Source organism: Tursiops truncatus, chromosome 1, assembly GCF_011762595.2.
Source record: "Tursiops truncatus isolate mTurTru1 chromosome 1, mTurTru1.mat.Y, whole genome shotgun sequence".
Lineage (NCBI taxonomy): Eukaryota > Metazoa > Chordata > Mammalia > Artiodactyla > Delphinidae > Tursiops > Tursiops truncatus.
The window spans coordinates 98,965,350-99,109,528 of NC_047034.1; the positions used below are offsets into that span (position 1 = coordinate 98,965,350).

General features: G+C 35.1%; 1 protein-coding gene and 1 non-coding gene across 6 annotated transcripts; one reads left to right on the forward strand and one right to left on the reverse strand.

Moving 5' to 3' along the window:
• Nucleotides 1-18,499: 18,499 nt before the first annotated feature.
• Nucleotides 18,500-97,699, reverse strand: PTBP2 (polypyrimidine tract binding protein 2). 5 transcript variants are annotated; one of them, XM_004323441.4, is made up of 14 exons: nucleotides 97,555-97,699; nucleotides 95,855-95,885; nucleotides 80,568-80,643; nucleotides 61,910-62,082; nucleotides 60,812-60,955; nucleotides 54,983-55,147; nucleotides 54,781-54,891; nucleotides 46,767-46,962; nucleotides 33,018-33,172; nucleotides 31,521-31,554; nucleotides 31,010-31,102; nucleotides 23,586-23,802; nucleotides 23,407-23,484; nucleotides 18,500-23,239 (listed from the first exon to the last, which is right to left on the reverse strand). In XM_004323441.4, exons 1-14 carry the CDS (start codon nucleotides 97,560-97,562, stop codon nucleotides 23,107-23,109), a joined length of 1,614 nt encoding a protein of 537 aa, XP_004323489.1. In that variant the 5' UTR covers nucleotides 97,563-97,699; the 3' UTR covers nucleotides 18,500-23,106. The 5 variants fall into 5 exon arrangements, with proteins under 5 accessions (XP_004323489.1, XP_019775384.1, XP_019775383.1 ...); XM_019919825.3 differs by having other exon boundaries at nucleotides 33,018-33,157; nucleotides 97,555-97,698; XM_019919824.3 differs by having other exon boundaries at nucleotides 18,500-23,236; nucleotides 97,555-97,694.
• On the forward strand, nucleotides 56,200-56,301 carry LOC117309764 (U6 spliceosomal RNA). The gene has a single exon (XR_004524062.1). It is a non-coding gene; the product is annotated as a U6 spliceosomal RNA (small nuclear RNA).
• Nucleotides 97,700-144,179: the final 46,480 nt, after the last annotated feature.

A 144,179-nucleotide genomic window follows, 5' to 3' on the forward strand; every position in this document is an offset into this window, starting at 1 on the left:
CTAATAAATCAGTCAGCATTAAGGTTGCTCTTCATCAGCTAGATTCATGGTATTGCAAATTATTTACATTTTTAAATGGCTCACCTGGCTTAGCAATGATATTCAAATAATTTCCATAATGTTGCCTGACAAGGACATCTTAGAAAATTGCTTATTTAACTCTGAGAATCTAATGGAACAAGGAAGCGGGGGAGGCAGGAGGGAGTAAAGGAAGAGAGGAAAAAAGCCCCACTAAGCCAGGTAGATGAAAATATAAAGAAAAAAATTGCCAAATTTAATGGAATAAAATTTTATCAAGTATCAACAAATATAGATTCAACCTATCTACATAGAGTGTATATGTAGATCTAGAATTGTGTAAATATTCTGTGATAGTGTATCTAAAAGTAACATATAATTACAGAATAAGCATTGATATTCTAAGCTCTTTTTCATATATTTTGTGAAAACCATACAGTACATAGGCCTATTTGTATGTTGTAGCCTTTCAGATTAACATATTTTTAAACTTCAAAGGAGAACAATAGAAGTAACAATATAGCACTAACATTACTTTCCAAAAAAAAAAATAATAACTTTTCTATGTTCTTAAAAAGCCTCTAAGGTGAAACTGTGTTTGGAGTTATATGGCAAGTTCCACAGAACATTCAAATTTTTCCCTATGGTGATATTTCATTATATTATACACCTCACCAGAAATTACTTTCCAAATTACTCTCTGTGCTGAATTGAACAGAGAGTGCATAAGCAAAGAAGGAAAAGTGCTTTGAAGATAAGAAAGCAAAGAGGGAAAAAAAATTCTTTAGCAAATACTCATTCCTGTTGAAAGTATCATTTTCTTGTGCTGGGCTCTTAGAAGCATATAAAATTTGAATCAATCCTAGCTCTCAATGAGCAGACAGTCTACTTGGGCAGAGAGGACTGATAGAATAGGAAATAGATAAAAATAAAAATCTCTACCCACTCTCTATAGATGACCTTACCCACTCCTATTGCTTAAACTATTATCTATATGGTAAGGTCCAAAGACTCCCTGGACATTATCTCCACTCCCACCTCTTTCACAATCTAATTGAATGTTCCAACAGTCCTTTAAACTGTTGCTCTAAAACTACACTACAAGAGCTACTTCTTTATCTACCTTTAAAAAAAAAATAATAGCATAACACTCTGGTCATCAAATTTTCCTTTTCCTTCACATCCTCTCATTTAATTAGTTTCCCAGCCCATCTCTGAAATAGTCCTCAAATTTTCTCCCTTTCTACTGCCAGAATTCATAGCATTATCTTCGGCTTGCTCTGTTCCAAGAATTTCCCCAACTAATCTCAATTACTCCAGGGTCTCTTCCTGCAATCCATCCTCATCATTCCTACCAGTTATCTAATAAAAATCTGATCACATAGAGCCCTTATTTAAGTATTCACATTTTCTATCTATAGGGAAGACTAAAATTCTCAGCATGACAGACAAGACTTACCAACTTTTCTAGTCTTATCTCTCCGCACTCCCACCTCCCATACTATATTCCATCAATATTGAACTATTCATATGAGCTGAAAATAATGTCTTTCCATTACTCTGTGCCTCTGCACATATCTTTTTTTGCATTAAGATACCTTCCTTATCCATTTCTCTTTCTGGCAAGTGCTTACTTAGCCTTTAGTACTCTAGTCAAATGTCACTTCCTCTGTGGCATTAGTTTATCCTTCCCATGTGCTCTCATAGCACAATTTTATATACATCTCTATTATAACCATGGCAATATGGTTGTTTTATGTTTTCTTTGCTAGACTGTGAGTCATTTTTGCAATTTTTCCTTGAATTGAACGGATTTGGCAAGTGCAGTGATTCAGATAAACAGTTTGTTAGGGGAGACAATTTACCAAGTCTAGGCTGAGAAATCAGGGAAGGATTCCAGTAACACAATTCACTCTTAAGAATAAGTACAAAACGGCAGGCTAGGAAAGAGAGAAGAACATTATAGGCAGAAGGACAAACATGTACAAAAAGTAATGTTATGTACATTGGTCCCTAAGTATTTGTTAGTGGTAAAGTTGGGAATAGGTATATATATAGGCTAAGGGAAATATAAAAAGGGAATTGACCTTGGTCCTTAAAATAATTTTAAGATGTGTGGAGTACTCAGAGTTGAGCTAATTTGCGAGGATGTAAGATTTTGTTCAACTGTACTTAGCAATTCAAGCAAAGAACATAGATTTTGATATTGATCTGGGTTGAGATTTGTTGGTCAGGTGTGACATAAATGACAGATATAAGGGAAATGAAGATTTTAGTGAGAGTGGTTCAGATGACAATTCTTAGCTCCAGACTAGGTAGAAGAACTGGGAAGAATCAAGGAACATAGGCTCTCTGTTTTCAAAAAACCAGATATACTGAGATTGAAATATTGAAAGTTGTAACTTATGGATCAAATAGGTCTTTATTAAGCCCTTACTATGTGCCAAATACTGTTTTAGGAACTGGGGATATAGCAGAAGAAAAAAGACAAAAATCCCCATAACATTTGTTGAAGTTCAAATTTTCAGGGATAAAGCAGTTCTGGAAGATACAAAGAGCATACATTGACCTGGGAAGGGATGATTGAAGTGTTGTGAAGGTATGGGTCACTGGAGTTTAGAAGAGCAAGAAACTCTAAGGAGAATATATTCCATAAGTCATAAACATGGGTAGGAAATCAGTCAAAACATTTGTTAGCACTTGGGTGATAAGATAAAAAGCCAGGTGCAAAAGTCTTCAATGAATGTGAAAGAGTGAACAGGAGATTGCTATGTTGAAGAGATGAAACTGGGCAAAGGAAGGTGTGGTCAGACGCAAAAGTATCACTGGAGTAGGAATGTTTACTTGAAAGTAGATGGAGAGAAGCAGTAGTTGAGAGAAAAAAGCTTGCCCTACCTTCTAATCCCATGGGATATATGTAAAATGAGAAGAATCAGGGTTTAGTTAAGGAAGTGGGAAAGGCATTATGTGAACACTCTAAGGGCTTTGCTCACCATGGAGTGATGAGTGAGGGTTCCACAAACAGTGTGAAAAGGTCAAGGAGAAAGAGTAACAGTGGGAAGTTTTTTCAGAAAGAGAAAGCACAGAAAATTATGAGGATTGGTATATGGCAAACAATAAAGGACTTGAGGAATTACATTTTGGGCAGCAATCAAGCAGTGTATTTAGTCGACTCAAATGTTACAAAAAGCATGAGTGCAACAGTTGAGTCCAGATTCTAGAGAGACTTCCTAAGTTAGATTTCCAGCTTTACCACTTATAGACTCTACGACTTTGGAAATTATATAACATGCTTCGTGTAGAGCTTGCACATAGCAATTCTTAATTATTAGTTACTATTAATGTGCTGAAGCCCAGGGAAGTGTTGGAAGTTGAATGGAGCTAGTTAGTAAGTATAGGCTGACATGCTGGGAAATCAGAGGTCTGAACTGTTGATGTTGAAGCCAGGGCAAGAATAGGTCCTTGGTGGAAACGGAGGCCAGTATATTCAGAAACTCAGAGTGGATTGAGATCTCAGTACATTGATGTCAATTAAAACAGAAATGCCCAACTTAAAGACTCAAGAGCAAAGAATACCATCACCTGGTCTCTGATAACACACTCCCACCAGAAAGTGAGCCTAGTTTTGTGTTTATTTGTCCCATCACTTGGCTCTAAACCCTAGAGCCTGGGGAAGGCAGTAAGACAGGATAAAGAATAAATGTGTCAAAAGCAAATTACACATATTTATGGAGGTGTATGACAAAATGTTATCACTATGTAGGCTGAGGTGATAGTAGAAGGACTGGTATTTAAAACATGGGCTCAGAGGACCCGCAAGATGGCAGAGGAGTAAGACATGGACATCACCTTCCTCCCCACAGATACATCAGAAATACATCTACATATGGAACAACTCCTACAGAACACCTACTGAACGCTGGCAGAAGACCTCAGACCTCCCAAAAGGCAAGAAACTCCCCCACGTACCTGGGTAGGGCCAAAGAAAAAAGAAAAAACAGAGACAAAAGAATAGGGACAGGACCTGCACCTCTGGGAGGGAGCTGTGAAGGAGGAAAGGTTTCCACACACTAGGAAGGCCCTTCGTGGGCGGAGACTGCAGGTGGCGGAGGGGGGAAGCTTCGGAACCACGGAGGAGAGCGCAGCAACAGGGGTGCGGAGGACAAAGCGGAGAGATTCCCGCACAGAGGATCGGTGCCGACTGGCACTCACCAGCCCGAGAGGCTTGTCTGCTCACCCGCCGGGGCGGGAGGGGGCTGGGAGCTGGGGCTCAGGCTTCGGTCGGAGCGCAAGGAGAGGACTGGGGTTAGCGGCGTGAAGACAGCCTGAAGGGGCCTAGTGCACCATAGCTAGCCGGGAGGGAATCCGGGAAAAAGTCTGGACCTGCCAAAGAGGCAAGAGGCCATTGTTTCCAGGTGCATGAGGAGAAGAGATTCAGAACACCGCCTAAACGAGCTTCACAGACGGGCCTGAGTTGCGGCTGCTACTGCAGCCACCAAGAATCCTGTGTGCAAGCACAGGTCACTGTCCACACCTCCCCTCACAGGAGCCTGTGCAGCTCGTCACTGCCAGGGTCCCGTGATCCAGGGACAACATTCCTGGGAGAACACACAGTGCACCTCAGGCTGTTGCAATGTCACCTCGGCCTCTGTCTCCACAGGCTCGCCCTGCATCCGTACCCCTCCCTCCCCCCGGCCTGAGTGAGCCAGAGCCCCCGAATCAGCCTATCCTTTAACCCCCTCCTGTCTGAGCAAAGAACAGACGCCAGAGGGCGACCTACATGCAGAGGTGGGGCCAAAACCAAAGCTGAACCCCAGGAGCTGTGTGAACAAAGAAGAGAAAGGGGAATCTCTCCTAGCAGCCTCAGGAGCAGTGGATTAAATCTCCACAATCAACTTGATAAACCCTGCATCTGTGGAATACCTGTATAGACAATGAATCATCCCAAAATTGAGGCTGTGGACTTTGGGAGCAACTGTAGACTTAGGGTTTGCTGTATGCAACAGACTAGTTTCTGATTCTCATGTTTATCTTAGTATAGCTTTTAGCACTTGTTATCATTGGTGGATTTGTTTACTGGTTTTGTTGTCTCTTTTTTTTTAATTACTTTATAAATTTTAATATTTTTTTATTTTATTTTTCTTTGCGGTACGCAGGCCTCTCACTGTTGTGGCCTCTCCCATTGCAGAGCACAGGTTCTGGACATGCAGGTTCAGTGGCCATGGCTCACGGACCCAGCCTCTCCGCGGCATGTGGGATCTTCCTGGACCGGGGCACGAACCCATGTCCCCTGCATCAGCAGGCAGACTCTTGACCACTGCGCCACCACGGAAGCCCTATTTTTTATTTTAATAACTTTCTTTTTTTTCCTCCCCTTTCTTCTGAGCTGTGTGGCTGACAGGGTCTCGGTGCTCTGGCCGGGTGTCAGGCCTGAGCCTCTGAGGTGGGAGAGCCGAGTTCAGGACATTGGACCACCAGAGACCTCCCGGATGCATGTAATATCAATTGGCAAGAGCTCTCCCAGAGATCTCCGTCTCAATGCTAAGACCCAGCTCCACTCAATGACCAGCAAGCTCCAGTGTTGGACACTGCATGCCAAACAACTAGCAAGATAGGAAAAAAAAACCCACCCATTAGCAGAGAGGCTGCCTAAAATCATACTAAGTTCACAGACACCCCAAAACACACCACCAGACATGGTTCTGGCCACCAGAAAGATAAAATCCAGCCTCATCCACCAGAACACAGGCACCAGTCCCCTCCACCAGGAAGCCTACACAACCCACTGAAGCAACCTCACCCACTGGGGGCAGACACCAAGAACAACGGGAACTATGAACCTGCAGCCTGCGAAAAGGAGACCCCAAACACAGTAAGTTAAGGAAAATGAGAAGACAGAGAAACACACAACAGATGAAGGAGCAAGGTAAAAACCCACCAGACCTAACAAATGAAGAGGAAAAAGAATTCAGAGTAATGATAGGAAAGTTGATCCAAAATCTTAGAAACAGAACAGAGAAAATACAAGAAACGTTTAACAAGGACCTAGAAGAACTAAAGAGCAAACAAACAATGATGAACAACACAATAAATGAAATGAAAAATTCTCTAGAAGGAATCAATAGCAGAATAACTGAGGCAGAAGAACGGATAAGTGACCTGGAAGATAAAATAGTGGAAATAACTACTGCAGAGTAGAAAAAAAGGAATGAAAAGAATTGAGGACAGTCTCAGAGACTTCTGGGACAACATTAAACGTACCAACATTCGAATTATAGGGGTCCCAGAAGAGGAAGAGAAAAGAAAGGGATTAAGGAAATATTTTAAGAGATTATAGTTGAAAACTTCCCTAATATGAGAAAGGAAATAGTCAATCAAGTCCAGGAAGTGCAGAGAGTCCCACAGAGGATAAATCCAAGGAGAAACACGCCAAGACACACATTAATCGAACTATCAAAAATTAAATACAGGGCTTCCCTGGTGGCGCAGTTGTTGAGAGTATGCCTGCCGATGCAGGGGACACGGGTTCGTGCCCCGGTCTGGGAAGATCCCACATGCTGTGTAGTGGCTGGGCCCATGAGCTATGGCTACTGAGCCTGTGTGTCCAGAGCCTGTGCTCCGCAACGGGAGGGGCCACAACAGTGAGAGGCCCACGTACAGAAAAAAAAAAAAAAAAAATTAAATACAAAGAAAACATATTAAAAGCAGCAAGGGAAAAACAACAAATAGCATAGAAGGGAATCCCCATAAGGTTAACAGCTGATCTCTCAGCAGAAACTCTGCAAGCCAGAAGGGAGTGGAACATAATATTTAAAGTGATAAAAGGGAAGAGCCTAAAACCAAGATTATTCTACCTAGCAAGGATCTCATTCAGATTCAAAAGAGAAATCAAAAGCTTTACAGACAAGCAAAAGCTAAGAGACTTCAGCACCACCAAACCAGCTCTGCAACAAATGCTAAAGGAACTTCTCTAGGTAGGGAGGAAACAGCAGAGAAGGAAAAGACCTACAATACCAAACCCAAAACAATTAAGAAAATGGTAATAGGTACATACATAGCGATAATTACCTTAAATATAAATGGATTAAATACTCCAACCAAAAGACACAGACTGGCTGAATGGATACAAACACAACACCTGTATATATGCTCTCTACAAGAGACCCACTTCAGACCTAGGGACACATACAGACTGAAAGTGAGGGGATGGAAAAAGTTATTCCATGCAAATGGAAATCAAAAGAAAGCTGAGGGCTTCCCTGGTGGCGCAGTGGTTGGGAGTCTGCCTGCCGATGCAGGGAACACGGGTTTGTGACCCAGTCCGGGAAGATCCCGCATGCCATGGAGTGGCTGGGCCTGTGAGCCATGGCCACTGAGCCTGCGCATCTGGAGCCTGTGCTCCGCAAGGGGAGAGGCCACGGCAGGGAGAGGCCCACGTACCGCCAAAAAAAAAAAAAAAAAAAAAAAAACAAAAGAAAGCGGGTGTAGCAATTCTCATATCAGACAAAACAGACTTTAAAATAAAGACTATTACAAGAGAAAAAGAAGGATGCTACATAATGATCAAGGGATCAATCCAAGAAGAAGATACAACAATTGTAAATATTTATGCACCCAACGTAGGAGCACCTCAATACATAAGGCAAATGCTAGCAGCCGTAAAAGGGGAAATCAACAGTAACACAATCATAGTAGGGGACTTTAACACCCCACTTTCACCATGGACAGATCAACCAAAATGGAAATAAATAAGGAAACACAAGCTTTAAATGACACATTAAACAAGATGGACTTAATTGCTATTTCTAGGACATTCCATCCAAAAACAACAGAATACACTTTCTTTGCAAGTGCTCATGAAACATTCTCCAGGATAGATCATATCTTGGGTCACAAATCAGGCCTTGGTAAATTCAAGAAAATTGAAATCATATCAACTATCTTTTCCAACGACAATGTTATGAGACTAGATATCAATTACAAGAAAAAAGACTGCAAAAAATAGAAACACATGGAGGGTAAACAATATGTTACTAAATAACCAAGAGATCACTGAAGAAATCAAAGAAGAAATCAAAAAATACCTAGATACAAATGACAATGAAAACACGATGACCCAAAGATGCAGCAAAAGCAGTTCTAAGAGGGAAGTTTATAGCAATATAATCCTACCTCAAGAAACAAGAAAAATCTCAAATAAATAACCTAACTTTACACCAAAAGCAATTAGAGAAAGAAGAACAAAAAAACCCCAAAGTTAGCAGAAGGAAATAAATCATAAAAATCAGATCAGAAATAAATGGAAAAGAAATGAAGGAAACAATAGCAAAGATCAATAAAACTAAGAGCTGGTTCTTTGAGAAGATAAAAAAAATTGATAAACCATTAGCTAGACTCATCAAGAAATAAAGGGAAAAGACTCAAGTCAACAGAATTAGAAACGAAAAAGGAGAAGTAACAACTGACACTGCAGAAATACAAAGGATCATGAGAGATTACTACAAGCACCTCTATGCCAATAAAATGGACAACCCGGAAGAAATGAACAAATTCTTAGAAAAGCACAACCTTCTGAGACTGAACCAGGAAGAAACAGAAAATATAAACAGACCAGTCATAAGCACTGAAATTGAAAAAGTGATTAAAAGTTTTCCAACAAACAAAAATCTAGGACCAGATGGCTTCACAGTAGAATTCTATCAAACATTTAGAGAAGAGCTAACACCTATCCTTCTCAAACTCTTCCAAAATACAGCAGAGGGAGGAACACTCCCAAACTCATTCTACAAGGCCATCATCACCCTGATACCAAAACCAGACAAAGATGTCACAAAAAAAGGAAACTACAGACCAATATCACTGATGAATATAGATGCAAAAATCCTCAACAAAATACTGGGAAACAGAATTCAACAGCACATTAAAAGGATCATACACCATGATCAATTTGGGTTTATCCCAGGTATGCAAAGATTCTTCAATATACGCAAATCAATCAATATGATACACCATATTAACAAATTGAAGGATAAAACCATATGATAATCTCAATAGACGCAGAAAGAGCTTTCGACAAAATTCAACAACAATTTATCATGAAAACCCTCCAGAAGGTAGGCATAGAGGGAACTTACCTCAACATAATAAAGGCCATATATGACAAACCCACAGCCAACATCGTTCTCAATGGTGAAAAACTGAAACCATTTCCACTAAGATCGGTAACAAGACAAGGTTGCCCACTCTCATCACTGTTATTCAACATAGTTTTGGAAGTTTTAGCCATAGCAATCAGAGTAGAAAAAGAAATAAAAGGAATCCAAATCAGAAGAGAAGTAAAGCTGTCACTGTTTGCAGATGACATAATACTATACATAGAGAATCGTAAAGATGCTACCAGAAAACTACTAGAGCTAATCAATTAATTTGGTAAAGTAGCAGGATACAAAACTAATGCAGAGAAAACTCTTGCATTCCTGTACACTAATGATGAAAAATCTGAAAGAGAAATTAAGGCAATATTCCCATTTACCATTGCAACAAAAAGAATAAAATACCTAGGAATAAACCTACTTAAGGAGACAAAAGACCTGTATGCAGAAAACTATAAGACACTGATGAAAGAAATTAAAGATGATACCAACAGATGGAGATATATACCATGTTCTTGGATTGGAAGAATCAACATTGTGAAAATGAGTATACTACCCAAAGCAATCTACAGATTGAATGCAATCCCTGTCAAACTACCAATGGCATTTTTCACAGAACTAGAACAAAAAATTTCACAATTTATATGGAAACACAAAAGACCCTGAACAGCCACAGCAATCTTGAGACAGAAAAATGGAGCTGGAGGAATCAGGCTCCTGGACTTCAGACTATACTACAAAGCTACAGTAATCAAGACAGTATGGTACTGGCATAAAAACAGAAATATAGATCAATGCAACAGGATAGAAAGCCCAGAGATAAACCCACACACATATGGTCACCTTGTCTTTGATAAAGGAGGCAAGAATTTACAATGGAGAAAAGACAGCCTCTTCAATAAGTGGTGCTGAGAAAACTGGACAGGTTCATGTATAAGAATGAAATTAGAACAGTCCCTAACACCATACACAAAAATAAACTCAAAATCGATTAAAGACCGAAATATAAGGCCAGACACTATAAAACTCTTAGAGGAAAACATAGGCAGATCACTCTATGACATAAATCACAGCAAGATCCTTTTTGACCCACCTCCTAGAGAAATGGAAATAAAAACAAAAATATACAAATGGGACCTAATGAAACTTAAAAGCTTTTGCACAGCAAAGGTAACCATAAATAAGATGAAAATACAACCCTCAGAATGGGAGAAAATATTTGCAAACGAAGCAACTGACAAGGGATTAATCTCCAAAATTTACAAGCAGCTCATGCAGCTCAATAACAAAAAAACAAACAACCCAATCCAAAAATGGGCAGAAGACCTAAATAGACATTTCTCCAAAGAAGATATACAGATTGCCAACAAACACATGAAAGGATGCTCAACATCACTAATCATCAGAGAAATGCAAATCAAAACTACAATGAAAAAAAAAAAAAAAAAAAAAAAAAACTACAATGAGGTACCACCTCACACCAGTCAGAATGACCATCATCAAAAAATCTAGAAACAATAAATGCTGGAGAGGGTGTGGAGAAAAGGGAACCCTCTGGTACTGTTGGTGGGAATGTAAATTGATACAGCCACTATGGAGAATAGTATGGAGGTTCCTTAAAAAACTAAAAATAGAACTACCATATGACCCAGCAATCCCACTACTGGGCATATACCCTGAGAAAACCATAATTCAAAAAGCCATGTACCACAGTGATTACAGCACTGTTTACAATAGCAGGACATGGAAGCAACCGAAGTGTCCATCGACAGATGAATGGATAAGGAAGGTGTGGTGCATATATACAATGGAATATTACTCAGCCATAAAAAGAAATGGAGTTATTTGTAGTGAGGTATGGATGGACCTTGAGTCTATCATACAGAGTGAAGTAAGTCAGAAAGAGAAAAACAAATACCGTATGCTAACACATATATATGGAATCTAAAAAAAAAAACCAAAAAGGTTCTAAAGAACCTAGGGGCAGGACAGGAATAAAGACACAGAAGTAGGGAATGGACCTGAGGACATGGGGAGGGGGAAGGGTAAGCTGGGACGAAGTGAGAGAGTGGCATTGACATATATACACTACCAAATATAAAATAGCTAGCTAGTGGGAAGCAGGCGCATAGCACAGGGAGATCAGCTTGGTGCTTTGTGACCACCTAGAGGGTGGGAGGGAGATGCAAGAGGGAGGGGATATGGGGATATATGTATATGTATAGCTGATTCACTTTGTTATACAGTAGAAAGTAACACACCATTGTAAAGCAATTATACTCCAATAAAGATGTTAAAAAACAAAAAAAACAAAAACAAAAAATACGGGCTCAGTATTTTTTGTTTACTGTGTGACTTTGGTAGTAACATCTACTGAGCCTCATTTTCTCTAGTATGGAAATAATATATATTTACCTTACAGTGTTGCCACAGGAATTAAATATACAAAGATATACAGGGTTCAGCATTATAAGTATTACTATCAAATACTCTTTAAATTCTATCTCTTACCTACTACAGGACCACAACTGCAAATCCAGACCTACAGCACATGAGATTTGTGTTTCCTGTTGCCACTGCTCCAACATGTGTGTCATTTCCTGAAGTTTTATCAAACCCTCCCCCCCCGCCCCCATTATCTGAAAAAGGAAAACAGATGTTTTCATGATCATCCTGTAGGAGAAAGATAGAAGACAGCAAAGAGAAAGTTCTGGCTCTCTAGTGCAAAAATGCACTAAAAGTAAAGATCTTATGATAAAAATGTACAAGATTTACATCCAAAGGACAGAAGAAATGTTATGTAATGTAAAATTGTGTCAGGGATAAAAGGTATATAGATAAGCAACCAGGACCAAGAAGAATCACATTAAAAAAAAAAGATCTTTTCTTCATCTTCCTTTGACTGAAGGGTTACCATGTGGATAGTTTGCTTTTAGTGTTGGTTGTATAAACAAATTAAAAAAGTATGTCTCCTTCTGGCACTACAAATCTAACAAAGCTAGATTAGGTCCATGATTGATTTTGATCATGTCTTTATGATAGCATATAAAAGTATAAATTTAGGTTCTTAGAGAACACATAATACTTTTCTCCCCTGAAGGAAGACAGGGAAAGAAAAGGGTACACTGTGACTACAGATCTCTATACAAGTGTTCATTGTTGAATATGAATACAAAAAAGGAAAAGGACACACTTAACCATGTTTGCGTTTTCAGAAATCCTGTTAAATGTCATATGACTTTGCTGCTTTCTGTGTCTTGTTTTATCAGCTGAATTGTCTCCTATCACTTGCTTCAACAAATCTACAAAGACCCACATACTTAAGCTCTCCTACCCTAACAGAAGACAACATCCTAACTACTCTTGAAGAAACAAATCAAACTCTCGTGTATTAGTATACTAGTACCTGTGTATATCATGTTCACATTTAGAATTTAGCAAAAATAGGTGACAAATGAAAACAAAATTTGGATTAATTCTGCCAATTATTTTGCATTTATTACTCCATAAGTTAGACCAAGATGGTATGATACTTATGCAGTAAATATATTAAATACAGAATGAATGAGAGTTCTTTGATCTCCTTAGGTCAAACACTATTAAACTAATTAAAACTAAATTACATGTTTAATAACAATTCATTTAATGTGTCAAAAAATTTGACAGTCTTTGGAGTTTCTAAAGTGGGATCTGACCTAAATTATCAGCTCCATACATCATCGCAGTTAAGAATGATGAATAAAGAGAGACACAGAAAGAAAACATACTTGAGGGAGACAATATATTGGTAAGGAACTTCTAGAGTTCTAGGTCAGGTATAGTGATTCAGTGATCAGAAAGAAAGCAAATGCTAACAAATAGTTTTGGCAGTTCTATTTATCTAATATAAAGCACAGTATTCCCAAAGATATCTTACTTGTCTACTTGATTTCAAGTAATTCTCATTAAACTCAAACACATATGACTTTTGTATACAAAATGATAAGCTAAGGTAGATAGCAAATTTAGAGGAACAGATGGTGAAGAAAAATATGTTGAATTTTCAATCAAACTGTTTTTGAGTGTGGTGGTAAACTCAAGAATATATTGCATGTATAAATCTGCTTGAATTAGCTGAAAGACAAAAATCATGGTTAACATACTACTTATTAGCAAGTAATAGTTAAGCTTACTGTGGGACTTGAAACTTTTTTTAAAGGGGTCTTTGCTCAACTACATTGTCTTTTGGCTCAACAAAACTGATATTTCAGATTTAAAATTTCTATATTACTTAAGAATAGGGATTCTAGAATTCTCAAGCCAAAACGGCAGCATGAACAGCTTAGGCGGTTCAGGCAATATTCCTATGGGAATTTGAATCACTGCCTAAAATGGCCCTAAAAGTACAGTGGCTAAAATGGCTTTGAAATTTCATTTTAAATCTTCTGTTGTCACTTACATGCTTTATGTTTTGCATTCTTCTGATATGTCCATGTTTGTTTTAATGGGAAAATATTTTTAAATTACCACAAAAAAAGACAATGCCGAAACCATGCATCATGTTTGTTTCATGGATTTCTTTAATCCTTATCATATAATTAGAAAGGTATGGTCATGGGGTCTAAATCGTCAGAGGATGATGCAGCATTAGAGTAAGGATCTTCCTTTTAATGGCACTCACTCAACGAGATACTTTTGGAAGTCTTAATTTTATATTCTTTAGGAGAATTTAGTATCAAGTTTTATTTGAGGTTTTTATATGGACAGATTTAAACAAACTTAATACTTGTGATTTTTTTAGAATTAGGAAAAAAAAAACCCTCTATATTTAAAAGGTATATTTTAATGAGCAGGGTAAATTTATCAGCTTTGTCACTCCAACCCTGACCCTTCTCTTAAATCCACTTTACCAATAATTGTTTAAAAACACGGATCTTAGAGTCCAAATGTTTTAGCATGACCTGTAATCTGACCTTTTCATACCCAAACGCATTTCTCTACTGCTTCCTTGTCTCATAATTGGTGACCTAGCCATGTTAAACTTTTAGTTTCTCCAGGGTGCCATAATCTTGACTCAGTACTTTTTTTTTTTTTAAACAAACTGTTCTGTCTTCAACACTTCCCTTCCTCATCCCTCTGACCCAGCTCTCAACTGTAACTACAGCTCTCAACTGACCCTTGAACAACACAGGTTTGAACTACATGAGCCCACCTAAATATGGATTTTTTTTTCAATAAATACATACGTACTGCAGTACCACAGGATCCTCAGTTGAATCCCCAGATGCAGAACCAAGGCTACAAAGGGAGGACTATAAAGTTATAAGCCCTAACCCCACGTTGTTCGAGGTTCAACTGTAGCTCCAAGAATCCTTTCCTAATGGGTAAAGGTTGAGTATACTACAATACTGCCCAGTAGTTTCTGCATAAAACTTACCAAACTATACAACTGCTATTATTTCACATCAGACTGAAAGCCCCTTGATAAGAAGGAACTGTGTTTCATGCTGATTCACAGCTTCTAGTTAGCATGTAGTAGTATTTGCAGAATGAAGGTGTTAGCAAGTAAGTATGGTTTGTTTCTAGTTCGTAGAAATACAGTTTGAGGAGTTAGTGGTTCATTTGAAAGCATAATACTGGATGTTTTATACTGACAGCCTTTTAAAACCGAAATCTATCTCTTCATGTGTTCTCCTGTAATTTTTATAAATAAATTCAATTATTATCTAACAAAACAAAAATGGAAAGGGAAAAAACTAACCACAAATAATTTATATCACTTTGTTATTGTGGTGTAGAGAGAAAAGAGCCATGGGCTTTGAGGTCGAAAATTACCTCCATTCGTTCAGAAAATTGTTAAAATAATCTCACCTTAAAATTGGTTCAAAAGGTGATTCTTTTTTCTATCACTACAGACATTCCCAAACTGTATTTCTACAGCAGTAGATATGAAGTGCTTGCATTAATTATTTTGTTTGAAACTAAAACTAATCATTTTTATTTTGAAAATATTTTAATATTTGCCATTTTTTGTTGCCTATGCTATTAAATCTACACATTAATTTAGCAATAAATATACTATGATTACATAGAGTGCAATATTTTTAGTATTCATGACTGGTTGAAATTAATACTATTATCATCTCAGGAAAGGAATAAATACCATGACCAGATTACAAACTAATGCTCAAGAGATTATGATAAACAAAAACTAGAAAAGAAACATATTGGGCTTTATCTTTTTAAGCATGATTCCTGTAACAGCATAGACAAGATGGAAAGGCCATAGACGAGAAAATGGGCTCAGACTAACATGGCTTGTTCAAGCTGCCATGATCTATAAATGGTGATGCCCAACCTCAAACCCTGTTTTCTCATGTCCAGCATCACAATTTGCTATATACCTTCTGTCATAATGTGAATTGGCCTAGAAGCTCCTTGAGAGTAGACAACTCTAACAAAGCATAAGCATTTCCAGAAACTGCCATATGATGCAAAATCACACAATAAAAACCACAGGGCTTACGGGACACAACACTCAAAAACATCACACAAAAACAGAAACAATAAAAAAATGGCAGCACACTTTTGCATGTTAAATACTTAAGAAATATATAAATACTATGACACCTTATTTTAAAAAAAAATTGAAAGCTTGCTTGTGGAAGTGGGTGTTGGAAGTGTTGTAGTTTGTGAGTCATCGTGGTGTTGGAAGGGTTGTATGAAATTGGACAGAAAGTTGTTAACACCAGATGTGGGTAAGTGTGCCCCCTAACGTGAAGAGCTGAGGTCGGTAGCTGACAGATGCCTGAGGTGTATACATGTGTGCACCTGGTGTATTTCTAAACAGCCTGGATTAGCTGGGTGCAGTTTTCTGCTTTCCATGTTTCCCATGATGAAATCGCACATTAAATGCAAAATGCATGGAACACTTAAATTCTTCCTTAATATATCAAATATGTTGGAACAAATGTGCATTTTCAAAGTTCAAAAAGAAGAGCTGAGTGTACAGTGGTTCCATTTATCTTTCATTCCCTACAATGCAAATAGCAAATTCCAACAAACGTCTTTTGAAAACGTATAAATTAACACTTATGGGAAAAAACTTCCATAAACGGAATGCCAAGAATCTTCCCCAAGCAAGAGAAAGAAAAACTACCAAAGGAATGAATCTGTATTTCACATAATCCTCAGAGTGAACATACGAGGCAGATATTATCTCTATTTTACAGATGAGAAAATTAAGGCTTTGAAAGGTCTCATCACTACTGGGTAGCAGAATAAGGTCTTTGAATACAGTTCAGTCTAATGTCAATGCCTATACATTTTCCAGAACAAAAAACATTTATAATTTATAATATACATTATAAAATTCCAAACTCAGGGAAGAGACAACTACTGCAATGTTACTATGGTCTCCCTGGGGCTGTTTTACTTACATCTTTAAAAAACAGCAGTAATTATTCCTTTGAACGTATATATGTACTTTAACTTCTATGAATCATTACTAAGTGAATTGGAACCACCTTTTTAGAACTTTACAAGTGTCAATGTAAGGAGCTTTTTAACCACAATTCTTTGACTAATTCTCTACTAGCGTTGAACACACTAGTGATAAATATCATTAATACTTCAGGTTTCTGGAGCCTTTTAGTGATTTCTACTGTCTGGAATTGTTACAATACCAGAAATTAAGAAACAAAATTTTAAAAAAGGGAGGATTTTAAGCTGAACCAGACAAAAATAGAAAAACATCTGAATATTACAATTTGCACCATCATTTATCAGTTCATTAATCAGTTCATTAATCCTTTTAACTGGTTGGTTGTGGTTATAAAAATGTAAGTCACAGGAGCAAGAAATTAACTGCAAAGAGAAGATGGATGAAAAGTGAAGAGAAAAACGATATAAAAGTGATAGCTAAAGCAGCAACAAGGTTTAGAGACAGCAATGGGAGTGGTACACAGGAAATACTCAGCAAGACAGGACAATAGAGAAAACTGCTAGCCACAACATGAAAAACTATGCTAAGGATATGGGTAATAAGTCACTGAAGGCATAGTACAGCACAGCTAAATCTATATTTTTATCACAGCTCTAACTCAGTTAGCAGCAGCATCACTAGTAAAGTTTAGGTACTGCAACTTCAGAACTGTGCTATCCAATTGGAGTTGGGAAAGGAACTGAAGCAGCATTCAGTGAATAGGAAAGCTGTCTATTTACCAAAATGACCCAAGGGTCATTTTATTATAAAGTATGATGTAACAGAGACAGGGCTTAAGAGTGTTAATTTCCAGTCATTTAACAAAATCAATTCACATCGAAGTCCTTTCCCTGTCAGGCTAAACTTGATGTTTATACTAAATAAAAAATCGTATTGATTTCTGTTATTAGCAATTTACCTATTATCTTGTACACTAAATTAATTTTAATTTATGAGTAACAGCAGGCCTCTACTTCCTTTAATTAGTTTAACACATTCCCGGACTAACTAGAAACCCAGGTACCTGTAATCTAATTACAGGTAAGTCAATACAAATATGTTGCTAAACTGTTCACCTGACCTATCTAGAACAGTTTAAAATGAAGTTAAAACTATATACATAAGGTTCTTTTCAGCTTTACAGTTATTCCTTAGTGTTAACAGTACATATCTCTCGAATAACTTGAAATTACCAAGAAAATATAACAATGTTCACACTCAGCAAAATAATAAGAAAAAACTTTTAAGCTGATTTTCACTGAACTGAAAAAAAAATTCTAACAACATAGAACTTGAATGTCCAAATGGGTCACACCTACCAATCTTGTCAAAATGTAGTTCAGCAGGTCAGAGGTGGGGCTAGATATTCTGAGTTTCTAATAGGCTCCCAGGTGATAAGTGCTGTTGGTCTGGGGACTGACTTTTGAGTAGCAAGGTTCTATGATCTGAACAAACTGTAATGTTGACAAGCTAGGCTAGCCCAGATATTGCTGCAGAATAGTGACCATGACCAGGAATAAAACACTGTAAGGAAAACATTCCAGAAAACCTGATGATGAAATACGTCTGGGAGGTGATAATACGGGAGGAACAAGAAAGATCATTAAGTTGGTAACTGAAGCGGAATGAGGGAGGTTTGTTATTTTCTAAGCACTAACACCAATTAAGAGGAATACTCTTTCTGTCCACTGAAATGGGAGGGAGGCATTAAGCTGCACGAAGTGTGGCTGTAATGTGAAGCTGGAAAGGGTATCTTTGTATTTGAGGATCTCACACATAATTTCAGCTTTTAAAATACTAACGGTAGCTCCTTGTTTACTTTTTACATCTTTGCCTTAGGAAAAACTTGAGACTCAAACAACTCATATGGTATTTATTGAAAAGGAACTGATTTAATAACCTTAAAATTGGTTAAATGTCATGAGATTTGATAAGGGGATTATTAATGTCCAGACATCCTAATCTTAACAAAATTTTAAAGTGTGTTGAACAAAATATCATACCATTTAATAAACATCATAAATATTTGCAGTATTTTTTAAGTACAAAAAAACTTAAGACTACAGAATACAGAACAAATTCTCTTTGAAAAACCACCACTGAACTTAAAACATACTAAATTCAATGTAACGATTACCTGTGGAGAAGGGATATACAGGGGCTAAGATCAGGGAGAGTACATAAAGGATGTCAGTTCAATCTGTAATGTTTTATTTCTTTTAAGTCATATATTAAAATTACACAAAGTATGGAAGGTATTAGGTGGTGAAATAGTAAGTGCATAGCTGTTTATGTTCTTTGTATTTTTCTGCGTATCTGAACACTTCATTTTGTCCTTAATGTGGGCAATCTGACACTTGACTTTTAACATTAATACTTTATTGGCAAAATCTAAAACAAAAAAAGATAAAGGGAATAAGTATACTTAGGAGAATAAAGAATAACTCCAAAATTAAGGGTTTTGATAATTGGTACACATATCCTAATACTCTGGCTTAAAACTGAGATTTTCTACTGAATTCTTACCAACAGATTTTCTTGAAACAAATATTTAGCCAAAATAGAAACCTATGTATGTTCAATTTCACTAAACAGTTCCATACCCTTTCCTCCTGAATGAAAAAACATTTTCAGATTTTTGCTCTATTTAAAAATATTAAGGCAGTGAGGAAATATTGTTTGAAGTCCCAAGCTACTCATGAGAATGTCTTTTCTTTTCATATTCTCCAAAGACTTTGTTAAAATTACCTCTGTTTCACAGCAACCTTTAAAGGTATATACACAGAAAATCTCATTTTTAAATGGAGTCCATAATTAAATATGTATCTGTGTTGTGTTACTAGGCTATCTAATAGTTCAAACAGAAAATACAAGGCTAAATCCAGATTCTCCTTTCATTTGGCTTTGGGATGCATTATAGACTTGCATTCTACATCTTTTTGCTTTAGCAGATGTTATCAGTTAAAAACTTTAAAAAAAGTCCTCTGTAGCAAAGAGATATCGGGGTATTATTTATTGTAGATAACTAAGATCTGGCAGACATGAAACTGACATTGCAACTTTTCCTTCTACATAGCAGTTTATCAATTGCATAGCATTTCTGCATTCCTACTATTTGAGTTTCACAGTACCCTGTGAGGTGGGAAGAGCAGTACTGCCTACATTTCCCATACACAAGGGATACTGAGGCTTAGAAAAGTAACTTGTCCTTTTCTGCTAACTATATGTTGATCCAAAAATAGAAATAACCAATTACCACAATCTGATTATACTAACCTTATATTTTGAACTTTAAATGCCTCAAAAGTGTTAATATATCCCTAATGTAACTAAATATAATGATTCCTTAGTCCTGGATAAGCCAGGGTGTTCTTAGCTGCTTTCAAATATTAAATTAGATTTCTAACATTAAATGTAAACTTTATGAATCCATTCCGTAAGTAGGTATTTTGAAACCCATTTTCCAAAATAAATCTTAATGTCAAAAAATCAGTTTCTCAGTTGTAGGAAAAAATAATCAAGTTATCTTTCTTAATATTCAAGGTAAGACCTCTATTAAAAAGCAGCTGCATCTTAAGAACACTTCACAGTTAGCTAGCTCGCTTGAGAGAGAAGACTGAGGCATATGGTGGTAATAATAATGATGACAAAGCTATTATTTTCACCTAATTAAACAATTTACTATATGCTGAGGACTGGGTTAAAATAATGTACGAAAATAAAGCACTCCAAAATGTCAAAATTCTCACTTCACTGGCTTTTTGCTTTGGAAGGAAGGTTGCACTGGAGTGCACCCTAAAAGACTGAGGAATCTGACACTCCCTAGGCAGGAAAAACTTGGGTTTCTGGTCACTCCTCCATCAGAAATACTGGGAACTCCTTAGCTCAGTAATTGGAGCAACCCCAGTTCCCACAAACATCTCAGAACTTCTGTTTCTTCTTCCAAGCCAATCCCATCCACAAGGAACTACCTGAAAAACAGATATAGCACCTACTTTCAGATATTTCAACTACCACCCAATACTGAGAAAAACTTCTGTTCGATTACTATTCATTCATATTATGGGTTTTTTACAGACTTTTTAGGCTCATGTGCTGTTGCTAGAGTTCTTCTGTACTACAGTGCTATTATTTTAAGAAAAAAAAAAATTGAGATAACTTAGCTTCCAAATCACCCCCCATGTCGACCCAAATGTAAACAATTATTTACTATAGTCTTTCTTTCTCGGAAGTGACTGAATTATTGTATTAATAAAGCACACTTAAATGAACTGCATACTCCTTCATTTGTTTTTAACTTTCCTAATGTATGAGTATTGCATAATTGTCAGAACAAACTTAAGGAACATGTATAACAAAGTTATCAGACACCAAAATGCCTGTTTAAAAAAAAGGTGACCCCCCCAAAATATTGAGTACTACAAATAGCACCCTAATCGAAACCCTTTAAGAAGTGAAAAGCGTAACATCACATACTACCCCTTAAACTTTTAAATACCTGAATGTGTATCTTCCTTCCCACCCAAGGCAAAAGCAGATGGTATACTGTTTCTTCCCAGTAACATCAAGTACCCTTTGTTAAAACTCACAAGGTAGGAAATCTTTAGCAGACACAAAAGATGAAAGATGAAACTGCAGCAAGAGAGCATGGCAAATCCAAAAGATCTATTAGTGCATAAATCTACTGGAAAAAAAACAACAACAACAAAAGAGATAGAAAGAATTAACAAGATACAATAAAAGTTATGTCTTTAAAGCAGTAGATTATAACAGGGTGGGAAATGTTTAATATGTGTCCTCCTGAAAAGCAGTTACCATCTTTCAAATTAAAAAAAAACCAGCTGGTATATTTTCACAGCATCTAGATTTATTTATGGTATAAAGCCATAGAATTGTAATATTATTATTCCTTTCCCACCCTGGCAGAGAATAAACATGAATTCAGAAGCACAGTGGAGTGAAAACAAAGAAGAAGAGAGAGAAAAGGCAGCAGAGAAAGACAGAAAAGGTGAATACAGAGCTACAGAAGTGTTTATTGAGCATGCTACAGAGGTAAGCAGAGTACACACAAAAGGAAATTAAACAACCATCAAACCTCCCAACTTTGTTAGAAAATTAATTTTTAATTGTGCCGCTTTCAAACTATACTGAATTTTACATTTCTAAAGATGTAAAAACTCAACTAATAGAAAATATACATGACCATTCTGTCTACATAGATAACAGAATCTATGAACCTTGAAACTAAGTACATCAATTTGAAAAAGTATTGGTCATTTAAACAGAATCAACAATTCAGATTGACAAGAACTGTTCAAATTAATTTGACCTGTAGATTCTGAGCCATGTTTTTATTAAAGTCAAAGTCAGATCTATTCCTAAATACAAAATATTTTGAAGATTTATTAAAACTGAATATTACAATGCAAGGTAAATTAAGACTAAAGGCACATAAACTTTGGTCCCACCTGGTTGTCAGTTTTAGAAAACTGCCACAAAATTAATCTTCCTGCAAATTTTCGCAGTACACTTTCTTTTATCTTTGAAAAATACATGCACCAGTTCCTGAACTAGCTAGACCAGTCTGCACATGCTCAGAAATCCACAACCGTATTCCAAATCTTAATTACAAACTAAGGATGGCAATATATATTTAAATGCACATAAATCATGTCAACTTCAAAAACATCTACGAAAAATATTCAGCCACAAACAAGACGTTACTTAGTGCTGACATTTATATGATACGTCCCACAAGAGTGTGTACAAAAAGGTTAAGATTCCACAATGCTTTCCACGTAGGGCTCAAACTTACAGAAATCACTTTGTTGTCTTAAGAAATTAATACTCTGCATCTTGTTAATTTTAACTAATGCCTACATTCATAACTGAATCTAGACCAGAATTGTGAGATACAAAAGGCCAATGTTTTTTTTTAAAGCAATAAAGCCTAAGGTAGTAAAAACTAAAAAAATGCTGCTTTATTCTTTCAGTATTATGTATCTTATTTGATTAAATAGAAAGAAATGTGACAAGCCAATAATTCAAAATAAGTTCCAAGCAGGAGAAACAAAAACTTAACCCTTTTTACACACCCCTGCCTAAACATATTGTTAATTCCCATTTAACAATGTGCCCTAGACAACCAATTCCTTTCTTCTAGTAAATGCACAACAGCAACACTAGTTTTCCTTTTTAAGGCACGTATGTCAACTAAGTTGAAAAAGGAAAGTAAAATTAAAATTTTAAACAGACAATAAAAATGGCTTCTCTACAGAACAGATGAGAAAGAGCAGTTAATAACTCTGCCTTTACATATGCCATTTCTTTTTATAACCAAGGAATGATAACAGCATGGGAAAAAAGAAAAGAAAACAACAAAAAAAATCAAACTCTGGTCCCCACTTTTCTGAACAGTCAATAGGTGTTGACACCAAACAATGTGATTCATCGCCAATCTTCATCTCCCCTTTTTTAAATTGTTGACTTGGAGAAAGACACTCTCAGATGATGGTTTTCACCAAGGTTATAATTATGAAGATCAATCAAGGCCTGAATAGCTTCTTCCACTGTTGCCATCTGAAGAAGAGCCATTTTGTGATCTCTTCTGAAACAAAAGTATGAAATTAGATACTTCATAAAAATTAGGAAGGGCTTAAATACTTAACTTTTGCCCATTCCAGAATCAAAGACGTCTAGAAACAAAAAGAACTACTTGAAGAAAACTTTTACTTCTATCAAGTCACTAATTTAAAGACAAGAAAGCTTGCTTACTGAAAAAACTTAAATGCTTTCACAGTGCCCCCAGTGTTAGCAAACAGTGTTCGTAGATCCTCTTCTGCTACTGAAGGACTGGGAAAATTAGAGAAAAAGAGTAACAATTAATAAAAAATGTTTATATTTTCTTCCTAAAATGTATATCCTTAATAAACTACTCCAGCTTTAATACTTACGGGATATTGGATAGGTGAAGGGTTGCAGAAGGAGGAAAAATGTTCTGAAAATTTTTGGATCCAGGTTTCTTGAAACGATGCAGTGGGGAATTACCAAAATCTTTTGTTAGCCCTTGATCATCAAGTCCCTCTCGAGGTAGTTGTACAGTCTGATGTTTAGACAGAGTAACACGAATAATTTTCCCATACATCTTCTGTCCATTAAGATGATTCATGGCTATAAAGGGGAAGAATGCCTATTAAAAAACAGTATCAAGGTTCAAAGCAAAAATAATTCTCATTTTAGAAAAGTTGAAATATCTGAATTCTGTTATGATTTTAAAATAAATCATGAATTTACAACAGCCACTGGTGACAAAACAAGTTCATTTGCACTAGACAAGGCACTGAGGCAAAAAAGCCAGCCTCTTTTATAGAACGAAAATCCAAAATGTGAGTCTCTCTCTTCCTTGACAGTCCTGCTAAATGCCCAAGAAAGAAACTTAGTACTCATCTGTAACATTTTCTCCCTGCTGATCTATATCCTAATTGCCAAGTCCTACCATACCCATCCTCTTAATTACTCTCAAATTCATCTTCTATTTCTACACTTTTCACTGCCATTATTTTTTTTATCTGGATAACTCAGTCAGTCTCCTAATTTGTCTTGTTGGATTTTTCTCTACTTTTCTCCAATCCATTCTATACAAATCTATGTCACTACCTGCTTAAAACCCTTAGGGATAAAGTCTAAACTTACTCTTTAACATGGCTTATGCGCCTTTCTCAGTCTGACCCTAACATCTCTATCAAGCATCCCTGAAAAAACATTTATTGATGATATACAATACTAACCACTTTGTTAATGCTGAGAATCAAGTGGTAAGACAAGAACCATCCTAGCCCTCCTCACGGAACCTACAGTATCTTAGTACTGTATTCCTTGTACTTAATGTTCCAGGTGTACAAAACGTATTTTCTTAAACACTAGTTTTTTTACCTTTAGCCCCGTGTGCATGCTTTTCTATTTATAACAATTTCCTATCTCCTTCACTATCCCTCCTAATCTATTTATCCTTTAGTATTACTTCCTCAAGAGGGCCTTTTCTTCATCATCTAGAAAAGGTTCAGAACCTCACTAGATACTCCCCCATGCAGTACCCTTTATTTGTTTTCATAAATTCATTACATTTTAATTATTTATATCCTCCTTCAGACTGTAAGATACATGAAAGCAGGAACCAGTGCCTCTCCCCACAGCACACAGCACAGTGCCTAAACACAGAACATCACATAGCTACTTCTTGAGGCAGCAGTTGGGTTACTTTTCAACTAAAAGAACTGGTCTGAGATTAGAGAACAGTTATACGTTTTATGTTTTATTCACTAGTCACAACTGAAGAAAACCATGTCATAAGTCATATTGAAGGTCTATTTGACTACTCAAATCAAAGTATTAGAGTATTAAACAGAGAGGTAAAGGCAATATGGAAGAGCAGGAAATTGAGAATAAAATCCCTACTCTCAAATGTTTTAATTAGATTAGTATACTACAGTACACAGTCTGACACAGGAGATACCCGGAATTTGTTAAATCCATGCATCTTGTCATACTTACTTGTATAGAATAAACCAGTTAAATATAAAACAGGTCTGAAAAGGAAAATGCTATAGAAGTATAAGGTACCATTCCAAAAAATCTTTTTCATTTATAGCTTCCCTAATTTGTAAAAATAAGTTTACTATTCCAGTTATAAGATAAATACTAAGGATGTAGTGTACAACATGATAAACATAATTTTAACACTGCTGTATGTTATACATGAAAGTTAAGAGACTAAACCCTAGGAGTTCTCATAACACAAAAAATTTTTCTATTTCTTTTATAACTATATGAGATGATGGATGTTCACTAAATTTACTGTGATAATCAACTCATGATGTATACAAATCAAATCATTAATGCTGTACCTCTTACACAGTGCTGTATAACTGTAAAACTGGAAGGAAAAAAAAGTTTACTCTTCCTGATTTACTGCAGTGTTATACATTTTTAATAGTTTTTTCTTAGATTTTCAACTGAGGCTAATAAAAAAAATAAGCTGTCAGGCCTTAACTTCCTTACACTGTATTTCGCGTATACTTATAAAATCAACTCAATTATCCATAGTGATGGTATGTAAACTCCTTTTATAATAAAGCTTACTTGAATTATAAAATATTTTTAAGGTTCTATTAATTTTGTTGTTTTAAGTGAACAGAACTTTGCTTATGATAAAGTGCTATTAGCTATTACCTCATACAAAATGTGTTATAAGGAATGAGTTTTGGGAATAAAGTGGCATAAAGAAGTAGACTAAGGTTGTCATAAGAAAAGGTGTATTAGTGCAGCTTTTGAGAAGTTATAAAAATACTACACAAACAGTTGAGCTTTGAGATACTGAAGGGCACAAATAACAAGAGGTCCTAGGCATAGTAAGTAACTGCACCAAGAGGAGATGGATGATAGAGAAATGGGGTCAAAAATAAAGCAAAATAACCAAACAGCTAACTCAGAAAGTAACCACGTAATACGGGAGATTCTAGTCAGCTGACTGCTGATAAAAGGATGTGAGTAAATTTAAAGTGGATGGGGGTTAAGGAAAGGGGTAAATAGAATACTGGGGCTTTTAAGGGTATTAAACAATAAAAAGCTCGTCAAAAATGGACGTATATATATTGATTAAACAAAGCAGAAGGAAATGATTAGAAAAATTTTAAATGAATCAAGTTTAAATAACAGGACTCTAATATCTTGAAATCTGTTCCAAGAAATATGGCATCAATGAACAAAGCAATCAATGATCAAGAAGAAAAAAGTCAATGCTGCATAGTGGAAACGTCATTTTTGGTTGAGTATTATTTTCTACCTCTCCCTTTATCTCTGAAAATAGTAATGAATAACGAGAAATTAAAAGATGGTAAAAAAAAATACGTAGTTTACATAATGTGGAACTAGAACTGTATCAATAATTATCCCCTTTATAATTAAAAATAGTGTTGCCTCTCCCATTTAAAAAAAAATGAATCTTGATATCCACTTGTTTATTAGTCTTGTCAAAGGACCCAACTTTTAGCTTTATTTTTTTTTTCTCTCAACTGTCTTCTATACCATTGATTTCTAGTCTTGTCTTTATTATCTCTTTTCCTTGGGTTTATGCCATTACTCTCTTTTTTTCTAAATTATTTATTTACTTATTGGCTGTGTTGGGTCTTCGTTGCCGTGTGCGGGCTTTCTCAAGTTGCGGCGAGCAGGGTGCTACTCTTTGTTGCGGTGCGCAGGCTTCTCATTGCAGTGTCTTGTTGCAGAGCACGGACTCTAGGCATGCAGGCTTCAGTAGTTGTGGTATGTGGGCTCAGTAGTTGTGGCTCACAGGCTCTAGAGCGCAGGCTCAATAGTTGTGGCGCATGGGCTCAGTTGTTCCCCGGCATGTGGGATCTTCCCAGACCAGGGCTCAAACCCATGTCCCCTGCATTGGCAGGCGGGTTCTTTTTTCTTATAAATTTATTTATTTATTTTTGGCTGCATTGGGTCTTTGTTGCTGCATGCGGGCTTTCTCTAGTTGGAGCGAGTGGGGGCAGTATCTTCGCTGCAGTGCACGGGCTTCTCATTGCAGTGGCTTCTCTTGTTGCAGAGCACGGGCTCTAGGGCGAACGGGCTTAGTTGCTCCTCAGCACGTGGGATCTTCCTGGACCAGGGCTTGAACCTGTGTCTCCTGAATTGGCAGGCAGATTTTTAACCACTGTGCCACGAGGAAAGCCCAGGAAGGTGGATTCTTAACCACTGTGACAGCAGGGAAGTCCCTATACCATTATTCTTAACAGTTAAAACATTCTGTAAAACATCACTTTCACTGTACCACACATACTAATATGTACAGTACTTTTATTACCATTTAATTTTACATATTTTAAAATTCCCATTAAAATAACTTCTTTGAGACATGAGATATTGGAATTATTTTTCAATTTCCAGATACCTGGAGATTTTAAATGTATCTTTCTGTTATTAACTCTTTAACTTAACTGCGCAGTAGTCAGAGAATTTGGTCTGTATGATACTCTCTGAAATTTACTGAAGCTTGCTTTATAGTTTAGTTTGTGATCACTTTCTGTAAGCATTCCTTGTGTACTTAAAAAGAATGTGTTGGATGTATAACTATTAGATGCCTAATTCTAGATATGTGTAATTCTGTTAATCTAATTGTGCTGTATCATTTGCGTCTTGCTGATTTTTTTGGGGGGGTTTCTGCCTGACATAATTCAGCAAGGTGTATAAAAACCTCCATTATCGTGGTGAATTTGCTCAATTCTTCCTGCAGTTCTATCCATTTATAATTTACACATTTTGAAGCTATTTCATTAGGCACACATACACATAAAACTTGTCATCTTCTTGGTGAACTAATAAATCTTTTATCAATAATCTTTATCTTAAATGAATATAGGTACATAAGTTTTCTTTTGCTTATTACCTGTCAATTATCCTTTTTATATCCCTTTACTTTCAATCTTTCTACATCTTTGCACCTCACATCTCTTGTAAATAGGTGGCTTTTAAAAAATCAAATCTGTCTTTTAATTGATGAATTTACTCCTTTACATCTGTTGTTACTGTTGATACATCTGGACTTGATTCTATCATTACTTTCAAATTTCTATTTTCCCCCATTTTCTCCATATCATTTGCTATTTTTCCCTCCTTTCTTTTGACTGTTTTTTTGGGGGAAGGTCTATTGAGAGCTCCCTTCTATGAGACCAGCAATACCTCAAAGTGCGACTTAGAGTTCTCCATTACTCACAGTAATGAAGAAGTGAAAGCCAATATATACACATACTTAAAAACTGCTCAAATATCACAACACCAGAGTTACATGATTCCTACTCCCTTTACAGCACACTTCGCTAGATATAATTCAGTAGTTAAAGAAGAAGTAAGTTTACTTTTGAGATGGCAGCTACATATTAAATAAGAACAGTTGAGGCTTTCTTATAAGTAGTTCTTGAAAATATGAATTGGAGAAACAAGATAATTATTTTAACAAGGAACTACTCTTTGACATTTCCTTAGAACTCATTTACTTTAATCGCTGAAGATCAGTACACTACTTCAAAACATAATTTACAAATTATATTATTCCTAAAATATCCAATTTAAGAAAATTCCAGTATCAATTAAATAGGTTATGGTAGAAACTGAAACATCTTAATGTTTGCAAATTTTAAAACTCTAGTCTAAAATGATTTAACATGGCCTCTAAGATTTGCAACAATCCCATTCACACTTGTATACTACTGACTATACCTTGCCGTTTATTTCTCCCATACTACTTCCTGAGCATAAAAACATCTGCCTATATTATAAAACAATGAGTATTTCCAAACAGAGTCCCATGAAAACCAAAAAGAATGAGAACAGAGCCCATAAAAAAAGCATACTACATTTAAAAAAATTTCACTTATTTTTTTCAATAGCGCACCCTAGTTTTGTATAGGATTTGTGTGTTTGTGTGTGTGCTATAAAGGCATTAAAGGTGCAAGTACATATTTTTATGGACATATACTTCAAGAAAGCAAAATCTAACCTGGCAGCAATGAGAAATAATAAATTATTTGCCACTACATATAGTTTGAAACCTATAAATCATGCTATTAGTAAGTCAAAGCTTTAGTAAAAAAATTTTATAAAAATTAGGGGTAAAAGATTTATCAATGTTAAGTATTGTTAGGCACTGAACTGTATTCTCCCAAAAGTGATATATGGAAGCTTTAATCCCTCAATGTGACTACCTGGAGGCAGGGCCTTTAAGGAGGTAATTTAGGTTAAATGAGGTCACATGGGTGAGGCCCTAATCCAATAAGACTGGTGTCCTTATAAGTACAGGAAGAGAAATCAGAGCCTCAGAGGCTGAGAAAAGGCTCAGAGGAAAGGCCATGTGAGGACATATGGAGAATGGAGCTGTCTGAAAGCCAGGAAGAAAGTCCTCACCAGAAACCAAATCTATTGGCACCTAACTACTGGCCTCCAGAACTATAAGAAAATAAATTTCTGTTGTTTTAGCCACTCAGTCTGTGGTATTCTGTTATGGCAGCCCAAACAGACTAATACAAGTATAGCAAAAATTAAATTATCAGTTATCTAGTCCTTACATAAAACAAAACTAAAAATATCGTGAAACATTTGGTTAAATTCTACCTCAGGTACTTCTCAACCGTAATGATTGCGTATCCTTTATTTACATGAGGGTAATGCCACCCACAGCTCACACAATGAGGAAGAAAATCAAACATTTAAGAATGCTTTGTCAACTATGAAACAAAAACTGTAAAATGCTACTTGCAAAGTTTATAAAAACAATGGCAATGTTTTTATAAACCCACCAGAGTACAGAAGTGTACACCCACCAGAGTACAGAAGTGTACACAAGCAGAGGAAGAAGAAAAGATTTAATTAGCATCTATGACATCATCAGCACTTTTATATAACTTCCACTAAAGATGGATAATAGCTGGTAAGAAACACAGAATTTCAAACTTACTTCTGACTCCAAAGGCTAAAAGGTCTAGTTCATCATGTTCTTAGTTTGTGAGTCTCACTGGATATAATAGCAAAAATACACTAGTTTTTACCCCAAAAATGGCAAATTTCAAAATTAATAACATGAGTACACCCAATCTAAAGTACCATCATCGCCAAATCTCAACTAACAGAATTATAAGCTAAGAACATATTGACTTTACAGTCAATCACACCATGAATATGCAGCTACATTCTAGATTTATGTGATTTGGCTTTGTGCATGAATTCAAACGAGATGTTAATTAAGTCATCAATTATTTATCTAATAGTATAAGTGTAACTTGTCTGAAGTACATTTTAAGATTTCAAAAAGGATTAACAGTGGGATATTTGGTGTAAATTTTTCATTCTGTAAGAACCTGGTATCTCTAAAATACATTTCCCATGTGACTCTTTACTAAGTTTAGTTAAATACTTGCAAATGACTTTAGAAGAATTAAAATAAGACAGCGTTAATCAGGATTCCGAGGACTATATGAACTGTTAACTTTGATTACAAGGAGTATCCAGGAATGAAAAACACTAAGGATCTTTAATATGTATGTCATAATTCTTATGTGAAATTGTTATTGTAATTTTGAAGCCAAAACATTTCTTCCTTAGACTCCACACAAGAAATGGTTAAGAGGACAGCAGAAAAATACAAATATGTTCATCATGTACAACTATTCATGTTAAAATATGAAAATTAACATGACATTTTGAACCCTGGCTATTAATAAATGGCTTCTTACTAACATAAAGAGTTTGTTTATATTCACAGGTTTAGATTATATATTTGAAATCAGATTTGAAGATGTATAGATAACATATAATTTAATCTTACCCAGTTGTGATTGGTTTCCATCAGCCATCTGTATTAGAGCACTGTCTTTCTTGTTGTACAAAATCTTCACACGCTGCACATCTCCATAAACACCTTATTTTAGAGCCACAGAGAGGTAATCCAAAAATGGAATTAATTTTACGTGCAAGTCAGCTAAATATTATCTTTCTGACATATTAATGAAACATTCAGACATCAACATGATCACTCATTCAAACTCATCATTCTCACAAATGAATAAAGAAGATCAAGATTTTGAACAGTGAATTTTGAAAAGAATAATCTCTGATAAACCCTCAAAGCTATGTGAATGATATTAAATTAAAGATCATGCAAAATAAATCAGCATGCATTAAAACAAATTTTGTGTCTATGGAGAGTTTTAAATAGCAAAGAAAAATAGCAAAAGATTTACTATTCAACTTTAAGCCAAAGTGCTAGCTACAAATAAGAATTAAGGTGAAACAAAAATCAAATCAATAATAAAAGTATAGTGCTAACAATAACATACCGAAGAGGGTAAACAGACTTTGGGGCGTAACCATCTTTAGAAGGAGAGAAGAGCAAGCAGCGTAAGACAAGAAGAGAGAAGAGTCGAGGAAGAGCGGAGATGAACAGATCATCCATAACGAAGGGTGGTTCCCGCAGAATGGTGAGGTGGTCATGGATCATGGTTCAAGGCGGTTAATTGGGGCAAGTTGGTCCGAGGAACATTTGTTCAAGCACAGAAGCATGAACACAGGGAATGGAGACAGGGGATGAAGACAAGGACAAGGAAAATAAAGGATAAGACAGGGAAGGGAATGGGCATTTGGGAAAAGACAAGGAAAGGGAAGGTGAACACACAGGGAAAAGGATGAAATGGGGAAGGGAAACAGCAATGCAGAAGAAAAAAATAAGGAATTGGGGAACAAAAAAAAAATAAAATATAGGTCAGTACATAGGAAATGCAGGATTTGGTCAGAAAATGGTTGGTTTATGTACTGTACAAGAAAAACTGAGTAAAATGTAGTCATCCAAGACAAATATGGGTAAAGTACATCTATATCAAAGAGTAAATTACAGCATTTCATCTCAACATAGGGAAGGAAAGCATGCACAGGAATTTTAAACTTTGAACTTTAACTGCATAAGCATGGCTGGTTATGAAATGCAGGCAAAATTCTTAAGAGAAAAACAAAGGCACTCTGATTCAAACATTTTAGCATGCAGAACTATGGATGACAATAGTACTAAATGATAAAATAGCTTAATGTTCATATTAACAGAGGCCAATTAAAAATGAAATATTCAAATTAGGCATCATAAACTGATACATTGAGCTTCCCACATTTCATACCAGCTTCCATAGCAATCAAAATAAAATATACCAGACATAAAATGTACAACTAAAGAAAATAACTCAGCAATAAACTTTATTTAAGGGGGTGGGAGGGGTTCAGGGAGGGGTGAAGTTGAAAAATATTTTTAGAAGACAATGACTAATAACTGCAAAGAAAAAATTACTAAGAAAGACTGGAAGAGTGCCTCGTCAAGATCTTTGGAAGAACCTTCAAAGAAAAATGTATTAGAGTAGTTCACATAAAATAAGATTTAAAAAAATGCAATGACACATAAGCATGAAATGAACAAGCAAATAATTAGAAAAGGCAAAGAGCAAAATTGTTTTACAGTTACATCTGCAAATTAGATCACATTTGCCTTTTGAGAACAACAAAAAGATAAAAAGCCAAACTACAGTACTTCACCATATTTTTCTTAGGAAAAATAGGTAGTTAGGTTAAAATATATATATATATATATATAAAAAGAGATATGACTGTCTACAGAAATAAAGTATTACCTAAACAAGTACATAGATTTTATTCGGAAGTAGAAACACACAGAAAATACTTTGACTAATGAATGTACATAAAAAGAAAGGCAAGTGCAAAATGAAATAAACATGAAAAACTTTCACAAATGAAATGGAGGTAAAAAATAAACACTAGAAAATTATTTTACTAACCTCTTCATTTAAATTGCTAACCAACAGGACTGTATTGCCACCAGCTGAGACTCCAGGCATACCCACTCGGCCAGCAGCAGCTGCAGCAGCTGCTGCAGCAGCATTTGGAATAGCCAAAGGACTCAGAGCTCCTGGAACAGCTGCAACAGGAAGCCCTAATTTTAAAATAAAGCATATTTTACGAAACACACACAAGTCGTTTACAAAAACCAATTTAAGCACGATGGCTGCACGGCTTAGGGCTGACCGTTCCAAATGGTTCCTGAAAGTTAATTTTTATAACATTTAGAAAAATTAGTTGCTGATAAGTAGTAGATAAAATTAATTGGTTTCAATGAAATCATTAAATATTAGAACTAAGGTACATACCTGTATTATGTTAAAAAAAATTAAATATACAACATTCCATTTCCTATGGAAAAGCAAACACAGCATAAAGAATATACCTCCAAGTCAGAGACTTGAAAAATTCACTTCCATGGTTCATAGTGAGGAGCCAAATCTAAAAAAAAATCATCTTCAACATAACAGTAACTCACTTTTTTATACAAGTGCTACCTTCTTTATAAACGTGCTTGAAATTAGACAAATAATTATAGCTTACAAAACATATATAGTAAGTCCTTCACTTTTAGAGACAAAATCACCCTGAACATCATTATTTAATTAATTCAAGTGACCTAAAGAAAATCTTACCATAATCTGTTTTCCTTAATTCCACACTCAAATAGGTATAACACAAGTTTCTCAATTACAACACTTCCCCCGTAGAAAGAATGAGAAAAAGTCTCTATTATCACACAAGCTTTCTCTTTCAATATTTTCCTATCCTTTACCTACCAGTTTTAACATTTCCTTCTTATTTCTACTGTTCTACTTTCCAGTCTTACTGTTGTTCTGTCATCTTCAGGATTCTTCATTTATTCCATGGAATTCCCTTTGTCTCAGCATCTTTATCCGTATTTCAATTATCAATAAACTTGGATTCCTTTCATCCCTTAAATTCTTACATACCAGCTTATTTCTCAATAAATATTAGTTCACTAAAGAAATGAGTTATATGTTCTTTTTTTTCCTTCTCATGATAAAGGCGACAAACATTCAACCTACATGAAGTTAATTCATGACGTACCTGGGTAGAACTGGCCCTTAGTACTGTTGTCCCATAAGTTCATGTTTTATTTCTTCTTTTCTCTTTCCAGCTTTCTTGTACATGTCATAAGGATGTGCTGTTACCTCTGGTTTCAGACGTTACTCTTTTAGCCAAGTTTGTTTATCTTTTTACTTTACAGAAACTATGACCTTTCATTGGCAGGGTGAACAGCTCTTGAAGACTGACAATTCTTAACTTCTTTAGTTTTTGACTTACAAAATTTTTCCCTCCCAATCTCCTTTTATCTTTTCTGAGTACCTCCCCCATCAGTAGAATGGTGTTTCTCACTTACATTCTTGCTCTGTATGAGTTTATTTTACAGTCCCCCACACCACCACTCCACATACCATTTTTGCGGATTCCCTCCCCCCCATCTTTTTTTCTTATTTCTCCTCGTTTATTTTTTAGATTTTACTTTTTGTTTTGGAAATTTTCCAACATATACAAAAGTAGAGAGACTAGAATAATGAGCCCCATGTATCCACAATTGTTTACCAATTATTAACTCATGGCCAATCGTGTTGTATCTACTCGCAAATTTCATTTTTAAAGTAAATCCAGAAATAAGGATCTAATTTTAAAATAGAAACTTCTCACGTCTAATAATTACTCATGCATAATAGACTTTAGTGCCTTTTAGGATCCACCACTTTAACTATTCTATGGTATTACTAACTTCTCAATGTTAAATATAATAGCTCTCATTACATTTGATAGGCTGTTTCCATTTAACATTCAATGGATATCTTAAAATGCTGCCACTGTAAGATACATTCCTAATTCCTAGGTATGTACTCACAGTCATTTTGATCTTGCATACTCTTATTAGACATGTAGTTAGATTCCAAAACTTATAGTTCTAAGTTACTTATCATTTGTCTTTCTCTGTTGATATTTCAAGAAAAATTACTAATTCATGAAACACATATAAAACATCAATACATTTGATATATCAGTCTAAACACAACAGTCTAAACACTTCATTTTTGCAGAAAATGGTTTCTTCTAAAATACATCTCTACCATGCCAATATACAATTAAACATCATAATACTTCACCAAAATATTCAATGATGAAAAATTTATTCAAAGAAACTTTAAGTCTGGGATTTGTAATGGAGATACCGTGGTAGCACAATATTATTTAAAACATCAAGACATCATGGAAAAATAATCACTGAGAATTAAAATAATTAACATTAATTAAAAAATGGTAATTAAGAATTAAGAGACTAGGCTAAAGCCCTTTTTGAAGTGTGAGAGACTTAAAAAAAAAGAATGCCACGTTTTAATAAACAACATTACACTTTAGTAAAAATAAGACTTAATTTTCTTGTGAAAATATTCGTGAAATTTTGTGGCTCCAAGTAGATACAATTTATCTCCTTCTAGTAAGGAGATAATGGAAAGCTCAGCAAAATGTGGAATGTAAGCTATGAGGTCCCCACTGTTCTTGCTACTATCCAAATGCTACTTCATAATCTCCCTACTTCTCCATTTATTCTCACCATTCTGGGTCACTTGCTACTAAAGTCAGATGATCTATCCTCTTGCCAAATGTTCTTTCTTCATTTTAGGCAGCCCAGAGCATGATGCAAAAGTACTTCAAGAGATGAGGGCAGTCACTGTCCTTAGCACCACTAGCATGTATTTCTCTTCCACTATTTCTTCTCCTAGTCTGGTAACTTAGAAAAACTATTTCAGTCACCTTTCACAGTTCCAAATCACTAAAATGGTCTTGACGTTTTTATTGGACTTTTAAAGCCTCTAAGGATAGTTTCCACCATTTCCTTCAGTATACTCTTCTCTAAAAAATTATTTTGTCAATAAGGTAATTTTTTTTTTTAGGTTTAATCTCAGTGTTGTCTGCTACACAAAAATATAAAAACCTACGAAGTATTTCATGATGTACTATTATAATGAATTCTGAAAAGGAATTGTGCACTGTACTTTTCATATTAATGTTAACTCCTAGCTGTGAGAGAAAATACATTTACTATCTTCCCTTTGTAAAAAAACATACAAAACACGTTATGCACACTGGCTCTAATGGATTACTTTTAGCTGTAGAAATTATTTTAATTTTAATGATTTACGTCTTCAAGGCAGCAGGTATGCTGTAAAAAACACTATTTATGCATATTGAGATGGGGGATAAAAATGTGTTTTACTTTCAGTATTGTTTTAAGAATCAAATAATGTCAAAGAGCTTCATAAACTGCCACATGAAAAGGAAGGTGTCACAGGGATCCCCCTTCTATGTGAAATGATCTTCATCGGCTGGGCCACCCAGAATTTTGAGTGATTCAGCAATTTTATAAATTTCTTATATTAGTTCTGACACATTACTAGCCCCCTTCTCCCTGAGACTGATGGCCACACTGCCATGTACCTATCTGATAGAGATTCAAAGTGCACAGGGATGAAGTGATTACAAATTATGCATCTGTCTATCCCTCTATCCCTCAGGTCATATTTTGCTGAGGTACACAGACATGCCTAACCTTGTCCATTACAACTGAAGAATTAAACTGTTCTTGATAACATCTTAAATCATTTGCAAATTTTATCTATAATTTTTAATAAACTTTTACTTTAGAACAGTTTTAGATTTACAGAAAAATTAAAAATTCTCCACAGTTCTTATAACCTTGGGCACCCCTTTTCCCCCATTATTAATATCTTACTATAGCATGATATAGTTATATATCATATATATTATAAATATACTGTACTATCATACAATAGTATGATATATGTTCCAACTAATCAGCCAGTATTAATGTTATTATTAATTAAGGTCCATAAAGTATTCAGATTTCCTTAATTTGCATCTAATGTCCTTTTTTTGTTTCAGGATGCCGTTATTAGATTTAGTCATACCTCCTTAGGCTCCTCTTGACTACGACAGTTTTATCCATGCTTTTTAGAGATGCAGAATTTGTTCTATCCTTTCATTTCCTATTCTGAAACATCTATCCAAAGTCAATTACATCATATCTTTTGGTCTTAAAGTTCTTTCCCCTGTTTTTGGTCTTACACTTCTTTTCCCTGTTCAAGACATCTGGTGGTTGTTATTCTCACACACGACTGAACAGAGGATTGGTGGTGGGACTTTGAGGCCTGTTATAATTCATGTAGTATAGGGTCCTGGGTGAGGGGGGCAGTTTTTACAATATTTTATTTCCTGACTTGAAAATAAAAATTTTACCTTTGACAAGAATGACAGCTGCTATTTTTTCCTCAAACGATCCATTCTTCCTCTTCCACCAAGCTTCCCTTCAATTTTTATTTTACCTTCTAGAACCCATTTTTCTTTTCTATCATTAACAATTGCATTTTATTCAATGTGTTCCTTAGAGAAAATTTTTAATTAAAAGCCTGCTTGGTCCTAATGAAACTTATCTTATAACCCTCTCAAAAAGTCATTTTTACCTCCCTAAACCCTTCCCCAAAGGAAAGTAAAGGGTGCATTATTCATCCCACTATCTCACCACCCAATGTTACTTTCAGACTGCTGTTCTGCCGTCACCAATTAGAATGTCTTTGAGGTCGTACCATGCAATCATTTCTCATCAAAACAGCCATTAGGTCACTGGGACATTTTCTCTCATTACATTAAGACTTTGGCACCTGGCTTTATTTCTTCCTTCTATCTCAGCTCTTGTCCTCATCCTGTGATCTGTCTGACACACTGGTCTCACGATTTCTTAAAAACTTCTACTTTGATGATTTTTACTGTATCAGTCTGTTTTACCAACTTCTTTTGCTACATCTTTGATTTTTTTTCTTTTTTTGCCATTCATTTCTAACATTACATCCCCTTTCCTGACTTCGTTCTTCCATCTTATAGATCCTCCTACTCCCATACCAGCCACTGAACCAACCCATTTTTAGCCTATATGACAACCACTTCCCTTTCTGTTCTCCCTTGGCTAGACTATACTATGTCTAGAGCATTTTGGCTTGCTTGTTCCTAATCCATTAATGCTCTACAATGCCAGACTTGGATAAATCAAATCCTACATTTTGGATATGCTTTCATCTAGGTTTGTAAAATATTAGAGTGAAAACACACACACACACACACCCTACAACCCCAAACTGATTCCACGAACATTTTGTTATTTGATGTTAGCCGCATTTCCTATTCTATTTTCAAGAATTCCCTAAAAATCCACTAGACTTAAGTCCTTGTTATGTTCAGCAAGTATCTTGTAAGACTGAGATCAGAATTCCCCCAAAATTTTCAATCAACTTCAAAAGTCCTCTCTCTCTATCTGTTCCCCTTTCTTCATAAAGATACAAATGGTGAGAAGAAAGAATATGGACTATCAAAAGCTGATGACTTCAGTTCCGGCTCCAGCTCTACCCCTAAATCTCTCTGTGAGCTTGATAAAAATTCCTTCCAGTTCTCACAATGGTCCTGAAAAGTATCTCTATATTTCGTAGGCCCCAACATTTCCACTATATTCTTGATCCAATCTACTACAATCAATTCTAGGACTTAAGCTAGCCTTCAAAACAAATACTAGCTAATATGAAATTAGCATTCATTCTATGCCAGACACTGTGAAAAGTTCTCTGTATGTATTAAAACATTTAATCCTCACACTAGCCTTAAAACATGGGGATTACTATCATTATATCCATGACAAATGTGAAAGCTGAGACAGTGAAGTTGAGCCAGCTTTTGAACTGAGGATGTCTGGATTTGGACCACATACTCTTAATGATTATGCATACTCCTTTACTGTAAACATTTCCTCTTGGGCCCTGATTTGCTCCTCAACTACCATCCCATTTCTCCTTCCTTCCTACAGCACTTATTCAAAGAATAGTAAGTACTTTATCAAATTTACATTCCTAATCCATTATAATTTGATTTATACCCATTCTTACGAATAAGAATAAACTTTATGGTAACTACTAAACTGAATAGGCACTTCTAATTTAACCCTATTTATTTCATCCCTCAATCCCTTACTTCTTTACTTTCCCACAACATAAATGTGTAGTGCTTAAAGTTTCAATTTCAAGTGTTTAGCCCTCTTGCTCTCTTATACCTGAGAATCTTAAACCAAAGTTTTTTTTTTTCTTTCAGTTTTACTGAGATATAATGGACATACACCTTATAAATTTAAGGTGTACAGCATAATGATTTGACTTACATACACCATGAGATGATTATCACAATAAGTTTAGTGAACATCCATCATCTCATACAGATACAACATTAAAGAAATAGGAAAAAAATTTTTTCTCCTTGTGATGAGAACTCTTAGGATTTACTCTCCTAACAACCTTCTTATATAACATAGAGCAGTGTTCGTTATATGTACCATGTTACATTACATCCCTAGTACTTATTTATCTTATAACTGGAAGTTTGTACCTGTTGACCACCTTTATCCAATTTCTCCCCACCCCCAAGCCCTGTGTCTGGCAACTACAAATCTGATCTCTCTAAACCAAAACAACATTCCTCTGGCCTTTCAAATTCTCAACCCCACAGAACTCTTGCCTAAGTCCTAGGCTGAATTTCCTACTGTCTAGGTGGACTCCTCCACAAGTTTAATTCTTCATGAGTCATCATATTGTAAGGTGCCAAGTCCTATTACTTTTACATTTAATTTTTCCCATGTTTCTTTCTTTCCATTCTCATTTCTGTCCCTAGTTTAGATTCACAATTTTACCTTACTTAGACTAACAGTCTCCAGTATACTCCTTGGGATAGCATCAGTTCTAAGATCTTCTCTCAAACTAGTTCTTTCTGACATCACTGCCTTTCATGTTTTCCCAATTACCCTATGCCTCATTCACAACTGAATACTTGTCACTTCCTAAACATGCATGATATATTCTTCATCACATTTCTCATGCTGTGTTTTTTAAATCCTTTATTCTTATCCAAATCAAATGCCTTTGGCCCATAAAGCCCTTCCACTTTCTCCTTTGGATGATAAATTACTCACTTCATTATGCTCTAATATTACATTAAACTCTATTATATATTTCAGTTTGCCTCACATTAGAGATATTCAGGCGTATGCTGCCTCCACCAGAGTATAAACAAGATTACAAGCACAGAAACCTTGTAATTTTTCTGAGCCCCTACAGTACCCAGCACAGTGCTAAAATGACTGCTGAAAAATGCAATTAATGAATAAAGCAGGATGCCACTGAGGTGAGGTAGAATCCTTCTAGGAATGTGAAAAGCTCACAGCAATTAAGGCGGGTAAGAAAAATTCAGAAAGTGGGGCAAAAAGGAGAGGTAGATTCAGAGACAGAATACCATTTTTAAATTAAAATCAACAGGAAAAAGAAAAAAATATAGAAATTAAAAGGAAGAGAAATATGAAGTTAGGAGGAACTCAGAAAAAAAAAAAAAAACACTAAAATTTCCTGTATGTATCTACTGCTTTCCATCTTTAGAGACTGAAAACTTCCTGCATAACTTTTACCTCCTTCAGATAGAGGCACATTTTATACTATGGTCACAAATGCATAGTGTTTCTTCTACTAATTGCAGAGGTAGCAGTAATATACTTTAGAAGGCTTTACTTTGTCTTAGCCATACCACATACATAACTGTCAACTCTTAAAAATTTTTCAAGATTAAATCTACAGTATGATTTAATTTAAATCTGTCTTCTACATCCAAAGGCTGAAGTTGATTACCACTGAATCAATTTCTGTTGTTTAGCTGTTTAGCTTTAAAAATATGAACACCAGGATAAATATAAGGTTTTCAAATGTGTGACAGGGTATCATGGAAAAGGAGGAGGTAAACGTAGGATTAATAAAAGAAATTTCTTAAAGCTATAGCTGAGAACAATAGAATGGATGACCATAACAAATCAGTTTAGGACTATAAAATCAACCATTAAGAACTCTGAATGAAAATGTGTACCCTGGATAGTTAAAAAGCAGCCTATGAATAACATTTTAGTCCTACAGTTATAAGCTTATTCCATTTGAGAAGGCGGGTAAATAAGTAAATATGAACTGATGTAATAATGTATTTCTCCTAATGTTTATGGCCCATTATACCTCCAAAGTATGAAGTATACAATTACCACCAACTATTTCCTTTGCTGAGAAGACAAAAAAATTTTCAGATTTAAAACATATTAATTCAAATATTATATAAAATGTACTTGGAGTTAAATAAATTCTTTAAAGCTTATTGCTTCAAGTTAATTCATGATTCACAAGTAAAAATGTTATCCAAATTTTAAAATGAACAATTCTATCCCAGCTCTTGCAACTTCCTCTTTAAAAGAGACATTTTAAAGACAGAAAGTGGTTAAGACTCTGTGCTCCCAATGCAGGGGGCCTGGGTTTGATCCCTGGTCAGGGAACTTAGAGCCCGCAGGCCGCAACTAATACTCGACACAGCCAAATAAATATTTTTTAAAAATGAATAAATAAATATGAATACACAAGAACACGTGATCTTAAAAAAAAAAAAAAGATGACACTATAAGGAAATAAATAGCCAGACCAATCCAGATTGTGGCATTTTCTTAAAGAATATAACTAGGTTTCCACAATAAGTCAATGGAACTGAGGGTTGGGGCAGAGGGAGAGGACTTTAACAGAGTAATAGACATTCAGGAGACATAACTACCAAATGCCATGTGTGGCCCCTGAGAAGATCCTATTCTGAACAAATCAATGTTTAAAAAACATTTTTTGAGACAACTGGGGAAATGCAAGATTGACTGGGTATTCAGCAACATTAAGAAATCATCATCAATTTTGATAGGTATGATAATCAGGTTTTAATCAATTTTGATCAGGTATGCTTGGTAAGAAAATGTCATTACTTTAGAGAAATTATGGTTATGTTTGAGATGACTTGATGTTAAGGATTTGCCTCAAAATACAACAGAAAAAATGAACAGATAAAACAAGTGTGGGAACTAGTGAATTGAGATAATGGATATGATAACTGAAGTCTTTGATAATAAAAACTTAAAAAAAAAAACACCATGTAAATAACTCATTCAAAAGTAACAAAAACAAAAGCTTTCAGAAGTCATTTAAAAATAAATTTTAAAATATTAAGTTTAAAGTAAGTTTTAAAAAATATTTTAAAAACAAGTTTACTTGTTAATTTTATGCATCATAAACACATAGAAAAGAAAACCAAATTCAATTTAACAGCTAAACACTGGAATTGTACCGATACCAAGACAGATTTACATGGCTTGAATAAAGAAAAGTATTAGAATACTGGCTCAATAGGTATAAAGTATGTTTTTATGAGAACACTAATAATTTTGCTAAAAAACTAAAATAAAGCACCTAAAAAATTACAAACTTTCCTCTATAGTAGTAATTCTCAACTCCCACTACATCTTGGAATCCTGGAATCTTAAAAAATTAGAAACCCACTAATCATTAGGGATTCTCAGTCTAGGGTAAGACCTGGTAATTCTGATGTGCAGGAAAGTTTGAGAAAAACTGATCTACAAGAACTACATATTTACCCTTATGAATAAATGGTTGTTATATCTGTTCTCAATTATCAACTATTTTCACCTCAAAAGATATCCTATACAAAGTTTGTTTTGCTTTTCTGTTAAAACCGTATGATGAGAACGGCTGCTACTTATTAACTCAAAATACACAGAAGGCTCTAAAGTAAGTATTCTTTGTACATATTATCTGCATTAATTTTAAAAATGTAGACAACATGATCATGAAAAATTAATTACTTCTAGCAGTTTTTCTAAAAGTGACCACCCCTTAATAAATTAACTACACTTCTTAAACATGATAAAATGATCATTATAATGACATCTCAATTTATAATCTCAAGAATTTTTGATCACCTTGTTCTCTGATGTAGAATACGTGAATAACTAATAGTCTGCCAAGTTTGTGATTATGTATTTAAATGTCAGATTTCTAACTAATTAAAAAGCCCTCAGTCTCCATTCTTGAATAAATTACATTTTTGGAGACACTGTGGTCCCTAGCACTAAAAAAATGAAGCCGAGAATGCTAGTCTTAAAAAATTACTGTGTAAAATGAACCAATTAAAATTTATAATACTGATTCCAAATTAATTAAATTTAGTCAAGTGCTTAGATATAATATAAAAATCATACAAAGTAACGTGAATCCCCCTAAATATTTAGCAGAAAAGAATTATCACCTAGTATCTGTGTTCTTACAGAATCTTTGAAATAAAAGGATACCGAGCAATTATTTCATTTTGCACAAGTACTGTTTGAGGAAGACTCAAGCAGGAAATGGATCCTATCAATATTAGTTTGTTGTACTCTGAAGTCACCTGACTTACTAAATATCACTAGAAGTAAATAAACAGAGAAAAAAATTTAGTCACCATTCCAGAAGGCATGACCTCACTAACGTAACAGTGTATGTCACTATTAAGAGTGTTTGATGACTACTTTAAAAAGCAAAACAGTAAGTGGTTCCTCATAAAGATAACGGTACCCACCAAAGGTGTGGGGGGTAAAAAAAAGTTACCTTAATGTCCTGTAAATGGAAAGGTTTGGATTGTGATGAATTATTTTAAAATATTTTTCCGTAACTAGCCAGTCTAAAATGTAAGTATAAAGTTGAATGCTTAGTTCATACCAAATATGAACATAATATCCTTAATATACATTTTATGTTTTGTACATCCTAATAGAAAGAATCCAGACAACCAATTCAGAGACTTGTAAGTACCTAATAAGCAATGAAAAATTATAAACTAGTTCATAAAATAATAACAATTATAATAAGCTGGTAGAGGAAAAAGTACAATAGCCAGCCTCATATACAATTCATGTTAGTTTAAATATCACCATTCTAGAAAGAAATCTGCAACAAGATTCAGAAGGCTTTAACATTTTCTTTGACCCAATGATTCTAGTTCCAGGAATCTAGTCTAAGTAAATAAGAGACAAAAAAGTTATGTACAGGTGTTTGTCACAGCACCATTTATACTGATGAAAAGTATGAAAGTAGACTAAATGTCCAACATACTTCCAAAAGTATTATATATCCACTAGAATGTTATGAAGCTATTATAATTATCAATTTTCAAAAAAATTCTCAGTAGAATAATTCAAATAAAATAGTGTGATTTTAATTTTGTACAAATATGTATTTACATAGAAAATAAGAAAAAAATCAAAATATAAGTTATCTCATAAACTATAAATTCCATTATTTGATTTTTAAAACTTATAACTCACCCATTTTCAAAAACTATCTGCAGACATTTAAAATAAAAAAACCCAGTTGTAAGATGTAAAACCATTAAAACAGGTAAATGATGAAGTCATTTAGTAATGGAAGGTGAATTCACATAGTTTCACCACAAAATATTTTCCTTGTTCTTATCAGGCAGAGCACAGAAACAAAAATACAGACATACCTTGGAGATATTGCAGCTTTGGTTCCAGACCACCACAATAAAGCAAGTATTGCAATAAAGTGAGTCACACAAATTTTATCGTTTTCCTGTGCATACAAAAGCTATGTTTACAGTATACTGTAGTCTATTAAGTGTGTAAACATCATTATGTCTAAAAAAAATGTATATACCTTAATTACAAAATACTTTATTGCTAAAAAATGCTAACCATCATCTGACAATGCAGGGTTGCCACAAACCTTCAATTTGTTTTTTAAAAACAAAAACAAAACAGTATCTGTGAAGCACAATGAAACGAGGTATGCCAGCATATTATATTAAAATATTCAAGACAGAGCTGGAAGAAGACACCAAATTTATTTACTAAGAACTGAGCAACTTTACTCATAATCTTTTAATGCAAAAATGTAGAACACTTGAAAAATGATAAAAGCACTGAATAAGACAGAAGTTAGTTATGGTGTAACTTTATAATCTTTTATGAGACTTATTATTACTTTAAAAAAATTCCATCAAAGCCATGAGATTACAAGGAAAACGATGATGAATTCCCTCTAACCATGACTCCACCCAGAATCAAAAACACATACAAACTCATCTAACTACACCCAAATGAGCAAACACACATAGCTCTTAGGGTCCAAGAAAGTGATTACTACGGTCATATGTTTGACGCTAGCTGAAGTTTCTTGGTATTTTACCCTTGTTTCTTTAATGAGTTGCATGTAATATTTTAAACTTCTTAGAAACTACTATAAAAAATCTTGTTGTCATCTTCTACTTTGGTTATTTTAAGGATTAAATAATGTATCTGCTAAGTGACTTGCAGAATGCCTATGACATAGAAACTATTCAGTAAATGCTGATTTTTGTCTTTTCTATAAAATAATTTCTATCAGTTAAAAAAATTTAAGAATTCACAGTAACAATTACAAGCAAAGGCCATGTATCACTCATTACTGTCTCACTCTTGACTTTAAAAAATGGTACACCATAGTCAATATTATCTACTTACAAGCCAAGTTGAGGGAATAAAGCCTTAAATTAGCCCCACACAGTGATAGAGATTCTCTCAAGAAAGAATGTTACCAACCTAAAGAATCTATTATGGTCCTGATAAACTGCTATGACTTGTGCTATATGTATTAGACAACTAGAATAAAGGGTCAGTTTTGTCTAAAATTACCAGAATTAATTTCACATATCAAATGCTTCTCTTGTGCATTAGTGTGTCTCAGTTCATAGATGTATCACTTATATTACATATTTATAAATGGATAACACATGCTATATATTCACAGTAAGTAAATATCTATTTCCAAAAATTACTTCATTATAATGCTTTTTCTTTTTTAATTGATAAACATAAACTGTAAGAACTAGTTTGTGACTCATCAATCTTGGGTTCCATATGTACAGAAACAACTCATTTAATGATAATCTTACAAACTTCAGAAACCAAGAATTTCCTGAATACATCAAATAAAACTGTAAAATTTCATCTTAAATTATAAATCACTTATTTTACTTACAAAATAACATTTTCCTTTATTTTTTCTTCATCTTGACTCTGTCAACTATTAGTTACAAATTTTTGTTTTGTTTTGTTTTTGATTAGGTGGGTCAAATCCATTGTAGAATGAGGTGAAATACAATGATTAAGACAAAATGCAAATACTGATAAATACCAAAATAAATTTTATATAAAATTCTTTCTAGTTAAAATTGTTTAAAAGAGAGAATATACTATGCTTTGAAAAAATTCTATACACCTACTCCCATTATATGCTGCATCTGTTAACTTTTCATTGTCTGTGCAGTGCTAAATTGAAACAATTAGATTGGCCCTAAAGAATATGCACAAGGGGCCCTAGACAGCATGACTTCAATTTAAAGTGTAAATATTTTATTAAGAACTCAACAGTATTTCTTCATTAGAGCTTTTCCTCTTCTATTCTGGGAGAGAAGATGAGAGTGGTGAAAAAGAATATAACATATAATTTTCATTATACTTATGAACTTAGGGTTTTCTTCCAACAGCATACATATGCTTTCTTACCTGATGCGGGGAGAAACCTAACATAATTTCTTAAATTCGAAAATGGGAGATTCATTATACTTACTGGAGTTTAACAGGCACTTTCCCATTTGGCAAAATGGGAGAAAAGTGGTACAGACAATAAAAATCATACCTAAGAGAGATGTCTCCTTGGCAAATGCTGCAGCAATAGCTGGGTCCAATGCAGGTTGTCCATCCCCAGATGGAAGATCAGGTCGAGTATAATCCCTACTTTTATCATTGTTGTATTTTACATTCAAATTCACAAGTTTGGAAAAATCAATCCTTAGGGTACAGCAAGCATTATAAATATTCTGACCATCTAGGGCCTGTAAAAGTGAACAAAATATATCAGCAATCTTAAGAAATAAAAATTAGAAAAAGTATGACTTTGACAATGAAACTCAACGATGAAAAACTGCACATAAGTCACCAGGAAAGGGATCAAATTCCATACCCTGTTCTTTACTATTCCAACCAATATATACTGGTTTCCACAAATACTACCTTCTTTAAATAGAAAAGTGTTATCTAAATCTAAAATGTAACCAGTTAAACATATGTGCTAATACTTTTAATTTTAAAAATCTGCAAATATTTTAATTTAAAAAAATTAACAAGGGTCACAAATATAGTCAGTGCTGCCAAAGTAGTACCATAATAGTCTGCACAATACTTTAAAGTTAATTTTATTATACACATATCTTTTGCTGTATGGTAACACTTATAAAAATTGGTATAGGTATAAGGTAACTTCTGTTTGATGCCACATTAAATGAGGTGCCTCAAGACAACTAAATATCACTATGATGCATAATAGCAACTACCATGAAATGAGCAAAAACTCTTGGGTTGGCCAATAAGTTCATTTGGGTTTTCCATAACATCTTAAGGAAAATCCCAACAAACATTTTGGCCAACCCAATATTATCTTCCTTAACCTAGGTTGTTCAACCTGAATAACTTTTAATAACTTGCTGAATAAGCAAATTAAATGCCATCCCAGGAAAGTTCTGGAATAGAAGGAGTACACCTCTAGAGTTGAAAGGTCATCTTGAACAAGTTATTTAACCTTTCTGAATCTCAGAATCTTTCTGAACCTGGAAAACAGATATGACAATGGCTGCCATGTTTCCTTGCAGGGTTATTATGAGGATTAGATAAAAGATCACATATGTAAAAGCACATATATATATTTTACACATATGTAAAACATATGAATTATAAAAGGACTGTGCTGCTGTTATGATTATTATGTTTTTTTCTGTTCCTATATAATCACCAATGCTACTCCAGCTGGATGGAAACCTGGAACGAACTAGATAACAGGGGATCACACTGTTAATTTTTCATTAGAAGAATAAACATTTACTATATAAAGTAACAGTCCAGAAATGAAGAACATGTTTAGCTCTATAATTCACCTCAAAAATGAAAACAATTCTTCTGATAACAATACATAAATAGATCAAGCCTGATATCTATGCAGACCAAGATCTATTAAGTGTGTAAAACCAGAACTATATTAATAGTAGACCAACATATTTTTCACATTTGGTGTTTGAAAGAGAATTTTTGTATTACCTCAGTATGACTATTTTAATTGTCACACTGTTGAAGAAGGAAAGTAACTGAAACAGACTAAAATATAATCAAGAGTGCCCTGTTATGGAAAAAGTAAACCTCTATAATAGCTCCTTATGTATATAAAGCTTATAATTAAAATATTCCCACTCTAAAAAAAGAAAACCCATTCCTTTAATATACAAAATTAAGATTTATCCAAGAGGGAAAGTGTTGGGGGTGGTGGTGGTGGTGGGATGAATTGGGAGATTGGGATTGACATGTATACACTAATATGTATAAAACAGATAATAAGAACCTGCTGTATAAAAAACTAAATAAAATAAAATTCAAAAAAAGGTAAGATTTATGTGAATATATTTACCAAGCTAAAAACTAACCTAAAAACACAATTCAACCCAAGTTCACCAATTTCAATAATTACTGATGAAAACTCACTTAAAGGGACTACATACACATCAGGATTTGAATTATATTTGAATTAGGCAATGTACCTATCATCATATGAGAATGAAAACCAAGTATCAACTCTCTCAGCCACAGTAATATAAGTATTAATTCAATACTCTTCTGTAAAGACAAAGCATTGAAAATACGTCTTCTTTTACTCATTCCTATACGGGAAATGTTGAGCCAAGTAATAGAATCTATATCTCTCCCCAATATATGAACGTCAAAAGATGAGTAGCAAAATTCACTCTTAGGTGACTATTTCAATAACATCATACAAAAAAATCTGGTATCTTTTAAGAAAAGACCTGGCTCTGGGTCATATTATCTAAATTAATGCAAAAAGCAATTACTGACACAAAAACACTAACTTCACAATAAGCAGAGTTTCTTTGGGGCTGAGTTCTTTCAATGAGGTTGACTGCCAAATATCTACTATGAATATGCTAACTGCTAGAAAGCCCTCTAGAAGCCTTTGACATTCTTCCTTTAATTAAAAAATAGTATCTTTATGTAGATGGAAGATACACAAGTATACCTAAGATACAAAAGCTAGAGAAATCAGGAAACAATATGTAAATTAAAATCACCTGTTAGCAACATACAAGAGGAACAAGAGCTGAGGATACACAAGAATAGAAATCCAGGCACTTTCAATAGCTGGCTGAGGGAAGATGACTACAAATGAGTAAACTAGATATGCAAGCTCACTTCAAGCTCGTGTGTTTGCAAAATTCCAGGAAATAATGGCAGCACACAAGTCAGTCTGTGTTCAGCAATCGGGATTGCAGTGATCTTGCTAGGGCAAAGATTTCTGACAGTAAAAGCTCAAGTTAATTTGCAGAAAGGCCTCTCAAATGTGTCTATGCAAAGGGAAGGTTTGTAGTACTCAAAAACAATCAGGAAAAAGTATTTTCATACTAAGTATAAGATTTATGGCAAAAATATGATAAACTCAGTAAAGATGTTAAATACAGAATGTATAGTTAACAACACAAAAAACACTGCATATGGATTAAAAACAGGAAAAGCCAACAATGAAACTAATGAAATACACTCTCTCCTGGAAGGAATCATTAATGAGAAACAATCCACTTGCATATTAAAACAGAGTGACCATATTAAAGGATTTCCAAAAGACACAGTGTCACTGTCCAGTGTCAACTGTACACATTCCCAATAGAGATAGATAACACACCTGAAAAGCTGTCTCTAATAACAAAAACAAAAACAGCTACTATCTACCATGTGTGTTATAATTTCAGGGTTATATAAAACAAATAATTTTTAAAAGTCAAGGTAAAAAGATTACTTCTATTTCTTGAAAATATAGAAACTGAACTAGATAGAAAGCCACAGTTAAGTGATTATCTTTGCCCAATACACTGCTTGCCAATAAACAAGATTTTTGAAAAAGGCATTAGGGCATTTTCTTTAATAAATGTGAAGATCATTTAAAACAATTTACTTTTTACTTGACAATTATAATTGTTAAAATGACTTGTGATTACCACCCTAAATGTCAACCCTCAATATACATTACCTTTTCTGTTGACTTAAGAGGTTTTTAAAGCCAACCTCAGGACAAATTCAGGAGATAGTTACATTTTTCCCCTCCAACCCTCACTAATAGAACTCCACTGTTAATGTTTTTTTCCGAGTTGCTCTTTTCTTATAAAGCAAAATGCTAGGGGGAAGGAATTCCAATTAAATGAAAATAATTGCCAAAGATCATAACTAATATATGGAAAGTTTGGTTGGCTCTGTCACTCAAGCTGCCTTTACATGGCAGTGATTCCCAGGGCATTCAAAACAAAACAGAGTAGTGGGCTCCCAACCCCAAAGATTAGAACTGTTAGTTCAGAATGGCCTAAGAGTCCCATTCTGTGTAAGCAATCTATATGATAAGAATGTATCTGGACCACAGTCTGATAAGAATGGGCTCTGGACCATACTTTAAAGAATACTATAATTCTCTTCCCCCAAACCTGAAGGTACACTATGCCTGCTAAATGAATTCCCAGGGCGTAAGCAATATTTTGTCATTCTCTCATTCATTTGAACAACAATCACTATAGAAGTGGAGAAGCAGGCTTGAGATTCCCTTCCCAAATTCTTATTCCTTACCTATAAATTTTATACGATCTCTACTGTTTTAACAAGCATAAAAATACAGCAACTGAATTACAAAGTTTAGAATCAACTCATTTTATAATACACTTAGACGTACATGGATGGTTGAAAGGTCGGAAGGATCTACAGCACTCTAGATGCTGGGAAAGTTGTGACATGGGTTGAAAAAGCCCTAATACCTGTAATACACCATACACTGTGCTAGGTTCTAAAAATGTAGCAGGGAACAAAGTAGACATGATACCCACTCATATATAACTTATAGTCCAACAGATAATACAGACACTTAACAAGTAATTATAAGTTTGATGTGCAGTGATGAGAACTAAGAAAGGAAGGGATCCAATCTAGTTGAAAGGTTATGAAAGACCTCTCTGAGAAGAGACTTCTAAACTGATACTTGAAAGAGAGGTAGGAGTTGGGCATAAGAGATGGAGAGAACAGTTTTAGCAAACAGAACAGCAAGTTGTAAGCCCATGAGATCAGAGAATATATAGAATATGCAAGCATTTAAAGAAGTCCAATATGGTTAAAGGTGGAAGATGATACTGGAGAGGCAAGATTTACTTTTATAAGCTATGTTAAGGAAGGAGGATTTTATATTTAGGACAAAAATCAGTCACTGAAGGGCACTGAGAAAGGAAGAAATATGACTTTGAGATCATTCTTAAAACTCAAAGTGGTGAGTTTTGTCAGAAGACCAATGAAACACAGATTTAAGAGATGATGGCTTAGATCAGTGCTACTCAAACTGTGGTTCATGGACTAGCAACCCAAGTCACTCTGCATGAAGAGAACTTTGTGTCCAAATTTATTATCAACACTGACACTGAACAAACTATAGCTAGAAGTATGCTGATTTGTATTTTTGCACAAGTGCCTTGTAGCATCTAAGACTAGCACTTTGAATGACACTAGCTTAGACTATGGTGATGGCAAGAGAGTTGGAGACAAAAGGATAGATTCAACAGAAATTTAGGGTCTAGAATGAGTACTATTTGGTGATAAGCTGAAAGGAAGAGGAATAAAGGAAGATTCAATGTTTTCTGGCTTGTTTCTTAGATTCATAGTACCTTGACCTTTATTGACACAGAAAATACAGGCTTTCGTATTTTTGGTGGTGGGGGGTGGTGGTGACAGGAGTTAATTGAACACGCTAAGTTTGAAGGTGCGCCATGGTCCATGGGTTCCTAATCTGGGTCTCTTAGAAGAGGTCTGAGCTAGAAAAAGTGATGTGAGTAGTCAGAATCACAAAGGTGTAATTGAGCTGTGTGTAACAGCTGAGGTCCCCGTGGTGGAAGGGGAGGGATATAACAAGGAAGGGACAGAGAGGTGGGATATATCTAGGTGAGAAGTCAGAGACCAGGAGAAAAGAGGATTTTAAGAAAGGGAAAGAAAGGTTCAATGTCAAATGTTACCTAAGGTTAGTTAAGATAAGGACTGAATAATTCTGTTGAGATTTAGCTACTCTAGTGATCACTGGTGACACGAGGGAGAAAAATATGGATAAATAGGGGCTGAAACCAAATTACTCTAAGTAGAGAAACAACAAGAGGATAATAAGTATAAACAGCAAATAAAGACAGCTTATTTAAGAATTCTAGTTATAAATGAAGAAAGGGAAGAGAGACAAGGTGTTAGATGGACAGATATATGGAATACAGAATTAAGGGTAAATTCATTTAAAAAATGAGAGAACACTTAAGCACACTTGAAACACTGGTGAGAAATAACCAACAAAGAGAAAAATACAAGAGAAAGAGGTGATGAAAATGCAAAGGCTCTTATGAGGCAGAACAGGATGGTATCTGGTGTTTACTGGTCTTAGAAATATCTATGCCTTTTATTTAGAAGAGACAGATATGTGTGGGTATAAGTAGATTTTGTGAGAAATACTGATGGAGTTTCCATCTGATAGTTTCTATTTTTTCTGAGAAGCAGCAGGCAAGGTCGTAAGAAAGAGTGAAGACAGACTTGGTGGAAAGAGAAATTTCTATCCGATATAGTCACTGTGGAAAATGGGAGAACAGACCGAAGAAATGTGGTAAGATTTTGCAAGCAGAGTCTATTTGTAGTTGATGCTGAAGAATTTAAATTAGTACTGGCTAGATTATGCGATATTCTCTAGGTACAGTCCACAGTCCAGATAAAGGCATGAAGAAAAATGACTGGAGTCATCAAAAGTATATGTTTAGGGCTTCCCTGGTGGCGCAGTGGTTAAGAGTCCGCCTGCCGATGCAGGGGACATGGGTTCGTGCCCTGGTCTGGGAAGATCCCACATGCCACAGAGTGGCTGGGCCCATGAGCCATGGCCGCTGAGCCTGCGCGTCTGGAGCCTGTGCTGCGCAATGGGAGAAGCCACAACAGTGAGAGGCCCACGTACCGCACAAAAAAAAAAAAAAAAAAAGAAAACCTATCAAATACTGAAAGATATATATAAACTACTTTAACCACTGAATTGTATAGCCCAAATGCAGTATAATTCTGAATCAAATTCCATTTCACTGGTCCTTTACCAAATACTCTTCCTCTGGATCGGAAGGGAATGACAAAGAAAATATTCCATATCAAGAAAAATGTGCACTATATTTAAATTTGTTTGAAGTTGTGAAAAGTGCCATCGAGAACACGGCTTCTAGATTGTCTGCTATTGATCAAACCTCATACCACAATGATTTCAGTAACTCTTTAAATATAAAATATCTCCAAAGTTGGAGGGCTGGGGCATGTTAGGAAAGACAATTATTTTTTTAAAGAACAACTCTAATTGCTGAAAAGGGAAACATAATAGGATTAGATCATGCAATTGGGAACCAATGAGTAGCAACACACTGGAGAAAAGTAGACTAAAAAAACGTCAACTTTACAGATAGTGTACATTATAAGTAATTTACCTCTTTAAATCTTAGCATCCCCTTGTAACACAGGAAAAATTCCTGTTCTGTTTATAAATGGAGTAGTCAGAAAAAAATGAGGTAACAGCACTTGGTAAACCATTTCAATTATGTTATTATTACTAGTAAAGCCTTTCTGCTACCTGAAGCTATTTTTGCTCCCCAAATGAGATTCTAAGGATGGAATGCAATGAAACAATAATTAAAAATGGCCTGGTTCCATACAAGCTATCTTGATCTGGAGGAAGTATTGAATAGACCATAATTAGTCTGAAAGTAAAAGTGTGAAAGGGAGAAAAAAGGTAAGACAAATATAAGTACAGACAGTTGATTTAATGGTTTAATAATAAATATTTAATGTTTTAATAATGGAATAAAAATGAGATACTACAGCACAAGAAGTTAAAGAGACAGACAAAGGTAGATTTAAATAAGATACACAAACAGAAGATTAGGCATTTAGAAACAAAGATGTGGTATGCAGTTTTCAGTGGTAGCTATGACGGGTAGATTTTACTGCTTTGAACAGTTTCTTACCCTCCATATATAACAACAACAACAACAAAAAAGTAAGTAATGTGAATAAAAGGGAGACTAAGAACTTATTCAAAAAACCTATCTTTTAAAAAAATACTTAAAAAGAATACTGGAAATGGCTGAGAGCCTATCATAGAATTGAGCCACATGTCTATTGATGTATTTCAGCCAAACTATCTTATAGATATATTACTTTGAAACTCCCACTGGAAAATGTAAAATCTTATACAGGTATGCATGCACAATACAATCCTGCTATATCCTCAAGAGCACAAAACTTCTGGACCTAAATCAAACAAAAATGCAAAATATAAGCCTGTATTACATATAACTATAAATATGACTAATGTTAAAAATAAACATTTCTTTTTTATCATAAATACTAAGCTTTTCCAATATTACCTTAATGACAATAATGTGTGCCATCTAAAATGCTATATGGTATTGCTAAGTTATGTCAGTATTAATAACATTAGCTACACATATGTATGTGTATATACATATCTACCACTGAAAAATTATCGCTATCTCAAAAAAAACTAGACTTACTAGTTTTGCTTGCTGAGCATTTACTGGATCACCATACTGGAGAAGAGCTTGAAACTGGTTATTTTTTGTAAATGTGATTATCTTCAATACAGCACCAAACTTAGAAAATATCTGTTAAAACATTAAAATCAAAACAAATTTTATCTACTGTATTATTATTTCTCAATTTTATAGATAAACATGCAAATTAAACTAAACTTACTTGGTGAAGAACATCAAGTGTTACAGGGTAATACATATTGTCAATAATTATTCTAAGCACTGGACTCTGGGCTGGAGTCACTGCACTCTCACTAACTGTGGTGCCACTAAGAGGAGTATTTGCTGTCTGGACAGCTGTCACTGCTTGAAGAACTGCTTGAGCACGCTAAAAAATGAAAGATAAGCACTTTAGGAACATTCCTGGTATTTTCACCTATACTTTGCTAAACGTTACAATATTAAATTCTTTTCTAAAACACATAGATTAAATAAAATTTAACACTCAATAAATACTTCTGAGCACCTGCCATGAGCCAAGGATTATAATTCAAGTATTATACTAGTATTTATTTTACTTTAAAACAATTATCTAGGGTTTGGGACCAATGTGGAACAAGAAAGACAGTCAGTGTAATTTACTCTCAAAACAACAAGATGTAGTCTGACAGATTCAGAAAATGTTTTAAACAGAAACTTTTAGAGAACAATGAAACTTTAACATTATTCATTCCATAAAAAAGGCACATAGTAAACCTTAAGGGGATTACTAGATTATCCAAAAGAACTCCCATAAACATTATTTCCAATAAATCCTAGAAGAATATTCAGATACAAATTAAGTCTTTTTTTCATACTAGCATAACTTCTGAAACCAAAATTTTTAGAACAGAAATTGATGTATACCATACTACAAAACCATAAAATTTTCAGGAATACTTCAAAATAAAACATGAAGAATATTTTCCATACATGTTATGGTATCTAATACACTATAATTTTACGTAGGACTAGGAAGATATTTATAATTGAACCATGACAGATCAACTATTATAAGACACATCTTGATTTCTGAGATTTTAAAATGTGAAAAAATATATATATGGAACTGAAAAAATACAGTATTTTTGGGAAATCTGTCAACTAAATCATATGTTAAATGTTCCAAAAAGACTGCCTTTATTACTATTATGCCTTTCCTATTATTACTGACAGATTCACTGATAAGGAATAATTTCTTTCTACCTTATCTGGGGTCAGAAAACCTATATAAAGGCAAATAACTGTTAGATATAATAATGACAAATACCTCTACACTGCTTTATAGTTTGAAAAAGTTGTATTGGCAGATGAACAGGAATATAAACAGAGCATAGTGATGAATGAAAAGGAAGGCGGATACAAAAGAATGAGAACATTTATGATAATAAGGAATGATCAGTGTTCCCTTCAGCAGCACATATACTGAAACTGGAACAAGACAGAGATTAGCATGGCCCTATGCAAATATGACCCCAAAATCATGAAGTGTTACATTTTTTCTGGACCTATTAACTAATGTGGTGGTGGTTATCATTTTGCGAAATATAAATATATCAAATCACCTTAAAACCCACACAATGTATATGTGAATTATATCTCAAAAAAGGTGGGAGGATGGTCATTTCACTGAAATATTATATAACCAGGAAATCATATAGCTTGGTACTCAAAGAGATCACACACTCATCTAGTCAAACTTCATCATCTAAATGCTAATAAAATATGACCTATAAATTTATGTTAAAGTGACTTGTTAATTCAAATCCAACATTTTGAAACATACAATAAATATTTAATACAATGGGCACATTTACACTACTATAAAGAATATAGTTATAAAAAAAGAGGGATAAAAAGATTTCTAGAGCAATGTTTGTTAAACATCTGAACATATTTAACCCAATATATATTTAAATAAAGTATTTTAAGTAGCTCATTGCAAGTAGCTCACTGTTCACTTTCTTCATTAGTGAACATGTCTTTATATACATTTATTATAATAAGCATGGAAATATCACAACTTAGAACAACTCTAACATCTGCTATTTTAAATAATGGAACGTCTTCTTAAAATAGTAATCACTTGATCATGGTGTACTATCCAAACAGTATAAAAAGTTAAGTTTCCTCTGCAACTCAGTCAACCCTGTCTGCTTTCCCTACATACACAAGCATATGTATATATGTACTCCATACAAACATGTTAAGTACTTATCTACTGCATACTTTTCTTTTCAATACTATTCACTGTTCTCCATCTTCCTTTTTTACCTTAACAATTACGTTCTCTATTATCACTAACAAGTAACTTCATACATTTTTTGGTCTCATTTATGTGTAGCTTTTTTGTTTAACATCTTTATTGGCATATAATTGCTTTACAATGGTGTGTTAGTTTCTACTTTATAACAAAGTGAATCAGCTATACATATATCACCATATCTCCTCCCTCTTGCATCTCCCTCCCCCATTTTTTTTTAAATAAACAAACATTTATTTATTTATTTTTGGCTGCATCGCGTCTTCGTTGCTGTGCGCGGGCTTTCTCTAGTTGTGGCGAGTAGGGGCTACTCTCCATCGCGGTGCATGGGCTTCTCATTGCAGTGGCTTCTCTTGTTGCAGAGCACGGGCTCTTAAGCGCGTGGGTTTCAGTAGTTGTGGCATGTGGGCTCAGTAATTGTGGTTTGCAGGCTCTAGAGAGCAGGCTCAGTAGTTGTGGTGCATGGGCTTAGTTGCTCTGCGGCATGTGGTATCTTCCTGGACAAGGGCTTGAACCCGTGTCTCCTGTATTGGCAGGTGGATTCTTAACCACTGTGCTACCAGAGAAGCCTCTTCATACATTAAAAAAAAAAAATTCATGGAGCAGAGTTGGCTTGCCAACCTAGATTTTAATTAAACTTAATATTGAAACAATCATATACACATAAAAGGACACAAATCATAAGTATATACAGCTCAATAAAATTTCACAAATAGAACATATCTGTAAAAGGACTATCTAGATAAAAAAATAGAACATTACCAACACTCCAGAAGCCACACACATGCTTTCTCCCAGTTATATAAATGGAACCATATAGTATGTGTTCTACTTTGATCTGGCTTCTTCCAATAAACATAATTTTTATGATGTTCATCCAAGTTCTAGAGACACCAGTAGCTTGTTCATTCTTTTTGCCAGTCAGTATTCCAACGAATAAATATACCATAACACATTCTACAGCTGCTGAACATGTGGATCATTTCCAGCTCTGGGCTATTACATACAGTGTGCCATGAACTTTCTTATACATATCTTTTCATGCACATATGTATGTATTTTCTCAGATACGTGACTAGTAAAAATTACTAAGTCAAAGAATATGTATATGCTCAGCTTTAGTAGATATTTCAAGGTTTTAAAAATGATTCTACCAATTTACATTCTCATCACTTATTTACGAAGTTCAAGCTTCTCTACATTGTTCCAATACTTGGTATTACTGGTCTTAATTTTATCCAGTATGGTATACATGGCAGTATCTCACTGTGATTTTCATTTGTATTAAGGGTTCTTAATCCAAACCTTATCCACTCTGTGGATCAGAGGATGGCTTTCAAGGAAACTAACTAATGGGAAACCTGAAGATGTCTAACAAGTGGCCATGTGAAGTAAGGGATGGAAAGGTGGTATAAAGGCAGGCAGGCCACAATATTCCAGGTCAAAGTGACAGCACAGAAGCACAATGGCCTCCAAAGACAAAATAAGAGAAAGCATGCCAGGTTATAGGCGCTACAATTACTACTGGGATAGAAGCACAGGAAAATAGGGTGGGAGTAGCCATAAGACAGAAACAGTACTCATCTCAAAGGGCTTTTACCCTGAGCATGAAAAGGATTTGCTGCAGATGACTGTGTCTGAGCAAATGAAGTAGCAAGAAAGAAGAAAACTGTGCAGATATTGAAAAGAGTGAATTCACAGAACCTACTGATTTGATGAAAGGTTCTGGAAGAATTCATGATTGACAACACACATTCATTTCTCTCTTCTATTATAAAACACTATTAAAATGACTATAAATAAGTACAAAATGGAATAAATGCAGATACTGAAGAGAAAAGGTTATCACTAGCTCAGAATAATTTTATCAAATTCCCAAAACTCAGAAAATGCATGGACAGAAGACACAGTGAACACGTAGCAGAACAGGGTTTGCACTGGTAGCATCCATAGGAATCAAATTAGAAATTGGTAGGTACACAGGAGGAAGGAGAATGAAAATAAAAGGGTTAACAGAAAGTATGGCTAACAAACATCCTCTTCCTCCTCACCATCAACCAACTTATTATTAAACAATAAAAACAAAAGCAACAACAACTAAACACTCCCTTAAAAGAACAGAAACTCTAAAAGGAGTTTTGAAGGCCAAGAATAAAGACCTCTGGCATTTGGGGGGGATCCCAGGTTAGTATCCAAGTCCTCATTACCTTACTCTAGAGGAAAGCATGCAAGTCCAATAAAACCTAATTGTCCATTCTGAAATATAAACAGACAATGAGGGTGGGTGGGAGGAAGAGAAGAATAGAGGGAACAAGATAAACGTAACAGCTAATTCTAAAGAAAGTAAAAGATACAGTCAAGTATTTTAAAATACCATTAATTAGTAACTGTAAAGAATGACCAACTACGAGGTAAAAAGGGTATCAAAGAAAAGAAGAACTTTTGAAAATCAAAAATATGGCTGTCAAAAAATTTTTTTTCAACATAAGAACACTGCACTGACTGCTCCCTATGTTTGGAACATACCCAAGACTTCAGTAAGTGCCTTATTCTCTAATCACTTTGAAGTTTGTTACTCAAATGTCACTTGTTGGTTGGGCTTCCACTGGTTATCCTATTTGAAATTACAAATCCCCCTCCCCTACATATATCTATCTATCTATAGATGCCTTACCTTTATTCTTTCCACATCATTTTCATTTGAATCTTTTTAAATGAGAATGCATTCACTAATTACTGAAAATACTAACATGTAAAATAAAATTGGGATATTAAATGCCATTTTAAACTCTAAATAAAAAGAACAGAGAATACATATTTTCTTTTGGTATATTTCCTCATGATAAATTCTGAGAAGTACAACTTCTGGTTCAAAAGAAATGAAAATTATCAAATTAAAAAAAACAACTGAAATTTTAGCCTTATCTTTTAGGCAAAAAGTTTTACAAGCTTATTTTTCATGAACTATCAAAATGACCTTAAATTATTTTTTACAAAGGTTAAAATCTATGAGAAATTATTTTCCATTTAATTTTTGATAAGAGCCACAGTTTAGATTTTACTAAAACAGATATAATTAGCTAAAAACTACATTTGAAGAGCTTTTAGACCAGTTTTTATTGCAATCCTATGTATTTAGATCTAAAACCATTCTTATACTTTTTCTAAAAAAATAATTTTAGATAATTAATATCTTCTACATCACATTTTTAAAAGATCAACACATATTCTCAACATATATTCTCAATTCTTACATTTTTTCCCCCCAGGAAAACCATTAACACATCCTCAGTAGGAGTTTTTCCATAAGAAATTAAGACCTATAAAAAGCCAAATAACCAAAGGGACTGAACTTCGTACACTGAAGTCTAAGCAGCAGAGTTGCATAAACAGTTTATACTTAAGTCCTACCTCAGACAGTATCTATACAAAAACTTTAATTTGCACAAAGAAAAAGAACACTTTGACCAGAACCTTAAAAGCACTGAAAAAAATGCTATTTAACTAATTTATCCAGTATTAACTTAAAATATGAAAATAAGAGACCACACATACTTTCTGTAAATTAACATAATGGTTAATACTTAACATGCTACAAGAAAATGCCACAAAAAAACCAGAAAACAAAAAACAAGAAAATGCTCATAGAAAAATCTTCTGAATGGTTAAAAAAATTTTTTTCTGCTAATATGTTTATGAGATTCTTAATACGTTCTAGGCCATTTTATTTATGTACCTACACATACTCACTTGGTTCAATGTATTATCTGTTTTTAGTTCTTTGTGATTGGAGTACTGAATATAAATCGGTTGGTTACGAAGGTGAGGTGTCACAGCAGAATAGTAATTAACCATAGTAATAGCTGCTTCCTCTGTTGCTAGTTCCAAAAATGCCTGAAAATTTAAATAGCAAAAATCTTAATATTATGAATCAAATTCAAATAAACTTCAATATCTGTGTAATCTATTTGGTTCATTAGAAAAATCAGTATCTAGAATATAACCTTTCAAGTTACATTCAGATGCTCTAGTAGGTAGAATTAGAAATCTCTTACTGAAGTTTAGAGATACAATTAAAGCTAAACTCAGAAGCTCTTAGAATACAAAGTACTTCCACCTCTGATTTTCCATACACTACAAATGTACCCATTTCAACAAAGGCTAGAGAAAATAAAATCTAAACATTTTCCAGCACCAGAATTTTACCACTCCTAACCTAGAAAACATAAGAGAACACCAAGTCATTTTTAAAGCATTTACAATTTAACAAAAAAAAATTAAATGTCATATTATTAGTGATATTAACTATATTTAAGAGAACATTAAATTTCTCTAAATTCTTCTAAATGGTATCATTAGAAACTTTAAAACAAAATTTGATTTTTAATATACCTGGACCCTACTGCTACAGGTATAACTATTCAATATAGAATATCTGGGACTAATGACTATCTTTTTCTAATGCTATCAGATAAATATTTCCCTGGGATAAGCTTAAAGGATAAGATGCTGCTAGTGTCCTTACTGATTTCCGATATTACAAAGAGCAAAGCCACAATAAAAGAAGTATTTCATCTGTATTTCCTACAATCTCATTGACCAGTAGTTCAATTAGAGTCCTAAAGGGAATTTAAAAGGCAAAATTTGAAAACTACGGTGACTTATTCATTTTAGCTCCCTACCATTAGTTTCCCAAACACAGCTACAAGGAGAAGTCAGAGTAAGACTTCTGTCATGTTCTTTAAGAAAAGTAACCTACTATATACTATCCTTTCATCAGGCAACAGCTAATTCACACCTGCTAGATAGTTGAGGCTTAACATTTTATAAGTCCTGAAAGAAATATACCTGATTTTTTCCTTTCAGCATAAGGATGTTGGTCACCTTACCAAAAGGTAAGCCTAAAGCAATAACTTCAGTTTCTGTCACTTCACCAGGTAATTTCCGAATATGAAGTACACGAGAAGGAGCACCATCCATTTTATCTTCTCCTTTAAATTTTTTACTATCATTACCATTGGCTGAAAGACATTAAAGAAACAGTCTTTAGTATATTGATTTTCCTTATTTGCATAAAAAAATCACAAAACAAACTTTAATAAAGAACTTAAACAGAGCTGAGCATACTTGGGATACTTCCTAAAAATTCAAAAACCAGGTTTGCAAAGTAACAGAGAAAATCATATCCACCAATTACTACTAAATGAAATCATCAATTAAGATTACTATTGGGTAAATATATTTCTGGATAGCATATGTAAAGAGTAGCAAGTGATAATCAAAAACATTAAAATGCAATTTCATAAAGAAATGGTCAATGGCTATAGAACACAATTATCTTACAATTCAATCGTCTCATTAGAGACTAATAAGGAGTCTAAGACTTAGTCTAAGACTAAGGAAAATACAAAAAAGTGAAAATTTTGACTTAGCAAAAATTAATTATAATTTTACCTGAGAAATTCTAAATTGTTCAATTTGAAAAATGTGCTAAAAAATGGAATCAAAGAAGGCAATGCTGTAAAAATTATTATGCAGTCGCTCCACACTATGGGTCACATTCCTCTACCTAAAATGTTTTGTCACTATCAAAATCTACTATAAATCACTCATGGACTTGATTATCTTATTCTGTTACTCTGAGCTTTAAAGTGATATATTTTAAACAACAAATTAGTTGCCTGCTTTTATTCCAAAGCTTTACCAAAACACACGAAATAAACAAAAAACCAAAATCCAAACTTACTAAAGAATCAATAAAATATGTGATGTTTTGGTGGTTCTTAATCTTCTAAGAACTCAAGGATATTTCTGAGAATCTAACTAACTTGAAGAATCCTTACACAGTGAGAAATATGCATGTATACTCCATTTTGATATGATTTTTGGTACTTTACAGTACACCCCCAGAAAACATTCAATACTATCTATAAAATTCTAAGACCATCGGGATCTTCTAAGTGCCTTCAAAATTTATTCAAACATTAATTCTTTAAACATTACTGAGTTATCAAGAATATGTCTGGCACTTCTTTAGGTTCTGGGGGTACAGCGGTGAACAGTAAGCAGTAAGATCCCTGATGCTGTCCTGTAGTCTAGTGGGAGAGATGGACTACCCAGTACATGAACCAGATTATTTCTTATAGTGATTTTCCCCACTTTCTCTACCTGCTGAACGCCTTTCCTTCACAACTGGCTCAAAAATCATCTCTATAGTCAAGACTTCTCTAGTACCTCTGGGGAGAACTATTTCTTCCCATAGCACTTTTTTGTAGCTCCTATGGCGTTTTATTCCTACATTTAAGTTTCACTGTATTAAAATTAGTTGTTTACAGAGCTGAGGAGGTAGTGTCTTATTTCTCTTTATGTCCACCACACCTAGCACAGTGCCTGGCTTGAGGCTTATTCAATGAATGCTTGTTGAATGAATGCATTTATGCATGCCAGAAACTCAGCTGTTAGCAAGACTATGATAATGAAACAAGTAATACTTTTTTCCACTTGGTTATTTCTTATTTCTTTCTGTTGTACTAAGTGCTATGAAGAAAGTAAAGCACAGTAATGTGATTAAAAGTGACTTAGCAGAGGACTGGAAGAGGGTGATGTGGTAGTGATTTTACTGGATGATCAGAGGTAATATGTGAATTCACCTGATAAGTATAACTTAAAGTGTCAATTAAGTCATATTTTAACAGTTTCACTCAAGTTTATATACATGAACGAACAGCCAATGCATTTAAAAATTCTCTTAAGTTGACTCTGTACAGAAGAGTAGTAAGCTATGGCTTCTGAATATATTACCAGAAAAATCTTGCTGGTTAGCTCTTCATCATTCCAAAAATAAGAAGAACTATAAAAAGCTCTCCACACTTCCTTTCATAAGTAAGGAAAACATCTATGTGCACAGGCACCTGAACCTACCAGAAACAGGCTGAATTTCCTATTTTGTGGCATCTTATTTTAACAAAATCATCATTGGGTCTGTTAAATGATACTGCAGGGAATCAAAAAATACACATATACCTTAAAACATATAACTGACATACAAATGCATATTCTTCTAAGGCCTTTTCTTAGCAAAGCAATCTGATAGACTGTGTTCTTGTTCATTCGTTTGAATAACAAGAACAAATAATTCAGTCCAACGTATAGTCCCATGAATTATAGGTTATGATATCAGGAAACTCAAACAGCAAACTTCTGTTTTTCCTTTAGGGAAAAAGGCAAGAAAAAAAAAATCACAATAAAGATACTACCCATCACTACACATATAGGGCAAAAAAAATGCTTCCCTTTTCAAATGATTCTTAGAATATGATTCCCAAAAGGCAAAAACCTGCCTAAACCTATTATTAAAAGAATACAAGAGTTTATTGTTTTGAATTTGTGTTGGATGATTTCTTGTCAGTGGATGGTGAGTAAAACAACTGAGTAAAAAAGGTAGATGGGACAGTTTTCACAGTTAAAGATGATAAATAACTTGTAGAAAAGAAGGTACTTTTCTTTTGCGTTGATATTTAACATTCACTGAAAGTAACCTACATGCCAGGCACTTTACAACTCTTAAGACTGCTATTATAACCCATCAATCCCATTTATAAATGAGAGGTACTTAAGCTGCCCAAGGTCAGAGTTACTAAGTGGTAAAGACAGAAAATGGCAGGAAAAGGATTAAAACTCAGGAGTATGACTCCATAGTCTGTAGTCTCAACCCACTACTACAGGAGGACCCTTATAAAGACAAACTTCAGGTAATATATAATGGCCTAGAGAAGATCTGTTCTTTTCTTCCAAATGCCATGTAACTAACAACATTTACACTCTGTCTTTACACTACTTGATACTCCTCTCAGTTAATAGCTTCAGAAAGGGTGGCTATTAAATATTCATATTTTAGTGCTAAATATTATGAAAGTCTCAATTTTAAATAATGATACTATGAGAATGTAAAATTGAGAAATGATGATTTCTTTAAATAAAACTAAGCTGACTTTCATATATAAAAGTACCCCAACCCTGGAAAAGAGAAAGGGCACTGAATGTGTGGCCTTGGGGCTTCCCTGGTGGCGCAGTGGTTTAGAATCCGCCTGCCAATACAGGGGACATGGGTTCGAGCCCTGGTCCGGGAGATCCCACATGCCGCGGAGCAGCTAAGCCTTACACCACAGCTACTGAACCTGCACGCTAGAGCTCGCGAGCCACAACTACTGAGCCTGCATGCCACAGCTACTGAAGCCTGCGTACCTAGAGCCCATGCTCTGCAATAAGAGAAGCTGTCCAATGAGAAGCCTGTGTACTGCAACGAAGAGTAGCCCCCTGCTCGCCGCAACTAGAGAAAGCCCGCGTGCAGCAATGAAGACCCAACGCAGCCAAAAATAAATAAATAAAACAAAGTGTGGCCTCAACTTATGAAACATGTAGGCCATTTATGACCCTATTAGAGAAGTAAGGAAGATGGGGTCTCTCTGGGTTACAGATCTATGATTCTTCAGAAGACAAAGTACTATAATTTGGACTTCTTTCCACAATCCTTTCCCTTACACTTCCCAGGTAATTCCAGACAGAAACTTTGGTTTAGGTATGTAAAACTAAAGAATTTTAAAAACTGTTTTTCAACAACAGATGTAGTAATGCTTTTACTCATGCATGTAAGCTGCATATAAATTGTAGAAATCTTTATACTGTCTTCCATATATGCCTTCTTAAAAAAGCCTTTGGCTTAATGGAGCTCTTCTACTCACAAATTCAAAACAAGACACAGAAACTGTTTCTAAGTGAACATTCCAATACAAACTTAAAAGTTTTCTACCTCAGTTCTAAAGTGAACATCTTCACTTTTGAACAGTCCCAGTCCATCTCTTTTCTCTTTGACTGACTTTTGTCTTCTACTGGCTTTTTAACTGTAGTTTTCACACAAAAGGGTCTCACCAAGATCCTGGGTAATTTGTTAAATCCACCTGTGGCGGAAGAGCTGTGAGCCCTCTCAACCTTACCAAATCTCTCTGTTCTCACAGCATCCTTAATAACTTACTTCTAGTTTCCTTACTTCCCTGACTCATTTGATACCTGCTCTGACCCCTCTGCTAACTCATTCACTTCCCAAAATGGCTGGACTGTCCCAACGTGTTCTGGTCTCAAGTCGTTCCCATTTTTACTTGCTCATATAGACACTCCAGTAAGGGGTTTCAAAAATCAACTTCTATTTTATGTCTATTATTTTAGTCCCACTCATTCACCAATATTTCTAGTTCTATACTTTCAACTGTATATATACCAACTTGAAGTGCAACATCTCAAAACTTTTTACTTCATCTGTCCAGTGAAAACTATTTTAACAAAATATAAGTACATTCTCATTCTCCAATTCTTCCAGACTCAAACATTTATAAAAAGCACTCGTAACTTCCTTTATCAAAATATAACTGAGAGGCAAAGCAGTTTTTACTCTCAAGCAGTTTTAGTTAGACTTCTGGGCAAAGCACAGTGTTATACAAGCTGCTGGCTTTAGAAAAACAAAAAAATAAAATAAAGTTAATCTGAGCTAAGAAAAATGAATGCTCATACTCTTTGCATTCTATATGGGAAAACAGAAATTTCAAAGAACAGTTAAACCAGAAACGTAGGTATATACAGGTAGAGAATACTTGTGTTATTCTACTAGCTTTAGTTAACTCCAACAGTCACCGCACACACACACAAAAAATCTTACTAGGTTTACTGTAAAAGCTGCCTATAACTCTGCATTTCTGAGTAGCTGCATAGCCTAGTTGTCAAAAGTAACTTATGCATGAGCTGGAAAAATATAGAAGGTTACACTAAATTAGAGGAAGGCTCACATTACCTCTACACCTCTATGCAAGAGGACATGCTGTTAGGACCCTCATAAACATTCAAACTGAAACAACATGCTGGAATAGTCTCAAAGTATTACAAAAAAATGAAATAACTTATCAAAAATGTCTGTATGTAAAAATTAATTGGAAATCTCAGAGAATTCTGAATAACATGTAACAGAATCTATAAAATGATTTCAGTTCTTTTACATAGAGAAAAAGTCATACTTTCAGCAATAATACTGATATTAAAGAAAAGCAGTAGCACTGGCAGAAACATGTATACCTAACTTAAAGAGGTATTCCATTTCCACACCTATAAAAAAATGGACTCAAGAGAGACCATATCTTACAATTGTCAAGCCTCCTCCCCACTTCCAAAGAGTTAAAAATTCCTTCCAATAAAATCCAATTCCAATACTAGTTAGAGCTGTGTCTTTGAAATGTTACGCTTCTAAAGAAGGAATTAGTTTATTACAAAATAGTTTTGAATAAGATTATTTCCCCAAGACTAAGTTTCTAATAACATTAACTTTTCTCACTTCTAAAATTCTTTTTTTCTTTGACACAAATATACGTGTAGAGAAAGAAAGTCTGGACAGGGAAAGGCTGTTGAGATAGATGCTGTTGGAAAAAGAATTCTAGTGAAGTCAGAAGAAACATTTTGGGAAAAGCTGGAATGTAAGAATGAAATTCTGTTTTGTATCTGATAATGATAAAAATGTCCTTGTAATACTGTCTGTAAAAGTCCCTTTTTGAGCCATCTGGATGACAACTGCATATTTGTCCAGGTAAGTATAGTCACTGGTTTTTAAAGGTCTTATTATTCAAATTGGGGTCTGTTTGAACATACACAGACTCTCATCTTTCTATGTTAGGAAAAACACAGAACAATTTTAAAACTCAATGTTTCCTTTGTTCAAAAAGGTAAAATAAATTGAATCTATATAAACTGCTTAGGTTGAAACAGGCTTTAAGAAATTTTACTCCATCACTACAAAAACACTTGATTCATTCTTTAGTCACAAAGTACATTATCATTCCTAAACATACTTTAAAAAAAAGGAAAACAGTAACAGATTGTTCTTTCTTTTCAACAAAAACAAATCACTTTCTCTACTTTGCTCCCTTTGTTAATGGAACTACTATCCATCAACCCAGTGATTCTAGGCCGAAACTCTTAATACTTCTACCAAAGTCTACTTCTAAATAACTCAGAAATTGTCTAATTTCTTCATATATCATTCTCTCCATATTCTACTCCTGAGAATCTAAAATTCAGGACCTCGGTGTCTCTAAAGCAGATTATTGTAAAGTTTTAAACTGTCCTATGTACAGTAGTAACCCCCCTCTGCCCCCTAAAAAATGCAAATGGAACAAAAATCCTTTCTAAGTGTAAATATCGTGAAGTCCAATCTCCTTATTACAACAAGTCAAATCCTATATCCAGACCCCTGCCCACCAGGACATTTTTACTCATTCCCCTTCTCACATTTTACATTGCACAAAGACAGAACTCTACAAGTAGCTGATGGGTTTCCACAGGTAGCCTACTATTTCAAATAAATTGTTATTTATTTTACAGCTTTGTTCATTGACAAAGAACATGTCCATCACCCCAGAAAATGTCCTAATACTTATTAATCCCCAACACCCACAAGCAACGATTATTTTGGTTTCTATACTGAAAATTAATTATCTGCTCTTTACAGAAAGGGAATCACATAGTATATACTCTTTTGCGTCTGGCTTCTCTTGCTTCATATAACGTTTCTTAATATTCACTTGTGTTGCTACATGTATTAATAGTAATTCTTTTGCTCTTAATAAGTAGTAATCCACTGTATGACTAACTTCTTGATCCATTTTCCTGTTGATAGACATTTAGATTGTTTCAAGTTTGGGACCATTATAGTTTTTTATACACACATTTGTACAACTAGAAATGGAAGTACTGGGTCATAGGACATGTTTATGTTTAACTTTATAAGAAACTGCCTGTGCTATGCGGCTGCATCAGAAACATCAGCCGCATAGCACAGGGAGATCAGCTCGGTGCTTTGTGACACATGGAGGGGTGGGATAGGGAGGGTGGGAGGGAGGGAGACGCAAGCGGGAAGAGATATGGGAACATATGTATATATATAACTGATTCATTTTGTTGTGAAGCTGAAAAAAAAGAAACTGTCAAACTGTGTTCCAACTATTTTACACTCACCAACAATGGCATATAGTTTCAGCTGCTCCACATCCTCATCAACATTTGGCATTACCGATTTGTTTAACTTTAGCCTAGATTCTAGTTGGTCTGAAGTGGTATCTCATATTAGTTATAAATTGTGATTTCCTTATGACTAATAAATCTTTTCATGTGCTTATTAGCCATTCGTGTACCTTCTTCTGTCCATTTAAAAAATTAGTCTCTTTGTATTTGACATGCAAGAATTCTTTACATACTCTGGATATAAGTATTTATGTACGTCAGACATGTATTGATATCTGAATGAATATTAATATTTTCTCTCAGCCTGTGCCGTGCCTTTTCATTCTCTTAATAATGTCGTTTGATGAGAAGGTTTTCATTTAGATGGACTCTAGTTTGTAAAGTATTCCTTTATGGTTAGTGTATTTTTGTACCTTTTCTAAGAAATCTTCATTTACCCCAAGGCTGAGGATACATTCTAGGATTTTTTTTCTTAAAAGCTTTGCATATTTAGATTTTAGGTTTAGGTATGTAATTCATCTTTTTCCATACGGCATGAAGTAAGGTTTGAGTTTCTAATTTTTTTTTTGTTTTCATTTGTGTATCCAACTGTTCTAGCACCACTTGTTAAAAATACTTCCCTTTCACCATTAAATGACCAAGGGACCTTTGTAAATAATCAACTGACCCTAAATGTAGGAGTTTATTTATAAATACTGTTCTGTGACACTAATCATGCTATACTAAACTGCTGTGATTACTTTACTCTTGAAATGAAATAGTATTCCAACTCTTTTTTTTCTTTTTCAAATGGCTTTAGTTATTCTAGGTCTTTTTATTTCCATATAAAGTGTAGACCAATTCATCACTTTCAATGTAAATGCCTGTTCAGCTTGACTGATTTATAAATTCCATCCCAATTAGGGGAAAAATGACATCTTTAACACATTGAGCCTTCTACTCATGAACATGGTGTATCTATTTATTTAGGTCTTTAATTTCTCTTTGCCATGCCTTGCAGTTATTGATGTAGTTATCATGCACATTTTTTGTTAAATTTATTCTTTGATATTTTGTCTTTCTGATGTTTCTATAAACGGATTTTTTTAAATTTCATTTTCCAAAACTTTGCTAATAATATCAGAAAAAAATTATCTTTGTATGGTGAACTGTATCCTGTAAACCATTCTAAAATCATTTAGATTCCTTTGGGTTTTCTATTTTAAAAATCATGTTGACTGTGAATAATACAGTTTTACTTCTTCCCTTCTGATCTTTATGCTTTTTATTTATTTTACTCGCCTTAATGTAAGCAAAAGCTAGAAAAATTGTGGAAACAGACATCCTTACTTCATTCCTCATTTTAAGAAGAAAACATTCACCCCTGCAGGTTTTGTTGTTGTTACTGTTGTTTTAAAGAAATTGATTACTTAAATTTACCTGGAAACACAAAAGCTCTAGATTAATCAATCAGAAAAAAAGAGCAAAGTTCCTCAACCTCATTAGTCATAAAAACTAAAATTAAAACCTTGAGAAACTACTTACACACCCATTAGAAGAGATAAAAAGATAATACCAAGGTGAGGATGCTGAACAACTGGAACTTTCATATACTGCTGGTGGGAATGTAAAATGGTATAAGCACTTTTGAAAACTGTTTGGCATTAAATGTACATAAGAATTAAACATACACCTACCACACAAAACAGGCATTCCACTCCTTAGCATTTACTCAAGAGGAATAACAGTGGATGTTCACGTAAAGACTTGAACATGATTGCTCCTAACAGTTTTACTCATAATAGTCCCCAAAGGGAAATGACTTAAGTGTCCATCAATGGCTGAATGAATAAACAAAATGCAAACACTACTCAGCAGTAAAGAGGAAAGTGAAAGCAGTACAACACAGAAGAGTACATAGTACATGATTCTGTTTATACAAAATTCTAGAGAATTCAAACTAATTAATAGTGACAAAAAGCAGATCAGTGATTGAGAAGGGGATAAAACAGGAAGGGATGGCTACAAAGGGCTATGAGGAATCTAGTATGTGTGATGGATATATATTTTGACTGTCAGTGATTTCATGGGTGTATACATCTTTCAATACTTATCTGACTGTACAATTTAAATGGATGCAATTTATTGTATGGAAATTATACCTCAATAAAACTGAATTTAAAGTGGAAAAAAAAACATTCAATATTTCACCATTATGAATGAAATTTATTGTAGGCTCTTAGTAGATGCCCCTTGTCTACCCTGTAGAAGTTCCCCTTTCTTATTAGTTTTCTGAGAACTTTTTATCATGAATGGATGCTGTATTTTTGTCAAATGCCTTTTCTGCTTCTATCAACATGATGATTCTTTTTCCTCCGTTATTCTATTGTGATAAATTACACTGAATTCCTTTTCGACTGTTAAACCTTACAATCAAGAGGTAAGCCTGAATTAGTCATCATGAATTACCTTTTACATACTGCTGAAAGTGATTTGCTAATATCTTGTTAAGAATGTCTGCATTTATGTTAATGAAAAATGTTAGTGTGAAATCCTGATTTCTTATATTATCTTTGTTAGATTTTGGTTTTGGTAGCTTCATAAAGTGAATTAGGGAGTATTCCCCTTCTCTTTTTCTAAAAAAGTTTAAAAGAAAAAATGGCTATTATTTCTTACTTTGAAGTTTCATAAAATTCAACAGTGAAACCGCCCATGCCTGAGTAAAACCACCTACAAGTGAAAACCACCTACGAGTGAAATCACCTATGCCTGAGTAATCTCCATGAAAAGATGTTTTTTATTAAAAATTCAATTTTGATAATAGAGATAAAGGTAATCTATATCTATAATATTATAATATAGAGGTAATCTATTATATCAATTTTGGTTCACTAGATTTATAAAAGAGTTTGTCTATTTCACCTAAGTTGCTGAATTTATCAGCATTACCGACGCTTGTGATACTGTCTTTCTGTCCTATTACACTGTGTAGGATCTGTAGTGATATCTCCACTTTCATTCCTGATTCTGGTAATTTATGTTTTCTTTTTCTTTCTTGACAGAAATTTTAAACCTTTCTTTTTTTCTGCTACAGATATTTTCCAATGTAGGTAGATAAGTACTAATATAGAACTATTTTCCCCCCATGCACTTCTTGTGGGGAAAATATTTCTATATTTTCTTCTATATTCCAAGAAAATATAGATGTATTTTCATTTGGTGTATGATTAAAATATGATGTATTTTCTTTCAGTCAAAAATATGCCCTTTATATCTTCTGTGATTCATGTGCTTTTCAGAATTGTGTAAATTTCTAAATATTTGGTAATTTCCTAGATTTCTGTAAATCCCACTACAATCAGGTACTATATGAGCTTCAATCATTTGAAATTTATTGTAAGCTATGTTAACATCATGTTGAATATCCTATGTACATTTAAAAGGCTATTGTGCAGTTACTGGATGTCTTGTAAATGTGACTTAAGCCAAGCTGACAGCATTGTTCAAATCCTCTATGTACTGTTTTTTTAAGATCAATTCGTCCTATCGATTACTATGAGGAATGTTAAAACAGCCACAGCCAATTGTAAATTTAAAATTGTAGATTTCTCTGCTTCTCTTTTAATTTTGTCATTTTTTAATATGTACTTTGAAACTGTTATTACTAATATACAAATAAAGGAATATTATATTTTCCAATATATTGACTTTTTCGACCCTAAGAAATATGCCTTTTTATACCTGGTAATACTCCTTGTCTTGAATTCTACTTCATCTGATGTTAATACAATCACATCAACTTTCTTGTGCTTACTGTTTGCGTGAAATATTATTTTCCATCCCTTTTACTTTCAACTTGTGTCTCTGTACTTCAACCTGACGACAGCAGTAGACACCGTAATTAGGTCTTACTTTTTAATCCAGTATGATATTCTTTGCCTTTTAATTGGACTTCTTAGACTACAAATGTCCAAAAGAAACGTACCAAAAGCCACATAAATTTTAAGTATTCTAGTAACCACATCAAAAAGTAAAAGGGAGTGAACTTAATTTTTTTTGAACAGGTTCTTATTAGTTATCCATTTATACATATTAGTGTATACATGTCAATCCCAATCTCCCAATTCATCCTACCAGCACCACTCCACCACTTTCTCCCTTGTTGTCCATACGTTTGTTCTCTACATCTGTCTCTATTTCTGCCCTGCAAATGCGTTTATACGATATCTGTTTTTCACTTTCTGATTTACTTCACTCTGTATGACAGTCTCTAGATCCATCCACATCTCTACAAACGACTCAATTTTGTTCCTTTTTATGGTTGAGTAATATTTCATTCTATATATGTACCACATCTTCTTTACCCATTTGTCTGTCGATGGGCATTTAGGTTGCTTCCATGACCTGGCTATTGTAAAATAGTGCTGCAGTCAACACTGAAGTACATGTGTCTTTCTGAATTATGGTTTCTCTGGATATACGCCCAGTAGTGGGACTGCTGGGTCATATGGTAATTCTGCTTTTAGTTTTTTAAGGAACCTCCATACTGTTCTCCATAGTGGCTGTATCAATCTACATTCCCACCAACAGTGCAAAGGGGTTCCCTTTTCTCCACACCCTCTCCAGCATTTGTTGTTTGTAGATTTTCTGATGATGCCCCTTCTAACTAGTATGAGGTGATACCTCACTGTAGCTTTGATTTGCATTTCTCTAATAATTAGTGATGTTGAGTAGGTTTTCATGTGCTTCTTGGCCATCTGTATGTCTTCTTTGGAGAAATGTCTATTTAGGTCTTCTGCCCATTTTTTGATTGGGTTGTTTATTTTTCTAATATTGAGCTGCTTAAGCTGTTTACATATTTTGGAGATTAATCCTTTGTCCACTGATTCATTTGCAAATATTTTCTTCCATTCTGAGGGTTGTCTTTTCATCTTGTTTGTAGTTTCCTTTGCTTTGCAAAAGCTTTTAAGTTTCATTAGGTCCCATTTGTTTATTCTGATTTTTATTTCCATTTCTCTAGGAGGTGGATCAAAGAAGATCTTGCTTTGATTTATGTCAAAGAGTGTTGTTTCTACGTTTTCCTCTACGAGTTTTATAGTGCCTGGCCTTACATTTAGGTCTCTAATCCATTTTGAATTTATTTTTGTGTATGGTGTTAGGGAGTGTTCTAATTTCATTCATTTACATGTAGCTGTCCAGTTTTCCCAGCACCACTTATTGAAGAGACTATCTTTTCTCCACTGTATATCCTTGCCTCCTTTGTCACAGATGAGTTGACCAGAGGTGCGTGGGTTTATCTCTGGGCTTTCTATCCTGTTCCATTGATTTATACTTCTGTTTTTGTGCCAGTACCATATTGTCTTGATTACTGTAGCTTTGTAGTCTAGTCTGAAGTCAGCGAGTCTGATTCCTCCAGCTCCCTTTTTCCCCTCAAGACTCCTTTGGCTATTCAGGGTCTTCTGTGTCGCCATAGAAATTTTAAGATTTTTTGTTCTAGTTCTATAAAAAATGCCATTGGTAATTTGATAGGGATTGTACTGAATCTGTAGATTGCTTTGGGTAGTATAGTCATTTTCACAATATTGATTTTTCCAATCCAAGAACATGGTATATATCTCCATCTGTTTGTGTCATCTTTGATTTCTTTCATCAGCATCTTACAGTTTTCTGAGTACAGGTCTTTTACCTCCTTAGATAGGTTTATTCCTAGGTATTTTATTCTTTTTATTACAATGGTGAACGGGATTGTTTCCTTCATTTCTCTTTCTGATCTTTCTTTGTTAGTTCATAGGAATACAAGATTTCTGTGCTTTAATTTTGTATCCTGCAACTTTACCAAATTCATTGATTAGCTCTACTAGTTTTCTGGTGGCATCTTTAGGATTATCCATGTATAGTATCAAGTCATCTGCAAACAGTGACAGTTTAACTTCTTCTTTTCTAATTTGGATTCCTTTTATTTCTTTTTCTTCTTTGATTGTTGTGGCTAGGACTTCCAAAACTATGTTGAATAATAGTGGCGAGAGTAGACATCCTTGTCTTGTTCCTGATCTTAGAGGAAACGCTTTCAGTTTTTCACCACTGAGAATGATGTTTGCTGTGGGTTTGTTGTATATGGCCTTTATTATATTAGATTCCTTCTATGCCCACTTTCTGGAGAGTTTTTACCATAAATGGTGTTGAATTTTGTCAAAAGCTTTTTCTGCATCTATTGAGATGATCATATGGTTTTCATTCTTCAATGTGCTAATATGGTGTATCACATTGACTGATTTGCATATATTGAAGAATCCCTGCATCCCTGGCATAAATCCCACTTGATCATGGTGTATGATCCTTTTAATGTGTTGTTGGATTCTATTTGCTAGTATTTTGTTGAGGATTTTTGCATCTGTGTTCATCAGTTACATTGGTCTGTAATCTTTTTTTGTAGTATCTTTGTCTGGTTTTGGTATCAGGGTGATGGTGGCCTCACAGAATGAGTTTGGGAGTGTTCCTTCCTCTGCAATTTTTTGGAAGAGTTTGAGAAGGATGGGTGTTAGCTCTTCTGTAAATGTTTGATAGAATTCACCTGTGAAGCCATCTGGTCCTGGACTTTTGTGTGTTGGAAGATTTTTAATCACAGTTTCAATTTCAGTGCTTATGACTAGTCTGTTTATATTTTCTATTTCTTCCTGGTTCAGTCTCAGAAGGTTGTGCTTTTCTAAGAATTTGTCCATTTCTTCCAGGTTGTCCATATTACTGGCATATAGTTGCAAATAAATTAATTTTAATAATATATTTTAACCCAATATATCTGAAATATTACCATATCAACATATAAATCAGTATTTTAAAAAATGAGATTTTGTGTTATTTTTTTGGTACTACGTCTTTGAACAACACACAAACCCATTTACATCTCAGTTAGGAGTAGTCACATTCCACATGCTCCACAGTCTCACAAAACTAGTGGTTACTGCACTAAACTATGTTAGTTTAACCAATTTACATTTACGTTTATGACTGGGCTTAACACCTAGCTCTTTATTTTCTAACTGTCCAGTGTTTTGTTGTTCTTCTCTTGCTATATTTGATAGTATTCCATTTTAATTCCTCTATGGGCTTTTCTTTTTAAATAGTCTTTTTGAGGTACAATTCACATAAAATAAGATGTCTATGAAGTTACAATCTGACAAGTTTTGACATATATTTACATCTGTGAAACCTTCAGCATAAGGGAATATATATATCCATCACCCCCAAATTTCCTTATGCCCTTTACAACCCTCTCCCTTGCTCTACCCACCTCTAAATTCCAAGCAACCACCAATTTGCTTTAATATGCAATCTCCTAGAGTTTTATATAAATAGACTCATATCGGACATACTCTTTTTTTTCCCGTCTTTCACAGAGCATAATTATTTAAGAGATTTATCCCTGCTGCTGCATGTAACATAGGTCACTCTATATGGCCAAACAGTATTTTACTGTATGCAATGGAATTCAATACCAAAAGAGCTATCTTTTTATATATTCATCTGCTGATGGACACTTGGGTTGTTCTGGATTTTAGATATTACGAATAAAGCTACTATGAACATTCATATGAGTGTTTTAATGAGTATATGCCTTCATATTCCTTGGGTAAGCACCTAGGAAACAAATAGCTGGATCATACAGTAAATGTTTAGCTTTTTAAGAAACTGCCAAATTGTTTTCCAAAGTAGTTCTACAATTTTACTTTCCCATCAACAGTATATGAGTGTTACAGTTCCCCCACATCCTTTCCAACACTTAGTATGATCAGTCTTTCAAATTTTAGCTGTTGCAGAGATGTGTAATGTTATCTCACTTTGCATTTCTCTAACGACAAATGATGTTGAACATCTTTTTCATGTGCTTACTTGTCATCTGTATATCTTTTTTGCTGACCAATTCAATTACTTTTGCCAATTTATCAAATTGGGTTGTTTGCTGCCTTATTGTTGAGTTTTAGAGTTTATATATGTAGTCTGAATTTATGTATATTCTGGATAAAAATCCTTTATCAGCTATATATATACATATGTATATGTATCAGACATCTTTGTAAAGATCTGCCACTCCATGGCTTATCTTTTCATTCTCTTAACAATGTCTTTTGAATAATGTAAGTTTTTAAAACTAATGAAGTCCCCATTTGTTCTTTCATAGATTGTGCTTTTGGGGTCACGTTAAAGAAATCTCTGCATAACCCAAGGTCACAAAGATTTTCTACTATGCTTTCTTCTAGAAGTTTTATAATTTTTAGGTTCTACATTTACATCAAAGTCCATTTGGAGCTCATTTTTGTATGAAGTATAGATCCAAGTATCGATAGCTTGTTGCTGCTGTTGTTGGCAGCATATGGATAGCCTATTGTTACAGAATCCTTTGCTGAAAAATCTATTTTTTTCCTCCACTGAATTGCCTTTGTGCCTCTGTCAAAAACCAGTTGTCCATAACTGTGTGGCTTTATTTCTGGACTCTCTATTCTGTTCCATTAATCTATTTATCTTTCTTTATGCTAATACGACTTTGTTTTGATTACTGTATGGTTTACAATAACTTTTAAAAGCAGGAGTCAGCCCTCCAACTTTCTATTTGCTTTTGAATGTAAGTCTTTGTACCTTTTTAAAGACATTGTTTCAATATGCAACTTTAATTTACCAGAATATTCTTATGTAAGAGTTAATACTCTATCATTTCATGTAATATAAAAACCTTAGACTGTAAAATTCCATTTATCTTCACTTTGTGCTAATCACTGTCATATAAACATCTATGTACAGAATGAACCACATAATTCAAAGGTTTTCTGTATACCTAAACAGTCTTTCAAAGAAGTTTAAAGGAGTAAAAGAGATAGCTTTTTAAAATTTTCACACATTTATTTACCATTCCTGGTACTCCTTGTTATTTCCTGTAGATCCAAGGTTTTGTCTAGTGCTATTCCATTCAGCCTAAAGAACTTTTTTTTCTTTTAATGCAAGGTGTTAGTCTCCTGTGAGATATCTTTTTCTTGCTTGCTTATAAGATTTTCTCTTTATTATTAGATTTCAATATTTTGATTATTGTGTGCCTTGGTATGTTTCTTTTTACTTATCCTACCTGACAGTTTTCTTCAAATTTTAGAAGTTTTCAACTATTACTGCTTCAATTACATATATTTGGCACCATTCTCTTTACTCCCTCTCTGAAACTGCAATTACATGTATGTTAGACTACTTGATCTCCCCAAAGATATACTTTTACTCTCTCTGGAAAACTGAGTAATTTCTATCAATCTGTATTCAAGTTCATTAACCTTTCTTCAGTTGTCTTCAAACTGCTGTTACTCCCAACCAGTGAATTTTTCATTCCAAATTCTGTATTTTTCAATTAGAGCATTTCTATATGCTTTCTTTATAGTTCTTTTCTCAACACATTCTTCCATGTTCATTATTTCAATATTTTCTTTTATAGCTTTAAAAATATTTATAGTCCTTGTCTGCTAATTCCAATATCAAGGTCATTTTGAGGTCTATTCTTATTGAATGCTTCTTCATAGGATTCGTAAAATTTGATGGTATGCAGGATATTGTGGATGATAGTTGTGGGAAGACTGAATCATGTTGTCTTCCTTAGGGCACATTGTTTTATTTAGGCAGGCAATTCAATTACTGGTGAATCCTTCATGTCTTGTCAGGCTGGACTATCAGAGTTTATTAACTTAGTCTTATGGCTGTCACTTACTATAGTGTATGATCCTTTCTCTTAAGACCTGAGCTTTTTGCAGTCTAAACAGAATGTCTATCTGCAAGACATATGCATTCTAACTACCCAGAACTCCAATGTCTCAGAGCACTGCACAACCTATGGAATCACCATTCTAGCTCTGACCCACAGTTGGTCATTTCTGATAGACCAGGAGAGTCTCAACCTACACATATGCAGCCCAGCCATTATTCAAAACTTTGAATTAAGTAAGAATCCCCACACCAAATTCGGCCCTCCAACCAATGCGCAAACCCCTGGACAAGTTCCTTTTTCAGGATCCTTCTCCATAAATCCCACATGTCTCAGCAGCTTTGAATTCCAATCTTAGTCTCTTCAGCACAGTGAGACCTCCATGCTTTACTTCAGCTCCACCTCCATGTGCTACAACAGTAGGGTACCCCAAAGCAGAAAAGCCAAAGTATTCATGAGACTCACTTCATATGTTTCCCTTATCTCAGGTTTCATTATCTTGTACTATGTACTCATCAATTCCAGACAACAGCTGTCCCATATATTTTATTCAGTTTTGTAGTTTTTGATTTTGGGGAAAGATGGAAAGAAGGAAAGGCTGCTACCAGTACTCTGTCATAGCCCTACATATTAATTTAGAAAACATTTCCATTATCAATCATTAAATGTACTATTTCAAAAAACATGAAACTGGCAAAGCAGAGATACAGATATTTGAGCCTGTTTGTTCAATTATTTGTACATGGTACCTTAACTATCAAAATCATGGCCTAGTGACTTTGCTTTGTAATCATGACATGGAAAACTCAGTAATGATGATGTGCAGAAAAATTCATCTTAACATCATTATAACTATATTTGAAAAATACTTCATTATAATTTTTGCTTAATTGTCAGGGATGTGTACATGTGCACTGAGGTGTACATATACACAAGCATGGCTACCTGAAGGAAATCAAAATGCTTCCATTCTTTTACAATCTTTATATTGCCCAATACGATTCCTAAAACAAGTAATTCAGAAAAGGGTTTAGAAAAAAGAAACTTTGGCTTTAGGTAATAATATAAAATGTAGGGTTATAAGGCAAACTAATTCAGTCATCATCAGATTCAAATTTGGTCCATTGGCCATAAAACTAAGCTCTAAAAATTAGTCTGTATTTATTTATAGACAGACATTACAACCAACCAACAATAATGTTTCAAACATATAAAGCTTAAACACCCTAACTATGAAGATTAAATAAATCATTTTATATTTCCAAGTAAATAAATAAAGGAAACCAATCCAAAGAGTTAAAAATACTGTTACCACACAGAAAAAAGATTTAAAGCACATTAAAAAAACAGCTATGCAACTGAATCTTATGGTATTTTTTTTTACAGTTTGGGCTTTAGGATTTATGGGATAGAGAAGAAATACTTAAAAATATTTTATGACACACAATAGAAGCTAAGCACAAAAGTACAAAAGGAGTGAGAGTGAGGGAACTTGTAACATGAAAGAAAAAAAAGTTACATTTTTGTGATTAAAAGCAATCAGATTTAGTTACTTGCCCACAAATCACCCACTTCAAGGTTTTTTCACTTGACACATACATACTATAGTAAAATTTCTCTAAACTGTTTCAACACAGAGTATTTAAAAATAAAGGCTATTCTGGTAAAACACACTAAACTTTTAACATTCTGCTCTGCAAAATGGCAAATTATGAGACTGTTAAGAGAGTTAACACTTACCTGTAACCACCATGCTGCTCATGTTAGAGTTTGGACTACTGAGAACACTGCCTGAGAGTAGTTCGTCAGATCCTCTCTGTTAAAACAAGAACAAATTAGCATAAGACCCCTTTACATTTAAAAATATTAATCTGAAAGTCTGTCACTTATCTGGTAACTTTTCAAACAGTGTCTGAAAAACAGACACTGAAAAAGAAATGTCAAAACAAATGTCAGGTGTTACACTACTGGGAATAAAAAATTTAATCCCTAAAATAAAAAGTTAACTCCACTCTCCTATCCATCTCTTCCTTTTCCACAAAGCCAACAGTGTTTCCTTCCAGATCATAATATCTGGTCAAACACAATAAACATATTTTAATGAAAATAAGAGAAAAAAGAAAAATAGAACAAAATCTAATTGCTGTAGTTTATTCAGATAAAATTTTGAAACTGTTCCTAACAACCTGAGCCAAAAATAGAATCAAACCTTCAAATACAGATTCCTATGAAAATTTAGACCAGTTACTCATAAAAAAATAGGCAAGAGATAAGATTAGTTTTCAGCACACACGAAATGGAAATTATTCTTAAACAGAAAAGTTGTTTCATCTTGCTCACAGTAAAAACAAATTCAAATTAATACTAGATTTAGATGCCATTTCACCTCTCAGACTGACAAAACCCCAAGCATTTGACAATATACTATACTATGGCTAGGGGGAACTGAGGCACTTGCATACTTTCTATACAGTGGTATAAAGAAATGAGATTTTCCATATATACGCATGGAGTGATTTCCAGAGTGTATTTCTCATTAAGTAAAAAAGGTAAGATATTAAACCCTGTGTATTCTGTGCTACCTTTTCCCTAAGATGGTGGGAGCTAGCACGTAAAAAGAAATTCACATTTACTTCTACTAAATAAAAGAATAAGCCAAAAACTAGTGAAAATAGATACCCATAAGGGGATAGAAAAAGCAAAGTAGAGTGGACAGGAGTGAAAGACTAGACATCCATGAATGTATCTTGTTTTGCAGTTTTGACTTTGGAAAATTTGTTCAACATGAAAAAAATTCCCTAAAAATGAAAACCAAAATGTAACAAATAAACCTAACTATTAGCTTGGTGGTAGAACCGCACACAGAATTATCTCAATAGATTTAAAAATTCTGTGATTTTACTATACATTCTTTGCAAAATACACTTTAAGGACAAAAATAACTGCAAACGTCTTAAAACTGTATTACAACGTTAATGTTAACACTGATGTTGCTTTTTAAAGAAACTAGTATATATGCAATTATGTTAACACTAGCAAGCAAGAGTTTACAACATACAAGAGATACAAACAAAAAACTGGAAGAGGAAAAATTGTAAAATTACATACAAACTGGAAATAAATGAGTTCAAATATATTTGTCTCAAAAAAATTTTGTTAGCTTTGTGAATTGAAAAAAACCTTAAAACAACAACAACCTAAAAGCAATTGGCACCTTTGCACCCACATTACTGTGGTCTCTAAGGACCAGGTCTCACCAAAGGACCATTCTTTTTAAAGAAATGGCTAATTGAAGTTTTGGAGGAAGAAATGATACTTCAGGTAAGTATCAAAATTACCGGTATTATGAGCTGCTGCTGGCCCAAGATGAGAAAATTTAAACATTTTTAAAGGAATGATCATTGCAATAAGACTGGAATAAACGTAAAAATCCTTGCCTTCACAACGACCTAACATCAATGCTAAAGAACTCACATTACACTGGAGTTACTGGAGTTACGAGCTCATGAGGAAAAATTTTTTAACTGAAAATCTACCCTGCTTTTCTTTTGATAAGGGTGTTTCAGTATGACCAAATGTTTGATGAAAAAAGTTCTTCCAACAGAAAAATATTTTAAAATATATGCAGGAGAAAAAAATAATATCACCGTTTTTGCAATACCCAATGAAATTACTCAATTATCAGCTACTAAAGCCCACTAGGTGAAAGGATGATAGAGCACTCTACACTGGATGCATCAAGCTGAGGACACTTGAACCTACTGATAAATGTCAGTACTGAACCTACTGATAAAACATCACAAAGAGGTAACTAGACATGTTCCTCCTGGTGTGATACATTAGAAATTACAGAGTACATTTGTAAAATATTCTTGCTAAAAATTAAACCTGAATCCGATCAAGCCTCATCTAACTACAAGTACACAGGAAATACAAGACATGGGAAACACACAAAATGACAACATGAAGGTATAATCAGCAAAATTATAATTTTCAGAAAATTGTACAGAATAGATGACCCAGTTTCTCTAAAAAAGAAAATCAAGAAAGGGGGAGGGAGAAGGAAAACTGACATAAATAGACTTAAAAGAACCAAATCAACATGTTGACTTTCCTTGATCCCTGATTCAAAGAGAAAATATAAAAGACTTCTTTAAAGTGACTGGGAAACTGACTACTGTTAGACATTAGATGATATTAAGAAATTATTTTAGTGATGGGGTGGGATTGGGCAAAATAAGTGAAGGGGATTAAGTGATACCAACTTCCAGTTATAAAATAAATAAGTTACTGGGATGTAATGTACAGCTTGGGGAATATAATTAATAATTTTTTACAGTGACAGATGGTTATGGTGATCAATCTGTAATGTATGTAAATTTTGAATCATTATGTTATACACCTAAAACTAACATAATATTGTATGTCAAATATACTTCAATAAAAAAGGAAAAACTTATTTAAAATTTTATTAGGTATGATGATATAAATGTCATCTTTAAGAGATTATATCTATTAGAAATACAAATTGAAGTATTTAGGAATGATATAAAATAATCACCGAGATCTGCTTTAATATTCTCCCACAGGAAGGCAAAGGAAGTATATTATTATACCATTCACCCTACTTTTGTATACCTTGAAGCTTTCACAAAGCTTAAAAAAGTGAAAAAGCTGTAAGACGTTGATGAAACACATTGAAGAAGACACAAATAAGTGGAAAGATACTCCATGCTCATGGACTGGAAGAATACTGTTAAAATGTTCACACTACCCAAAACAATCTACAGATTCAATGCAATCCTTATCAAACTAAAGATTTAGTATAACTAAGCCCCTTGGCATCAGTCTTAGCAATGACTTTTTGGCTTTGACACCAAAAGCAAAGACAACAAAAGCAAAAATAAATTTAGACTATATCAAACTTTTAGCTGCTGCAGAGCAAAGGAACCCACCAACAAGATGAAAAGGCAACCTACTGAATGGGAAAAAATATTTACAAATCATAGATAGAAAGTTAGTATCAAAAATAAAGAACTCATACTACTCAGAAAAAATGAACAGTATGATCAAAGAAGACACAATAGACATTCTTCCAAAGACACACAAACAACCAACAGGAACATGAAAAGGTGCTCAACATCACTAATCAGGGAAATGCCAATCAAAACCACAATGAGATATCACCTCACACCTGTTAGAATGGATATTACCAAAAAAATAAGAAATAACAAGCACTGTCGAGGATGTGGAGAAAAAGGAAGACTTGTGCACTGATGATGGGAATGTAAATTGGTGTACCCACTAAGGAAAAGGAAAACAGGTTCCTCAAAAAATTTTAAAAAGTACAACTGTATGATCCAACAATACCACCTAAGTATTTACCCGAAAGAAAGAAAATCACTATCTATAAAAGATATCTGCACCCTGTATTCATTGTAGCACTATTTACAACAGTCAAGACATGGGAACAACCTAGGTCTCCATCAACGCATGAAGAAAATGTGGTTAATCTATACAATGAAATACTATTCAGCTATAAACAGAAGAAAATCCTACCATTTGCAACAACATGCAAATGAGGTCATTAGGCTAAGTGAAACAAGTCAGAGAAAGACAAACACCATATGATCTCATTTATATGTAGATTCTTAAAAAAACAAACAAAAACCCAAAACACTGAACTCACAGATACAGAAAACAGTGGTATCCAGAAGCACAGCCAGGCCTTTTAGGGAGGGACGGAGGGGGGATAGGAATTAGTGAAGGTGGTGGTCAAAAGGTACAAACTCGGAGTTATGACATAAATGACTCCTAACGATATAATGTACTGCATGCTGATAATAGTTAATAATACTGTATATTTGAAAGTTGCAGAGAATAAGTCTTAGAAATCCCCATCACAAGGAAAATAATTTAACTGTGTGGTGATGGATGTTAACTAAACTTATTCTGGTAATTATTTCACAATATATACATACATCAATTCATGTTGTGCACCTGAAAATAACACAATGTTTCTACATCAATTACACCTCAATCTTAAAAAAAAAAAAAAGAAAAAAGAAAAAAGGGAACTCTTAAAAGTCAAAGCTTACTGCCCAAACTATCAACTGATCTTTCTTCACCTTGAATGCATTTTTAAACAAGAAAATAAACATGTTCGGGATGGAATTTAAAGTGGACAAAAAATAATAATACAGTAAAATAGATCTAGTGTGGGCAAAAAAAGACAAAAACATAAATTAGTGAATCATGAAACAAACAAAAAAAATTAACAAAGCTGGTACTTTGAAAAGACCAGTAAAATAAGGTCTCTGATAAGGGAAAAAAAAAAAGAAAAAAGATAAAATATGAATGTGTACTGTTAATAAAAATTTAAAAAGGGAGAATTTAAAAATGCTATAAAATTCTGGGAAATAGAAAAGTACATCAATAATAGAAAAGTAAATCAATAGAAAAGTAAATAGAATAGAAAAGTAAATCAATAACTTTGGAAAAAAATCAAACTGGCAAAGAAGCATCTCTCTTTCCTCATGCCTACACATAAGCTTTTAAAAATCCTTCTAACATGTAGGGAAAATGATGGGAAGTACATACAGTGCTGATTAGCTTTGGTAAAATTATCAGTGAATTAATTAATTATCAGTGAATTTTCCTTTTTGCCTAAAGCATTAAGTTTCTGCATTAAGCATTAAACAAAATAGTACGGAGAAGTAAAGGAAAAATTCTTCAAAGAAAAATATCACTGTTCTCTCCAGCTCTGCCATCTTATTTTTTTGATAATACAAATACAATACTCTCCAATTAACTTATAAATTTAGTACAACTATAATCAAAACCTGAAAAGTCTTCATGGAACTTAGCCAACTGATCTTAAAAATATATATACAGTGAAGAAAATGCCAAGACAATTTTGAAGTTGCAAAATTCACTCTCCAAGATTCCAAAACTTACTGTGATGCCACGTTAAATTAAGACATTTGGGTAGTAAGACAGTAATAGACAATGAAACAAGAGATACCCGAGGGAAAGTTTCACACATATATGGAAACCTGACAACTAACACTGCAGATCAGTAGGAAAATATGAACCATTCAACTGAGTTTGTACCAGATTTGTTAGCCATTTACAACACATTACACAAAAATTAAATTACATGTAAACTGAGGCCCTAAATGTGAAAAGCAAAATTTAAAAATTTTCAAAATAAAATCCAGAAGACTATATAGTATCAAACCTTGAGTTTAAGAAGACTTCTTAAAACTAAAACGTAAATTTAATGTTAAAATTTCCTACTCTATTCATCAATGCAAAAAAATCAAGCCACAGACAGGAAGGAATTTATCTGTACCATATATAACTAACAAAGCTTTAGTACCCACAATATACAAAAACTCCTAGAAATCAGTAACAAAAAATAAAAACTTCAAAGTTGACTTCTAATAAAGGGCTCCTTCTAAATAGGATTGACAAATTAAAGAACTACAATACCAAGCATCACCATCATTTGAGCACTTACAGCCATTCTGTGCTAAATCTTTTACATATTATTCAATTTTCAACATAATTTCTGAGGTAGGTCCTGTTAAACCCATCTTAAAAGTTGTAAAACTGAAACTCAGAGGTTACCTTGTTCAATGTTAGAGGCCAACTCTAGTCTGTTAATTCTACATCACGTGCTTTTAATTTGACAAGCCCTTCACTGAAAAAAATTTCTTGTCCACCATCAGTAATGCCAATTTATGTTCAATTTTAATATATTTCTATTATAGAAAATTTAATTGGACTTTCAAGATATACTTCTTTGTATATATCCTTTCAGAATACTGACAAACAGATGTCTATTGAGCAAACTATGCTGAGCATAAACAAATTGAAGAAAAAGTTATTACAAAATGTTCTTGGAAAAAACATCACACAGACATATGCAAAAAAAATCAGATATCATATCTTCTAATGGAAAAACATATCACCACTTATAAAATATTACTAAAAACAGAAAGAACCTGATGGTCTGTAGATCCATCTACCAACTGACTATATGGACAACATAACGATTACAACATCAGAATACAATCAGTATATGCAGACTATGGACAACTCTGTAAGACCAACAACCAGTTTTCTTCAACAATAAAATGTAATTATGAAAAACCTCACAGTGATAAAAGGAGAATTCGTAAAGTGAAAGAAATTTAAAAGGCATGTCAATTTACTGAATGTGTTCTTATTTGATCCTGATCCCTCCCCACCACGAAAAATGAACTCTGTAAAAATATTATGACTTTCATGAGACAAATAGAAATCTTACAAATCTGGCACTTAAGAACATTAAGCAATTGTTGCTATTTTTTTTTGGGGGGGGGTGCACTAACAGTACTGTGATTGTATTTCTTTAAAACAGAAAGAGAGGGAGGACTGACCCTATCTTTTAAAGAGACACACCAAAACATTTATGGATGAAACAAATAATCTGGAATTTTTCTCAAAATAATACAGGAGGAGAAAAGTAGAGTGTGGATCTCCTAAGTTTTAGCAATGGGTTGTTCGTTGATGATTGTTGGGGCTGAGTGACATATAAATAACGCTTCGTGATACTACTGTGTCTTTTTTTAATGTTTAAAATTCACCATAACAGTTATAAGACGAATCATTGCTCAAAAACACATACCTTTCATAACTGTTGTATTTTATTACTTTTAAAGTAAAAATATTACCTAACCACCTTAGCCCTTAATGAAGTATGTCCGAAACTAAATTAAGAAAGCTATTACAGTTCAGGAACACAAATGGACCAAGTAAGAGATTAGAATAGTTAACGACTATATTCTAATTCATGGTGCTCCATACAGTACCAAAGCCAACTATTTTGCAGCTCAGTCTCCACATTCTAAAGATAGCAGAATAATGAGCTACTTTCATGTATGGAAGCTTACAGATGTATGGAATACTGCCTACCACATGAAATACTTGAAATTTTCTCCAACCTATCGGCCATTCTATTTTTACTCTCCCTCCCATATATTACACAAACCCTTCGCTGTAAAATCCATCATTCAGCTAACTTGTTCAAGGGCTATGAATTTGTGCCAGCCTATTGACAAAACTTTGGCCATGTCTTCCCCTCAGCATATACTGCTCACTTCTGCTCCCAAACATTTACAATACACAGGTCACAATCCACTGATTTCATGAAATCTACTCTGATTCTACGAACCAATCTTCCCTAAACGTAGCCATAGGGCATTTGCTTAAACCTTGTATATTTGTTTCTTCAACTAGATGAGGTTCTAGAGATACAGCTCTTTTGGATCTCCAGCAAAAAGGAAGAATGTTGTGCAATAAAATTGATATTTACCTTTTTACTGATAAGTGGCTCATGAGATTATGAGCATGTTGAAGCCAGAGACCCTTCAATAGTCATTAAATATATACTGAGTATGTACTATTTAACAGGCACTACTGATGACACAGAAACAATAAAACAAAAAAGGTCTCTGCCCTCAAGACACATATATTCTATTCTTAATGTCTCTGAATCACCAGTCTTTAACACAGTGCTGACATTCAGCAGACACACTAATGTCTCTAATTTGAAATTCTAATACAAATACCCTAGCAAGCATTATGTAACATTTTAAGAAAACTCAAAATCTAAAAACCCAAACAACACAGTTTTTCTTAACCTATTATAAATCAGTTATGTTCAACTATTAAAAAAAAGTTTTCTTTAGCATTATTTTACTGTAATTGTCTAGGAAAGCCAATGATGATGAATAAAATAGTCATATCACAACTTAAAACTGTGCATTCAGCAACTTACAACCAGTGCTTTCAAAATTCTAGTGAAATTTAACTTGAAAAAAGCTAACTACTTGGGCCCATTATTCTGCAAGAATTTCAAAGGCAAAAATGGTTGAGTACAGAAATGAAACCTCTGAAACAAATTACAAAGAACATAAAAAAACATTTTAAACAAATGCAACAAACTTCATATTAAAAATTCACAAATTTCCTTTCTTGTTTTACAGTCTCACTGACCTGACCAAATAGAAAGGAGTCTAAAATCATTGAGAACTGAGTAAAATCTACAGCACATTTATAAGGATAATGAAAAATGAGATTTCAACATACCCTAAAGCTATAAAAATTGTTTGTTCTTTATGTAGTATAAATTGGTTAACATTAACAAAGGCCCTAATTCACGGAAAATACTTTTTATGCATAATCACTTTTAATCTTCAGAATTTATAATCTCAATTTTAAGGAAACTGAAATTAAAAATGTTTAAGTATCAGAGACAAAAAAAATAAATTATACTACTTCATAATTCAAACACGCCTAGATGCCCAAAACTGTATGAGGTAAAAAAGTAATAAACTGTAAGAAAAAGTACCTATGATGTATATGAATCAATTTTCTTTTTATATAGTTGTAACAAACAAGATAATCATTGAAATAGATCACATATACAAAGAGGCAGTTCACAGAAACAGAAAGTCAAATTTTAAAAATCTCACCCATTTCAAATTACAAAACTTTTTTTTTTACCGTGAAATTAGCTAGTATTCTAAATTTTTATTAAAACCCAGGATTGGTAAGGGTGTAGAAGAACAGGCACTCCCATACACAACTGTAGAAAACAAATGAGTAAAGAAACTTGTGGCATTGTGGTTTTAACAAACTTTTTAATTGTAAATTTCATTTGACACTGCATTTTTACTTCTATTTTTAGTATGCTTCTATTTTTAACTGCAAAGGGAATCAAACCAAAATGTTCATCAATGTGGATCTAAATTGTGGTATGTCAAGCAACTACACTGTGGTGCATCCACAGAACAAAGAATAAGATAAATCTATTACTGCAGAAATATTACATAATTTTTTTTTAAAAAATGAACTTCTAATTTTGGCCAAGAAGGTATAACATGAGCCAGTTTGCCCAACTGAGAAAAAAAATAAAAGAAAAAGAAAATCACACATAATATATAGAACGATGTTCTTCAAGACCACTGGACATCAGACAATGATGAACAATGATCCCCCAGAGTCAGAAAACCACCATGGGGTAAGGCCATCATCGTCCCAGCTTACTTGAGAAAAAGTCCAGGTCAAGGCACAGCTCAGATAAGGAAACCAAGTCGAACTTGGAAAACTCCCTGAGAGTTAAGAAAGAGGCAAGAATCCAGGGGGACCAAAGCAACTAGAGTTTGTATGGCAGAGTTCCAAAGAGAGTTGCACGGAGAGAACTCTGGAAATCTGCAGAAAATCCTCCCTAAGTATCCAATGCATGTGCATAACTATGTTAAGGGTAAAGTAGAAGATTATTTGTCTTGTTGTTTAAATCTTTTAAAAAGATAAATGGCTGTTTAAGCAAATAAAAAGAATGCCGTATAGAATTTATAACACATAGAAGTAAAATGTTATAATAATAGTACAGAGGCCAAAGGGGGAGAAGTATTCTAATATTCACATAGTATATGTAAAGTAGCATAAATACTACTTGAGTTAAGACTGTGATAAATTAAAGATGTATGCTATAAATCCTAAAACAGCTATCAACATAACAAAACAGCTATAAGCTAATCAGCTAAAGAGATTAAAATGGAATTAAAGAAATTACTCAATCCGAAAGAAAGCAGGAAAAAAAAAGGGAATGAAGAACATAAGAGACAAAACAACAAAGTGGTACTTTTAAAACTAACCATATTAATATAACAATAGTGACTGTGAAGGGTCTCAACAACCAAAAGAAGAGGGTGTAAGATAGGATTTAAAAATCAAGTCTCTATTTTATGCTGTCTACAGGAAATACACTTTAAAATCTAAGGATACAAATAGTGTGAAAGTAAGATAATGGAAAAAGATATACCATGTAAACTGTATTCAAAAGAAAGCCAAGATGGCTGTATTAATATCAGAAAAAGTAAGCAAAGAAATTTTAAAAAAAGAAAGCAAAGAAATTTTTAAAAATTTAAAATTTTAAAGCAAAATAGATTACCAGGGATAAAAAAGGTCACTGCATAATAATAAAGGGGTCAATGAATCAAGAGGACACAGTAATCCTGAACGTTTATGTGCTAATTATAACTTCAAAAACATAAAGCAAAAACTGGTAGAACTGCAAGGAAAAACAAACAAATACACAATATAGGAGATTTCAATATCGTTTTCTCAATAAGTGACAGAACAGTAAAAAATCAGGAAAGGCAGCTCACTTGAGCAACACTACCAATAAACATGACCTAATTGACATGCATAGAACACAACAATAACAGAATGCACATCCCTATCAAATGCACTTAAAACAGGATATATATTTGAACCATAAAACAATAAAATAATTACAAAGATTCAAGTCTTACAAAATGTTCTCTAAGCACAATGGAATTAAATTAGAAATAAATAACAGAAAAATACATGGAAAATTCCAAATACTTGGAAATCAAATACTTCTCAATAACCCATGGGTCAAAGAAATAAAAAAGCATATTGGAATGTATTTTGAACTGAATGAAAAGAAGTATAAATGTCAAAATTTGAGGGATGCCAGGAAAGCAACACTTGTATGAAAATACATAGCATTAAACCTCTCTATATTAGAAAAGATATGTCAACCACATCAACTTCAATGTTAACTAAGAAGAGAGCAAACTAAATACAAAGCAGAAAAACATTAAAACAGAAGAAATCAATAAAATGGGAAAGAGAAAACTCCATGAAACCAAAAGCTGATTTCTGTTTTATATTAATGAAATCAATAAATAAATCTTTAGCCAGACTGATAGGGAAAAGACACTATCAATACCAGGAACAAGAGAGGCAACATCACTATAGATTCTACAGATAATAAAAATATTAAAATGTAATACAACAAACAACCCTATGCAAATAAGTTCAGCAATTCTGATGAAACAGACTAATTCTATTAAAACAAAATTACCAAAGCTCACTCCAGAATAATGTGAATAGTCCTATATCTATTCAATAAATTGAATGTGGTTTAAAACCTTCCCACAAAGAAAACACCAGGCCCACACAGCTTCACTAGTGAACTGTACCAAACTTTTAAGAAAAAAATATATCATTTAAGTAATTTACCCTAACATCAGGAAAAAAGTAAGGCGGCCTGCTCTCATCATTTAAATATTGTACTAGATGCCACAGGCAAGAAAAACAAAAGGCATCCAGATAATAAATATGATGAACAGTGTATATATAAAATCTGACAGCATCTACCAAATAGCTGTTCGATCTAATAAATGAGTTTGGCAAAGGTGCTGAATACAAGAGCAATGGGCATAAATAATCTGTATTTCTCTATATTAATAACAAATACACATTTGATTTTTTTTTTTGCGGTACGCAGGCCTCTCTCTCACTGCTGTGGCCTCTCCCGCTGCGGAGCACAGGTTCCAGATGCGCAGGCTCAGCGGCCATGGCTCACGGACCCAGCCGCTCCGCAGCATGTGGGATCTTCCCGGACCAGGACACGAACCCGTGTCCCCTGAATCGACAGGCGGACTCTCAACCACTGCGCCACCAGGGAAGCCCTGATTTTTTAAATTACTTTAAAATAGCACCAAAAAACACAAAATAAGGCTAAATCTGACCAAAAAAATACAAAATCTATACAGTGAAAACTAAAACAATGCTGAAAGAAATGAAAGACCTAAGTAAATGGAAAGATAAATTGTGTTCGTGGATGAGAAAACTCAACATTAAGATGTTAATTTTCCCCAAATTGCTCTACTGATTCAAGTTAATTTCAATTAAATCCCAGCAGGCCTTTTTGTAGAAACTGACTCACAGGAAAATGTGAAGGACCCAGAAGAGCCAAAACAACTTTGAAAAAGAACAAAGTTCTACTTGATTTCAAGATTTAATATAAAACTACAGTAATTAAAACAGTACGCTTTTGTCTACTAGGTAGACAAAAACGGGTCAATGGACGAGAATACAGTACAGAAACAGAATCATACGTACATACATAACTGATTTTTGACACAGGTGCAAAGCCAGTTCAATGAAAAAAATAGTCTTTTCAATGAGTGTTGCTAGAAAAAGTGTCCATATGGAAACCCAAAAAACCTTGATTCATACATTGCACCATATTAAAAAAATTAATTAAAAAAGACTTAAATGCAAAACTAAAAACTGTAAAACCTCTATTAGAATAAAGAGAAGAAAATCATCGTGACCTTGGGTTACACCAAGATGGCTTAGATATGACCAAAAGCAGGAGCCACACCAAACCAAAAAAAAATACACACCACAGAACACCTGGTAAACTGAAATTCATCGGAATTAAAAACTGCTGCACTACTGCTCTTCAAAACACTGTGGAGAGAATGAAAACACAAGTGGCAGAAAATATTTTAAACCATATATCTGATAAAGAACTTGTAACCAGAAATGTAGACTTCTCAAAACTCAAAGAAATAAATCAATTTAAAAAGTGGACAAGAAATTTAAAAAGACACTGTACCACAGATGATACACAGCTTGAAAACAGCCCATGAAAAGATGTTCAGCACCAAAGACATTAGAGAAATGCAAATGAAAACCACAAAGATTATGACTTCGCATCCACTAGAATCTCTATAATCAAAAAAAAACAGACAACAGGCACTGGAGAGGATGTAGATGGACTGGAAATCTCATACCCTGCTGGTGGCAATGTAAAATAGTATAACCACTTTAGAAAATAGTTTGCAGTTTCTTAAAAAGTTAAACATATGCCTAACCATATGGTCTAGCCATTCCAATCATAGGTATTTCCCCAAGAGAAATGAAAGCTTACATTCACAAAAAGACCTGCACAGGAATGTTCACAGAAGCTTTACTTATTATAGCCCAAAACTGGAAACAATCCAAATGTCCATCAAGAGTTGAGTGGATAAACAAATCGCTGTATATCCATACAATGCAATACTACAAAGCAGTAAAAAGAAATGAACTACTGATACACAATATGGGTGAAATCCCAAAATAATTATGCTGAGTGGAATAATCCAGGCAAAAAGAAGGTACATACTGTATGACTATTTGTTTAAAATTCTAAAAATTGCAAACTCATCTATAGTGACAGAAAGCAGATCAGTGGTTGCTTGGGGAAAGAAAGGCAGATGGGAGAGATTACAAAAGGGCAAAATGATACTTCTGGGGTTCATTATCTTGATTGTGGTGATGGTTCCATAGGGGTATACATGTCAAAACACTAGTATACCTTAAATATATGCAGTTTATGTCAAATTGTATCTCAATAAAGCTTTTTTTAACGACAAGATATGGACCAGTACACACGGCATGAATCCGTATGTGTCGCTAAACAAGGATGTTTATATGTGTGCTAATATATAAACTAATAATTTCAGGAAAAAATGCACCAAAAATAATGTTAACATAATTATCTACACCTAAGAAACAGGACTTGATATCAGGGAGAAATACTTTTCACTTTAAATTTTTTTTAACCATGCACATTATTTTTTTTTATTATTTCATAAAAGCTTAATTACTTGTACCTAAGTCTGACGCCAAAGCAAAAATTCTTAACCATTATCCTAGAAAATTATTTAAAACATAACTTTAGTTATCAAAACTTTTATATTAAACACTGGACAAAAAAATTGGCTAGCAATTACTTTTAAATCATTTTCTAATGTTTTCTCTTCAAACTACTAATACAGAAAACTGCCAATAAACCCAATATGTACATCCTCTTCCAGGCATCCTCATTTCTCTCTGCTTGTTCGGGGTCCTGTGAGTTCCTTTTCTCCTCATCCAGTAACAGTTGACAACTCAGACTTGAATCATTTATTCTTTTAAAAAATTCACTTCCAGAGGCTGTTTGGATGGTAACTATAATATCTACATCTTGCACTCTCAACTTAGAAAACAGCATTGCCAAATAAAAATAAATACACCTTCCCACTCATCATTTTTCCCCCAATCTACATAATATGAACTTGACAAGCCTAAATATTAAAGCATGGACAAGTACTTAGTTTACTAGATACAGAGAACAGAAAATAAGCAAAACGCAAAATATCTCCAAAAGCGTTCTGATTAATATCACACTGTTATGGATGAAATTTTAAGAATTCCAAAAATTATTTGGAACAATCAGCATAACTGGACTGAGCACACAGCCTCTCAAGACTACTCACACTTGAAGGGGGGAAATGTCACTGCATTCAATGTCATTGCATCCAACAAGTATCTTAGTACTAGGCTTGGAAGATGGTGTCAGGCTTGGAAAATTGAAGATTTAAGACAAGAACCATGCCCTAAGAGGGCAGAAAGGCTTACAAACAAAATTTATAATAAATCACGATGTTAAAATATGCAAGGATTCAAGGAAATGAAACGCCTAAGCACTAGAACTAACGTTTAAAGTATGAGTAGTTTTCCTGGCCATAGTGAGTGAGGAAAGATTCCAAACAATCTCTACCATAAGGCCTATCTTTCTTTAACAGACACACAAACCAGCTTTATAACTTCTGACTCAAATTTGAAGCTAACTGCCTAAACAAGTTTCTTTTCTCTTTAAAGATCAGAGTAACTGATTTCTAATGAGGCTTATTATTGGTGAAAATATTTTAGTCTTCGTAAGACAAAAGCAGAGCTAAAAAAATCTTAGATTACTAAAATTATATGATTTAGGTCAAATCACTTATCTGTCCATTTAAAACCATCATATCCTCTCAGAAAATTGGGTTATTTTCTATTCACAAGAAGCCATGTCTGAAAGCTTTTTAAATTCCTTGAACACCATTCATAACTATTTAAAAATGTTATTCTCATAGGCTGCCTTTCTAAAAAAATTTATGGTTGTTGTCTATTTAGATTAAAACTATTTATATAAACCAACTTTAAAAATTGAACAAAACACTTTACACTTGAATTTTGTAAGCTGTATTATAGTTTTCAAAAGCCAACAGAAAGTTTCCACTAATGATGATAATATGCTCAGTTGACTGAGGAATCCAGTTTTCATTAGTTTTAAACTTTTTTCCTACCTTCACGCCAACTGCAACTTCAGTGACAATTCTGTAATGAAAAAAACAAGTTTCAACCTCTTGTTCTTCAAATGGTCATTGTTTGAAACTTTTTAGGGTACTTCATCATTCATGAATTTTCCACTCACAACGCAGACAGAAAACAAAGATGGTCAGTGGCACATAATCAACTTGGCTTTCTAGAAATGACTTTCAAAGGTGTGATGAAACTCACCACACTTTTGGTATTTTTTAACACTTCAAATAGCAAACTGAACAAACCCCCAAAGCCTATTAATACCGCTTTACCCTTTGATTTAAAACTTAACTCTTTAGGAATCTTGATAGAAACAGGAAACATGAATTCCAGGGCAAGTTTTGCCATCTATTTCCATATTGATCTGGGGGAAAGAGTGAACTTCTCTGGATTTGTTTCATCTGGAAAATAATCTCCAGAGAACCTCTAGGAAGATTCAAATTTTGTTAATCTGTTAACTTTTATGTGACCTGCACTTAGTTTCTTCACAAAATACCGAACTCCAGATGATTAAAATAAACTCACATTTTACTTCTGACCCTTCAAATACTGTCAATGATTCCAATAAACGTACTTTTTAAGTGATACTGTTTTCCTATGCCCCCAAACGGGATGAATACGGCTATATTTTCACCCTAAAGGGTGCCTCCTTTCTAACAATGAGTTAAATTATTAAAGAATCTTTTCAGATGGGGAGCGTTAAGTACCAGGGAGACCGTGGTCCGTATCATTTCCCGAAGCCCTTGCCTCACCTCACTTAGCACTATCGCCAGCCTCAAAGATGCAGCACGGCTCTGGCTTTTTGGAGTTGTTTTTGTTTTTCCAGAAACTGGTCAAAGTAGCTGAAAAGATGGCCCTGTGTTGACTATCTACTCTTGTTTCTGCCATGGCTCTTGGCCTTTGCCCATGTGACTGATGTCGACCACAAACACTTCGTTTTTGAGATGATTGAATTGCTGGGCCCTTCTGCCAAGCTTGGAACGATCTTAGGCCACACAGAAAGGCGTTTTTTCAGCCTCCCGCCCCCACTAGCGGACTCCAGTGAAAACAAAGGAGTGTGACATCTGCCCTCCCCCTTCCTCCCGCCACCGCACGCCTCCCCGCCCCCCCCTTCCCCCGCGGCTCCCACTCAGCCTTCCCGGGAGCTCCCGCCACCGGCATCTCCCCCAGCCGGGGCGGGCCGGGCCGGGCGAAACCCGGGAGGCTTGGGACGGCTTGGGGGGGCCTAGGTGGGGGCGGCCTCTCTCTCCGCAGGGAGCCTCCCACGCAGGCCTCGCTCTCCGGCCGCTACACCCGCTCCCAGCCGCGCCGCTCGCCCGCGGTCCGGGTCCCAGGTTACGGATCGAAATGGCTCCTAGAGGGGGCAGGGCCGGGCGAGACGTCCTGGGACCCCCCCAGAGCCCATCCCCCGCTGCCCCGCCGGGGCCCGCTGTCTCCCCGGGGTCGTCGCCCCGCCGTCTCCCCAACGCCTGCCGAGTCCACAAGCCCGCTTTCTTCCCGTTTTCTCGACCAGAGCCCGCCAGGGGGAAGCCCAAGGAGGGGTGTGTGCGATGGGGCGGGGGTTGGGTAACGGCAGCCCAGCCCTGGGGAGGGACCGCCGGGGGGTTTCGGCCCGACCCCGGACCAGGCCGAAGGCGGGCCCCACTCCCCTCTCGCACACCTCCTCGCCGGCCTCGTTACCTACCCGTCCATTGCCGAACCGGACAAAGCTTCGCTCACAAGAACCGAGCCACGCAGCCGGCGAGACACACAAGCGGAGAGAAAATGGCGGCCAGGTCCCGACGGAAATTGCCGAAGGTGCCGGAGCGCACGGGGCAGCGCGCGGCAGCGGCGGCGGCGGAAAGAGCCGAGCGCGCCGGCGCCCGGCTGCGGGCGGCGAGCGGCGGGGCGCGGGAACGAGGGGGAGTGGGCGCAGCCGCCGTCGCCTCCTACGCGCCGCCGCGCGCGTGAGGCCCTCCGCCCTCCGCTCTCAGCGCTGTGGGCCGGGGCCTGCTGCTGTGCAGCGTGGCGTGCTCCGTTTCTCTTGTACGTTCCTCTCCGAAGTCCCTGTTGCCCTCCTAGGGCGCTGTGGGTGCGACACCGCCCAACCCTCCACACCCACTGCCTTAGACCTCGGGAGCGTGGTCACTGGACCGCAGGACTGCCCCCAGGCAGCCTCCACTTTTCCCTCCAAATCAGGCTCCAAGTTGGCTCCCCCCTCGACCTAGGCGGGCCAAGGAAAAACTATTTTATAGCTTTTTTTTCTATGCCATCTTTTATTTGCAGACCTCTCCATCCTCTTAAAAAACAAACAACACTTTACCCCGTTAACCAAGACCACTGCTTAGTAAAAACAATATTTCCAAAGCAAGTACACATCATCAGATTGAAACATACGCTTTTGCTTCCAGACGCTTGAAGTTCCAAGTGGAGAAGGATGTGATTCTCACCTTACTCAGTTGATGATTGGTGGGGACCCCTAGGAAATATTCACAATACCTGGATGGAAAAGAACACAGGTTGAGCGATGTATTAAAGAGTTGGTACAAAAACTGGTACCAAGGGTAGGATCTACCATTTTGGGGCTTGAAAGAGCAAGTGGGGATGGGAGCGGTAGCTCCATCTTCACCACTGATTAGAGATGGAAGAAGCATTAAGAAAGGCTACTCAAATTGACTCCCTTTTCTATACAGTATCTCTCACGGTCTCTGTTTTATTTTTAATAGCATATTGGAAATTTCCTTTAAAATGTTTTTATCAGAGGCTCTACAACGTTTGAAAAGGCATCCATTTTTGAAAAATTTGCTCAGTGGGTAACTGCTTTGCCAGCAATTTTCTCTCTCCTCCACCTTTCCCCCCGGCAACCACAACACACACACACACACACACACACACACACACGCGCGCGTGCACACACACACAAATATCCCTTGTCTCTCCAGTTACTCTCAATGCCTATTATGGGCTTTCCTGTATCTTCTGCATGCAAACCTCTTATCCTTTTACTATTTGGAATTTCAGTGTACTAAATGGTATTTTCTGTATGATTCATAAAATTATATTATTTTTAACTTGGGCAAACCTTATAGAGCATCTTGTCCAAATAGAACTCTTCAAAGCACTCAAATGTTAAAAATTCTTGATTTGGTTCAGGGATTGGGATTCCTTAAAAACAAAAACACCTATTTCCTACAGTGGCTTCTTTGCCTTAATCATTGACTTATGATACATAAAGCGCCCATTATCAGTGCCATTAATAATCACTTTTCATGTGCTTGTGGCTTTTTTTTTTTTTTTTTTTTTTTTTTTTTTGCGGTACGCGGGACTCTCATTGTTGTGGCCTCTCCTGTTGCGGAGCACAGGCTCCGGACGCGCAGGCTCAGCAGCCATGGCTCACGGGCCCAGCCGCTCCGCAGCATGTGGGATCTTCCCGGACCGGGGCACGAACCCGTGTCCCCTGCATCGGCAGGCAGACGCTCAACCACTGTGCCACCAGGGAAGCCCGTTTGTGGTTTTGTACGTGTATTTTCACTCAACAATTAAATATGTAAGCTCCCAAAGGGCAGGAACTCTAGCATAATTCTTTGTATTCCCCACATTGACTCAACCAATGTTGATTGATTAGCTCTTGCTTTATCCTGGCAAAAACAAACTGTTGCATGGGGGCAAACCTGGCCTTAGGAGGCAAAAGAAAATATAATACACACAAAAACACATTTTTCTTTTTTTTTCTCCTAATAAAGCACAAGACTACAAACAAACAATAGTCAATATGCTTGCTTATTTAAACCCCACCACTTTCTAGAAAAGATTTAAGGTTCTTTACAAGTCAAGACACAAAAAGTGAAATATAAAAAGTGAAATAAGAAATAAAACAAAGGACAAAATACAACATGGAGTCAGGAGTGAGGCTAATACAACAATGTATATCACAAAAGCATGCTGATTAAAGACTGGGTTCAAATTTGAGCTCTTTTCATTTAGTAGCTGTGTGACACTAGACATGTTCGTTAACCTCCAGGAATAAATTTCATTTACTGAAAATAATGGGATTTCCTTTCCTGAAAATGAAAATGGGATTAAAAATAGGGCCTTCATCCTAGGTGATTGTGAAACCTAAAAGACATAATGTACATAAAGCACTGCTCTAGCTCAGTGATGGGTTACAGTAAATACTCAATAAAGGCTGCTATCATCATCCTTATTATTTTTGTTATTAAGTATTATTATTCACTTGAGAAGGAACAGGTCACAAATTTGGCCCTTGGATTTTTTAACAGCAACAATATTCATATAAATAAATCTATACAGAGACTTTCACAAAGGTTAAACATGTCACCACTAACATAATTAGATTGGCTGGTATCTAGTGGAATAAATCTGGGAAAATGTCATAGATAAATTTCTAAAACCTCATCCAAATCTAAATTTGTATGATTTTATGAGTTAACCATGGGGTAGATTATTAATCTCAACATTAGCAGATGGTCAACCTTTGTAATATATGACAAGATTATATTAGTATTTATGGCTTTCTAACAAAATAAGGCAATAAAAAGTGAAGTGCCTGTACAGCATTATTTTCATACCCATATCTTTTTTCAGTATAATGATTTGTTCTTTCCCTTCTGAGTGGTAAATGTTTTGACCTTTTACAGAGATTTACACTTATGTGAACAATGATTAAACCTAAATTTCAGTGTATGCTAAGCCAAAATGAGGTCTAATACTGATGCAATAAAAATAGGAGATAGGGGCTTCGCTGGTGGCGCAGTGGTTGAGAGTCTGCCTGCCGATGCAGGCGACACGGGTTCGTGCCCCGGTCTGGGACGATCCCACATGCTGCGGAGCGGCTGGGCCCGTGAGCCATGGCTGCTGAGCCTGCGCATCCGGAGCCTGCGCTCCGCCACGGGAGAGGCCACAACAGTGAGAGGTCTGCGTACCGCAAAAAAACAAAAACAACAACAACAAAAAAAAATTGGAGATAGGATCATTTTCATAATGTTCTGATTTTATTCCTAGCCTCACTTCTTGTCTGTTTATATTACTAAAGACTTCCTTTAACTTTTTTATGCTGCATTTTCTTCTTATGAGAAGAGGAAATAATCATAGGATCAATTAGATAATTCTGAGGGGTATGTATTTTTGAATAATAGGTATAAATTCACAATGGAAAATATAAACTCAAAAAGTATAAAAACATATACAGTATGCCTGGAAATGGCAAACAGAGAGAGACAGAAAGTAGATTAGTGTTTGCCTAGGGCTGGGAGTGGGGATGGGGAATAACTAAATGGACATAATTTTCTTTTTAGGCTAATGGAAATGTTCTAAAACTAAATTGTGGTGATAGTTGTAAATATGCTAAATATGATAAATTCATTGAATTATACACTTAATACTGGTGATTTTCATAGTATGTAACTTGTATATCAATAAAGCTGTTTCAAAAAGAAGAAGCACATATTTTTAACACCTCCTCTCCAGCTGCTGAGGACCAGTTTACTGTATATTTTTCCACATATATTCTAATGCATAAATTGATTACATACATACATAGTTTTTATTACAAAGTAGTAACCACAGTACACACTGTCCTGTAACTTATTTTTTTAACTTAAAAATATATCTTAGAGATCTGTCCTTATCAGTAAGTACATTTAGAAATATCTTATTCCTTATATATAGCTGCAAAATATTCCACCAAATAAGAGTCATGATTTATTTAACTAGATCTTATTGATGGACACTTAGGTTGCCTCCAATCTTGCTATTTACAAACAAATCTTTGATGAATATCCCTGTTTCTAAGTCATTTTTCACATGTGTGAATATATCTGCTGGATAGATACTATAAATTAAATTTCTGGGTAGAATGCATTTTTTATTTTAAAAGATGCTATCAAATTACCCTCCAGGTCCTTGAGTCCTTGCAGGAAAATATTACCAATTCTTATCATAAAAAAGCGCTGATTTCTTTAATATACAAGGAGTTCCTAAAAATAAAAGTCAAAGGCCAACAACCAAATTTTAAAAAATGGGTAAAACATATGAATAAAATATGAACAAACATTATAGAAAAGTAAAAACAAAAATGTTCAGCCTCACTTATAATAAGAGACATCCAAAGTAATACTGTACTAAGATTCTCTTTTTCACCTGTCAATGCCCACCTCCTCCCTCCACCTTAGGCAAACATTGCACAAATCTTCCTGAGTACTGAGAAGAAGGATTCCTTTCCAAATTATCTATGTGCAAAAATAGAATAAAGATACTTCTAGATACACTAAATGTAGAAAAGTTTGTTCCCTATGTACTTTTTCTTTGAAATCTTCTGGAAGATGTATGTCCCAATGAAGGAATACATCAGTAAAGAAGATATGGTACCCAGGAAACCAGAGATCAAACATATAAGAGAAGTAAATTAGATATCAATGAATTAAGGCCTAGGCCAACAACTATATAGCCATATATCAGTCCTTGGGTTCCAATGCAATATGAGACCAGAGGGCTCCAGGAAACATGACTCCAAGGAAAAACATGGAACATATAGACCAAAAATGTCTGAATATATTGAGCAGAGTTTTATAGTACTGTTGGCAAACTTAGGGGAAAAAAATAATAAAAGATACATGGAAACTTTTAAAAAATTAACTTCAAGATAAAGTTTTAAGGAGGTATAATCATGTACACTCTGTGGATCAGTTATAAAAATAGTTACATCTTCATAAAAATGTAAGCAGTGAATATTAATAAAATTAAGATGTAAAACAATTTCATGGGAGGATGGAAAAAAAGCAGGGATGTGTGCATATGTCTGTGTGATGGGAATACAAATTCTCATATTCCTAAGTAGGAAGCCAACAGATAATGTCTAGAATTGATAGGTGAGAAAATGGCATATGAACATATTAATCAGAAGCATGGAGGTAAATACCAGGAAAATCAGGAAGAAGAGTTTAAAGTTATTGTTTCTGGGATATAATACTTAGGGAAAAGAAAAAGGTGAGACAGAAGAGTGTAGTTTGGGTTTGTTTATTTCATGATAAATCTTCCAGAACTATTTATTTTTTAAGCTTTGTGCATGTGTTACTTTGGTAAAAATAAATTTTACATTAAAAAAGAAAGGATTAGATGGCAGCGAACAAAGGACTGTTTTAGCACAAATATTGCTCTTTTGTATTCTGCAAAAGCGACTGCTTATCTACTTGTTCACTGAAAAAAGTTCAGCATAGCTGGCTGTCCTTCCTATACTGTGCATTTAATAAAGATTATTCTTGGAAGAGAACACAATAGCTTGAGTGGATCAGCAGTTTTTAGAATGATCATGCATAAAGAACTAAACTAGGATAATGAATGGAGAAAAGTAAAGAAAAAAGTAAAAGATGAAAAATATGCTAAATACAAAAGAAACAACATCATTTTGCTTTATAATATCATAAATTATGAAATGCTATAAATGTATTATAAAATCCACATTATAATTTATTTGACTTTATGCAAATAACCACACAAATGATAACTGACAAGTGTTCTGCAAATAAAAATACAGCTTTTAAGCTCATTCCTGGAATAAGTAACTCTTCCAAACTAAATTCTTCTTTGATAACTTCACACAGAAAGGAACCAAATAAAAAATGGAACCCATCAGCATTTTCAAAATATATTTTAATATTTCTAGAGTATTCAAAGTAATTTGAATACATTTGCTTCTTAACACCGGCAATGAAAAACTGAGAAATGAGAGCTGAAAATCGTTCAGGTTTGGTTAAATCTCTTAATTATTTTGCAAATAGATATTTCTGTTGGAGGATCATCACTTCAGTCTATAATTCCCTCACCCCCTATACCCATTTTCTACTAGAGAAATAAAGTATCTTTTTAAGAAAGGGGAAATGAATATGATTTTGCCCTTATTTAATACTTATGATGAAGTATTTTTACCAAATTTGCAAATGACAGATAACTTATATTAGGAAGATAGAATCAGCATTCAAAATGATACTGAAAGGATTGCAACAGGAATATAAATGTAAAGTCTCCTATTTAAGTTTTTAAAGATCAGCTGCAAAATGCTCTACATATTAGGGGATACAGGGTTTGATGGTACAACTTATAAAGAAATCATGAAGCATTGACCCAAAGCAATTACAGTATTAGGATTTGTTAATGAAATAAAAGTATTCAATTAACCATATAATAGTTCCATTGTGTCCTACTCAAATTTTCCCCACAGATTATATTTAGTTAGAATATGTTAAAAAAAATACCAGTTATAACAGGATAATTGTGGAGAGCAATATCGTTAGCAGCTCTATTGTGGGGTAGCCATGCAATTTGGTCAGGGGTAAACCAATCAAAGTAATCATCCCCCCCTTCCACAGTGATAAGTTCAGGTGATCCAGACCTAAGGCCAATCAGAGCATGGCACGCCCTTGAAACCAGGGGTTGGTTCAAGGGTGGGTCTGTCAGCATGAAATTTACCATCATTTGATGATGGTAGTAATCATCATCTCTCTCTTGATGGACGCAAACATGGAAGCATGTACTTCTGATCATTGCTTGCAACCACACTAAAATCACAACAGGAGCCTACCTAAGCATAAAGCCTACAGAAAGACAGAAAGAATCTCTTGCCTCCCAACAATCTATTTTTAATAGGAGCCAGGGAGATTCCTTTAAAATGTAAGCAAAACCATGTCACGCCTCTGCTCAGAAACCTGAAATGGAGCTTGATTTCATTTTGAGTAAAAGGCAAGGTCCTTACAAAGGTTTATAAATCCTACATGATCTGGTCCCCTGCCCTCTCTCTGTCCTCAGCCGAGATAACTCTTTTCTTTATATTCATTTCTTGCCGACATACTGGCCTTTGCTGTTCCTAGAATATTCCAGGCACTGTCTCGCCTTAGGGTCTTCTCTTTAGCTGTTTCTTGGCTCTTCCCTCAAATATCCCCTTTGCCACTTCCTATGTACACCCCCAATAAAGTCTTCATCTTTAAGTCTTGATTGAAATCTCAATGAAAGTTACCCTGATACAGCCACCTGCTACCCCACCCCCAATCTCACCCCCCTTTCCTTGTTCTACTTTTTTTTATTCAAAACACTTACCACTAACCTTCTATATGATTTGTTTATTTTTTTTTACATTTATTGTTTACCATCTGTCTCTCTCCATTGGAATATAAGCTCTAGAATGGCAGTTTGTTTGGGTCCTGACATACCTTGAATGCCTAGTACAAATGTCTGGCACATAGTAGGTGCTCCCTAAGCGTTTGTTGAGGGTTGAATGTGTAACTGAGCTGCTGGACCACCCACTTGCTGAAGACTGACTTTGGACTTGCCAGTGATGTGAGCAAAGGTGGTTCCTTTACTGCTTTATGCTTTGGAGTAAAAATATCATTTTTAGACAGCTGAAAGCAAACTAATTATTAAAATAGTGAAGGATGGGGGATTCTTACCAGAGAAAGAAAGTTTGAAGGAGTTGGAGATGTTTACACTGGGGAAAACCAGTGAAGAACATTTTAGCTATCTTCTAATAAATAAAGGGCTTCCAAGTAAAAAGAGGAATTAGGCATCTTATTTATTGTTCCACAAAGTATAATGGATTGAAGTTACAGAGATTTTAGCTCAATGTAAGAATGGACCTTCTAACAATAAAACTGCCTCACCCGTGAATGAGCTGCCTCATGCTTTAGTCAGCTCTCTGTTATGAGTGTTTAAGCAGAGGCTGAATATAGCCATCGGTCAGAGAGCAGACAGAAGAGATCACTGCATTTGGCAATGGATTGAATTCAGTGATTTTTTGAGTTCTTTTCTACTCTAGAATCGGGTCTGAAGTATTCTGATGTGCCACATTTGTATTGTGAGAGCCCAGTCCCTTTGGCCATAGCTGATTAGACTAGGAATGGGCAGCTTAGCAAACTGTATCAATTGGATCCTTCCACCTAGAAATTTAGAGATAGGAGAAAAGACTCTCAGCTGGTCTTCTTACGTGATTAGAAAGGTAACATCTGAACCCAGAAGTAATGGACAACCATATTCTACCATATGAGCTAACGAGCGGAGATAACTGGTCTGTAGAGGGAATAAAAGAATGAAGCTGATGCAAAAAGAGAGCAAAACTTAATGAGAGTCTATACTGCCTGGCTATCAGACTTTCCAGTTTCTATTCCAGTCATTCCTAAGGCCCAGTGGTTTTCCTACCCTTGAGCCTCCCTCCCTCTCTCTCTCCCTCTTTAAGCTAGTAAGCTAGTCAAGTTCTTCCAGTTACTTATACCAAATAAACATTTATTTTTCTTTTAACCACTGTTTATCTGCATTTATAGGTTCTGGGGTAATAAAGGAAATCTACCATTTATATGGGTAAAGGGTAAAGGGTAAAGATAATATTCTTTCTACACATTAATTGGAACTACATACACGGTCAATAAAAAAAAAGTTGTATGACATTTTTTGCAATGCATTAGTTGCTTTACCTTTATCACCATCATATTAGTGCTTGACATAATGTTCTTAAAAATGTGATAACAGATCTAGAATGAGTATTTTGGAACTTTACAAATGTACTATGTATTTCAGTTTGGGAACCTTAAAGCCATTCTTATGTCATACTTACTTCGGGTGGTATTATCAATAGCATTTTCTGTTCCTGTCCTCAACTTAGCTTTTTTATTCTTTCAGATTTAGTTGTTGGTGGTACTGTGAAAATGATAAAATAGGTGTTAAAGACTAAACATTTTTAAAAAGTAGGAGTGGCACATAAGTGCACCTAAGTGCAAGGGTGGGACAAAGGGAATTTTCACTGACACCACCTGCCAATTACAAGGAGCAGTAACTACAAGTGATACTCTCTCCACCTCAGGGGCTGAGGTTGGGGGAGATTGTAGGGCTACATAAGAAAACAAGCATAACATTTTTGCCAGGTCTCCGCCATGTGAACCAGTCTCATAGAAGTCAGATCTGCCCCCTGAGATGATCTCACCACTACTACTCTCCCCTGCCTCAGTGCATGGGAACAGAGGCAGAATACTGGGAGAAAAGCTCTCATTGGTCATGTTTGTTGATTTGCATGACTTAAATTCTTCCTCCATGGCTGATTTCAAGCTACAAGCATGACTAAACATGGATTTGGGAAGAGGTGAGCAGAGTTGGCTCTTGAGGGTGTGTACAAGTGTCTCCAACACACCACTGATACAGCCCACCTTGCTGTATCTAGAATACACTGCCAAGCACATCAACCTCGGGCTGGGCTCGCTGCTTTGAACACGCTTCTCTTGCACCTTTGCATGGTTTTCTCCCTTCAAGTCTTGCTCAGAAGTGCCCCCCTCCCTCAGAAAGGCAAAATAGCAACTCTCTCCCATCACTCTATTCCCTTTCTTACTTCTTTTTTTCTTCTTAGGGATTAACAGTGTAACATTATATTGTATATCTAAATGTTTAATTGATTATTATTTGTCTCATTTCTCAAAATGCAAACAACATGAGTGTAATAAATTTGCATTTTTTTTGTCCTTTGCTGCTCTTCCAACACTTAGAGCAATACCTGGCACAAAGCAAATAGTCAATAAATCATTATGGAATGAATTAATGAATAGATTTTGTTAAATCAAGTGGTAATCATCTCTCTATTGTACGTGCTTAGCACAGTGCCTGGACCAAAATTGACACTCAATAAAAATGTTTGAATATATGAATAAGTGATTAGATATATAAGACAAATGAGCTGAAGTGGGAACTTAGAAGAAAGTTTACTTAGGGACATTATTATTTCTAGTGATCTGCCTGCACAACAGATGACAAATCTTTTCTTCCTTATCCTGTTTCATAGTTTAGAAGACTGAAATACAGAAAAACAATTTGACTTTACCCACCGATATAAAGTGTGTTGCATTTTTACAGGCTAGTAGTTCTATTCAGAATGAACATTTGGATTTGAACCAGGCTGAGATAATGGAAAGAATACTGGATCTGTAATTCAGGAGAGCTGGCTCTTGTGTCAGTTGCCTAAACTGGGTGGGACGTATCACTTAACTTCTTTTCACTAAAAGAAATGTTGCGAAATGACATAACTAGAGGTGTACAGATTCTATGATCCAACTCAAAGATTCTAATCAGGTTATCTTATTTAAGAATATAGATTTTCAGTTCATTTTTGCATGAGGTGAAATATCCAGCTCAAACAAAAATAAGTTTCCATTCTAGAAGTTACCATTCATGTTGCTGGTGGTGAGCCAAAGTTATTTAACTAATGGAAGTTTAAATATAAATAAAATAGCTGACCACATGGAATAAGAGATATTCATTCATTCATTAAACAAGTATGTATTCACACAATACATATTTATTTATTCATAAACATTTGTTTGAACATCCTATTTACTATTGTAAATTGTCCCCTAAGCACACCTGATCCTCTTCACCCTACTTTCATTTTTCATAACATCTTCCAATATAGTAAACAATTTCCTTATGTATTATGTTTATTTTTTATTGTCTTTCTTCCTCCCTCAACAGTCTCTCACCCTGGACACTCACAAGGTGAAGCTCTTACTTTGTTCATCAATATATCCCAAGCATTTAGGACAGTACCTGGCTCTATAAAATATTAATCTTATTAAAAATAAATATTTGTTAAATGAATGAATTTACACTTTCTGTGTTTCAGACACTGTTTTAGGGACTGGGAACATAGTAGAGAACAAAACAAAGACTACTCTCAAGGAACTTACATTCCAGAGGAAGTGATAGTAAAAAATATATATATATATATACATATATATATATACACATACACATATATACATGTATGCATACACATGTATACATACATATATATGTCAGGAGATGATAACTGCTATATAGAAAAATAGCAAGGCAGGGTACAAAGGGTAACAAATGAGAATTGACTGATATATTTCAAAAGGGAGGTTAGGGAAGGCCATTCTGATAAAGTAAGGTTTAAGCAGAGACTTAAAAGAAGATAAAACAGTATGAGACTGCAGGTATAATACTCCATATGTAAATATATTGAAATATGTTGACTGTGGCTTTTCAAAATTTTTGAAAATTAAGTTATTTAACATATAACTTATCGAAAATTTACCATGTCTCAATCTCTGTGTGAAGTATTGAAGCCATAAGAATGAAAGCAAGCAAAGAAACAACACAACCTAACTGTCCTCAACCTCAAGTAATTTGACTTCTGGTAGAGAGAAGAGATGGGAAAATCAATTACTAAAATTCAGTGCAAAAAAAATAAAATAAAATTCAGTGCAGCTCTAGTATAACCAGAAACATAAAGGAGGCCCCCTACACATTTCTGGGGGGAATGTGAGTAGGAGACGTTGGTGATCAAGGTCTCTGGGTGGTTGAAGCTTCGATCCTCAGTTTGCCAATAGATGAGACAGGGAAGGGCATTACAGATGGAGGAAACAGCATGTGCAAAACAGGGCATCAGGAGAGAGCATGAAGTGCTCGGAACCTGTACACAGAGAGGTAACAATGGTGTTGAACATTTTGTTGTAAGGAATGGAGAGTAAAGAGGGAACCTGTTACTGAAATGTCTGTATATGCCAAGCTAAGGAGTTTGAACCTTTATCCCAAAGGCAATGCAACAGGAAACTGTTGGAAGGTTTTAAGCAGCAGAGGACATGAGGTTCCTACAAGATGTTTGGGCAGAAACTCAGGGTAGACATTTACAATTTTAACTTTTTGGAAGTTGCAAGACTGTTTCATAAAACTGTTGCCCCTTGAGACTCTTGATATGTCATGCCAATATAATGAATTCATTTCTCTTTAATACTGAAATACATAAAGCTTCAAGATATTGATGTCAGTAGCTCTTTCATGACACTTGGTATAGCCTGGAAACTGTCTTTGATTTGAAGCTTCTATAATCGGCCAATTGGATATTTTCCCACGATATTGAAAGCAGCTCCTTTGTCCCTTTCTTGTAGGTCCTGTTTGCCCATTTCTATTCCTCTCTGACCTTAAAATAACCTAATTATAGGAATGAGATCACTAAGCAATTGAAACTAACTCCTGACTTATGTTCTCCTGATGCACACCATGCCTTGTCTAACCTGTTGATTCTTTCCCTAGATAAAAAGAAGAATGAAGAATTAAGTAGTTAAAGAATGATTAGCTCTCTACTCCCAACAGCTCCCTAAGAAATCCTGCAGGCAGATAACTCAGACAAGATAACATCTGAAGAGAGAGTCACCCAGTCTGCACTCAATGGAGAATGATCAGAACCCAACCTCCTGCCTTGATGAAAATTAAGTTATTTAACATAACTGAGATTCTTCCCCCTTTTTCCCATTTAAAAACTGTCATGGCTGAGCAGAACCTTCCGAGTTGGTCTCTGGATGCCAGTCCACCATCTCCCCAGATTGCAGGCCTTTCTGATTAAACCAACTTTCCTTTCTACTGACACTTGCCTCTCGAATTATTGACTTTTGAGTGGTGAGCAGCTTAACCTGCGTTTGGTAACAATATTAATGCTAATAATATGATATTATTTTGATTTTAATGCAAATTAATGTGTTAATGCAATGGAGGAATACTTTCTTTTGATATTAACAAGAAGCATAGCTTATTTATATCTCATCGAAAGCTATCCCTTTTTCATATTTTCTACCAATACAGAGAGGTTTCAGCAGCAAACAAAATCTTGTCCCTGAAGAGTAAAAGCTTTTGCCACCCCAAATATGCCACTTTGGCATAAGGATGATTTTGATTTGAAGGCAACTGAGAAGAAGCAGAATCAAGAAAAGTTCTTTGTTCTTTCCCTGTTTGTTTAAAAGCAAGACAACAGTTCACAAAGATGTCCCCACTGGAGACAAATTTAGACCCTTATCAGTCTGGAGGCAGCACGTGAGGAATAAGCATAACAAAGTTTACTGACTAGCCTTTATTTACCATTAGTTACCCAGATATTTACCATCTAGCAATTTGAGACCTAGAGACTCGGAAGTGCTTTTCCTTTGTCTTGTTACTTCCCTAAAAATTTATTATTCTTTTGTTAAAGTACTGCATAAACCCAAGGTCTAGCCACCCCTTTGAGCTCCTAATCCCCGAGTTTCCCTGTGCATATGTGGGATATACACGTTAATAAACTTCTGTTTGTTTTTCTCTTGTTCATCTATCTTCTGTCAGTCGAATTTACAGGCCCTAGTTGGAAAACCTAAAATAGGCAGAGGAAGAGATTATTCCTTCCCTACATTCCATCGGACACATGGATATAGTTAAATAGAAGATGCCAGCCTGGCCACTCTGATGTTATATGTGCTTTGGAATGCAAAGTGACCAATTAGGGTATATTTTAAGCTAAGGTTTTAACAATTTATGAAATATATCTTTGGACCTTTTTTTATACTCACCAAGTGTAGGCATATCTTCTGGATCTCCTTCCCAAAATCACTGAAAAAAGAAAAAAGAGAGGATTTAAAAGCTACAATAAAACATTTTTTTAAAAAACTCCACAATATTCAGATTTTGTGGATTTTAGAACTTCTCAGGTTGAGCCAGACTTGAATAACATTCCTCTTCCCTGAAAGAATTCCTTACTTACAAACAGTACAACTTAACTGTCTAAGTGTAAGCATAATGTTTAAAGTAACATTAACTGTAAACTATTTCTAAGTTTACAGTTTTCTAAACTATTTCTTCGACACCCTCAAGTACTTCACAAGTAGTTAATTTACATACAATTGATATGCTAATCATGGTTGATTTATGAATAATTCTTATCTATTCATTCAATCAGTCCCCTAAGGATTTTTATTAGCTAACATGTTGTTAGCTGGAAGAGTTTGAGTTGCTTCAGACTTGACAGCTGAATGAATAGGGGGAAATAGTGAAATATTTTCTGCCTTTCATCTTTGTCAAATGAACTTGGACATTCCCCCTTTCTTCAGTGACTATCCCTTCTTGTTTAGTACCTTTTTGCTTAGGACCCAACAACATTATTTCTGCTGAAAATATCCACTAAATAGGCCACAGAGTGATTTTTTGAAGGCATAATTACTTACAAAATTATGGTTTCCATTTCATGGGGTTCAAGGCACACTAACTCAAAATATGCGACCTTGGCATATCGAATATCTTAAGCTGAAGGATTTCGAGAAAAGGGCAGAAGCAGGTAGGTCACTCTGAAGTCCCACCACCCCTTCACCCGTCTCTGAAACTCCCACCTGAAAGGTACTTTCTTTGTACCACAAAGAAGGACAACTTCTTGTTATCAGAGATGGGGAATTTGGGGTCGAGAAATCTGTACAAATTTTGTTAAACTCACCCTTACCTTCCTAGTTATTTCTTCACCATTTACTACCTCTAGCCCAAACCGCTTTGGTCAATTCTTCACAAACTTACTGTTTCTTTGTCTGAAAGGAATAACAGCTTCCCGCTCTAGTCACTTCTTCAAGTCTACGTTCTCTTGTGAAGGCTCCCCATACATGTAAAAATTCAGTAGAATTTGTATGCTTTTCTGCTGTTGATCTGTCTTTGTCAGTTTGATTTTCAGACCCATCCAGAGACCCTAAGAGGGCTGAGGAAAACTTTTTCCTTCCCCCCACATCTTTCCAGCTCCCAATTTAATCCAAAATTTAGGGAAAAAACGCACCTAAACCTTGTCCAATACATTTTCCTCTAGTGACTATTTGGAAGCCTTCCACTGAAAAAACCCGTGGTGCTCCTACCTTGCTTTTATCCGAGGCATGAAGTTAGCCTGATTATTGGTCAATCCAGTACTAGCCACTATAGTAACCAACCTGACAAGCTTTTTGCAGATAATGTCCTGGACCAGCCAAAGGAGAACAGAGAGCCAGCACTTAACCTTTAGGAATAGATGCCTAAGGCTTTTGGTGCAGGGTTGTTATAAGGGTGGCTTTACCTGCAGCCCAGCCACAAAAATTTACACTAGATACTGAATGCAAGTATGTTTCTGGTTATCCAGTCTCTCTTAGAAAATTTACCCGTGCTAGCCTAGTACTCTGATGTTTGAAAATGTCATGCCCTTGTTATATGAAAATGACAGCGCTGAGCTGTGCTTTGAGTTGTTTATTTGAAGGCAGTGAAAGGTCAGAGATCCAGTCACTCTTTTCTCTCCTGTTCCTCTTATAAAAGGTAGTGTGCATCCTTGAGAAGGATGACTCAGAATAGAGTTTAGCTATTGAATGCTCCTCATGTGTAAGGCGTATGCCAAGACAGTCAGGAGATACAGAGGGATCAGTTTGAATTCTGCCCTTGAGAAGCTATTGGGGTCTTTCCTACCACTAAAGGTAAAGTTGGTGTGAATCACCAATGTCCACTCCTGGGGGCTTAGATTCTCATGATCTACTCTGCCTCCAGTTCCTCTGTCTATATTTCCTTCATCGGTACACCTTGCACTAACATACATGTGAAATTCAGTCCCTTGTTTAGTTAACATAATAAATCAGTTTCCACCAAGTGTTCATGAGATTGATCCTGAATGTTTGGAGGTGACAATGAAGAGTTATATTGTGCAGGGGCTAGACTTCTGCAACAACTTTCTTTTTCTTCTCTCTTTCTTCTTGATTTTGTATTCTCTCTTCTCTCTGTTGAAGCAAAACAAAGTGTCCTTCCTCTTTCAGGAGTGTAGTTTTAGTGAGCACCATTTATTGCTTCAACATGCCTTTGGGGGGGGTCTCATTTGAAATGCCAAGAAATAATTCTTCCAATAATATTATACTTTGTTCTTCCCAAGAGGAATTCTGATGAATACATTTTTCTCCTCTTCATTATAGGAGTATGAGAGAGAAGTTTTAAAAGGTAGATTTTGATTATTTAAAGAAAGTTTTTAATCGCTACTCAAAAAACTCTGAAGCCCTATCCTCCCAACTCAGCCCAACAAAACCCCAATCAAGGCTTCAGACTATCATCTTCTCTTTCCTACACCTGAACAGTTGAGTGTCACAAGTGAAAAAAATCTCCCAGTCTTACAGATGTTGCCACCATAAAATCATATTTTCAAAACAATTGGATCCTCAGCTTCTCCTATTAATCCCTTGAGTCATACCTAGCCTCCTCTCCCTCAATTACTATGCCAAATTGGCACAAATCTTATCAAATTCTCCACTCACTCTCAGACCACTTTTACTGAGAAAACTGAGGCCATAATATACAATCTCTCTTAACTTGCAGGTCTCTCACCTATGAAATAATTTAGATAAACCACTCACACTTACTCCTTTCCTCTAGTTTTGAGGATGAAGGGTGCCTCTTGCAGTTCCTTGTTGCTATACCATCCAGGTCCTTGATTTCTCAATGACTCCCTCCTCCTCTATCACTAAATTTTGTTCAGGGGAAGGCATCTTCTCTTAACTCAATTACTATAATAACCTTTTGACTCTTCTAACCACTGTTCTTATTCATATTAACTCTACACTCCACAGGATCTTTGTAAAAACAGATCTGGATATGGAACCAATCTTCTTAAAATTCTTTAATGGCTCCCTTTCATTGTAGGTAAAGTCCAGGCTTATTCACATGGTATGCAAACTCTTCATGGTGTCGAATCTCATTTTCAGACACTCCCAGTCTCCCACTTTATGCTCCAGACAAATAGGACACCAACAGTTCCTGCACCTAGCGTGCCATTCTTGCCTCAGAGCCCTTGTTTACACCTGTTTATGACCTTCCCAACTTTCCCACATTACACCACACTACCTCACACATGTCCTTTGCCTAATTAATTTCTGTTTACTTTATTAGAGTCATTTAATATGTCACTTACACTAAAAAAAATCTTTCCCTTTTTGCTGTAATAATATTCCATAGCTCTCCATCACCCATTTTTATCTATTATTTTCTAAATATCTCTGTAAGCCTGGGTGTCCCAACTACACCACCCCACATACCTTATAGGTCCTTGAGGATAGAAACTACATTTTTTTTTCACCTTGATCTACCAAGTCTTTTACTGTATTGCAATATGAAAATCTGATTTTTTATTGTGAAATATTTCATCCATACCATACACAAATGTTTGTAAATAGTTTAAAGAACATTAATGAAATCAATACCACCTGAGTTAAGAAATAATGGTCAAGATCCTGAGTCCCTGGTAGCAATAAAGTTCACCAGTCTGGACATCTGGCCCAGCTGTAATATGGACAAGGTACTTGAGCTACAGCAGAATTAATGTCCACAGGGAGTAGGCCACTCTTTATACTTTTTCTTCTAAGATTGCTATGTTCTTTCTCTAGCTCTCAGGAGTAATCAAACTGACCATACTTCTATATAGTGAAATCAGGGTTCTTGGCTAATACAGCAGGGGAAAACAGAAACTTCACTTGTAAATAGTCAAGACAAGTCAATCACAGATAGGAATATGGGCTAAGCTCATTAGTGTCCTTAGCCATAAAGAGTAACTGGGAACTGACTTACTCTCCTGCCATCAAAATTAAAAAAAAAAAAAATTAGAAAACTTGAAAAAATAGAAATAAATAACTGTTTTCATACACTGGACAACAAACAGTGCAGGACTGAGAAAAGGGAAAAAATGAGGTGAGCCCTATGATCTCTCCAACTTGTGTCTGAAGGCACTTTCTGAAATATGGTGAGGAGAGAGTTAAGCAAAGCACAATATGACAGTCTCACTAAGTTGAGGTAACAGATATCAAATTTAGGAGAGGTTAAATAACTTGAAATTTGAACTGATGGGAAACTGGAGAGGCAGGAGAGCAGAGAAAGAGCTCCAGAAGTCTGCAAGTGTTACCCTAGAGTCTGCTGGTGAATACTGAGCTGTACATGCATAGAATAAAACTCCATAAAGCTGGTCAAGGAATAACTGAAGACCGGTAAGCTGAGTAATGACCATTGCTCTCACAGGGCTGGGAGATATTTGAGTTCCAATAAGCCATAGTAGAGAGTCCTCATTGAATTTCCTGGATGTTCAATAGAGACCCTAGAAATGTCATCCTTTAGTAGTAGGGCTAGACAAGCCTTAGTGTTAAGATTGCTCTTGACCATCCCTGACCAAGCTACAAAAAAGATCATGAAAGAGCCAAATTGATCCAAAAGTAACTTAAATGTCTACCAAACAGAATTCAGCTCTCTTTAAAAGACAACAAAACATAGACATGCAACAACATAAAATTTGCTATGTCCAAAACTCAATACAAAATTACAAGACATGAAAACAGCCAGAAAAATGAGACTCATAGCCAAGAGAGATGTCAATCAGTAGGAATATACCTCAAAATTATAGATATGATGGGTTTTAGCAGATATTTACTTAGACAGTGATTATAAATATGCTCAAGCATTTAAAGAAAAAACAGAAATATAGTGAAATGGAAATAAAAGATATAAAAGGATTATTTTATATAAAATTATTTTTATATAACATATGTGACAAAGAAATAAAAAATCACATGGAACTTCTAGAGCTGAAAAAGATAATAGTTGAAATAAAACTTTTTGTTGATGGGCTTAATGGAGTTTTTAGACACTACAGAAGAAAAGATCAATGAACTTGAAGACATAAAAATTGACAGAAACTATCCAAACTGGTATATAAGAAGGAATAAAAGACTGAAAAAAATGAACAGAGCTTCAATGACCCATGGTATGATAGTAAATAGTCTAAAACATGTGTAATTGAAGTTCTGAGTTGGAAGGGAAGACTGAAAATATTTGAAAAAATTAATGACTGAAAAATTCCCAAATTTGATCAAAACTATTAGACCACAGGTTCAAGAACTCAAACACCAAGCATGATAAACACACACACACAAAACCCACATGAAGCCACATCATAATCAAGTAGTGGAAAATCAATGATAAAGAGAAAAATCTTAAAACCAGCCAGAGGAAATACAGAATGATTACAGACTTCTTACCAGAAAAAATTGCAATCCAGATGATTTGCAATGACACCTTTAAAGTGCTGAAAAATTTTCCTTTCAAACTAGAATTCTATGTCCAGAGAAAATATCTTTCAAAAGTTAAGGAAGATGAAACTCTTTTCTGGACAAACAAAGCTGAGCAAATTATCAGCTATCTGTGCCATGAGAAAAATGTTCCTCAGATAAAAGGAAAATTATTCTAGATAGGAAATTGGATCTTAAAAAGGGAATGAAAAGTGCTGGAAAAGGTAAATATGTGTTATATTTAAATTTTTTTTCATTTAAAACATTTCTTCAAAATATAATTGACTATTTAAAGCAAAAATGAATAAGAATTTATCAGGGCCAGGAAACTGAGGAGGGTACACAAGGCAGTCTTTACACAGCATAACACTTAGCCTAGAGGAGAGCTGCTAAACAATCACCATAAAATGGGATGAGTGTCATGATAGGCAAGGCACAGGTGCCATGGTTGATTCATCTTGCACAGAAACAAAAGGAGACTTTAGAATATCTCTCTGCATTTTCAAGTGGGGGAAAAAAGAGAAACTGCTATTATCTTCCTCTGATCTCTCAAATTTAGCTCTTTGACCTTTGAAGCCCAAACCTGAATTACCTGATATTTACACTGAATAGTTCCTTAGCAACCATCTCATATATATGGAGAATAGTACAAAATTGCTTTAATAGAGCTGAAAATTAAACAAATGTCAGCTATATAAAAATATTATTATATAAACATATTTAAAAGATTTTAAAGTTAAATTTATAGTCACCACACATTATTTCAAAATGACCAATGATGTATCAGTGATTATAAATTTTTCAAAATAATAAAAAAGAATTCAACTTATGCTAGCAAATATTTACTATAATTGCTTACTGAACATATTGTAGTGGGTTATTGCCCCGGTACACAGTAGCAGTTGGGAAGAAGGCTTTGGTAGGGATCTATGGTCAGACAATGTGTCAGGGGTTCAGGAAATTCAGCCAAGCTAGAAGACACAAGTGGCCGGCTCTGGAAGGACTGGGGTGATAAGCTCCAGAGTCCAGAAAATGCAGAAGGTATGATTGCTGGAAGCAGCAGCGTTCAGGGACAGAAGGAGGGAATGAGTTTTTTGAAAGCTTCTTTGGAGGTCATGCTGTCCTCTGACACCCCCCCACTCCTTATGCTTCTTGCAGAAAATGCAAAGATGTTGGGTTGTAGATAGGCAACAGCAAGAATCATAGCTCTAACCTGCAAAGTGCTGGAATTGGAGCAAAGCTTGAAAGGCTATATGAGCATTACAGGGTAGTCTTTATGTGAATATTCTAATAAAAACACATATATTGGGCTTCCCTGGTGGCGCAGTGGTTGAGAGTCCGCCTGCCAATGCAGGGGACGCGGGTTCGTGTCCCGGTCCGGGAAGATCCCACATGCCGCGGAGCAGCTGGGCCCGTGAGCCATGGCCGCTGAGCCTGCGCGTTCGGAGTCTGTGCTCCGCAACGGGAGAGGCCACAACAGTGAGAGGCCCGCGTACCGCAAAACAACAACAACAACAAACAAACATATATTCAGCCTTAAAACGAAGGAAATTCTGATACATAATACAACATAGATGAACCCTGAAAACATTATGCTAAGTGAAATAAGCCAGGCACAAAAGGACAAATACTGTATGATTCCAATTATATGAGGGACCTTAAATAGACAAATTCATAGAGACAGAAGGTAGAATCGTGCTTGCCAGGACTTGAGGGAAGGGGGGAATGGAGATTTATTATTTAATGGGTACAGAGTTTCAGTTTGGGATAGTGAAAAAGTCTGGAGGTGGATCATGGTGATGGTAGCACAATATGAATATACTAAATGCCACTGAATTGTACATTTAAAGTGGTTCAAATGATAAATTTTATATTATGTATATTTTACCACAATAAAAATAACCCATATATAAGCATTCACTTATTTATTTAACATTAGCGAGCACCTACTATTAGGGTTGCCAGATAAAATACAGTACACGTGAGATTTGAACTTCAGAAAAACACTGAATAGTTTTCTTTAGTGTAAGTATGTATATTGGAATATTTGGGACCTAACTTGTATTTAAAAAAGTATTTGTTTTCTGAAATGGGACATATTTATACCAAAAAAATTCATCGTTTACATGAAATTCAAACTTCACTGGGAATCCTGTAGTTTTATATGCCAAATATAGAAAAATTACCTACTATTCATCAGACATTGTGCTAGGAGCTGAAATATATGAGGCATAAGGTGTGATTCTGGCCTTTGAGTAGTTTTCTTAAGTTATGGTGATGCTTAGCCGTATTAACAATATGAATTCTATCTTTATATAAAAGTTACTAAATATAACTGATATATCTTCAAAAAAGTCTTGGAGTTTTAATTTTTAAATGATTAGGAAAAAGAAAGCCTAATGCTAATAATAATAAAAAAAGAAAAGAAGAAAAGACCTACGAATTCATTCCCGGTTTTTGCAGTGTTTACATGTAGCATTGTCACAGTGTTACTGTAGTGTAATTTTTTTACTCTTCTTATTTAAAAGAACACAATTAAAGGGAAAAGTTTTTCATTTTTTTACTTTATTTCTTTATAAGATGACACAACTCTATTTGAGACTATAATAGTTCTTCTTTATCCTATTTTAGTATTTTAAAATTTGTGTTTTTGAAGTGTATATATATATTTATTTAAAAAATAACAAACTCCACTCTTGTTCAGTCAGTATTGCAATATACCACTAATCTCTCTCCCATTTATAATTTCTATTACCTGTAATCTATCCCTGATGGATTAATCTTCCTAGTACATATTCTGATGTTGTTACTTCCTGTCACAACATCTTCAATTGTTCCCCTCTACTTTAGAACAATACTTTAAGTCTTTGGCTTGGATTTCAAGTTCCTCCAAAATTCAGTCATTTCCTCACCTCATATTACTTCTCCGTTTTTATCTCGCTCCTCTAGTGAACTCTATTTTCCAGGTACTGAATTATTTTGTCCTTCAATATGTTTCTGTTTTTGACCTCTGCCAAAAATGTGTCTATTCTAGCTCATTTTCTTCCTTGAAATCTTTTCCATTTTTAACATAGTGGTTTTCAGATGGTTTTTGTTTTGTTTGTTTTGTTTTACTGAGACCCACTGTAAGAAGTAACTTGCAACCTAAAACACACACATATATGTCCATAAAAATAAAATGGAATAAAATTTTCATGAAAGTGCATTTTCCCTTACTTTGAGTCATAGAAACTTTCTTTTTGATTGTATTCTATTCTATTCTCTACCATTCCATTTCATTAAAAGAAAATGCTAATCTCATCTCACTAGATTGATTTCTTGACCCAATTATGGGTTACTAGTCTCCAAATGGAAACTCTGCCTTAAAACTTATCTAAAATGTCCCCTCCTGTATGAAGACATTTATTCCCCTAATCAGAAACAGCCTTTCCTTTCTCTGTAACCTGATAAGGGTTTTTTACTACTGATGCACTTATTAACACAAGATCTGACATTATAGCCATTTGTGTGCATTTTATGCCTTCTTGTAAGATTATAAACTTCTTGAGAGTAACGTTGATACCTTGTTTATTTTGTGTCCTATTTAGCACATATAGTGGAGTCTCATTGGAAGTTAGTCAAATGAGAGAAACCTGATGTTAATCTTGATATGCCTCATCTAATCTACCCCAAAAGATTTGTCTCTTCTTTAGCTGTATCTGATTTAGGGACACAATGATGAAATTATTCATTGAGGTGTTCTCTGTTACCTGTAATCACTTAATGATGTTCTTAAGTAATTCATCCAGACACTGCCAATTCTTATAAAACCTCCTATGCTAGGTCATATTTCTATGTTGGTTCCTTATATGGGGTAGTAATTTTTATAGTACCTCTGAATCTGATCTGACGCAGGGTGAAGCTGAGAAATCAAATCCTAGTTTTACAGCAGGTAGAAGGAGCCCTGGTATATTAGTATCTTCAATCTCTCTTATTAGAACAAAATAATTAAAGGTATGATAGTAATGGGGAAAAAATGAAAAGAAAAGCACACCCCCTGAATAGAGAATAACATTTTTCAGAAAAGCAGTACTCAGTAACATGAAAACATTCAAAGGGGGAAATCCTTTTAATATTGTTTAAAAAAAAACTTCAAAGAGGATACCCAAGTCATGCAACTGTTTTTTAACATGAAAATCTTCAAAGAATACATTACCTATGCAATGCTTATAATTCTCAAAGGGGACTCTCTCTGGAGTAAAACTCTTTGAAGGTGAAATCTCTTCAATCGTATGAGTTTTTTCAAAGAGAAAACCTTTTCCAAATTTTCTTTAAGCCAGAGACATTCTTTAAGGAGGAATTATTTCCAAAATAGAAAAACTGCCTTTTCAGTGATATGTCCATTTTTAGAATCCTCCAGGTGAAACCTTTAAAAATCAAAAGATAAAATTCTACCAATAATCTATACTACATTAAGTTTGGTAAGAGATCATAAGTTTTTGTCTGTAATATATAGAAAACATTCATTTTAATGTTGTTAAAAAATGTAAATGCCTTGACTTAAGGTTGTTAGATATATTGACTTAATTAAAATAAGGAAACAAAAGTATTTTTTTCTAGGATCTTCCTTTGGTTCAAAAGAATGTCAAGAAGAAGCTTATTATGTGTGGCTCAACTTAATTTCTAGCTTTTATACTTAATGTAAACTTTGATGAGATCTTACCAGCCGTTTCTCTTCAACTATCTATTATAAAGCTAATTTTGCAGGTTATTATGACATCTGAAAAGAAAAATTGCCAAACATCTTGGGTCAGGTCCACTGTCCCCAGAGCCCAGTATTCTGTCAGTTGTACCAGAAGATGTGCCTCTGTTGCCTTGCCATTTGTTTATTTACTTATTCATCAACAAATATTTATTACATTTACAATGCGCCATTTATTATACTGTGTCATCACTCATGATATCAATGTAAGAAACTTGGGTATTTGCCCACCAAATTGTCTCTTTCTCATTTTCTTTTCTCCAGAAGCTGATGGGATTAGTCACTAGAAGGACCAAAACAGGAGCAGGTGTTTTCACCCACACATGTAATTTAAGCCTTGACCCCCACTCCAGACTAGGCTCCTAGCCTATCCTTGTATCTCTAGACTATGAATTCAATTGTTCTGGTAAACAAAAGAACTATCTACCAGGAGTTCTAGGCTTAGCACAACCCAGTTTTGACATGTGTTGCACGTGATACGAAATACTCACTTTGCTTTGTAAAATAACAACATCTTTGGGATATAAAAATTAATGGACTACTACACTTCATCTCTATGATGTTCTTCCTCCAAATCTACAACCTTAGTCTAACCATAACGCAGTACACATACTCAGATTAAGAGGTAGTCTATAGAATTCCTGACCACAAATCTTCATAAGTGTCTGTTAGTTGAGATCATGAAAAAACAAGGAAAGACCAAGAAATTTTAATAGGTTAGAAGGGGACTAAGGAGTTATTATGACTAAGGGCAACGTGGTGTTCTGGATTAGATCCTGGAATAGAAAAAGGGCATTAGTAGAAAAACTGGTGAAATACAAATATACAGTCTGCAGCTGATCTAATAGTGTTGTACCGATGTTAATTTCCAAGTGTTGACGAATGCTTCATGGTTGTGTAAGATGTCAGCATTAGGGGAAATTGGGTGAAGTGTACATGGGAACTCTCCGTACTGCCTTTAAAACTCTTCTGTAAATTGAAAATTGTTTTATAATAAATAATTGAAAAATATATCAGTGCAGCTGAGGTGTAGGGGAAGTAGCAACTCTGTAAGTGATATTTAAATGCTTGAGGTCTGGGAAATGCCACCTTAGTTCCTGTTCTGTCCTGAGAATTGCACCAGCTTCTGTGTGGATTCCATAGAAAAATGAATTACATTGTTATACTGTCCTTGAATCCTACAGCTGACTGGAAGAGCTTGCAGGACACCTGATAAACAAAAGACACATGCATGGCCCAAAGATAGATTCCAATGTCCTATCTCCAGATTGGAAAGAAAATTTATTTTTCTACTGGTTCTACTTTCAAATAATCAATTAATTAATTCAACAAGTATTCACTGATGCAAAGAGGTCTCAGTCAGTGAACTGGATGCTGGATGTACAAAGGCCAATTTAATATGGTTCTTGCTCCCAAGGGTCTTACAGTCTCCTGGGGGAGGGAGAGCTACTCATTCAATACACAGTTATTTTTCGAGTGCCTACTCTCTACCAGTCACTATTCTTGGTGCTTGGTATGAAGCAGTGAACAAATCTGCAACGACTCCTGCCCCTCAGGAGTTTATATTCTCTCAGGGGTGGTTTTGGAGGAGACAGATGATTTACAGTCTGGGAAATATATTAGTAAATGATGAATCTTCTGATTCAAACCCAGGATTTGTCTTTGACAGTAGTCTTTGGAGGCAGGTATGGCTGGCCTGTGTCATAATTCCCCCTCACTTGCTGTGGTTCCATTATGACCCATCTCCATTCATATGTGGTCAAGCAGAGGCACTGAGTGGGCATAAAATGATATAGTCATGATTACGTATCCTCCAAAGGACACTTTGTTGGGCCAAGGGAAACCAGCTTTGTACTTGTGAGGTAGAAACTGTGATATGGCTGGGACCAAGGAACTTGTTACTTTGGCGGGTCTTTGTAATGGCTTCCTCTACAGGGCAGCAAACTCCATACCCACTTCAAGCAACAGTACCTAGCCTCTCCATTTATTCTCATTTACTTTCAATATTCTCAGCACCACTTTATTCTTTTACTAGATGTCTTACAGATGTCTCAGTAGTGTCCCTACATACTTCATACTAGGATAATTTTTCTTTGGTAGTCTTACTCTTTTTGCAGGTGTACAATTGTAATGACTTCAAGTTATGTTTTCTCAGTTTTGTCAACCAATTCAAGTATTTATGTACCGTAGTTTTTATGTTATGTTCTAATGCTTTTACAGCTTATACAACCTATTGCTCTCCTCTTCCAGGCATTCTTTCAAAATTATTTTCATGTTTATAATAAGAAAATAATAATAAAAAATTCAATGAAACACACCTGATATAAAATTAATGAAAAAAATAAAAGGATTGTTACATTGGATAGGCAAAGCACATCCAAAGCATTGCTTCCAAACTTGTGAAGGTTAAATTGGAGTTAACTGTTGTTTTAAAAGTTAATTAACATACAAGCATATATTTGAGAGTTTCTTAGACATAAAAAATGGTACTTTTTTGATAAAAAATAATGTTATCTGCTTTTTTTGAGCTCTACTGAAACAGAGTAGTTTGATAAGATCTTTTAAGATAAATTCTGCTTTGAATTTCACAAATGAAGCTTGGATACCCATTAAAATTTTTTTAAAAGACATTTAAACTCTGCTAAAAAATAATTCTTGAGCTCAGAGATATAATGGCAATATCTCTTGTATCTGTTTGTGTTCAACAGCTATTGTTTTCAGCAACCTGACCTCACTTTGGAAGCATTTCAAATGAATTAGCAATTGAAACTCTAAAAGGGACAGCATGGGCTAGTAAGAAGTAGACCATGTTTCTCTGTTTCATCTCTTTTCTCCATTTCCAAACCAGGGGCTTAACATACCCATGCAGACTTGGCTGAATCGCTATTTTGGGTTTGCCTTGCCCTTCTGCAATTTCCACTGTAAACCAAAGTTCCAAACTGTTCTATTCGTATTTGATTTAATGATATCTATTCATATTTCTCATATTTAATGAGATCTATTTATATATTTTTAAATATTTTTTGGTTAAGGAATAAAGAACACTTGTTAAAGGATCTCCCAAATTGATCATATTGGGATTTTTTTCTTCATTTTTAAATCTCTTGTTTTCAGACTGTTTGAATGGATGTTTACTCCTAGCCTATATTCATAACTGTCTGAATGAGTATTTACACTATAGACTCGATGACTCTCCAGGTTTTCCAAATGTCCATTCAGAGAATGTGTATGATAGAAAAATGATGTGGGTCTTTACTCACAAAAAAGTATTTTTCTGCCATAAGTTACTGGCTAAAAGTGGAGTTTTTCCCAATTCGATTTATATCTTTTATTTCTTTTGGCAGTAATATTTCTATTATGGGAATTGTCTCAATATGATTATTTCCATAATCACGTCCTTTCAACCCTTGACATGCCTGCTTACATTCCCAGTCTTCTGTTATGTTTAAATTTCCAAGGCGACAGCTTTCAAATTTTCTGAGCAGCACTTTTTGGGAAAACTCTTTTATGCCTGTCTTTTATAGCATCAAACCCTGGATACCAGGAGAAGATACAGCTGGGTGTATGGCTCCTGTCTCCAGTCCCTTCACATCCCAGGTATCCTTCACTTGCTCCAGAAAGGTGAACAGGTCTGACTTAGAGACAATAAGACTTGAGAAGCTGCCAGTTCCTCCTCTTCTTCCTCCTGCTCTGGGTCGTTTTCTCATCAATATTATTATTTTTGTTTGTTTGTTTGTTTTCCCAGGGAATTGGGAGCCAGCCAGCAAGACCGCCCAGAGCCTGGTGCTGTAGCCCCCATTTATTGCACTGCTTTGCTGTTCACAGGGGAAGCACATCCCCCAAAGTCCCACCTTGGGCCCCATGGGCATCACATCCCTGGCCTGCCAGTCCACCTGCCTTGCCTGCCTGAGCACTCTGTAGCCCACAGAGTTCACGTCTTTTCTGGAGTCTGAAGCGTCCTGACCAGATGCCGGCTGCGCAGACGATGGTCTGTACCACAGCAGTGGAGGTAGAAGTGACCTGGGTGTGGTGGTGTCAGGTCTTCAGGGCTGCAGCCACTGCCTAGTCAATGTCCTTCTCCAGTGTCGTGGTGTTGGGCAAAAGCTGGTTGTGCAGCCGGAGCTCCTCCACAGCCTGCTTCACATCGTAGCCGAATCACAGGCTGTGGATGATGGCCAACGCAGCGGATGTGGTGACCTGAGTGCCCCCGGAGGCCCCCAGCACCATGCGGACCTGGCCGTCCTGACCCACGATGATCTGGCCCATGGACCAGAGCAGCTGTTTCCCTGGTGTGATGAAGTTGGCTGGTCAAGGGGACACCCCGGCTGGTTGATGATGCTGGGAAAGCTGAAGTCAAGTAATACTAATACTTGATCTGTACTGGGTAGGGTAAGAGTTCTATAAATGTCTGCATGATGCTCCAACCCTAGAGAAGATTTTAAAGAGAAAAATCAATACAATTGCAACTCAACTCAATTATTCAGCTCTGTTTGTTAGGGTGGTCTGAGAAACTGATGGGGGATTGGAAGTGCAAGAGTTTTATTGGGGGAAATCTGTAAAAGGTAAAGGGACAGCACCAGAGAAAGTGGAAAGAGCATTCAGACTGCCATGTTATGTTTGACACCTGAGAGAGAAGGGGGGCAAGAGGACAGATCACTGGGAAGAGTCTCATACTGAAGCTCAGTTCTGAGAAAGTTTTGGTCAGTCTAATAGTCTTTGAGCCAAAGCCCCTTGTTAAAGGAGCACCATGTCTTGCACCACCCCTTCACCATGTTCACTCTTTGGAAGTATGGCCCTGACATGATCAGCCCAGGAATGGGGTGGATCTAAAGGGGCATTAGCTGCTGAGGCCTTCGGTGAATTTTGCTCCCCACAGAGGGAGACATAAGCAGCACATTATCATGACCACATCAGCAAAACTCCTTCACAGACTATTTCAAGAATAAACATACCCATCAGCTTATAGAGAACCTTATTTCATGGTATTCTCGCATAAATGTCTCTCACTAAACCTACTTTAAATGTACTCCTGACTGATATTCTAATGACGAATCAATAATTTAAAGCAGTGGTGATAATGAAAAGAAAAAAAGATCGCTCAAGAAATACATCCAGGACAAATTCATCTTGTAAATCTATATTTAAATCTTTTAAGCATGCATGTAGAAGGAATTAAATACACATACCCATTTTCTCTTTCACTAAGTGACTTTCTGCATATTTTGGAGTTGAAATTTTGTGAAATAAAGAAAAACAAGCTACATTTGTCTTTCAGTTCTGGTTTTATAGAATTCATACATTGAATCATTCAACAAATATCTAGTGAGTACCTACGAAGTGTCATCATTGTTTACTAAACATTTCACTTTCTCTATCTGTGTACCACGAAATATCACAAATTTGGCCTGGTTTAGGAAGATATGAGCCGATTTGAATCAGCAAAAAGTTCTGTTTGTTTACTTACTTAAAAGTTCGCAATTATGAGAATGAGAGATATGATGGGTAGAGACCTGAAAGACCATTAGAGGCAAAAGGTTAACTCAAAAACACTGGAAAGATCATTTAGTGAAAGATTAAAATGTCTGCATGTAAGTCCTTCAAAAAAATTAAACAAAATTCATGAAGTTACCCCTAGATATATTTCTTGGACAGTCTTTTTGCCTCACTGACACTTCTGCTCCAAATTATTGATTTGTTATTAAAGTGTAAGTCAGGAATACACTTAAGGTAGGTTTAGCTAGATGTATTTTATTCAGGAACATCATGAAAATAGTGTACTGCATCTGCATAGGTTTATTGGGGTATATATCTATAAACACATAAACACACCTACACATATACATGTATGTGTATGTATGTGTACAAAGGTACTCATATATGTGTATGCATGTCTCTCTCTGTCTATATATATAGAGATAGGTAGGTAGATAGATAGATAGATATAGCTATAATATATATAGTTTTTTTTCCAGCAAAAGGCTTTGTTGAATTATTCAATTTAGTTGAAATTTTATTGATTTTTTTCTTTAATAAGCTCTCCACAGTTTGAAGATTATGCAAACTTTTGTAGGGCTCTTATTCTATTCAGTACAGATATGTATATTTGTATTAATCATTAATCAATTTTACAGTTTGGAAATTTGTAGGGGGGGATGCTGGGAGGTCCAAGAAAGCAGGATAAGACCCCAATAGCTATTTCACTAGGTTTGCATGAGGACTGTATTTCCTGAGCTGGGAATGAAAAAAGAAGACGAAAAAGAGAAACAGAGATACATAAAGAGAAAGAAGGCCTACTTCTCGTTCAGCCTGTTGTTGTCCCTGCTCGGAGTTTTACCAGTAACTTGTTTAAATTGCTTCTAAAATGAATTCAAATTGTTGAACATGATGGCCAATCAACCAAATCAAAGCGATATGCCATATGTCTCTAAGCCCGAATTTAATGTTCTTTTTAGCAATGTCAAAATAATGTAGAAAAATCTTAATGGTTAGCCATACTTGATTTGTGAAATTCAAATCAATGTTTATCTATACATAGCTGATTCACTTCGTTGTACAGCAGAAACTAACACAACGTTGTAAAGCAACTATACCCCAATTAAAAAAAAAATCAACGTTTATCTAACAGATGATAATAGTTCTTCTTTTGTAGAGATGGAAGAAAACAAGTTAAGTTACTGTATAATATATATAACTACATATATATATATGTTTGGTTAAAAATAATATTTCCTATATTTAAAGAGCTTTCACATATACACTAAGAATTTTGTTTTGAGAAATGTTGTTACTCTTAGTTAACCTTCACGAGACTACGCTGTGTCCAATGTGCTAATTCATTTTCAATATTCTAAATGATATTGCTATTCAACAGAAAAAAGTGAGCATTTCCCATCAAATGCTATACATATTCTCATGCACATAAACGGTGACTGCTATGTTTCTAGAATTAATATCACGTATACATAAATGTGTATGCTGAGACAATGAAAAAATGATACTTTTCCTTTTTGAGAATAATTTACCATGCAGTTTGCTTTAGTGTCTGCTTTAGTGAGATGATAAATAATGGCTTGGTTGTATATTACTCTATTATCTCAGTGTTACTGGTAACTTGACTTGTAAGGCTTTTACTGGCCTTTTTATTTTGGGGAAACAAATATCGGTAAAGTAATCGGAATAATAATTTCCTAAAATGTATTTCTGAGTGAGATCAGTAGTGCTCAGTAGAGAGAAATAACTTCACCTATGTGTCTATGGCAGCTTAGGTTATTGTTGAGCAAATGCGTTCCTCTCCCTTCCACCACAGGAATCATATTCCCTGTCCCATCAGTGTTGAGATTGGGCATGTGATACACTTTGCCAGTGGACTGAAGGTGGAAGTGAATGTGTAAATTTTGAACGCAGGCCTTAAGAAGCAGTATGTTTTTACTCTTCCCTGCAGGAACTTCCAACCTTTACCATGAGAAAAGCATTTTTCAGATGGCTGCTGCCCCAATCAGTCTGGGTTCCTGAATAGGAGTATGGAGCTGAGCCACTGCAGTGGACCTAAAAGCTGAAGTTGTCCTAGTCAACCTGCAGACTTGTAAGCAAAATAATAATAATAGTAGTAGTAATAATAATAATAATAGTAATAAAAGCTTATTGTTGAGTGCCAGTGAGATATTTTGGTTGTTTGTTATGCAGCAAAAACTAATGTGTTTGGACTTCCCTGGTGGCACAGTGGTTAAGAATCTGCCTGCTAATACATGGGTTCGAGCCTGGCACGGGAAGATCCCACATGCTGCAGAACAACTAAGCCCTTGCGCCATAACTGCTGAGCCTGTGCTCTAGAGCCTTGAGAGCCACAACTACTGAGCCCACGTGCTACAGCTACTGAAGCCTGTGAGCCTAGTGCCCATGCTCCGCAACAAGAGAAGCCACCACAATGAGAAGCCTGTGCACTGCAACAAAGAGTAGCCCCCTCTCGCTGCAAGTAGAGAAAGCCCGCGTGCAGCAATGAAGACCCAACACAGCCAAAAAAAAAATAATAATAATAAATATATCTCAAAAAAACACTAATGTGTTTGTTTACATTTTGCATTTTATTTATTCATTTTTATCTTAAATTCTTTGCTCTTTAGCTGAATTAAGGAATGGTCATAATTCACATCAAAAATTAATTTACATATCTCACATACTTCATTCTTTTAGGAATATATATTTTAACATTGTAATAGAACTTTAACATTTTTCAGCCAGATGACATGAAGACTAACTTCATTTCAGCCAGGGTGTCATCTTGATACCAAGAATTTCTTAATTTTCATATGACTATTTACTTATTATAAAAATGATAAAATTTATTTCTTCTGGAGGCTACTATTATATCTCTAAGTGATCTGCATGTACCAGTATAATAGTTAAATATAGTAAAATACTTAAATCAATACTTTTTGATTTAAGCAGTATTGGCTGAATCAGTGTTGCAAGTAGAAAGTGACCACAGTTACACTATTTTCTGTTCCTCCTTTACAGTTCCTCCACCACTCAGTTTATGATTTAATTACTCTAGTGGTTAGTATTATAATTTTAAGTATTTAAAGTTCTATATCTCAATTCATAAAATTTAGGCAGAATCTTTTGAATTCCCTTTATATGATATGAGAAGTTAGGTCCCTTACATATTCCTCCACGTCTCCTCATGCCATCTTCCAATTGCAGGCATTTTATAATTTCACATTCTAAGGTGTTATTTAACTTAAATCATTCTATGACTATAATCAAAAGTTTTGTGACCTTTGACAATAAGTTAAATGTAAAAGTTATAAACTAAAAACAGCATTTATAATAATTATAAGACATCTTTTACTGATATTGAAATTGTGTAATTTACTGTAGAAAAAAAAAATAACCATAGGTGATAAAAACCATGTTGCTCAAATTGAATGTTCTAAGATTAAGTTAAATGAGTGTTGTTCTTACAGAACATAAATTAGTTACTGAAAATCATGCCACATTTTTAGTCTCATTCTAGGACAAAGCTTTCTTGTACAGCTTTTTGTGTTTTTCTGAGTTTTAATTGCCTTTTCTTTTCCTTATTGACAGAAGAAATTCCCATTTCATATTCATATTTTTTTTGAAAGGAATCTACTATCTTTTCAAAGTGATGCTTCACAGAGCCCTCTTGACTTCTGTACTAATTTAGACTTGTAGTTTCTAGTCTTAGCGTATAGATGTAATTTTCTTACTTTTATATTTTGTATTAATTTCATAACTCCTCAACAAGCATTTTTAACTCTTCATAAGATTTCTTGTTTGTTTTGTGGAATATATTTTTCATTAGTTTTACAAAAACATATGTGGGAGGTAAACTCTTTGAGTTCTTGCATGCATCTAGTCCCTGATTAGATTTTGAATTCTAGTTTCCAATCTTAGATTTTGTCAAGCCCTCCTCTATGGTTTTCTAATATCCAGACTTACTGACACCATTCTGATTCCCACTTCTTTGTAGGATACTTACTCTTTCTGTCTTTAAGATTCTAGAATTTTCTCTTAATCTTTGGAGTTTTTATATTTCATGAGTTTTCCTCCACAGATGTCTTTAAAAAAATTTCCCCTACTAAAACTCACACCCTTTCATTATAGGCTCATGCCTCTGTTTATTCTACTACTGCTTAATTATGACATTTATTCCATTGTCTTCCATTAATAATATATCTTCTCTTCCATTCTCCTTCATTATTTCTTTCATTCCCCCTTTATCCCTCTTTCTTTCTTTCTTTTCTGTCTCCCTCTCGCTCTCTTTCTCTCACTTTCACTCTTGCTCTCTTTCTTTCTTGAACTCTTAATAGTTGGATGTTGGAGGTCCTGGATCAATTTTTCATGTTTATTAACTACTTTTATCATATTTTTAGTTTACTTGTCTTTTTACATTATGTTCTTTGAAGTTTCTTTATCTTTATCTTCTATATCATTGTTTGGTCTTTTATGGTGTTCCTTTTAGTCTTTAGATATACTATTTAAATATCTTTTCAGCAATAATATTTCAAATTTCCAAGAACTATTTTTTTTTCCTGACCGCTCTTTTCTCAAGACATTCCGATCATATTTTGTGGATACAAGAGCTTCTTGAAATTTTTTAAGGATACTATTAGAATTTTACTAGCATCTTGCATTAATTTTGTTTCCAATAGTGCTAATTGTTCTGTTTGCTTCTTTGGTTCTACTTTTTGGTGTTGTATATTTAGCTCATGTGTCTTGTTTTCCTGAGTTTCCATTTCTATTAATGAATGGAGAATGAAGTTGGTTAACAGGGCAATGACATGAGTTTCTTCTACAAAGAGTAGAGGTTAGGTGTTTTGACCATGAAGCAAGACTTCCTGGTTTAGAGTTGCTACTGAGTCACTTAAAAGCTGTGAGGGCCTGGGCTGGTCACTTCACCATTTCTTACATTATCTATAAAATGGGAAAAATAATAATTGTACCTACCTCATGGAGTACTTGTAAGAATTAAACAAATTAACGTATTTAAATCACATATAACAGTGCCTATACATGGCAAATTCTATTGCAAATGTAAACTCTAATTACAATTGTGCAGATCTATATCTAAATACTTTCTTCCCTAAATTGGATTGCTGATTTCTGGCTCTGTGTCAACAATCATGCCCTACAGATGAACAAACTTCAGTTTAGGAGAACAAGGACAGAGGAGAAGGCAGGCTAGAGATGTGTGTGCAGGAATGAACAGGCATGCTTCACTTAGGGTATTTTCCTCAGGCCAAGTTCTTCCCTCTTCCTTTTCCCCCTTTGTCCTATAGGTTCACATTGACTCTTGTCTCCACCCTACTCTCTCTACAGTGTCACCAGTTACGTTTACGGTTCTGGATACTTTCAAGAGAAGTTTTCACTTTCTTCAGAGGACAACTCTGATTTTAGTTTGGAGACAAATGCTGTACAAATTATTCTGTATGAGGCAATTAAAAGGTGGGAATCCACCAGGTTTTTTAACAGACGGTCCCTCAGTAAGTAACTGTGCTTCCTTCTCAGGCTCCTTCCACTCCACATACTTGATAATTCCAAGTCTGGAACTTTTTTATATGCACTTCCAGAAGAAATGATCTCCACTTGGTTTAAGCTCTTTCCTGTACATGTTGTGTATTTTGACATCCTTCTTAATGTATTCACTCTAAAGTATTTATTAAATCTATATTATGTGTCAGGTGCAGTTTAAGAAGGGGAATTAGGGATAAAAAATAAAATCCCCACCATTATGAAGCTTATAGCCGAGACAGGTAATAAAAAAGTAAGCAACTAAGTTTATAATACCATTTTAGATTACTATAATGGCCATGAAAAAAGTAAAGAAGAATAGAAAGTGATAGGGACCTGGGATGGAGAGAGGAGCACTGTTTTATATAGAATCTTCAGAGAAAGTTTCTCTGTGGACCTTGGCACCCTCTGACTGCTGTGTGAAGCATGGGATTTAAAGGGAGTAAGACTAGAAGCAGAGAGAAGGGTTAAGAGACTATTTAGGAGTCCTGATGAGAGATGATAGAGAATTCCTTTAGGCACTAGAATGTAAACTCCTTGGAAGTAGGTTCCATAGTCACTGTTGTTTTCTCCTTTGCATAAAACAGCCTCATATGATAGGTGCTCAATAAACATGTATAGCATGAGGGCATGGATGCCGAGAGCAGTCTAATGGCCCTAAGGCAGAAACAAGCCTGGTATTTTTGAGAAAAGAACCAAAAGACCAATGTTAGGAGGGCAGAGAACCAGAGATCCGAGTAGTTTAGATGAAGTCTGAGAACTACAGAGCGACCAGATACGCAGAACCTCGTTCACCATGATGATAAGTTTGAATTTTATTCTCTGTTGGGGACCTGTTGGAGGGGTCTGAACTGTGCAACGCTGGGGTCTGATTTATAATCTGAGAAGATCGCTCTGCCGTGTGAAGAATGGACTGTATAGGGAGCAAGAGTAGAGGCCGAGACAAGTGTTAGGAGGCTGCTGTGTAAGTCATGATGACAGTGATAATGGCTTCTATTAGCTGGCCACAGCAGAGGGTGTGAGAATGGTTTGAATGAAGATTTACTGTAAACAAACAACCAACAGAACATGCTTTAGGGTTGCAGTAGGAGATGGGAAAAGAATTAAAGATGGCATCTAGAATTGGGGGCTAAATATATGTGTGAAATGTAGGGCCATTCATTGAAAAGGGAAAGACCAGATTTTGTTGAGGTAGGGGAATTGAGAGGGTTTTGTTTGTTTGTTTTTTGCCCTGTTAACTTTGATAGGCTGGTTACCTGTTGAGGTGGATATGATGAGTAGACAATAGATACATGAATCAAGAACAAGGGCAGGCAGATGAAGCTGAAAATACAAATTTCACTGTCAGTGTTAAGATGATATTTAAAGACATGAGAACTTCTAATGAGTAGGGTAAGACAGAGGAGAAATCAACAATGGAATCTTAGGGCTCTTCAACATTTAGAGAGACATGAATGTGCTTTCAGAGCTCTATCTCCTCAAAAGGTGTCCTGTCCTAATTTTCACAAAGATGCTATGTCAGCACTTTGAATATGACTTCACCCATGTTTTGTCCTCAAATTTAACAAAATGGCTGGTCTGCAAACAGCTTTCTTAACCACTTTCAGTGCTGATATAGATCTTTTTACTTTAAATGTTTACTGTGTGGAATTTGGGAAAGAAAGGATATAAAAATGTGAGCTCAGAAGTTTTACTTGATAATTGAACAGTATCAATTACTCCAGGATCATTCACATTTTGATTAAAAAAAGAAAGACTGCCCTCTAAGACTAATATAAATTTTGGAGACTCTGAATATCCTTATGACACTTGGTATCTTCACAAATCTGAAGAATTTCCGTCTTCATGTGAGAATCACATTTCCTTATCTGCATAAGTGGTTAAGGAAAGTTTGCAAGAAAGAACCAAGCGGCTTAGAAATTAATTAAGACAACTTTAATGCTGATAGTGTTACGCAGGCATTATCCACAAATAGAAATGAATATATAGTAATTTTGAGGTGCTCAGAATCAACAACAAAAATGTCAAGAGGGTATGTATTACATAATATTTGAAATAACAAATCTTTATTAAGTTGTTTTTGGAGATCACCTGACCATCTTATGCTTCCCCTTTTTACATTTATTATCCATGAAACTTTATTTTTATATTCCGTTACTATCCCCAAAGTAGAAAAACAAATAAACAAGACATACTACTCCTGCCAATGCTCTAAGATTATTATGATTTCCACTTGCTCATCTCAGAAAAAGGGAGTTGTCATTCTGGTCTTCTGTTGACTTCTTGGGTGAGAGGAATTGAAACACTGAAGCTAGGAGCACTGAGTCAAGTGCAGGTTAAAGGAACGATGAACAGGTGTGGATTAGGGCAGTGTTTTAGTCCTGGATCTGCCACTGTTGTGCTGAGCTTCACTGCACTGTTGTTTTGCTGAGGGATTTAGACTTGGAAACTGGTCCCTGTGTGGAGCCATAGCTAGAAGGGTTTTTTGTTTGTCTGTTTTTTGTTTTGACAGCACAGAAAGCAGCAGAATCACCAGCCACCCACCTTGCAATTTGGCCCTGGTACCCAGTTCCACTCCTCATTCCTCTAATCAGACATCTTGGTGGTAATAGACAGGACCAACCTCAGGGACTTGCTGCTTAAACAGAAGTAGTAATACCCAGCAGAGACAAATTTCACAGATTATTTATTATTAGTAAGGTACTTTGAGAATAACAGATGACAGGCACTATGAGTTCAAATAATTCTGTTATTAGAAGTAGGGTGTTAAATATATATGCATGAGGGATTCAGCCGGTAAAGGAAGTGGATTCTAAGATTATAAATTCTATACTTTGTGGGAATTTGACCCTGCCATCGTTTGCTGGAATATATTCAAAATATTCAAGTGGTTGGACAATTATTTTTGCAGCTGACATGTTATGGGACAATGCATGCTAGGTGGATGATGGGTTGCTATTGTTTTCAATTTGGTGGAACAAACAAAAGAAAATTTAGGGTGGTCATTGTGACATTCAGAGTTTTCCCCACCCCTTAAACTTGTTGCTTCTTGCCACATAAACACTATTTAATCGAGTTTTGCTTTGAACTCAAATTTGGCTCTGTGTAGAACCATGGTAAGCACACTCTTAGAACACTAGTGCATCGCTAATGGTGTCAGTGTGTCATGATAAACACCCACAGCCAAGACCAACTGTGGCAGTGCTTTTCCTCACTCTCTTTGAATTCGTTTTATATGACTTTTGGTTCCTAATAGAAAATTACTAAGACTGTCATTTTAACCACAGCTAAAAGACTAGTGGCATTTGGTATTCTAAGAAAAAGATGTCTTTTTTTGAAAAGTAAAGCTACTATAATTATTTTAGATTATAATATTGGCACAGAGAATATAGTGCCAAAATATTCATATTGAAAATGTATATTGTTGTATAATTAAGCCAGTTTAGAAACTTTAGTATAATACTCTATACTTACACAATATCTTGCCTCCGAGTTTCCCAGAATGTTCTACGTACATTAATTAATTAATTAAATCTCACAATGTCCTCATGAGAAAAGTATTGGGTTAAAATTCGTTTTTATATTGGGAAGAAAACTTGCAGGGAGGAAAGCGACATAAAATTATAAAGTAGGTTAGTGATAGAACAGGATTGGGATTCACAGCTTCTGAGAACATTTATAGGTATTTAAAAATATGGGTTCCCATGAACGGTGTGAGGGAGGAGATAGCTTCAGGAACTATTTAGAACTTCATTGACCTGGAATGGTTTTTGATGAGAGATAATTCATACTGTAGCTGCTTCATAATTAAGCATAAAATTAGGCCATAGTTCATGGTGGGTTGGCAGTGGGTTCCAACATAGAATTAGACATTTCCAATATATTTTAAATGTTTTGCTTTATAATACTTCTTATTATACAATGATTCACTAAGACATTAATAAAGTATATAATATGCAGAGGAAACTCACAGAGTCTTGATATGTCACAATTGTAACCTTAGTAATCCAGTAAATATGTTATCACATGCAACATTTGTTTTCTTGGAAAGAAAACATTCACTAACTTCATTTTATGACCCTTAACCTTACAAAACAGTTTACATAAAATATTATGGTTTACTGCTAAATGCACAAGATAGATCTAGAATCCCTGAGAAAAATGTGGCACTTCTTGGTAGTCACAACATGCCCTGAATATTTTCTCTCAGAGAGGAAAGCAATCTGATAAACTTCTTTATTATAAAATGATTGAAATTTAATGTTACACTCACCAGTGGTATTTGTAAGAAAATGAGCCTAAAAAGGACGTTCATGGAAGTTTTACCCTCTGTGGGGAGGATAATTTTGGTTGAGCAGTCTTTTGGGTGATTCAATGATGCTTGTATTTAAAAGTGCTGGATTTGCACAACAGAGTGCCTCTGAGAAGATATCCAAGAAGATTCTGGCTAGTGAACTGAATTCAGGTAATGGTGAGTGGGAGGAAAAAGAGAGCTGCTTTCAGAATTTGCTCAAGTAGTGTCTCAGGCAGCTTGGCACACGTGTAGATAGCTGGAAAACAAAGGCAACCACCATTCAAGCCTGAAATTCTGCTATAAGAAAAAGGATTACTCTTTTGGAAAGAAAGGTTTAGATTCACAGTGACTAAGAAGTAGACCAGAAAACAGAAACAGACTTTTAAGATGAATGTCAATTCATGCATTTGACAAATGCTTATTCGACACTTACTATGTGCCAGACGCTAGTTAGATGCCAGCAATTGAGTGGAGACTAAGACAGACCCCAGGCTTAACATGAGAAGAAAAGAGGCAGTCATAATATCTGGCACATAGCATGTGCTCAAAAAAATTGTCAAATGAATTAAAGAATTTAAAATGTGACTATTTATACTACTGTGATAAAACATTAGATACTGTTCTTGAGATTTCTCTTAAATGTGTTCATTACATTATGATTACAAACATATTCACAATTGTAGAATCATAGTATATGTACAATTTTAAAAGTGGATTTTGATGTGTTGTTGAAAATACAAACTATTACTATAGTACTAAGATGTTGGAGACATAAACCTTAAATGGAAATAACATTCCTTGTGACTGTTTGCGCCTGCATTATAAGTGTGTGGAAAACTGTATCTGTTGTTATTTATGCATAATGCTATAAGTTAGGATAAAGGGAAGACTAGACAGTGGAACATGTTATTGCCATCCTGTCTTGTCTCATTAAAAAAAATGTAAGAACGAAAAGGAATAATTTGAAAACATTTGTTCCCTTACAGATTAAACCATACGCTCTAATATTCTAATACCTTATTTTATTTACAAATGCGTATTTGTTATTAAAATGTGCATGTATGTTATTAAAATACTGTAGAGAAATATAATATTATTTGGATTAATACGTGTGTGTTTATATATGCATATTTAGGGAAAAGGAGAGCAAGGGAAAGAGAGAGAATAAAAAAGAAGTGATGGAGAGAAAAAAGGGGAGAGAATGAGCAAAGGATCCTTGATTCACTTTAATTTCCATACATAGTATATTGTTAGCAAATTTCTTCTGAATACAGTTTAATGTCTATTAATTGTTTTGAATTCCTCAGATAGAGAAAACATTGGTTTTTTTTAGACTGTGGTCAACATTCTTACATAGCATAATAAAATCAATATTTTTTTTCATATTTGAAAAGTATTATGTATGGGCTTTTGTGGAGGCTGAAGCATCTATAGGTTTTTTTTCTCTTCTGCAGCACCCTCATCAACACTCTGGGAGGATGAGATTGAGTGAAAGTTGACTTTGATTTTGAGAAACAAGCACTTAAGATGGTTGCTAACTATTGTCATCATATTTAATTCAATTTTCTCTCCTCTATCTTGTTTCTTTTCTAAAAAAAATATATTTATTTATTTATTTATTATTTTTGTTGGTTTTCTTAAAAATTTTTTTTTGATTCTATTCGTTAATTTTTATTTGTTATACAATTTTTAAAGGTTAGTTTCCATTTACAGTTATTACAAAATATTGGCTATATTCCCCATGTTATACAGTACATCCTTGAGCCTATCTTACACCCAATAGTTTGTACCTCCCACTCTCCCACCCCTATATTGCTCCTCCCCACCCCACTGGCAACCACTAGTTTGTTCTCTATATCTGTGAGCCTGCTTCTTTTTTGCAATATTTACTAGTTCGGTGTATTTTTTAAATTCCACATATAAGTGATATCATACAGTATTTGTCTTTCTCTGTCCGACTTATTTCCCTAAACATAATGTCCTCGAAGTCCATCCATGTTGCTGCCAATGTCAAAATTTTATTTTTGTGGCTGAGTAGTATTCCATTCCATTGTGTATATATATATACACACACATATATACCACATCTTCTTTATCCATTCCCTGTTGATAGACGCTTAGATTGTTTCCATATATATATATATATATTTTTTTTTTAACGGTACATGGGCCTCTCACTGTTGTGGCCTCTCCCATTGCGGAGCACAGGCTCTGGACGTGCAGGCTCAGCGGCCATGGCTCACGGGCCTAGCTGCTCCATGGCATGTGGGATCTTCCCGGACCGGGGCACGAACCCGTGTCCCCTGCATCGGCAGGCGGACTCTCAACCACTGCACCACCAGGGAAGCCCAGATTGTTTCTATATCTTGGCAATTGTAAATAATGCTGAATGAACATTTGGGTGCATGTATATTTTTGAATTAGTGTTTTTGTTTTTTTCTGATATATACCCAGGAGTGGAATTCCTAGGTCATATGGTAGTTCTATTTTCAGTTTTTTGAAAAACCTCCATACCGTTTTCCACAATGCCTGCACCAATTTACATTCCTACCAACAAGTATACAAGAGTTCCCTTTTCTCCACATCTTCAGCAACATTTGTTGTGGTTTTTTTTGATGATAACCATTCTGACAGGTGTGAGGTGATATCTCATCATGGTTTTGATTTGCATTTCCCTGACAATTAGTGATGTTGAACATTTTCATATGCCTGTTGTCCATCTGCATTTCCTCTTTGGAAAAATGGCTGTTCAGTTTTTCTCCCCATTTTTTAATTGGGTTGTTTGCTTTTTAATGTTCAGATGTCTGAGTTGTTTATATATGTTGGATATTAACCCCTTATCAGTCATATCATTTGTAAATATTTTCTCCCATTCAGTAGGTTGTCTTTTTGTTTTATCAGTGATTTCCTTTGCTGTGTAAGAACTTTTAAGTTTAATTAGGTCCCATTTATTTATTTTTGCTTTTATTTCCCATACTTTAGGAGACAGAAAAATATTGCTGTGAATTATGTCAAGGAGCGTTTTGCTTGTTTTCATCTAGGAGTTTTAGTCTTCCATTAAGTTTTTTAATCCATTTTGAGTTTATTTTTGTATATGGTGTTAGAGAATGTTCTAATATCTTGGATTTCCTAGTGTGTTTCTTTTTGTATTGTTCCCTCCTGTCCTCTTCCCCTATTTGTTTCACATACTTTGGCCTGCAGTATAATCTTTAAGAAATCAGTTATTTTGCAAAATGTTTACCATTTGAGTTATTTATATAGTGCCTTAAACAACCTAGTCAAAACTGTAATAAAATGTAACAGATATACACAGTGATATATGTTTCATGAGCACAATTTCCTTAAACTTAAAAGAACGTTTTCTGTTTTAACCTTCAGTGGAAGGGATAATATGTTTGTAAAATTTCTGTCTTCTATTATAGAGGCTGGAAAGTTAAAACACTTGATTTTTTTAGTCATGGTTGTAGGCTGGATTGGCCATAAGGTACAGTTTTGGTCAAAGATAATATAAACAGGACCTTTTTGGGAAGGGAAGCCCAGAGGAGGAACTGTGTGATGACAACATATGACCCTTTGCTTTCTTCCTTCTTGGAACACAGATATATGGAGGTGCAGTAGCCATTCTGTAATTATGAGGACAAAAACTACATGCTTAGTACACAGAAGAAAGATATCTTAAATGAACATTAGTTTTTGACAGCACTGTAGAATAGCTGTAGCAGACTTCCTGCTTCTAAATTTATGGTTATATAAGAAAACCAGGGCTGTCTTATAGTGCACCTCCAGAGAACAACCTTGTGTGTAAATGTGGCAGCCCTGTGAATACTGGGCATTTGTTCCCTTATTCTAACAGGACCCACAACTAAGTATTTTCTTTCACTTGATTTACACATTTAGGTTACTTTCTTTGCCCCATAGGCATTTATGTTGCCTCCTTGTTCACCACTTTGCCAATTCATTCTTCAAACCTTTATTCCTTAAACATTTATTAAATGCCTTCTGTGTGCCAGACATTAGGCTAGGCATTAACATATTATGTTTTTAATAATATTTCAATCTATGGGACATCGCTGATGGCGCAGTGGTTAAGAATCTGCCTGCCAATGTAGGGGACATGGGTTTGATCCCTGGTCCGGGAAGATCCCACATGCCATGGAGCAACTAAGCCCGTGTGCCATGACTGCTGAGCCTGTGCTCTAGAGCCCGCGAGCCACAACTACTGAGCCTGCATGCAACAATTAGTGAAGCCTGCGTGCCTAGAGCCTGTGCTCTGCAACAAGAGAAGCCACTGCAATGAGAAGACTGTGCACCACAAGGAAGAGTAGTCCCCACTCACCGCAACTAGAGAAAGCCCTCGTGCACCAAGCAAGACCCAATGCAGCCAAAAACAAAGAAAATTAAAAAAAAATCAATCTTATGAATATGCATGATTGTTCCATTTTATTGAGAAGGAAAGTGAGGTTTGGGGAAGTTAAATAAATTATCCAAGATCTGATAGCTAGAAAGTGGCAGAACCAGAGTTTAAATCCAGATGGGACTGATCCAAGCACAAGTTCTTTCCATTATGGAAATTATTTCTCCATTCAAGCTTTCAAAACTCAGACCATGTTCATTCAAAGTAAATGTGAAGCACAATATAGTGTTACAAAACCTCTGTACACAAAAGAAAAGGAATAAATATTAGAACCAGTATGGCTTACTAAAAGGCTAAGCATCCCATGACCAGAAGGATCTTAGGCGCTTTCTTGGGTTACAAAGGGCTGTAATTTATCATGGTGCTAATCCTGTTCTAACTGAAAAAAATTTTTAGCCAATTGGTAGTCAGGATTACCCAAACTTAAATGGGTGATGATAAGGGTCTGGTTAACTGGGTGACAGAATGTCCCAAATGTCTGACAGGATCCTGGATCATTAAATTGTAAATTTATACAATGTGATTTCATGCAGCAATGAAAATGAATGATCTACAATTATATGCAACAACATCAATGGATTATTGAAACAAAATGTTACTTAAATAAAGGAAATCATAAAATGTGTACTTTAGATTACCATTTTTACAATCTCCAAACTAAGAAATCAAACAGTATATTGTTTAGATCTAAATACATTTGTGATAAAACTACTGGGTGGGGGGGGCAAGGGAAGGATAAACACAAGTTTCAGAATACTGGTACCTTTTGGGTAATAGAGAGGCAAAGAAATGGTACACAGAAGGGACACACAGGTAGATGTAACATTATTCGCAGTGTTCTTAAGTTGGGACTAGGTTAGTAGCTGTTCAATTCATTGTGTCTCATAAATAATTTGTTACATATATTCTTCACATGTATTAAATATTAATCAATAAAAAAGGATGCAACACAACCTAATTGACTAATTTAGCCCTTTTTATTACCATGGTCATTCTAAATTATTGATAATAGATACTCGGGGCTTCCCTGGTGGCGCAGTGGTTGAGAGTCCGCCTGCTGATGCAGGGGACATGGGTTCATGCCCTGGTCTGGGAAGATCCCACATGCCCAGGAGTGGCTGGTCCCGTGAGCCATGGCCGCTGAGCCTGTGCGTCCGGATCCTGTGCTCCGCAATGGGAGAGACCACAAGAGTGAGAGGCCCGTGTGCCGCAAAAAAATAAAAAAAATTAAAAATAAATAAATAAATAAATACTGTTCTTCCTTTCTCCGGGAGATGAACAATTATGGGGTCTCAAAGAAAATTTTTATTTTGATCCTTATTATTTAATTTGATTGAGGATAATAAACAGAATTTCAGATATAAACTCAAAGGAAAGAAATTGAAAACAAAAGGAAAGAAATTGTTCGTGTGTGTGTGTGTATAGCACATTACTTGTCACATTTCCTTCTTCCAGAAGCCCAATTATTTAATAATTATGCCAAGCCCTTTGTGATCTCTAATGCTAGAGGAAGTCAGAAGAAGGAGAAAAAAAATGCAGGAAAGAGAGTGGTAGAATTCTAGTCCTGATCAACCTGACATGCTAATAAGAAGCACATAAGCAAAGAAAAAAATCTCCATCTTAGCAAATTCCCACTATTTCAGCTTGAAGAACAGCCATTTTCATGTGACAAAGGGTATTCCACGCATGCTAAACTGTGTCGTACAATCTGGAACTGTGGTGGTTTGACCAGAGTAAAGCTCAACTTGAGAGTTAAATATATTTCATCACTAGTGGCAAATGTTTTCTCAGAAACCTAATATTCTGAAGAATTAGTGTTTTTCCTAAATTTTTATACTTTTGCCTACAGTGAGATCTGACTCCAGCCTTTTGTATGAAAAATCCATTTCACAATCAATTTGAATAGCAAAATTACTTTACTGTTTTGTTTCTGTACTATCTGCCAAAAAGAAGGGCCAAATATAGTAATGGATTTTCTATGTTGGAATTTCCATTATTTAAGCTGCATATAACTTTTGATCTGATAATGTTTCAGGAGTGAGACAGTGCATAGCACTGTGATCCTTTATATGCTCTGGAAGGAGACAAATAAGCATTTCCTGGTCTGAGCCACAGAAGTTTCCTTCCTTTTATGCTTCTAGCAAGTCTTCAGGATGCTACACATCACAACATAGCTTTTCTTCATTCATTTTAATGGGTAGCAAGGAGTTTGGAATTTTTAGTTTCAGAAACTGATACAGGCTTACTTTGACCTTTCTCAGCATGCTAAATGCCCTCCAGTCCTCTGCGCTGGAGTGTGGTGAGCAGAGCTGAATTCTCATCAATCTCATGAAGGAAGGCAATACATCTGATCTACTGAATAGTTTCAAGCCACTGCTTCAATAATTCAAAATATGTAGTTGCAGTCCATTTGCTGCAACGGTGGCTGCATCACTGTCTATAATCTGTGCATTGAATATCCATCCAAGAACTGATCCTTGTCTTCCATATCACAAATACCCAATTTTCTGATGTCATTGCCTTACAATCTTTAATTTAGGGGAAGGACATAGAATGTTAGCAAATCCTCTTCAGAAAAAAGTTATCTAGGGAGATTGTAAGTTTCTTCCCTATTGTAACTTTGGAGACGTTTACTCTCTATAGATAGGAGAATCATTGGAAATCATGAGCCCAGGCCAATTATATTTCCAAGATGCTAAAACAATTTGTAAACCACTTCACATGAATGAACACTATAATGATCACAGGATACTTCCAATTGCAAAGGGACTCCTTGAATTTTGAGAGAAATTTTTAGAGAAGAATGATGGTATATCATAAATCTTGTCACCTGAAATAAGACTTTCCATGTTTTAAAAAAAGAAAAAGACCAGAACTTTAAATTCCAAAGTACTTCAATCATTAACTTAAAAAGACAGCAAATAACAGAAACAGCAACTTGAAGTTTAAATTGTAA

Bases quoted from the DNA above. Each gene is read 5' to 3' on its own strand.
- PTBP2 (XM_004323441.4), bottom strand. The intron at 80,644-95,854 runs GTAGGAAAAAAG...TTGTTTTAACAG, and splicing joins AAGTTGCAGTTGGCGTGAAG to AGAGGATCTGACGAACTACT. The intron at 31,103-31,520 runs GTATGTTATTGT...CTCTAAAATAAG, and splicing joins AAGTCTGTTTACCCTCTTCG to GTGTTTATGGAGATGTGCAG.